This window comes from Tinamus guttatus, unplaced genomic scaffold (genome assembly GCF_059628265.1).
Source record: "Tinamus guttatus ecotype Peru unplaced genomic scaffold, ASM5962826v1 Tinamus_guttatus_pri_ptg000052l, whole genome shotgun sequence".
Classification (NCBI taxonomy): domain Eukaryota; kingdom Metazoa; phylum Chordata; class Aves; order Tinamiformes; family Tinamidae; genus Tinamus; species Tinamus guttatus.
Genome location: NW_028288586.1, coordinates 5,225,746 through 5,369,924, shown reverse-complemented (window position 1 = coordinate 5,369,924; position 144,179 = coordinate 5,225,746). Strand labels below are relative to the sequence as shown.

General features: G+C 38.9%; 4 protein-coding genes across 8 annotated transcripts; 3 read left to right on the top strand and 1 right to left on the bottom strand.

Moving 5' to 3' along the window:
- The first annotated feature begins 31,301 nt into the window (after positions 1 to 31,301).
- On the top strand, positions 31,302 to 33,322 carry C1QTNF7 (C1q and TNF related 7). Its single transcript, XM_010216331.2, has 2 exons — positions 31,302 to 31,539; positions 32,282 to 33,322. Exons 1-2 carry the CDS (start codon positions 31,302 to 31,304, stop codon positions 32,911 to 32,913), a joined length of 870 nt encoding a protein of 289 aa, XP_010214633.1. The 3' UTR covers positions 32,914 to 33,322.
- Positions 33,323 to 42,596: 9,274 nt separating this feature from the next.
- CC2D2A (coiled-coil and C2 domain containing 2A) lies at positions 42,597 to 87,474 on the top strand. The gene is made up of 37 exons (XM_088539985.1): positions 42,597 to 42,635; positions 43,287 to 43,367; positions 43,613 to 43,688; positions 46,931 to 47,019; positions 47,415 to 47,516; positions 49,162 to 49,263; positions 50,034 to 50,210; positions 50,381 to 50,534; positions 51,840 to 51,976; positions 53,504 to 53,635; positions 55,302 to 55,511; positions 56,385 to 56,491; positions 59,308 to 59,448; positions 59,882 to 60,038; positions 60,999 to 61,237; positions 62,137 to 62,314; positions 63,361 to 63,517; positions 64,723 to 64,870; positions 67,333 to 67,471; positions 68,101 to 68,304; positions 69,044 to 69,136; positions 71,006 to 71,097; positions 72,771 to 72,935; positions 74,231 to 74,336; positions 75,272 to 75,381; positions 75,493 to 75,589; positions 76,063 to 76,161; positions 78,525 to 78,701; positions 79,948 to 79,968; positions 80,961 to 81,164; positions 81,348 to 81,437; positions 82,137 to 82,250; positions 83,851 to 83,985; positions 85,012 to 85,134; positions 85,751 to 85,809; positions 86,310 to 86,487; positions 87,260 to 87,474. The coding sequence occupies exons 1-37, from the start codon at positions 42,597 to 42,599 to the stop codon at positions 87,446 to 87,448; spliced, it is 4,821 nt and encodes a 1,606-aa protein (XP_088396111.1). The 3' UTR covers positions 87,449 to 87,474.
- Positions 87,475 to 88,607: 1,133 nt separating this feature from the next.
- Positions 88,608 to 118,442, bottom strand: FBXL5 (F-box and leucine rich repeat protein 5). 3 transcript variants are annotated; one of them, XM_088539963.1, is made up of 11 exons: positions 118,305 to 118,442; positions 106,626 to 106,841; positions 104,636 to 104,731; positions 103,108 to 103,291; positions 100,749 to 100,931; positions 98,893 to 99,018; positions 97,771 to 97,919; positions 97,499 to 97,581; positions 95,821 to 96,540; positions 94,235 to 94,383; positions 88,608 to 89,250 (listed from the first exon to the last, which is right to left on the bottom strand). In XM_088539963.1, the coding sequence occupies exons 1-11, from the start codon at positions 118,386 to 118,388 to the stop codon at positions 89,174 to 89,176; spliced, it is 2,067 nt and encodes a 688-aa protein (XP_088396089.1). In that variant the 5' UTR covers positions 118,389 to 118,442; the 3' UTR covers positions 88,608 to 89,173. The 3 variants fall into 3 exon arrangements, with proteins under 3 accessions (XP_088396089.1, XP_088396088.1, XP_088396087.1); XM_088539962.1 differs by lacking the exon at positions 88,608 to 89,250 and adding an exon at positions 90,242 to 90,300 and having other exon boundaries at positions 118,305 to 118,437; XM_088539961.1 differs by lacking the exon at positions 88,608 to 89,250 and adding an exon at positions 92,030 to 92,150 and having other exon boundaries at positions 118,305 to 118,437.
- Positions 118,443 to 121,751: 3,309 nt separating this feature from the next.
- On the top strand, positions 121,752 to 135,860 carry LOC104569372 (ADP-ribosyl cyclase/cyclic ADP-ribose hydrolase 2). Of its 3 annotated transcripts, XM_010216328.2 has the most exons (10): positions 121,752 to 122,231; positions 125,875 to 126,004; positions 127,313 to 127,448; positions 127,914 to 127,996; positions 128,552 to 128,628; positions 129,711 to 129,803; positions 131,771 to 131,857; positions 132,348 to 132,407; positions 134,580 to 134,645; positions 135,558 to 135,704. In XM_010216328.2, coding segments are annotated over exons 1-10 (900 nt in total). In that variant the 5' UTR covers positions 121,752 to 122,064; the 3' UTR covers positions 135,559 to 135,704. The 3 variants fall into 3 exon arrangements, with proteins under 3 accessions (XP_010214630.1, XP_010214628.2, XP_088396086.1); XM_010216326.2 differs by lacking the exon at positions 134,580 to 134,645 and having other exon boundaries at positions 135,558 to 135,860; XM_088539960.1 differs by lacking the exon at positions 135,558 to 135,704 and having other exon boundaries at positions 134,580 to 134,828.
- The last annotated feature ends 8,319 nt before the right edge of the window (positions 135,861 to 144,179 follow it).

Genomic DNA, 144,179 nt, shown 5'->3' with positions numbered 1-144,179 from the left:
GCTTTTCACCCCTTTTCTTTCTTTCCCATTCCCATAACTGCCTTGAATAGCTGTGCATTTCTGGTGGTTGCCTCCTTCAGGTGCCTTGTGCTAAGGTGGTGGCACTGGTCATTATCTGAAACATCACCGGACTAACAGAACCGTTAGTCTGACCAAAGATGGCAATTTCCTTAGTTCCACCTCGAAAGTATTAGTAGCTCTTCTGTATCTAATTGCACTCTAATTACAGAGCAAGGAAGGGTGAGGGGAAGAGATCTCTGAACAGTTTTATTTTATAGATAAGTAAGATTATAAATTAGATATTCTTTGATTTAATATTATTTGATAAGTAATATTATTTGAATAATTTGTTAGAAATTTGCATACCAAATGAGAAAGAGTTGTGAAAACTTCTTTTTGATGGATTTTCTCTTTTTTTAAAATTCTAATTGCTTAAAGGCAGCAAACTCTCAAATCCTATAGAAATTCCAGGTGGTACTCTGCTACATGACAGCAACGTAACTCAGAGAGATAATCTGCTAAATAAAGCCTTTCAGAGATATGGAGATATTGCCTTTTGATGTGTGCCAGACTTCTCTTATATTTCTCTCAAAAAAAACCCTGCTCACTGAGAGCAGAGCCCTATTATCCGTTACTGGTCTGTTGTAGCACCTCATCATATATGTGTTTTTTTCTCTGAATGCCACCTCTCGGACCTACAAACGTGAGGAATGAGGCAAGGACTACATGGTTTTCCTGTCAAGATCATATTGAAAGTGTGAAATGAAGATGCAGAAAAGTAAAGGTAGTTTTCTCTGAATTTTGTTAATCCATATGGTCTATGTCACTCCATAAATAAATATATTTTCTGTAAAGAAGGAATGAAAACAATTTTTTAAGACCTGCCATGCTGCTGTGGGTCTGTAATCTTCATATACAGTCAAAACCAACATTAATTAAAGACCACCTCCAAGCGAAAAAGTAAATAAGCCCCCAAAATTGCCAGAAAGATCCGAACCTAAATGTCTTACCTGGTAATGAATAAAGGACTGTAAGTAGCAGACGACCCAGAGGTGCCTGGTATGGAGATGGCAGTGCCATTACACTTCACCTACAGAAAACTGGTCAGGAGGCTGCGCTGAGCAAACAGCTATAAGGCAGGGTGATAATGGAAATGTGGCCTTTTTGTCTGTAGGAAAAACCAACTTGCAGGAACAGATACTGTCATTTGCTTTACTGGATAGAACTTAGTTTATAGATAGGACTGAACTCGTCTTTTTAGCAAATGCAGTATATCTGTGAGTGCCAATTTTTGAAGTTCTGCAAGGTAACGAACACTTGATATTTTGAAGGCCTTTAGAAGTGAATAAAAAACTACCAAAGTTTGTATTCCAAAGGGAATTATTTCTGTCACACTTTTAAGGTTTTTCTCAGTGGCTGTTGAGCTGTTTCCTGAGACTTACAATTACAGTAATGTAAATCTACCTCCAGCTTTTTCTAAAATGTATGCGTTAATTAAAATAATTATTTCGCTGAACTTCAGGCTCCCTTTTAGCTTATCGGATCATTCCCTAGCAGGTAGCTTCAGCCTTGAGGGGCTACTGACAGATATGGAAGCAGTAGTTCATAATCTCAGCTAACTTGTCCTTGCTAGATTCTTGATAAATCTGAGGAAGAAAAATCAGTATTTATTAAAGATTGATTTGACAATTACAAGAAATGCAGTTCCTTGAATTTACATAGACTAGCACAGAAAGTAGTTGGTGGAACACTTGTGAAAAGGTAAAAGTGTAGGGATTGTTGGGACGGTTTCTGTTCTTCTTGTGTGTGTCTGTGTGTGGCAATGGGGAAAAAGATGCAGCATCATATGGTTGCAACACCAAAAGGACTGTGAGTGCATCCTCATCACTTCCCCTATGCATGAACAAGGTGCCTGCACCTGTACAGAGTCATTAGCATATCCACCAAATCTTCCCTCTTGGAAGGAAAATCCGGATTGGTTTATCCATGAGGATTACATAAAATCTTCAGGATTCAAGACAGCCACAAGACAAGTGCGTAAGTGTCTGAAAAGCGCAGGATAATTTCCAGTTACAACACTAAAGATTCAGACACAGTCTCATTTTTCATGGGAGTATGCTGGGTCAGTCATTCCATGTCTGCTATGTTTTGCTTGTTAAAAAATAACGTTCTGCATTCACGGCCACTCCTTGTTCATAAAGGTGACTAAGTGACACAAGGGGAAAAAACTTCTTGACTGTGAGGATGACAGAGCACTGGAACAGGTTGCCCAGAGAGATTGTGGACTCTTCATCCTTGAAAATATCTAAAAGATATCTGGCTGTGATCCTGGGCAACCTGCTCTAGGTGACCTTGCTTGAGCAGGTTGAGTCCAACCCTGCTTGGATTGGACTAGATGATCTCCAGAGATCCCTTCCAACCTCAACCATGCTGTGATTTTCATGTTCATTCTTTTAGCTGAAGAGAAGCCTAGTATCAGAGCATATACACATACACTTAGACAAAGATGTTTTCAGAGTCTAGCACTAGTAGTGCACCTACGCTGCGAATGTCATCTGAAATTATTTAGCACTAGCTAGATCATCATGATTCACATAATTTAGTACAGCTCTGGAGACATGGAGCCACAGAGTTAGCTGGCAGTAAAAATGTTGGCCTCTGAATCACTGAAATATTAAAAGTCTCAGGGGTGTATTTCTCTAGCTTTGTACCTTACCTCTTAAATGAAGAAACTTCCTGTTGTGGCCACATCTATGATGCCAATTCTTTATGACAGTTTGAAGAGGATGCCACACTTTTATTTCTTTCTGCCCCAGATGCAGAAACCGAGTTTTGTATGTTTTTCACATGTATGCACTATGACAAAACCATCCTCATTATCAGCTTTCAGGCTGAGAGTAAGTCTATGGTCATTAGTAGCAGGTCCTGAAACAGAACACTAGACCCTGTTCTGGAATAATCAGTTCAGGGAGAAATAGGAAATGTCTTTTCAAGAAGTAAGTGTTGTTTTCAAAGCAATCCCATGATAGAAATTCTTTGAGTTAAATGACCATTTGTGAAGTATGAAAGGACACTGACTCCATTTTGTCTTTAGGCAGTGAAGGAATATGAAGGCTCAAAGAGGCACTTTGCAAAAGGGCTGAGGTGACTGGTGATCTTGATCCTTATGACAGACAAAGTGACAGGGTGTTTAACATCTTCATCATCCTTATCAATTAGTCTGTTTAAAATGTAGCACTTTGTCACTGTTTTTTTCCCACAGAAAGTGTTAAAAAATTCCCCCAACATCTCAGTATTAACAAGGATTTTCAGTATAGGATTAAGCAAGTCATATTTTGCTAACACTTATGGAAGTTATGACCACATTTATGTGGTCAGAAAGTTGCATATATTTGCTCACATTGATTTCAGTTTAATGTTTGCTTGTTGCCCCTTGTTGTAATGAGGTCTTAAGTTCTTCCCTGCTGGCCTGAGGCAATATTTTCCAGATTATGGCTATATTTTTCCTAAATTGATGGTGTGTTCCACATCGTAGCATTGTATCACTATGCTACGTCTTTGAGGACTCAGCTTTCATGCAGATGCCTAAAGCTGCTCTTGAAGTTCACACACTAATGCAGACAGGATGGTTGGCTAATTTCTGTTTCAGATGGCTCCTACCATCGTTTCTTCACTGCTGCCAGTGTTTTCTATCACATCCCCAGGGACACCAGATGCATCTAATGATTCCAGTTCCAGCTTCCAAGCTGAAACAGATCATGGACAGCAGCCATGTGTTGTTCAGATGCTTGGATGGGAGTGAGAGATCTTTTTCCTTTTTCTCTTGCTGGAGTAATTCATGCAATGAGAACTTGTTTTAGATCAAACTGGCATCACTTTTTACTAATTTCTCTTTCTTTCTTCTCTTATATTCTAACCTTTCAGCATATCCTAAAGGAAGAGAGTTGCTTTGAAAGGAAAGTGGTGCCTGGGATAATATACCTTCTTCTAGCTAGACAGAACAGGACAAGTGTTTAAAAGTCACAGTGTGGCTGCTGAAAGACAATAGCCAGAGATATGCTTCTTCCCAATGTCGCATAAGGAGATAAAGTGTGTAATGTACTGCAACATCACAGCAGGTCTCCAAAATTGAAAACAAGGAGGAATAAAGGACTACTGCACCTTGGCTCTTAAATCCCCTAAATGTATTGTCTATGTTGATTAGTTACTTTGATTTGTGCTTCCTAGCACAGCTTGTATTTCCCTTTAATAGGAGTTTGGCTTGTAAATTGTCAGTTGGATTGATAGTATTTGCGCCAAACAGTGTAATTAGGTTAGAGTGAAGGAATATATTATATTGTTTGTTTTTCATTATGTTTATTTCAGATTTTTTTGTCACTAACTCTTTTTCTGAGCTGGGTTGTTAATAAACATAGGATAAATCTAATGAATAAATTCACTGTACTTGGTGATCTGTGGTGGTAGCTGAGACCAATTTATACCACTAAGCAATGGGTTCACATTAGAACTATAGAAAAGTTAATTTTTTCACTAAAATATCAGAGGGAAATCAAGTCCATGGATAATGAGCAGCCGAAGATTATATTTTTAGGTCTCTCTTTCCTTTCAAAGCCCTCTATTTAAAACCATCTGTTTATTTATTTCAGCTAAGCTTAAGATGAGCTCAAAGTTGCAGTGGTTCAATGTGGAGCTCAAAGTCCCTCTTTGGACAAGGGAAGTGTTTTATGATAAAGCTATAGAACAAGTACCTGGATTCAAGTCTTTCATCTGCCAGAAAGCTCCTGTATGGCCTTGAACAAGCTGTATAGTTCTTCTGCAGCTCAGATTCTGAACAAATATTTCTTCTGCATTTTAACTGTCTTATCTCTTCAAATGAAAGCTGTTCCAAGTCCCTACAAAGACCGGAAATGTAGGAAAGATTTTAGAAAGGGAACTGGAACTTTTTAGAGACAAGAACAGGATATGCAATGTGGAATTCCACCTGGCACTGTGACCGTCTCAATCTGCTCATTTGCCAAAGTGATGTTGAATGGAGAAAGCTGAAAGATGACATGATGTGACAGCAGACCTTGAAAAAGTCACACTATTCAAGGAGTTTTCCATTTCTGGGCTCTGTGGCTTTTCTGTTAGAAAGAAACATCAAAAAATACCAGGATGAAACAAAACATGATCTATCCTACCATCTTTCAAAAGCTTTAAAAGCTGCATTAAAAGAAGTGACCATGATTGCTCAGCAGTAGGCCTTTGCAGTCCTGATTAAAGAGCCTATTTCAGAACATCACATAAAAGTAGATTGCAGAAAATAAATTTTGATTTGACCAGCATTTCACACTTTCTCTGAATTCCTCCAGGAACCACATAGGCAGGCAGATGCTTGCACTGTTTCTTTTTCTCAGTACAGCTTACCTACGAGGGACCCTAAATGGCTCTTAGCATTTTTGTCAGCTGTTCAGGTGTGTTCTGGGTGACTAAGTCAGACTCCCCATCTAATTCGGTCATGAGAGACAACTCTACCTCAGAATGTAAACCCAAGTGCGGACACAAGATTTGTGATTTGCAGGGACAAGGAGGAACTTTTGTGTGTCAGCCTGCACAGGCCCCTTAGTCAGTCGCTTGGGGAGCCCTGTCAGTGCTACAACATGGCAACAGCCATGGTCAGGAAGGGAAAAGAGAACAGGTTTTCCCTTGTGAAATTCCAGAATATCTTCCTCTCTGTATTGTTTTCAGCTGCCTCCTGGAATTGGTACTGAAGGATTTTTCTCTTCCCACTAGCATTACTCTAAAATCATTTCTCAGAGGTGGCACTGCAGCTGGCATCACCACCCCTGCCAGGGCTTTAGGCTTTCTTGAATTCATCATTCAACGCTTAAGTGCCTGTTTTAGAGATGTGCCAGTTAAACTGCAGTTGCAGAAATGCAACTGACCAGCTCTGCTGCCTGGCACTTCTGAGGTTTCTCGGAGCAGAAACAGACAGGGAGAGGGGGTAGAAATAAGATGTGCAGGACAGTCACACATGAGAGGAGCGATGAGGCGATCAGGGAGGACCGTTCATATTGGCTGCTCCAGTTACCAAGGCGTGAGGTAAAAGGCCATGTCCATAGCACGGGTGTCCTGCATCACCATGCTGCGAGGAAGGAAAGCGTTAACACCCTGTCTCAGCCACAGCATTCCAGTGCTCAGGCTCACCAAGTAAAAATAAACCTCTTGCAGGATATGCTGCCCATGGGCTTAGGGTCTGCCTTTGATTCAATCCTCCAGGAACGCAGAGGAGCTACACCAGGCCTGGGCTCCACAAGTGCCTTTGCTGGGCCACGGCTAGTCCATGGCGGATGGTGAAGCCAATTCATGGTAATACAGCTACCAGAACGCGCTTCTCTCTGCAGCCACTCACCGCACTGGTTTTAGAGGTTTGATTCATCCCTGGCCTCCGTGGCAGTGTCGCTTTCTGAAGCCTGGGGATAAAATGCTTTCACTCACTTGTGTCCTGCTCACTTTGCTCTCCCTGTGTGCTGGTGACTCAAAGGGCAGAATAGTAGAGAGTCAGTCCCACAGGGGCTCTGTGTTTTGCTGGGAAACACATTCAGATAAAAATATAGCCTGCTCATCCCCGCCACCTGTTTGGCTGGGTGTATGAACCACTTGGTTGTCCGTAGCTAGTGCACTTGTCTGCAGCCGGCCTACTGCAGCATGGCAAGGTGTGAGCTGGACATGGCATGCCTTGGGTGCACCGCAGCTTCAGCTCTTTCCTGCGCTGGCATAGACAGGGCTCAGCCCTTGTACTGCTGTACAGTAATTGTGCATGCTTCTGCCTCTAAAATCTTTGTTTATTCTAGTTCCTCATGCTCAGAGGCCTCCAGCTGGCATTTTGTTTGTAAGATTTATACACAACACTTGGAATCACAGTGTGGACCAGCAGACAGTCCTGCCGGCAGAAAATTAACCCGAAAGAGTGTCAGTTTGGTGTTGTGTGATGCTGGCAGCTACCCTGCAGTGCCCCAGCTGAGAGGGAGACACATAGGCTTGGGTGGCAGCAAAGGAGAACCGCAATGGGCTAGAACTTAGATGGGAGAACTGTGACGGGTCTGAGGCACCTCTTCCTTCCTGGTGTGCTTTTTGGCCCAGGGTTTCGGTGACAGTTGCCCTGTACCAGACTGAAGGTCAATGCAACATGTTAGCACCAACAAGCTGGTCACTACCTCCTAGCAGTGGTACATGTGAGCAGGCTGGCACTTTGTGGCACTTGGAAGAATATGTTGTCAGTTGACTTTGTTAATAATCAATAACTCATTTCAGTTCCTGTCATTTCCCTTCTTTCTTCATATTTTTCCAACAGAGCACAATGAGATACCCTCATGTCACAGAAAAACGCCCTTCCCGGGTGTTCATCTAGGCAGTAAGTGGTGGCTCCCATTTTCAGAGTTAGGTTTCCTCTGCTGCAGCATCTGAACACCCACCAGCTCAAACTGCCAAAACCAATCTCTCAAACTCTTGTTTGTTTGTTTGTTTGTGGTTTCCTGGCTCTGCTCAGTTTTCTCCTCTTTCCTTCTCCTTGAATGCACCCCTGTGCCACCCCACCAAGGACTGTCTTTGTGCTTTTAATTCTCAGTATTACCTTTTTTGGTGTCTTTTTGGAGGGGAGGAATACCAGATCCTCAAGGTTATTTGTACTTACTAATTCCTCTTATTCTGAGAGGTTGTTTGTTACAAATATACATTAAAAAAATCTGGTATTCTCTTTATAATGCTATTGACTAGTGAAGGATATTTGATTACATACAGCCACCTGGGTATTCTCATGGATTTATTTATGAGTAGTTTCTATATAAGGGAGTGGGAGAGAGAATCTAGGAACATTCGACAAGTTTCTATTTAGTTACTCACTCAAAACTGGAAATAACCATGATGTAGTGAGATGAGTTATTCTGGATTTACACCAGTGCCAATGAGAACATAATTTAGCCCACTGATTTTATTTCATTTCCCAGTGGACACGGACACTCTACAAAGTGTGTTAAAACCTGAGTACTTATTAAGAGTAATATTGTCATTTACTAACAATTATTTAGAAATGCATCTTCTTCCTCTTTTACTTCCATCCTTTAGATCTTACACCATTTTTGTCAGTCTCTGAGCACCTTCAGCATAAAGACTAACAGCAATTAAAAAATGATCAGTGAACTTCGTGAAATGCTTGGCACTTCTCACTATAAAATATTTTACTGTTGGCTTGGATTTTCTTAGTCTTCTCTTTTTAACTCCAGAATAGACTATTTTAGTCAGAACCTTTTTTTTTTTTTTAATTTTGGGAAAAACAACAATAACATCCAATAATTGTATCACATACCAAAATACATGTTATCTTCCTTATGAAAAAGCCATCCACCAAAACATAGCCTTTTATAAACAATGTTGCTAATAGTTATTTGACCTTTGTATTGACGTTGTTAATACCACTAAGAGTGGTATTTTCTAAGTGCTAATAAAACCTGTTTTACTTAAAGATCAGTTGCATAACAACTTTTGAAGCTATCAGATAAAAAAAAATATGTTCTAGGTCAATTATTAGATTCTTTCCAATTCATGCTATAGAAAAATGCTTCAAAAAGCATTGCCTGTCTGATCCAAGAGGGCTTGCATAATCCTATAAACCACAGTGCAAATACTTTGACTTGATTCATATCATTTCTCACACAAATTGATAAGTGCTGCAGCTTATGTGCTGTGGACCACAAACATGGGCCATGAATATTTGAAGCTGCCAATCCTTTGAACGACAAAAATGAGAAGGAGGGGAGAATAGTTTTCTAAAGAAATGCCTAAACTTTAAGTCGGAGGAGCAGAAAGCAGGAGAATGACATAACTGCAGGAATCCTCTGCAGAGCTGGAGGCAAGAGGAGCTGCACCTTGAGCTGAAAATTTCTTCAACCATCTCCATTTATTTTCATCTCAGCAACATGCTGATACCGCTTTAGTTTCACAGCATAGCATGCCGCCAAAGCATTGCAAATATTATGCTCAATGCCATATACTAAAAAAATTTATTTAAATTTTACTAAGTAAGGTATTGTGTGTTCTATATGGGGAAAATAAGTGAATTCTCTGAGCAGTAAGGGGAATCTGTAAGTCTGTTAACTCTTTGCCAAATGCTCATACTTCTTTGGTTTGTTTTTACCTTTCCTTTACTTTTGCAAATTTCAATCTCAGTTTGATCATTTTTTGGAATACAAAAATCTCTCTAATTTGTAATTCCTTTATTAGAGTCTTACTTTGAGATTCCTGATGATTCACTTAGATGAGCAATATGCCACAGTTCCAGTATTGAGAAAAAAATACTATCAGAAGACAGAAAATTTATCAGAAACAAAATGATGCTAAGGCCTAAAAGATCATACCTTTACTGTGTATATTATTATAACATTTCATATATCAACTGTATTTTTAAGGATCATAAAACACTTCCTGCAGGTTATCATCATAGGTAATTCTGTCTCCCACCATCACTGGGCAGGAGGAGAGTTCTGTACTTGCTCGGCGAGCTTAGGCAAGCTGTGGCTGAGGAGAGGACCTGCATGGGTCCCAAAGGAGCATGACGTTAGCCTCCAAAATGGGAACGCCAAAGACCTTTATCCATAAGAGTGTGTTCAGCAAGGGGACAGCTAAAATGCAGCATACCAGATGCCACCAGATGCTAAGTGGCTCACTCCTGGAGGAACCATGAGATACATCAAATCATAGAATCATAGAATGCTTAAGGTTGGAAGGGACCTCTAGAGGTCATCTAGTCCAACCCCCCTGCACACGCAGGGTCACCTAGAGCACGTGGCACGGGGCTGCGTCCAAGCGGGTTTTGAAGATCTCCAGAGAAGGAGACTCCACAACCTCTCTGGGCAGCCTGTTCCAGTGCTCTGTCACCCTCACTGTTAAAAAATTTTTCCTTAAGTTCATGTGGAATTTTTGATGCTTCGGTTTGTGGCCATTACCTCTAGTTCTGTCAGTGGCCACCTCCCTCGACCTGCTGGAGACGCTCTTCTTAATGCACCACAGGATCCCACTGGCCTTTTTGGCCACAAGAGCACACTGCTGCCTCATGGTCAACTTGTCGTCCACCATGATGTCCAGGACCCTCTCTGCAGAGCTGCTCTCCACAAGGTCGGTCCCCAGCCTGTCCTGGTGTCTGGGGTTATTCCTCCCCAGGTGCAGAACCTTGCACTTGGCCTTGTTGAATTTCATGAGGTTTTTCACCAGCCAGTTGTCCAGTGTGTCCAGGTCCCTCTGGATGGTAGCGCAGCCCTCTGGAGTAACAACTACTCCTGTGTTGTTCCTGTGGTGGCAGCAGCCTGTTCTGGCTGGACATCCCATCCCATCCCATCCCATCCCATCCCATCCCATCCCATCCCATCCCATCTCCTCTCTCACAACACATCTATGCAGAAAGGGAAAGTCCTGTGCCTTTGCAGCAAGGCCAGGCATCTCTAGAATGCTCTGGTGTAGAAGCGCAGTGGGGCTGGGGTTTGCTAGGGCTACAGTGTGGGCACAGTCCGTTAATTCTATACATATGTAGCATGTCACTATAGGGGAAGGGTTTTGCCAAATGGCCTCTTTTGGCTGGGGGTGATGTGTAGTGGTGATGCTGCTGCAGTAGGAAAAGGAAGCAGCCTGTAAAATAGCTCCTTAAATTCCTTTAATGTGCAAAGGTTTTGGATGTTCACAAGGCTGCAGGGTGCTTATTGTCACCTTGCCATGCTATGACTTGGGAGAGAATGGCATGGGCTCAACGTCGATGCTGAGCTCAACCTTTGTGTAAACTGTTTTGTACACATCCAGCATCCACTGCATTAGCTCTCCCAGGGGCTGGCCAAGATAACTTTATTTGCTTTTAAAAATCTTAAGTGGAAATTGAAAATTCTCCAACAACATCACTAAGATGTTCATCAGGGACAAGAGAAAAAAACTAAATTTATCACTGGAAAAACAAAGCTGATATTCTTGCGAGTGGTTGGAAATCATTTTGGCACTGCAGTTACAGCACTTCAGGGTCTTATTTTTGTTATTAAAATTGTTTTTCTCAGCTTTCTTTAAAGCCAATCAGTAATCATTTGTGCTGTTAGGTTTGTTTTGGTCTGACAGTTTCTATGTCTCTCATTCACAGTCTGCTTTAAGAGTTTGTTAAAGGACAGCTGATAAAACTCCGTTTCAGATAAACCGAAAATTGCATTTATGCTATAAATATCCTCTGTGATTATGGGAAGACATATATATTCAATCTCCGTTCATTGGCAGGGAAATCAGCATAGAAAGCATGCTTGAATATCATTGTTCATTGCTGCAATATTATTTTCTCAGGGACATCATGCCAAGTCCATTTTTTCAACACTGACCTTAGCTGAACCTGTAAATCTTTTCTTTCTAAATGCTGACAAGTTCCAGGTGTACACTGTAAAATCCCTTGGCTCTCCTTAGGGTCTTCCTATCCACTACACCCAATAAAGATAAAGGAAATATGTTATCTCATGACCATAGCAGTCATGTAAATTGCCATTGTGAGATTTTCCCAGTCACTGATAATTTACAGTGGATTATCTGCTCTCTTCATTTATCTCCTAAGAACATTCAGAAAAATCGTAGTTTATGATATGGCAATACCAATCTAATCCCATATTTGAGTGGTGAAATCATCAGAAATCATCAGGCTTGATAACAAGGATGTACAAGGGACTCTACAACAGCCACAGAGCATATACAGAGCACAGTAAATAGCAGTTTTAATTATGAAAAAGCGACTGAACTAGAGACCGCACCAAAAATTCATATTTGAACTGAAAGTATCCTTGAACTTTAGGGGAGTTAGACTGAGGATATAAATCACACCAGTGTAAACCTCCATCAGGATGTTTCTTTAACTTAGAAGGGTTTTGGAGAGTGCTAGGCAGGCATAAGGTTTCACTGCCATGAAAGTTCCATAGTGAATTAAACTGCAAACACAGTAAAAACATTAATCCAATTATTTCAGTAGTATTTCTTTCTTTCAGTAGTACTCAATAATATTTATTTCATTATATTTTAAACTTATCAATACTGTATAATTTTCCTATAGTTATCACCTTGGCACAGCAATAACAGGATGTTCCTATAGCACATAAGGGAAGGCAGACCAGGAGAGCTCTTTCTTCCATAGAGCTTTCAGGATTTGTTAGTGTTTTCTGTATTTCTTCTTTATGAGTATTAACTCCTCTGGCAACATCCCAAGGCAGAAAAACAACTCTTCCTGTGCAAATAAAGAAGTGACCTGGATTATGGGATTTGCTCAAAGCTACGAAGAGAATCATCAGGACCAAGATGAGAACTTGTGATTTACTTTAGTTCCTGGTTCTATATTCTGATTAGCAAAGCGACCTTCTTCTCTCCTGATCTTGTGATATGTTTTGCTGCTCCTGAGAATAGTACTTTTTCTGCTAATGCTTTCTTCTGAAACTGAATTTTGCTTTCAAGTCTGGTTTTCACTTAGTAGGATGAATCCTACTGGTACATTTACATTAAGTGAAATATTTAAATATCCTTTTGATCAAAGCAATGTAAGAATCCACTTCTAACGACAGTGTGAACCCAGGGCTTTGTACTTTTTCAGAAACAAGATGATGCACTAAGAGCATTTTTATGCCATCTAGTGGCCAAAGATAATCAAATGTCAAGCTTAAAAGCAGTGTGTGACTATGCAAAGGCACTGTGGCAAATCTGGGTTCTGCTCTGCGGATCCCTGTCTGAAATACAGCTGCTTATGCCTCCCTTTCTCTTTTTGCTGCTATTGATGGTCTTTTTTTCTTGGATAATTGCTGGCAGTGCTATGATAACTTTGGAAAGCTTTGGTAAAAAGTGACCTGAAAAACAGATTTGAATGGGTAATCTCAGGAGTACCGCAACTCACATAAATACTGTTTTCTTGGAATAGGGAACACACTTCCTGCACTGTTTGGAAAATGTGAAGGAAACTGTGGGGACTGTTGAGCACAAGCAATAAATAATGGTAGCTTATATATATAGCAGATGAGCCATTCATTTCCTGAGGAGATTTCCATGACCGTGTGCCTTCCATGATGGAGATAGCTGAGGTGACTATCCAAAGGACACAGAATCCTCTATCTTCTGCAGGTCGATGCAGATGTAAAGGATTTTCTCCAGCTATCTTAATGCTGCATACAGTCATAACCACTTCTGCTCTGTTAGGACCTCAGTGACAGTGAAAAGGTTGGCTGCTCCGCGTGGTGAAAATCATACTCCCTGTGAGCACAAGCCAAGCAAGAGCAGGGCCAAAGGTGTTTTGGCCTGGGGTTTATTTTCATCCTTTGCTTTTCATTAATTTCCAGAACAAATAAAGATGAGGACTGATTTCTGTATTTTATTACTATGATCTCTAAAATGCAATCAAGAGAAATATTCCTGCAGAAATAGAGTATGCTTAATTCAAAGTTCCTCCAAACTATTGTTTGGAGTGTTAAGGAAAGTTAAATAGCATCATCAGCTGCAGGAATAATTTTCCTGCTTTTTGTTGGACACATTTAGAGCCGCGAAGGTGATTAAAGGAACCTTATGAGGTTCAACAGGGACAAGTGCAGGGTCCCTTCACCTGGAGAGGAACAACCCCAGGCACCAGTACAGATTTGGGGTTGACCTGCTGGAAAGCAGCTCCATGGAGAGGGATTTGGAAGTCCTGGTTGACAACAAGACTCATGGCCAAGAAGGCCAATGGGATCCTGGCCTGCATCAGGAGGAGGGCTGCCAGCAGGTCAAGGGAGGGGATCCTCCTCCTCTATTCAGCTCTGGTGAGGCTGCACCTGGAATATTGTGAGCAGTTCTGGGCTCCCCAGTACAAGAAGGACACTGAGGTTATAGAGAGGGTGCAGTGGAGAGCCACAAAGATGATTAAGAGACTGGAGCATTTGTCGTATGAGAAAAGACTAAGCGAGCTCAGCCTGTTTAGTCTGGAGAAAAGAAGGCTGAGAGGAGATTTGATCAACATGTTCAAGTACATCAAGGGTGATTGTAGGGAGGATGGGGCCTGACTCTTCTCCGTGGTGGCCGGTGACAGGATGAGGCATAACAGGTGCAAGTTGAAACACAGGCAGTTCCACCTCCATATGAGGAAGAACTTCTTTACTGTGAGGGTGACAGAGCCCTGGAACAGGCTGCCCAGAGAGGCTGTGGAGTCTCCTTCTCTGGAGATCTTCCAAACCCACCTGGATGCCACCCTGTGCCACGTGCTCTAGGTGTCCCTGCTGGAGCAGGGGGGTTGGTCTAGAGATCCCTTCCACCCTTAACCATTCTGTGATTCATTCTGTAATTCTGTGACATTACCTGCCTTATTTCTTAGTAAGCTCAACTGCTGAACAGTTGGAAGAAAACACAGACTGAGTATGCTTGAAAATAGATCAGCTTGAGAGCTAAAAGTCACGGCTACATAGATGTATTTGTGAGATATTTAAGTTGCCTTTTTTAGCAATAGAATTGCACCAAGAACTGTCATGAGAATGAATATGATAGTGCATAATGTAGATAGGGTTTAAGACTGCACATCAGTCACAGTCAACCTTAGCGTTACGTGGAAAATGTAATACCATCTGGTAAAATGGTTTTGGCCTACTGAAGCTCAGCAGATCACCCTGTTTGATCAACTATGTCTTTCATCAAACTCTGCAGCCCTAGCTCAAGCCCGTGAAAAGGTCTTGGTAGGTGAATGACCCAAAGCAGTTCAGTACATTGGGCCCTCATCACTGCCTAATCTGAAAAAGCCATGAGAGATGTTCTCCGTGAAGTCCTGCATGAATGCTTGTTTTAAACACACCAAACCAGGACAGGATCTGTTCTGTCAGCTGTGTGGGCTAACCTGGTTACTTTTGACCCCAATAAGGCAGGTGACACACGCCGGGGCATGCAGCAAAAACGAGCAGCCAGGAGTACATGGGCAGGCGACAGCCTCTCCAACCACTGCCCCTCGAGCCAGGAAGGACACGTCTCTGCCCCGTGGTTAAACTAAAGAGCATCAGGGATGGCTCTGCACTGGGAGCCGTGAGGGCAATAACCTCCAGCTGTGTGGCTGTGTAATCTGCATCTGGCACAGCTATCTACAAATTGAACATCTGTCCACAGCCTAAAGATATGTTTTAAAGCTGATTTAATTAGACCACTGCAAGCACCCATCTGGACACTTTTAGCACTTTGGCTCCCATTCATGCAGTAAACAATGTCAGTGGATAAAAATTGTTATCACCTGGCCATGCTGCAAAGTGGCCAGAGGAAATGAGGAAGTGTCAGCTATTCTAGCATCATCAACTTTTGACAGATAAGTCTGGTGAACCCTCCTGAGGTGCCTAAAGCTGCCTTTGACAGCAGTCACTGCCTATTGAGATTTCCTGTGTAAGGTGGCCACAGCCATCAGAATGGCAGTGGAGAGTAAAACGCGGCTTAAATAGCTGATTTAGGTGGTCCAATGACTTCAGAAATTATACTGCACAATGCAATTGTCAGTCATTTGCTTTGTGGGAACCCTTCCCTCTCTTATCCAGCTGACTGTCATATCCCTTTACCAGATGGTACTGGATAACTAAGCAGGCAAATGCTCCTCATCCAGCATCATGCAAAGTCACATGAGTTAAACAGTCTGTGTAGGTGGCTGACCTACAAAGAAGTGAGCGCCAACAGAAGGGCAGTAACAAACAGCTGAGGGATAGTTAAAATTTAAATTGGTACACACGTTTCTGCAGCAAGTGCCTGACTACATCCTTAGTTTATATAGCTCCTTATTCCAGCTTAGGCCCAATAAAAATAGATTGGTTGATTCTAGGTCACCTAAGATGTCCATCAGGGATTTTGCATTCATTTAACTAAACTATTTGAAGATAAATCAGTCCAAGCTTGTGCATAAATGTTAGAAACAAATCATACAGATTAAAAGAAAATAAAATCATCTATGACAACTGAGAGGATCATCATTTTTTCAGCACTTTTTGGAAGCTGCAGGGGTCAAATATATTATTTTTCATCATAGAAAATACATTTTAAATTATTCTTAATCTAGCTCATGCTCACTACCCATTGCTAAAGTCCTTTTTAAGAAAAACACTTGGAATTTTAACTAATTACAGATTGTAGAGATAAAATCAGTGTTTGCAAATCTGTGTTTAAAACAGGCTTATGCGGGGAGAGAAGGGTGCTGTTTATGCATACATACACAGACTGATAGAGCCATCCTGGCCGTCCTGAATGGTTTACACTTCTTGGGAAGTGGGGCCCTGTTATTGAGAAGAGGGATAAAATCTCTGTGGGGTCTTTCCCTGCTGTGTGTTTTAGCTGCTGTGATTGCAGGTGAGACTGAGGAGCCACAGCCATATCCCGCTGCTCTTCCTTTCCCTTCCCCTCCCTGCTCTCAAAAAGCAGAATGTCCCCCCAGGCGAGCGCACAAACTTCTGCCCGTCTCAGAGTGGAAGGAGTTGCACAACCTCTTGCTTTTTTCTCTGGCTATCCTCCTTTTTTTTTTTTCCCTCAGCGATACCAAAAAAAGAAGCTGCACAAAATCCAGAAGCTGCTGACCATTTGTCATGCTGAAACAGCAGCAGCTTTATTTCTGTGTGCCCGTGGCACGTAGCAGGTCTTAGCTGGCCATCTGCCTCCAAGTATCTGTGACTTTCGGCATACAAGGAGTTGAAGGCAGCCCGGCTTTCCCCTGGTTTGAGTTCTGCAGGACAGAAATACAAAATTATTATTATTTTTTAAGAAAAAATCAAAAGAAACCCCATAGCTTAGAGACAAACTCTGAGAGAAAATGATCTCTCCGCTTAATAGGATTCTTGTTTTTGCCAAAACCACTACTTTTGCTAATGCGCTGTGAGTCATTATTGCCCTGTCCCCACAACCAAAAGTCTCTGGAAAGGAGATTGTTTTGGCTGCAGCTACTTCTGCACAAGTGGTACCACCTGCACAGAATCTGTCTTTCCATGGTCTAAAAAAGGGATTAGTCTTTAAAAGTGTGTAAATGAGGGGAGGGTAGAGCCAGGAAGTGGGGGTTGGTCTATACCACCTACATTGTGACTTTCCAACTGAATCATTTTCATCCATCTGTTGGCATATCGCAATCATATTATGGGTTGAAGATAGATCTCAAACAGAGATAAGTGACTATGGTATCTGGGCATTTCACAGCTTGACTGTTCACTAGAGCCAATGATCTTCTTTGGATGGATTTCTGGCAGAAAAGCAAAACCAAAGAAAACACCAACAATCATATCTGAGTTTTCCATTTACAGGCTTTTCTCCACCATCCTTCAACACAGCCAGCTACAGCATCACTCAGCATGGACATTGTCACTCACCCAGCATGATGTTGGTCTGGTGGCACTTCCCTGCCACCATGTTGCTCTTCAGATGGAAACTCTTTTTTCTGTATCCCATGTGGATACGGTGGCAACCTGAAGGGGCATACAGAGGCACACGAGGAAGATCTTGGCAGCTGCTGGGCTTCACTGCTTGCTGCACTTGTCCTTCACCCTCACCTCTAGCCCCAGTGTCTGGCTCTTTTAAGAGGAATCCATATCCAAACAGACTGAAGAAATAAAGGGGAAAAGGGTCTCTCCAGACATATATCTCTTGAGGGCAGGACAGATTTTATCTATCTTTGGGCTCCAGATGCTCAAAGAGCAGAGAGGAGAGTTCAGACATGCCAAGAGCCCAGCAAGAAGCGGGGAGCTCTGTGGTGGGAGACCTGTCCTAGTGTCGCAGGGACAGGTCGCAGGAGAACAACCCCTTGCCCGCAATGGCCATCACCAATGGCCAGAGATGGGGCGGAGGACAGGCAGTCACCAGGGAGGCTGCTGAGTTCAGCTGGCTAATTACAGACAGCAAAGGAAGAGTCTGCATAGTTTCAGTTTTTGTGGTTAAAGTAGATAAATAACTGAACTGGATTTTGAATAATAATAACATGTCTGCATTAAGAAAAGAAACATTTTATTTTGTGTGCCAATAAAAGCAATGCTTTATAGGATATCTGAACTAGCCTATCTGATTGTCTGTAGCAAACATAGAAGAGTTTATACAGCTTTGATGAATTAATTTTTTTCTATAAGAGGAATTAAAATGTCCTTGCAAGCACTATATTTAGTAACACTTCTGATTATGTCTTTTTTTCTGGAATTAATTAAATCCTTGCTCATTGTATGCAGCTGCACCTCTGCATTTCTTTTAGAGATGGGGATTTATATTAATCTGAGAACATATAATGAGAGCACTGAAGCTGGACAGACCTATTGAACCTGTATGACTTCCAGAATGTTGCTTACTAGTGTTAACACACTGCAGGAAAAGAACAGGTGACTTACTTACAATTCAGACTGACTGTGTAATTATTAGAATATCTAACTATAAATTTAAAATATTAAACATTGAAATAATTGTTGCAACTATGAGCTGCACTTTTATGGGAAGCATGACATTAAACAGCAGAATTATCAGGCTTATAATGCAAGCAATAAAAAGAATTAAATTAAATGATCAGAAAAAAATATAAGGGAGACAAAAAGTTTAAGGGAGACAAATGCTCTGTGATGTGCATGACTAAGCCAGCCAGTTTACTGATGTCGAATGCTGATATACGTTCCAAGTTTATGGATAAAATGTCCATCAAGGCTTGGAGAAAGAGAAGATTCAGAAAATATCTCCACTGTAGTAAGGTAAGACCTTAACTACAATCCCTAAAGGCAGGAAGGTAACCTTTGGGGATTAATCACTGTATGCTTCTTACTTTCTCAGGAAAGGGTGCAAGGTGTAAAAGACACTGCCAGAAGAAGTAGATATAGGACTAGTAGAGTTTTTGTTCATATTTTGCAGAACAATTCAGCAGTTCATATCATTAATAGAAAAAAAAAAAGAAGACATAATGAAATTACTGTTATGGATGACTTCATTGCCCCAAGACAAAAAATTGGCATACCAATTAATTTTCTGTGGAAGGAGCAGCAGTGGCTTATAAACTTCAGTAGAAACCTAATTTCATGCATTAGTAAAATAAATAGAATAAATAAAATCCATAAGAGATAAGCTGTGTCAACAAAACTGTCTCCAAATGAAGCGTTTTGATATTTTGCCCCATAAGCTGATAAGTTTGTAAAACTTATTTTGCTATTTCTACAGTGTGGGTGTGTACATATGTATTATATATATACACACACACATATATATACAGATGATATACATTTAAGCTTGCCCAAATAAAGAGGAAAACAGCAGCCTTATAACAAATAGCAGTATCTCACAGAAGAAAACAAGTATTCTAATCAGGAAAGATATGATTGAGCATAGGAGAGTTTTCAAATGCTGTTAAGTTCAAGATGTAATGTGCATTTTAAGGAATAAACAAATCACAAAGATCAAAATAGCATTTTCTGCAATGCCCAATGAAGATGCCTATCAACAAGATAAAAATAACAAAACAGCTCATTGCATGTCAGATGACTGTTTATCAGCTAGAAACAAATCTAAGTAGATCATTAATTCAGACCATCAGAGAACAGATCTGTATTAGAGAAAATTAACTCCATCAGTCAAAGTTAGATAGAACATATGATAATATCTTTGCATAAAATGCGCCCAGCATTCTCCAGGACTTTGAAGAAAAGCTAAGTGAGAATCTGGACACCTTTGACTGTGTAAGTGTACAGATACATGTGTGTGCGTACACATACACATGCACACCTCCACACACACAGAATTACTTGCCCAAAGTAAAATAATGTTCTGGCTGAGGGGTAACTACCAGAACTGATCTGAGAGACTTCAAATAAAACCCATTACGAAATGCTGTCAGGTTTATACCTTGATTCTATTCCATAAAACTTTAGGAAAAAATGAAGGAATGGTCTTTTAAACCAAGTCAACAGAAAGCTTGTTCCTGTTTTATCCATTGTCAACTTTGTTTGCAGGTCAATATACTTTTGAATCTTTATTGGTTTTCATTAAAGTAAAAATTGTAAAATATATATATATATATATCCTGATGGAATCTTTGAGTTATCTTTCTTCCTTTATATTTTACCTGCATTAACAATTATGTAAGGACATTTCTGAGGAACAGTTCACAGGAAGTGATTCTAACAGGTGTTTAGACTAGTCAGAATTTATTCAGGAAAAAAAATAGTACATTTACATGAAGATTCCTGCTTAAACTACAAAAAAAAAAAAAAAAAAAAAAGGATCATGTCAGACAGCTGTCATGGAGTTGCATCTGTAAGATAACACTGAGTGTATCATCACTGTTGTGAATTGTATCAATAGATTCTTGAATGAGGAACCCAAACAAAACTCTATATACTACAATAAGACTCAGTCATACTGATATGACAGAGAGGGATCTGTAATTCCCATTTTTCAAAAGAAATATGTGTATCTTGACAAAATGTTCCACATTCCACTACCCTGGCCAGGATTTTCACTGCAGATGTGATCCCAAGACCGTGCCCTTTGTAGCTGTGACTCCGTGCTGCCTTGCTGGTCTTCCTCCTCTGTGCCTGAAGGAACACCTCTGGACGTGGCATCCACAGGGCAAAGTGCACCAGGCAGCTTAGGGTGCACTCAAACATACAATTACTGGCCATGTGGACTAACCTCAGCAGGATGTATTTGGGTCTCCATCTGTTCTGTCTGATAGATGCTGGCCTCCTCAATGTTGTGAAGACTAGTTAGGGATCTCCTAGACTGACTATAACATCGTCTAATCCAAGAATAGGTGGAATTTGCTGGCAGCCTGATATTAGAGCAAATTCAAGTGAAAATGAAATGAAATTTGTTGCCAAGCATGCCATGAGCTTCAGACCACCTAGGAATGGCCACTGAGGTCCCATGTAGACCCTCCAGAGATCACCCCATGTATTCTGCACACATGTGCAGAATAAAGTCAAGGTAACTTGGCTTTACGACAAGTCGACCAGGAGGCAGCAATGTGCCCTCCTGGTGAAGAAGGCCAATGGGATCCTGGGGTGCATTAAGAAGAGCGTCTCCAGCAGGTTGAGGGAGGTGATCCTGCCCCTCTACTCAGCCCTGGTGAGGCCACATCTGGAGTATTGTGTCCAGTTCTGGGCTCCACAGTACAAGAGGGATGTGGAGCTGCTGGAGAGAGTCCAGCGCAGGGCTACAAGGATGATCAGGGGCCTGGAACATCTGCCCTGTGAGGAGAGGCTGAGGGAGCTGGGCCTGTTCAGCCTAGAGAAGAGAAGGCTGAGAGGGGATCTAATCAGTGTCTGTAAGTACCTCAAGGGAGGGAGTGAGGAGGATGGTGCTGGCCTCTTTTCACTGGTGGCCACCAACAGAACTAGGGGAAACAGCCAGAAACTGAAGCATCAAAAGTTCCACGGGAACTTAAGGAAAAATTTATTGACAGTGAGGGTGACAGAGGACTGGAACAGGCTGCCCAGAGGGGTTGTGGAGTCTCCTTCTCTGGAGATCTTCCAAACCCGCTTGGACGCAGTCCTGTGCCACGTGCTCTAGGTGACCCTGCGTGTGCAGGGGGGTTGGACTAGACGACCTCTAGAGGTCCCTTCCAACCTTAAGCATTCTATGAACTTGACTTGCCAGACAAAGGTCAGACCTTTCCTACTAAAGAGTGTCAAGTTTACTGCACCTTCTCATGATACTTATTGGAGGAAACCAAGAGAGCAAATGCTTCCCATGTAGGCTGAATCTCAAAATATCAGTAAAATCATTGTTGCAAGGATCCAAATGCAAAAACATTTTCAAGGCTAAATATCAGTACAAGGCACCTGTTTTCAATAGAGATATGCCCAATTACACGAGGGCTTGAATTTTGTTCTTATATTGAGCAGAACTGATGCTCTGTTACAAAATCAAAACTGTCCAACTATCAACCTCATCTGTGCATTATCAAGAGAAACTTCAGGAATTACACTTTGTGCATTTTAATGTCCCCTGGAAAAGCTGATTTGAAATTTGAAACAGCAGTTCATAATTACTTGGGAAAAGTAGAATCTGAAAAGTCCTTTTGAAATAACCTACTTTGTCATCAGCAGTACAATATTAACTCATTTTTACTGGTATTATTGATTTACTGGTGACAAAACAGAATCATGTAAGATTAAATAATTGCCACAGAATGCTCATACACACACACCTGGTGTGCTGATCCTTTGGGCTGCTGAAATAGGAGCTGGAATTTGCAATAAGCCCCTAGATTCACAGAGGCTAGGCTTGGATGGAGCCAGTCTTTCTGTGAGCACAATGAAAGGCAAGATGCCCTTTTCTTCTCATTCTTCTGTAGAAATGTCTTTGTTTAAATAAGAATAGACTATAAAATATAAAATCTAAATTGAAAGTGATAGCTCCAAAACGTTTAGAGCTGGCTCTCTAACGTACATGTACCTCAGCCTCACAGAAAAAAAAAAAGAATACTTATCCTCATTGAAAATCAAGTTGTAATTCAAAGATCTGATCTAATCAGTAAAAGCATTAATTAAAATACTTGCTATTACCCAAAAGCAGACATTACATAAAGTTCATTCTATTTTTACATCTCCCTGGCTGCTATCTCAAGAATTTGACATTAACCATAACAATCACAAATGTGACTACACTAGGCCAAATTCTCCTTCTTCTATCCAGTAAAAATATAGAGGCAATGCAGCTGAAGTAATAGCTTTGAGGTAGAGTCACTCTGCAAGGACAGGATTTTGTTTAGAATAGACAGTAATTGTCAGGAAACTATACTGATGTAAGTCCAGATTTTTATCTTATGTATTTGCAAGTCCGTTGTAATAGCACTGGAGCTGAGGAGACTAACAGAGTTGTAAATGACATGAGAGCCTGGCTCCTGAGACACAGCTAGCCATCCCAAGTGCTAGGGACAGCCAACATCCATATGTTACAACGCTTTACTCAGGTTGCAGGGTAGTATTTTCAAAAGCATCAATGACTTCAGAGCCCTGGCCCCGTTTTCAGATGCCCTAGACTTTCAGAATTTCAACACACAGATTTACAGGAACATAAGACACCGTCTCCTGAGTGCCTTGCCTCTGTGAGATTCAGCTACACAGCCAAAAGCTCCTCCGTACATTACACGCCTCAATTTCACATTGAGGCTGCAAGATTTTGGTCTTCTTGAATGTGAAAACAGTGCAGAATGGGTCAGAAGACCCTGTAGCTACCTCTGGACAGTGGGTAGTGCAGACATGGAGCACCAGCAGCGTTTGCATGGCTACATGTTGCTCAAGCATTGAGCTACTCGAGTGTGCACAGCCTGGATCTGTTCCCTGACCCAACTCGTCTCCTGCTCTCTTGAGTATGTGTGTTGCTCAGTGCTGCTCCAGGAGATGTGCTTGAAGCAACCCTCTTTAGGAAACTGCGACGATGGCAGGTTCTCATGCCGCAGTTGTGCCAGAGGTTTTAGGGATCATTCCATTGGACTTAAATATCTGACTTCCCCACGCCGCAAGATGCACTTTCTATGTGTGAATGTCATATGAGCTGTTTTTAATCAAAGCGTGGAAGGAAATTCTATAAATTTTGGCCAAACATGTTAGCATCGCAAAGTTACTTCTTACGTAACAATGTTAAATTCCAGAACACTAGCTATCTAAGGTTGTTTTGAATTGCATGATTGTGCAGTTATCTTTTAAAGGTTCTCAGGCAGAAGTCTGGCAGCTGTACTGCTTTTTCTTCAGGAGTGTTTTATATAGTCTAAGCTCTACTGTCACACAAAGTTCTGCCGTTCCAGGGAGAACATCTTGGCCAACACTGAGCACTTCCTGGTTTTATAATGCTTTTATATGTCACAACATATAAACTATCATTAATAAAATTCAGACTGATTTAAGATGCTTAAGTTAAACTCTAAATATAGGAGTTTTACAATGTCTTACATCTTCAAAGTGTTATATAAAGTAAACAGTCCTCCACAGTCTTGTCAAACACCCACAAATTTGGAAATTAAGGTGTAGCAAACTAATTCTATAGTTGAAGAAAGCAAAGAATGTGACCTTATACTACCTTTGCACTCCCCAGTATGTTAGGGAATGTTTAAAATACTGTCTGGATTGAAAGGACCACAGCGAATAGTGTTTAGCAAGCCTCTTTTTTTCAGCATTAGTTGGGGATTTGCCTATGTAGGCAGAACCTCTAGTTTCCCCTTTGGAAAAGTTAATGGCTTTTTGTGTTGCAACAGCACTCCATTTAAAAATATTGCTAACATAACCATGACTGGAATATGAAGAAAAAAAAAAAAGACTCCTATTAAGCCCTGGACAGATGTCCTCTTCCATACAGAGGGAAAGGGAGATAAGAGGTTACGGCTCTCAGCTGAATGTAGCTGTTCCCTGCCCCAAGTCACTGCTTCCACTGCTTTTGCAGCAGAGGAGTTTTATGTGAGCCTTCTCCAGCTCGCTTTAGGAAAATCAGTCAGGTTAGTCCAGTCTATTCTCCATGTCTCTTATGTCATCAGGAAGTTGACAGAATGATCTAAGATACATCTAGGTTTTCTACAGAAATTCTGATCAACTCTGGTAGATGATGGGGAGGAACCAGAAAGACTAAGTTTGCCCAAAACAAAAAGAATTAAGTGGAAGGTGGACATATAAGTAGTTTTGAATATTGTTCTAGGCATCTATCTACATCTATAGGTGACCCTGAGTGTGCAGTGTGGTTGGACTAGATGATCTCTAGAGGTCCCTTCCAACCTTAATGATTGTATGATTCTACATACTTAGCATTTTTGAATCCTGTTTGGATTCATAGCTACATCTGCAAACTGCTAGTTATCCCTGAAGATAGCTTCACTGTGATTCATAGCTCCTGTCCTTTTTTAAAAAATAAAGGACATCTTTTACAGAAATCCGTATGCCACTTGGGATAGTTGCTTTGTTTAGTCTTCCAGTGTTAAATCAAGGTCACCTTTCACCAAAGAAGAAATAGGAAGCAAACTCATTGCTATCTCATTGCAAACAACTACTGGCCTAGCTTCTCAGGTCTCTGTCAAGACAACTTCTGTCACATTTCTTTTATTTATGTGTTCTAATGCAGTTGGCAGTGAAACTGCTTCACTTGCCGGTTCACATGTCAAATTTCCCCCTAGCTTAGTCAGAATATTTCACTTATATATGCCTTGATCACCTTCTAGGACAGTTTTAGTATAAATAGCTCTCTAAATAAGGGGAACAGCTGGAACCAGAAAGAAAGACTATGTTTGGACTCAGAAACTGAGAAAGAAAATTACTCCCACTGCTTTGACATTTTCAAAATAAACCATATAGAACTTCTGGTCTTGATTTTAAGTTGAGACTTGGTTGAAGAATCTATCTCCCACTGCTTTGATGTTTTCAAAATAAACCACATGAAACTTCTGGCCTTGATTTTAAGCTAAGACTTGATTGAAGAATCTATCTGCAATACCCATAGTTATGAAGTCTGAAAATCACAGTTTCGTTGAGGTTGGAAGGGACTCCTGGAAATCATCTGTTCCACACCCCCACCCTGCTCCACCAATCAGTTACAGTAGTTTGCCCAGGACTATGTCCATGTGGGTTTTAAATATTTCCAAGGATGAAGACTCCACAATTTCCTTCTTTGACAACCTCTGCCAGTGCTCAACCACTCTCACAGTGAAAAAGTGTCTTGTTATGTTCAGAGTGCTCAAACATGATTAAGTGAGTGACACCATTAAATGTCGTCACTGCTAATAAGGCCTTTAAAGGACTTCCACTGGCTGCTCCCTTCAGGTGCCATCAGTTAATCATTCTGGAACTTGCAATCTAAAGTTGAGGCTGTTCAAAAATTCTGAATCAAAAAGACTGTTCAAAAGGTTTTGGGTCACCCTCTCCTTCTGGCTGACACTCCCGAGGGCTGTGCTGCCATTCAGAGGGACTTAGACAGGATGGAGAGCTGGGCAGAGAGGAACCTTATGAGGTTCAACAGGGACAAGTGCAGGGTCCTTCACCTGGAGAGGAATAACCCCAGGCAGCAGTGCAGATTAGGGGTTGACCTGCTGGAAAGCACCTCCATGGAGAGGGATTTGGAAGTCCTGGTTGACAGCAAGACTCATGGCCAAGAAGGCCAATGGGATCCTGGCCTGCATCAGGAGGAGCGTTGCCAGCAGGTCGAGGGAGGGGATCCTTCTCCTCTACTCAGCTCTGGTGAGGCTGCATCTGGAGCATTGTGAGCAGTTCTGGGCTCTACAGCACAAGAAGGACATTGAGCTTCTAGGGAGGGTCCAGCATAGAGCCATGAAGATGATTAAGAGACTGGAGCATTTGTTGTATGAAAAAAGACTAAGCGAGCTCAGCCTGTTTAGTCTGGAGAAAAGAAGGCTGAAAGGAGTTTTGATTAACGTGTTCAAGTACCCAAGGGGTGATTATAGGGAGGATGGGGCCTGACTCTTCTCCGTGGTGGCCGGTGACAGGACGAGAGGTAATGGGTGTAAGTTGAAACACAGGAAGTTCCACCTCCATATGAGGAAGAACTTCTTTCCTGTGAGGGTAGCAGAGCCCTGGCACAGGCTGCCCAGAGAGGTTGTGGAGTCTCCTTCTCTGGAGATCCTCCAAACCCGCCTGGATGCCACCCTGTGCCACGTGCTCTAGGTGTCCCTCCTGGAGCAGGGGGGGTCAGACTAGGTGATCTCTGGAGTTCCTTCCAACCTCAGCCATTCTGTGATTCTGTGACTCACATACAAAGGAAAATGAAGAGAATGTAAAGTTACATAAAGGTTACTGATTGCTGGACTGTGTAGCTAACCCATAGAGTGTGGCAGTGGCCAGCTGTGGTCTTGATTCTTCAGCATAAGGCACAGTACAATGGGCAAGCTCTGGAAGTCCAGGATAGTCCCCATAACACAAAACAACCTGGCAGGTCTGAAAACCGGTGTGCAACTGAGTGAATGTTCAATGTAAAACACACAGAAAAATCTGTAATTAAGGCTGATGTTTTAAATAGCATAAAAATCATAAAATGCAAAGAATGCAAATGCAGTGCTTTGAATGCTAAGCTGCTGACTACTGTTTCTGAAACTTTGTAGAGGGTCAATGGTGGTGTCAAATTTGGTAGCAGGGTTAGATTCGTCCCAGTATGCAGGCAAAACTGCAGTTTTTGAGGAAGTGTGGATCATAACTTGGGAGGAAAAAACTGTGAAGTTTCTGTGAACAGTTTGTGAAGTTTCAAGCTAATTGTTTAGGCTTTGCATCTCATGCTGATATATTACCATCTTCTCCACCTCATTTCTCCTGCCACAGCTTTTCTGGATATGAGAATTGGGAAATACCTGCACATTGCACACTGGTGATCTTCCTGCACAGAGAGGTTAAATCTTGTCTTCTTGGCCTCCTCAAATGCTTGTATATATATATATATATATATATATATATATATATATATATATAGGCAGTGAAATCAAAGCTAACAAGGATACAGCTGTGACTAAAAACACTGGATTTTGACTCTCCTATTTATAAGAGGTTCAGCGAAAGTATTTTACAATGTTTCAAAATGACAATGATTGAATTTTAGAATTACAATCTGTATAGCTGAACGATGGAGGAATATTTGATCATATACTAGGAAGGCTAAAGGTTGGAAAATTCCAACCACAATTCCTTAATCCTTAAGCTTAAAAATTGTTAATGACATAGCCTGAGTGTATTGGTAATTCAGTGAGAGTTCCTAAAGACTTGATACTCAAGTCTGTTCATCACATGGGATGACAACACAATATACAGGTTCACTTTTCAAGGCAGGTCTGTCATGTTCGCAGATTGCAACAACATATTAGAATCATCATAGCTTTTAAAATATTTTTCTGATGTGTCATAGATGAGTGAGGTGCCCTGCTCCCATAAACAGAAATATGTTTTACTGATGTCAGATAGTGATTTGATTGTAAATAGAGAATGATTTAATGAGGCTTAATGGCAAGGTCCACGCAGTTGTTCACTATGTGGAGGACAAGATCAACTGAAAGTGTCAGGGAGACCCTCCTGTTGAGTTTTGAGGTTTGGAATGGACTCCCTTGCTCTCCAAATCCCTTCTGAGAGGAGGCTGGGGGCAGCTGCATTGAATCCTATTCCCAGACTTGGTCAGTGGTTTATGTCTAAGGGTTTATGTGCACAATCGATCAGAGGCAGAACTTAGCAAAGCTTCCCAAAGGTTTTAGCATGCTGTTAATCACTTACCAAGGATCTGTCATGCATAAGGAATCTCTCAGCCTTGGGGAGTAACCTCAAGAGTCGCCCCTGCTCCAGAGGCGGCTCCGCAGTGCAGCCCACTGCTGTGCAGGAGGGTTCCAAGGGCTCTGGGGACCCCTCTCCCCCTAACTATGGGGGGGAGATGACTGATTCACAGTGATAACTTGCATTTAGCTGGCTCATGCACAGTTAGCCCCTACCTACATGCTGTTTACAGGGAGATCAGGTTGAGGGAGAGAGAACACATTGGGGAAGGAAGGAGCACACATGTTGAAAGACTCAGATGATCTTTGGGTTTGAGGCAAGACCCCTGGTGCCCCTGGACCAAAGGCAGGGATTCTGCTGCTTGGGTGGTGTTATGATGACAGTAACAGCACAGATCAAGCCTCCCCTTAGAAAAGCTGCTCCAGAAATCACTGCTCACTAAAACTGATGAGCACAATGAGCTTCAGACTAGCATGCTCATCCAGTAGATGCTTTGAATGACTGCTGTAGTAAAGAAGAGAGGGACATTCCACCCCTCCTTTTGAAGCTGGACTATTATGTAAGAAGAAAAGCAAGAGGCAAGAGAGGTCCTGACTCTGTGGTCTAATGCCATTTGTTTAGGTACCACCACTGAAGAGCAACCTAAATTTGAGACTGTAAACATTATCACCTGAACATTTACCACCCTTTCAACCCAATCCCCTCTCTGTTCCCCTTCCTGCAGTCCCCACCCTTCTGCCTCAGCCCCATCACTTCTTGCCATACTTGTCAGCTCTCCAGACCAAGACCGCAACTCCTATTCTTCATTTTCCAAATCCCTATGATTTTCCCCTTCCAAATTGTTTCCCCAACCACGATCACCCAGCCGTCCAAGGTACACCCTCTCTCTGTAACCCAATTCTCCTTACCTTCCCCACATGACATTTTTCCCATGGCCTTAGCAGAAGAAACACGTCCCAGACTAATTCGTTTCGGGTACAAGAAGTTACTGGCCAGGCAGTGACAGGAGCAGCTGTGTGAAGGCTTTCACTCTGATTTGTAAAAGATTCTGGTTACAGGCAAAACCAGCAGTTGTTGATACTGTTTTTGCTTGGCTCACGAGCAACACAGTGTGGGAATATCGAGCCTACTGTTCAGGCTTTCATCTGGCAAAGGGCAGTTTCTGTTCCAGCCCTTCATTCTTAGGTTGCGTTTGTTTCTTATCCATCAGCTTTGGGCAATCTGTACACACAGTGCGAGGCATGAACTCCCTCCAGGCTGCTCCCTCCTGGCTGAATGATCAAAATTGTTCTCCCATGCAGGAAGGTTTGTTGTCCTTGATTTAGATCGCATGAAAACCCACGAGCTTTATTGGGGTTACACACTCAGTACATCAGAACAGATACTGCTATGAAGTTCATACTTGAACTAACTACTTTCCTGGAGTAACCATTTGCTGCTCTCCGGTACTGGTAAGCATTCATATGTTAATCCACTCTTAAGAGGGCTGTTTTGCCTGCTCGTATTGTAAGCCTTTATCAAATGACAGCAAAATTAATAGTTTGCTTTGTGCCAATTTGATACAAGATGTTTAATATGAAAAGCAGAATATAATTTTGGAACATCACTTATTTCTCTGCTGCTAAAATATTTCCATGCTTTTTTCTGCATTGCTGTCGATATCAACACACAGTCTCTCACCTTCCATTCTGTAAAATAGAAAAGGTTTTTGCTAAAGAGTTTGTATGCATCTATATAATTGCTGATCTTCTTCTGCTAAACTGATCTGCCCTTGGCATGCACTGTATGAAATTTCATGAACTGCAAATAAATTTAATCGTCAATCAGTGAATCTATCAGTGAATGCCAGCCGGTATAACAGAGAAGAGAATGGGAACATGGCTTTCTAGGCTGACTCACTTTGCAACTTCTTTAACGATTCTGAGAATGAATTTGGGTTTCCCTGTAGCAAAGGCAGATGGTATTTTAAAAAGAGATTTTTCTGAATTCCCCATTCTACTTCTTCCTCTTCTCACAGAAACCAGTGAATTTTGACTTCCTTACGTGCTGTAAATTAGTTCTGAAGAAGTTAGTTTCTGAATGGAGAACTCCAACAGAAAATCCTCGAAGAATTTCTGAGAGTCCAGAGAGAAAACCAGAAAAAACAACTTGACTTGCAGAATTTCACCAGACCTATGACTGAATCACTGCTAATACAACACTAATTTAAGACATCTCTGTATATAAGGTACTGTAACTCCTCAGCAGCTTACTGTTTGTAGAGGGTTTTTTTTTTCACTTGTCTCCCCATTGGGCAACAGAGAAATCCAATTTACATTCAATTGTTTATGAAAACAGACAGCTACTAAAATATAAGGCCAAACCAGATTGGAGGTAGCATTAGCACCTCATTCGCACTTCATCCATTACCCGCAGAGCAGCTGTCTGATTCTATGTGATTGATGGAAGCAGTTACTAGTGCTGCGATCAGAAGGGTTTACTACTAAATACTGAACCTGTAGGTCTCTTTCGACAGACCTAGAAAGTTTCTGCTTTCAGAAATAATTCAAGTTGAAGAATTATTTACAATCATGAGGGCTTCAGAAGGAAATAAGGGTGTAAGCTTTGTCCTCAACATAAGATCGTTCCTACTTGCAGATCTTCCAAGGATGGATACAACACCGTTCCGGAAGAGTCTTTTTCTCAGTAAAGCTTACACAAGTCAAAATACAAAATACAAAAGACAAAATAAACTCTTGCAAACAAAGGGCTTTGCACTGAAAAATCCACATTCTTTTTAAAAAGTGTCAAAATTTGGTCCAAATAAGCCAGTATTTGCCAGGTATACTATGTCATTTTACAGGCTATTTGAAAGACATAGAGTAATACATACTAGTGACTTGGAAAAGCTGCAACATGACAGACTTTCCTCTTTGCTTCATACACAGATTCAAAATGTTCATGCTGCTATTTCAGAAATCCCAATTTGATCTCCCTGTGTGTGTATATGTGCAAAACACATGGTAGACTTACACTTACAATTACGTTCAGGACTGCCTAAAAAGTAGTGTTACAATATGCATAAATTATCTTATACATATGCATTTTTTTTTCCAGATAACGAAGATGTTTGTGTTGCTTTACATTACAAGTTTTGCCATTTATACAAGTGAACAACCTCTTCAAGGCCAGTTCAAAGGAGAAAATTACTACACGAGATACATTTGTAGCATACCTGGTTTGCCAGGCCCTGCAGGTCCTCCTGGAGCTAATGGATCCCCAGGGCCACATGGACGTATTGGTCTTCCAGGAAGAGATGGTAGAGATGGCAGGAAGGGAGAAAAAGGTGAAAAAGGGACTGCAGGTATTGAATATTCATGTAAACTTATGCAGTAGTCCGAAAAATTGAAATTTTTCATCATCACTGTTACATATATACATATATAAATATATAAAAGATGAATGTGTGTATGCATCTGTGTGCCTGTGTGTATGCATGTATATATACAAAAATAAAATATTTGTATATATATTTAGATAGGTCTAATCTACACATATTGAAATATATGTAAGTATATATAAACACATAATCTTTCTTTGCATAAATGCTAACAAAAAGATTGGGGAAAAAAAGAAATATGTGTGGCAGTAGTAGTGTCAAAAATAGTTTAATTTGTGCTATTAGCCTGAAATAAAAGATTAAGAAGTACTATGGTACATTGCAAAATGCTCAAATAGTAAGAAATATCTTGTGCATAAGGACCATCATAGGTTACTATGCTGCTAACTTTCCAAAACATCAGCACTTCAGTTAGCAAGGGAGTGATTCTATTTAAAAATTGCAGATATATATAATTAGTAAGTGTAATCAAGGAATATGAGAAAAGCTCATAGAAAGAAAGGACTCATGGGCTGCGGAGTCCAGTCCCCTGCTTCAACTTGCCATTCCTGTCACAAAGTTACCAGCAGCATTTTGAAAGTATTTTTGAAATATTTTGAAATTCTGACCTTGTTTCTTTTGTTTGTTCAGACACACATCATAGCCCACACAATCATTTACTGAGATGATCTACGTAACCATTAACTAACTTAAAATGTTTTTGAAGGTTTAAGAGGAAAGACTGGGCCTTTAGGACCAGCTGGAGAGAAAGGAGACCAAGGTCAGTCTGGTAAAAAAGGACCTGGAGGATTGACTGGTGCCAAAGGTGAAGTAGGTCCAGCTGGACCACCTGGACCTAAGGGAGATAAAGGCGACCGAGGAGAGCCAGGTGCACCAGGGGTCTGTAAGTGCGGAAAGATAGTTCTGAAATCCGCCTTTTCTGTTGGCATCACCACCAGCTACCCAGAGGAAAGATTACCGATTGTGTTCAATAAAGTCCTCTTCAATGAGGGTGAGCATTACAACCCTTCCACAGGGAAGTTTATATGTGCCATCCCAGGGATTTATTATTTTTCTTATGATATCACCTTAGCAAATAAGCATCTTGCAATTGGGCTGGTTCATAATGGGAAGTACCGGATAAAGACATTTGATGCAAACACAGGAAACCATGATGTAGCTTCGGGATCCACAGTGATCTACCTTCAGCCAGAAGATGAAGTATGGCTCGAAATCTTCTACACTGACCAAAATGGTCTCTTTGCAGATCCCACATGGGCAGACAGTTTGTTTTCTGGATTTCTCTTATACGTTGATACAGATTATCTTGATGCTTTGTCAGATGAAGACGAGCTCTGAAGCGGATGATGTCAAATCACACCCCAACTGGACAGCTCGACACAGGATTTTATCCGGCCAAGCATTGAAGACAAAATTAAAGAAAAATAATACGGGAGTTAATTTTTGCTTTGACAAGAACCAAATTCAGAGGTTCAGAAGAATGTTTCTAGAATCCACACTGGGTTCTTTAACAAACAGCAGGGATAACACAAGGAATTATAATTAACAAAAGACTGCATCACTCCAGAACTGACTCTTCTTGAAAGTTATGTTTATAATACTATTTAAACAAATTTAAGATAATGTGCATTTTTTATATAAAATATATTATGTTGCAATGTAGAATGGCTATTTTCTATATGACATTAAAGTAAAATTGAACAATTGGAAAAAAAATCCATCTTTGGCCATTTTAAGATGAGAAAAATATTTAAAAAATGGCAAAACACTGATTTAGAAAATGCAAAGCAATAAAACAGCAATAGTTGCTTTAGAATTCACCTGAACAGCTCACAAGAACAGTTCATCTGGTATTTTCACCAACAAAAGATATTCACAGTTAGCTCACCTCCTAATAAAGTCATGCAGCTTTATACCAGCTGAGGACTGCCCAATGACAGTGATAAAAGAACAGGTATTAATACAAAGGTATTAAATGTATAAAATAATTTTTTAATGTGTGAGACAACTGAAAACTTGAGATAGACAATCAATATCCAATGTGGGTATTCTCAATGAAATTCCAAGTGAATTTGTTATTCCTCCAGTATCATTCAATGTTTTCATGAAAACATGGAAGAAAATACAAACGTTTTGCTTTCAAAAATTACGCAAAAAAAAAAAAAAGCTAGAACGGTAACCAGTTATGAGGATGAATTATATAGAACAAACTGAGTTACAACAGTATTTTAGACTTACTTGTATTCATATATGGCCAAATACAATAAAATGAATACAAGTCACACACAAGATGAAGGACAGAAGGAATTCAGTGGCCTTGAAAATGGTAGATGGAGCATCACGGATAAGCAGCTAAAGATGACTCATCAGAGTAGGCTGTTGCTCCAGGGCTTTGGGTGTATGATCCGTGGAATTACATAACAAAAAGGAATTAGGAGTAGTAGTACTTACGAAATTCTTACTTGTGGCAGCTCAATGAGATTTGAATAACTTTCAAAAAGTTACTGTAAAATTGAAAAAAAAAAGAATGCTTGCAATTCTGGCCATATTGGTTATGCAAGAGATGTAAGCAGGTTTATTTTTCTTGTCAATAGGAAGGATAAGAGGTGAATTGATAATAGTTTGTAAGTGCCTGTCCAGAGATAAAATGACACTTCGTTCCATCAGATAACAAAATTCAACATCAGAAACTGCATAAATTCCTATAGGGAACAAAGTACACATTTTACCAGGGGTGCTAATCAATCATGGCAAAACTGGCCCAGAAATATAATGACTTTTTCAACATTCAATACCTGTAAGTCAAGATTGGAAACCTTTAATGTTTAGAGGTACAGTTACTCTGCAAGAAATTATTATTTTATTTTATTAGTCTCAGTTTACAGAAGCTTGTTATTTCTAATAGTTATTGAGATAGTTTCAAATGCTAGAGGCTCTTGTTAACACAACACCTACTCCCACTTTGTGGATGACTCAGAAAGGGGTGAATTTCTGCTTTTTTTCTGTGTACTTAATTAAGAAAACTACAACCAAATAAACCTGCACAAAATATTGCTGAGATTGCAATATGAGAAAGGAGGAGATATTAGCACTACAGTTATGCATGGAACATCAATCTGTGCACCCTGTATCTGGCCTCTCGTTTCCCAGGCTATATAGATATGTATTAATATGCATGTCTTTGGATACACAATTACTGCTTTACAATAGGCAAAAGCTGCTTTATAACATCCACAAAACAAAGAACGTGTACATTTTTTATTTTATTTGACAGTGGAAGTTGCGTGGTAGAAAAGGAAGTGGTTTATTTTCTAACCAGACATTTAATTTGTGGTATACAAGGGTGTCCTCCTGTGAAAAATAGAGGTTTGGTTTATTGCTATAAATTATAACCATTTGTATTTGAAAATTAACACAAAACGAGTGCAAAATACTGCCCAGTCATCATTTTTACAACAATGATTTATGTCAGTTCTTCAGAGCTATCAAATACTATACAAAGCAAAAAGAAGGGCTACCAAGAGTGTTCAGCGCTGCTTGCACTGAAATTTCATAGGACATTTCTTTGGGCACTGCAGGCACAAATGTAGTAGTTAGCATAAAGCTGTCAATTTTCAGGCAAAACTAACTTTGTAAACAGAGGAAAAAAGAGGGCTTTATAGCGAAAGGTTACTGGTTACAATCCTTACTAAAAGCAAATTCCTTCCCTGTAATAATCTTCTAAAATGAATGAAACATAAAAGATGAATTTTAGACATACCTATGTTGAAAATTACTTCTATTTAATAACTTTAAATTTATGTTCATACAAACATTGAAAAGGCATTCTGGGTTTGCTCAGTTTTCCCATAGAAATTATGCTGTTTTTGAAGAGTGACCTATTATTTTAGCATGAATAGTGAAGAAAAACAAACAAAAAAATATTCCTCTAGGTTTGATAAGAAAAAAATCTCTATTTGCATGATCTATTTGCATCCTCAGTGTTGGATTTTTTTGTTTGTTTGTTTGGTTTTTGGTTTTCAGTTTGCTTTGGTGTGGTTTGATAAGGTTGTAGGATAAAAAACAGCAGAATCTCTTTGGGATTAAATTTGTAATTAATCAAAGATTTCTACACAGTTAGTGTGGCATTCTGCCACAGTATCGTATAAAATCAGACATCTGAACTAAGACACCTACACTTTGTCTGCGATCAGCAGAGAGAAATCAGTATCCCCAGGCATAATCCTATAGGAAAAGCAACACCAGCTCCTGGGATTTCTGAGCACGGCTGCAGGATTTCACACAAACCTAAAACTGCCGGGAAACCATCCAACAACGTTAAGAAGATCCATTTTCTTGAAATTCTTGAGGAAAAATATACATATATACTTGGAAGATATGTGGGCAAACACATGTAAGTAAAAGTCAAGTTTTTGGAACAAAATACGCCCAAAACTTTTACTCTTTCATACATTCTTTATACGTTATAGTGTACCAAGAAGGGTCAATCACATGTTCAAACATTCTGTCACTGAAAATTTTTAACCTACGTACCTAATGAAAAGTTTTAGTTGCACTAAAAACTCCAAATAGTTATTGGAATGTTATCATGAATAAACATTCATTTTCTTTACTGCTGATTTTAAAATCCACATGGTTTATGCTGCTATGTAAATTTTTCAGGCAGTTTTAAGTAAAATTCATCCTGAAGATTTTTGACAATGCAATAGAGGAAAAAATATCACTGGAAATAAATACTGAAACGTAATCTACATTCTCAAAATCTGTTTAACTCTGCCTAATAGCATTTATGTGTTTTTATGATAGGCAGAAATATAAAAATCTGATAAGCTGCTTGTTTTGTCCTCCACTGTGTCTGCTATTTGATGCTGTTTGTATTATACTTTAATTTTATTTTCTACAGGTCACAAGTGGAAGTTCATTTCAAATTTATTCATTTACACAATTATTGAAGCATTCTTCACTAACAGGTTTAATTTATCCACTGGCATTTATTTCATAATCAGGTTAACTGTACTGATACTGTACTAGGCAATTTGGTAAGTAGGAACCTCCATTTTATGTGGAAATTTAGCATACTTTTAATGTATACTTCAGTAGGTGATAAACTAAATTAATATGGGCTGATGATATTTCACTTGCTGAGTTGCACCTGCACTGTTTCATTTTACTGGTATAGCTTCCTCAAGAAGTAAATACATTTTTTCAACAAGCAATTTATTTGTTTCAGTATATGCTGTTTAGACTTCGTTGGATAGAGCACTGAGAAGTAATACTCATTTCTGTGTAATAATTGCTTAAGTCTACATTGTAAGCTGGGGATATGCTAGTGTATCTGAATCTCAGAGAAACATGAGTCTTCCTCTCACTGGCATGAAAAAATCCCATGTGCTTTCAGGAATTTCTCAGTATCTGACAGGTCTTCTGGCTTTGATTGATACATCCTATCAACTCATGAAAGCTATTACCTCAAGTAACTGAAAAATTAAATATACAAATTATACATTTATATTAATGGCAAGAATACCTAGTTTTAATAGTACTTGTATACAAAGAAAAAGATGTTTTGGACTATCAGTATATGATTTATATATTTCAATTCTGAGTGTAATTACTTTTCCTGGCAGGGTGCATAAGGAAAATCTTCCCCCGTGTAGATTGTTCCTGCAGTGGCAAATATTAGCATGAAGTTCATATGACTTTAATCTCTAAAAGATCAGTGCCTAACGAAGCCAAATGTCAGCTCTCCATCATCAGTGGAAAGAAATAGTTGGAGTAAACCTCTGTTTTATTTAATCTTCCAAAATGGCTCACCACCTACATCACTCATGCAAAAGGGAAAGGGCTCTCAAACTCAAGGAGTTACCTCCGGTGCCATCCCATCCCATCCTAACCTGTCCAAGAGGAGAGTCCTTGACCGCAGACCCACTGCTTCCAGGGAGAAACATGACTCAAACTCAGAAAATCTACGGGCTAGTTTTATACGCAAGCAGCATCAGTCTACGGTCAAAGATATAATTATAGATAGTTTGGCCAATGTCAAGCTTATCACTTCTGTATAAATTGTAGTCATCATGTTCTTTTAGGTGTCAATAAACTCAAGTTTCTCAGCTGTCTACTGCTAACAATACAATGAGCGTGTGAGGAGGCACCAACTGCCCTGCTGATCCCATGGCCCTCAGAGAGGGAGAGAAGGAGAGGGGCTGAAAGTCCACCACATGTTAAGACCAGAAAAGGTCTTGAAGAATCTGGAGGTACCTGTCTTCTTGAATTATAATTATAAAGAACATCAAAATGACTACCTTAGGTTAGATTTTAGAGATGGAAAAAGCTAAACAAGCTTTCTGATCTTAGAGAGAACCTGCTAAGTGGAAAAAGTAGCTTAATTTAATACGGAATTTTACATGCCTCGAAATTGAAGCTTTGGACTGATGAGCACAACATGAAAAATCACCCATATAACGATGCGAAAGACCCCTTCTGACAGCTCCTCTCCCTTCACCCCTTGTGAAGCATCGCACAAGTTCCTCCAGGGACAACTTCCACTGTAATAATTTGGCTGTTCTCCAGCATATTATTACAGTATGTTAAGGTGGGCTAGATCATCTTTTCATGTTGTCAAAATCAACACATTGAAGTATATAAAAAATACTTGGCTTTCAAGGGACACTTAATTTGAGGTGTAGTAAACCTAAATATATCCTGGAATTTTTCAGCTGCACCAAGGAAATGACAATTTTGTTTCTTTTAAAATTTAAAGCATCTGTCAGAATCCTAGGCACAATACAAAATAGAGTGCTATATTCATAAAACCTTATATGAAAGAAACACTGTTAACAAAGTGACAAAATCACTGAATTCCAGAAAAACAGATAAACGAGTTAAGATTCTCAAAACGCTCTCGGACTGACCTCTTGGCAAGGGTAGGTGAAATTGCTAGAACTGAGTAAAGTGTATGAAGAATAATGTAGTTTGTGACATTTTAGCACTCACAGCATTAGTGGAACCCACTGGCACTTTCCACATGCCTGGTGGAAAGAATTTAAGATGTTGAGCTGCAAAGCGACCTCTCTAATCAAACTAGGCTGCCATCAATACTGACATCGAAGCGGCAGCCTTGCTCCTCTCCACATGCCCTGTAGTCCCCTATATTCTGGAACTGGTTGCAAGCAGTGATTACTTTTTCTTCTGTGACAAACTTTATGGGCATTTTATTTTGTTTTTGTAGCATGCTGGAGTAAGGTGCAATCACTTAAAGATAATCAAGTTTGGCACAGTTTGCTCTCCCCCCCCACCTCCCCCATTGGTGATCTCCCTTAAATTGGGACTAGCTGAAATTCCTATTTTAAGAACTCATATTCTGGAGATGCTGTAAATGTGTTGTAAAAATTGGAGTTTTTCCTTTTTTTTTCACTTGTTTTTACATGTTTTGCTTATGATCCTAGGCAGGAAAATAAGAGCTGCATATGGTATTCATGACCTTACATTATCCTCACAGACTTAAAATAAACTGAAAATAAACTCTATCCTCTGTTGCTTTTAAAGCTGTTCTCCCTCAAGACATGGGGCCAACAATCTCTGCAACATGCACAGGATGGGATGGCCACATATCCAGGAGGACAAAGACATGGACAGAGCATGACAGCCCTCCCGGGTGAGGAAGGGGAAGCCCAGCGTGGCTCCAGCCCTTGCTCTCATGCTGCCTGTTTCTGAAGACCAGTGTTGTGATTTTGCTTCTCCCCATAGTTCATTGGTACCAGCTCCTTTGTGCTCTGCCTATGCCCAACGCCATCCTTGCTTATGACTAAGCAAGCGACAGTGCTGCACCTAACAAAGTTGAGCCAGCTCATTCGGAGAACTACACCTGCTGGCCAGGGCAACCAAAGACATTGGTTGTGCCACTGTTTTTATAATGCTGGCTGGGATAAACATGTCAGTCCCAGCTCCAGGAAATGGATGTGGCTAAATTCTGTTTTTCTCCTGGAGTACAGCCACTGTGCTGATGTGTGCTCTTGAGCCACTTTCCAACCTGCTAAGCAAGGGTCCCTCACTGCTCCTCCAGGGTATTACGGTCATGTTCCTTACATTGAGCTCTTCATACTTGCCCATCATTTAAACTGTTTTCACAACTGTTTCTAAAACTGGAAGAAACGCAGACTTATTAGCAAACCAAGATGTTTAATGACGTGACTCATTGCCAAAACCCAATGCGAAGGTTCACCCCTCAGATCATGCTCATGTTGATGGTGACACTGTTGAGGCTGAGCAGACACTGCAGACTGCTGTGCATGTTCTGTGCATGAAACCCGTCCTCTCATCACATTCCTCTCTGTTCTTGAAAGCTGCTATCATGCGAGGTGTTTCCAGCTGTGATAGCTCCTCTTTACAAATTAAAAATGCACATGCCCAATCTTCTTTTTCTTCATTTGTGCTACGTTTCCTGTGACTCTTCCCGAAAATTGCATACTAAGAAGTTTGCTGAGACCTATGTGATCTGTAAATTTCATCTGTAATTAACATACTTAAATATATTCTTGATACAATTTGGGTTAATATTCCTTCTGAAAATTTTAATGCATGGGAAAACAGAGGCAACTTTTGAAAAGCTGGTAGGTAGTAACTTTATTTGAAGTCAAATTCACGTTAAGGATTTATCCTTACATGATAAGGCCAAAGGTCAGACCGAAATTCATCTAACCAGATTTTATTTATCTGTGCGGTTGGACCAGATGGTCTCTAGAGGTCCCTTCCAACCTCAACCATTCTGTGTTTCTGTGAATGTTGCCACGCAGACCTCTAGAGGTCTAGTACCCTCTGCAGTCAGCAGAGGGAGGCAAGCTCCTCAGCAAGCAATTTATCAGGAATACATAACTTAATTGCTCTGAATCTTGCACGTCCCATGGACAGGATATACTTCTCCTCTGGTTACAGAGGAAGCAGGGAGAAATTAGCCAGATACTTTAGCAGTATCCTTAAAGTTAGGAAGAGTGACTGTCCTTATTGTATTTCAGTATTTCAGACAGAAATAATCACTTCTGATCCTTCAAAAATATACAGTGGATATTCTTTTCCAAGTCATGGCAGTAACTGAAATGTGCAGATGTTTGCAGAAGCTGTAAACATTTCATATTTCATCTTCCCCATACTTTGTGACTTTCTCATTGCCTTTTACTTTAAAAAAAAAAAAAAAGTATTTTTGGTGGCTTATGGGAGGGAATCTGATTCTTTCTCTTTAAAGGCAAGGTCAGCGACTTCCCTGGCAGCTCTGTTGCTAGGCTGAGTCTGTTTGTGGCTGTTGTCTGTAGTCTTGGAGCTGCTGCATGAAAAAAATAAAACCCCAAAAGCAACAAGGTAGGAGCCAAGTGCTTTCTTTTAGATCTCTTTAAATATCACTGTTTTCCTGTATTGTTTTAAAATCCATAATCCTAAAAATTATTTTTAACCTATTTTTGAAGTAATTTGTTTTTCTAAGATAGAGAAACTTCACTTTTCTTCTGTTTTCAGTTTTATGTGCTTCAGAAACACTCTCTGGGCTAACAGAGAGCTCCAGAGTTCTTGTACTCAGTTGTTTATTGCATCTTTAAATGCTGCTGTAGTACTGGCTTTCAGGAGATGTGAGAAAATAGGAAAAGTAAGCAGCTGTAAGGGTCTTCGTCTTTGTTACAGCATTTTCCATTTACATGTGCCTGCAAGGCAAACTGTTTACACTTTTTATGTAAAAGTTTGGTATGAAAAAGATTTCTGTCCTAATAAAAATGCTGCAGATTCTTACAGGGTGTGATATTTTCTCTGTCATATGGATGGTGTTTGATGAGACTTTCATGTAGCAAGGAAATGCTACAATTTTCAGCTATGTCTCCCTTGGCACTGATGCAAGATACAGAGGGAATTGGTGCTGATGTGGATACAAAGGTGGTTTGGGGTATAGTCACATCTGACTAATAAATACACTTGCTTAGGGCAAGTTTGGCTCCCTGTGCTAGCTGAGGAAGCAATGTGAAAATCCTCTGGGCCTAGCAGCTCGTAAGTATTAATGCCTAGGCAGGAGATAATGCAATTATTTACCACCTTCTTACATCCTCCATTGGCTCCTCCTCCTGTTCTTAGGTGTTTCCAAAAAAATTAAGCAGAGTATCATGACCAGAGCTGCCTGCTTGGGAAGCATTCCCTGACGCAGGAATAAAAGAGCGTTTACAAGCCCAGTACAAAGAATGATGGAGAAACTAAGGATGAGTTGTGCAGGTCACTATTTGCCCTCCAGCTGAAGGAGATTCAGGTAGATACAGAAGCTTCCCCTATAGGTCTCACTCCTGAGTTCTTTCAGGAGAATTTTGAAATTTGGAATGTCATGCCACCTGTGAGCTGCTTTTAGATTAGTAAATCAACATTTAAGATTTTGTACTGTGGCAGCTACATTGGTGCAAGCTGAAATCACTTCCTGTTGATTAAAGGTAAAGCAGTGCGGTACAAGACACTGAACAAACAGTAGAAATGCATTGAGTTGTACCGATTTAAAAAAAAAAATCCCAATGTTTGTAATCAACTACAACTTCCTGCTGTATGCAAAATGGTAGTTTATTTGATGGTTTTCTGATTTGGTAAGCCTGAAAAGCCAAGCGAGCCCCAAGGTAAAAAAGAAGAGGTTGGATGTGTCTCTGATCTGAAGCTCTGTGAAACTGTTCTCTGATCAGCAGAGTTTACAGGTTATTCATTTAAAAAATTGCAAGACATACTCTTCATGTAGTGGCCCATTTTATTCATTGCTGTATAGCTATTAAGTACATAAATACTTATATTTTTGAATTATTTTTTTCCTTTTGGATGTATTTTTTCCTTTTTTAATTAAGATTGTGAGTGGTCAGGATGCAATGGTCACACGGTATGTATCTCATTATTGGTGTGCACTTAAAAGGTCTCATGGCACATACCTCGTTATCGTGTATACCTAACAACACCCATCTCACTATAAAATAGCTGCTCATGTTCTTGTGTTTGTGGCAGCCAGGTGCCAACTACCAGAGATGGACTGTCGTGAAGAATCCCGGATGATAATCATGGAGGTCAGTGTGCCTTAAGTTGGGACAATGCATGTTTCAGTGAGAATGGCAGTGGGGTTTATGTGAAAAAAGTAACACTACAGCATCTTGCATGCTCATGTTATTCCTTAGACTCGTACAGCGAGTGCTCCTCTAATTAATGGAGGCTTGTAAAATTAAATACTATGCAGATACTTTATAATGTATTGAAATACAAACTTCCAGTACATATATTGATATTTTGCTTCATATTGATGCAACATTTAGTTGGAGTAAATGATTGGTGAAATGTATTTAAGCTTGAGTGGGTTATGAAAACAGGATGTTACTGTTTTCCTATTATGAACGAATTTTCAAGTTAGACAAATGCCTTTGGGCTCAGACTGTGCCTAGAGGCACGTGTTATGTCATGGTCACGCAGGTAGCTGGTATGAGGGCAGGAACTGAAAAAAGAGGGTAAAACACTTCAGAGATGGTAGTAGGTTTCAATCCTGCTATTCTCAGTCCTCCATGTTGTGTTTGCCAAAATTCAGTCACAAGTGTCAGGACTGGGGCCGGCAAACAGCAGCAGTGAAACAGAGGGAAAACTGCTTAAATCATGACTTCATGATATAGTGAGGAATGACTTCTGTGGGCCTGGGCAGGCCCCACAGCGCAGCCCCCTCTCTACGACAGGATTTCCTGGACGAGGACGCTGCCCAGGTGGATCGGCTCAAGAGGACCCTGGCCGCCCACAGGCACAGAAGGAAAAAAGCGGTGAGGGGGGACAAAGGGAGAGGCACGAAAACGCAGAGCGTGGAGAACGGTGGAGCCGGGCGGCTCTGCCGCGCACGCGCGCAGCCTCCCGCGCGGCGCACGCGCGCTGCCCTCCCCTCTGCGGCTGGGGAGGGGGCGCGGGGCGGGAGGCGGCCCCGCTGCGCTCCGTGCCGCCGGTGTCCCCCTCGGTGCCTTCCTCCCGGTGTCCCCTCTCACGCGGTCTCCTCCTTCCCGCTCTGCCGCAGCTGCCGGAGGCCGCCGCTGCCCCCGACCCGCCGCCGCGAGGGAGCCGGGCCAACATGGCGGCCGCGGCGCCGCGCGGTGAGTCACTGCCCGGCCGCGGGGGCGGGGCCGGGGCGGCCGTTACGGGCGCGTGTCGCGATAGGGGCAGTTGTCGCGTCAGAACGAACAAACTCGCGGTTACAGTAGAAAAGTGAAAGTGTGTGGTGTTGTCACCATGTTTGCCTATTGTTTCTGTTAAGTTTGTGCACTGTGAAAATTGTGTTTTAAGAGGTGTGGGAAGCGGGAGGTGTTAAGGGCATTTTCAGAACATGACGTCCCCAAAATATTTGGTTTATTGTATACCCAGCATAGTGCCATTCCTTTGTCGTTTCCTTTGTGGTCTGACAACTTTAAAAGTATTCATTAACTATAGGTGACTGTTGTGCACATTTGTGTTTTATACCTGCATGCATAATTCTATCTCAGAAAGCAGAGAAAAAGCAGCAATAGTGTTTCCAAAGTTTATGAACTGTAACAACTTGCCCTAGCTGGTATCTGTGCTATACTGCAGGAACTTGTTTTTATGTACACTTCTAATAGATTTAAAATATAGCTCGATATGCCATGGAAAAGCTATATTCAGCAATACTTATGTTTAGCGGTCTTTGGAGACAATTACTAAAGTTATTTTGATTTATGAATACAAGAAGCGTTGTCAGTAGTTATCTTTTCTGTTATTAGATAGTTGGGTTACTGTGATAATTGTAAAATATATAAGAAAATACACTCAGGTCTATCTCGTATTTAAAATTCTATAGTTCAAGAATATTTATCTGAATGATAAGAACTTTTTTTGTTGCAGCCCTTGACAGGTCTGAAATGCTTGTTCTGTGAAATAATGCTCTCATGGATAGCCATCTTTAACTACCACTTTATAAATACGTTTTGAAGTCATTCATAATTTACTTGGCTATAGAGCCCTTTCACTTCAACAGAAGAAAATTGTATACACCAAGAAATAAAGTAAATGTGTGGGTTTTTTTGTTTGTTTTTAACATGGTGCTTTCTCAAAAAGCAAGAGGATCCCTCAGTAAGGATCCCTCAGTAACTGAAACATTGTGCACAAGCAATACCAAAACCACCACTGAGTTAAACATGCTTTTCATTATGTGTAGAAAGAATAATTGCTGATTTGTAGCAAGTAACTGATTCATTCATTTGAGGGGAGGGGAAAAAAATAAAAAAATAAAATCTCCTGCAAAAGGAACACTGGTTTCAGAGGCAGTTAAAGTGACAGCTGATTGCTTCTGCACTTATTTTGCATCCTTGTCCTGTTAACTGTAACTTGATTTGTTTGGAAACACTTGAAAGGAGTTGTCAAAATTTCAAGACTCAGAGCAAATTCTTATTTGTTGTTTCCTTAATTAATCAGAATGGAATTGAAATGAAGCTTTTGCTTCAGTGAAATAGAGCAGGCTGGTACAAGTGAATTGAAAGGAAAAAAAAGTTTTTTAGAAAGGAAATCAAGGTAACTTAGTTCATCTTCTCCCCTAAAGTAGATTCAACTTTACTTAACTCAGCTGACACTATTTTTCCCCATAACTTTTTCTTAACTTGCTCTTGCAGAGATTCCACAGCTGTGTGAGGATTTTTACTCCAAAGCTAGAATACCTCAGTATGTGATTGAAGTCCTCTTTGCAGCCATTTCAATCTCTAGCTTCTATGTCCAGTCAACATGTAAACCTTTCTGTGTGTAACAGCATTTTATTATCCCCCCTGAAAACACACCAATACCCCTCTCAATTCAGCTGTTCAGCAAGTGTGACCGGAGACATCTGTCAGCTTTACCATACTCTAGATATGAGTTATTTCATCAATAAAATTACCAATCGAGTTTTAAAAAGCATTAGATTGAAACAAATGCCTGAAAACACCTGCTTATTGTGGGTTTTGTTAAGCAAGTAACAGTTAAATACTAAATTCTCTTTAAATGCCCCTTTTTTTCCCCCCCCAGCGACTTTCATACCGCTTTACCTTTTTTTTTTTTTTTTTTTTTTCTCTCTGTAATTTCAATAAAATGCTTCTGTGCGTGACACTTTCTTATAAGGCTTGGTCAAGAGACGTTCAGTGTTGCTGTACTCACTTTTGCTTTAGTAAGGGTAGGTCTTCATTGCTAGAGACTGACCTCCAGGGTCCTGGTGTTCCCGAGGGCAAGTCTAACTAGTAGAAAGTAGGGTGAAAAAGACACTGAGTACTTTGAGCTCACCCATTTCTCCTGCCACTAGGTCCCCTGCCCCATTCAGCTCATATTCCCCTTTTCCTTAGTCTTCATTTGGCTATGAATATACCTACAGCATACCTTCTTGTTGCCATTCACATCCATAGCAAAATTGAACTCAAGGTCAGCTTTGGCTTCCCTGATGGAATCCTTGCACTCAGCATGTGGGATAGGTTCCTAGGTGATGTGTCCCTGCTTCCATCTCTTGGATACTTCTTATGGGTAAATTCAGTTAGGAGCTGTCTGTTCATCCACGCAGGCCTCCTGCTGCTCTTGCTTGACTACCTGCCTGTGTAGGCTGTCTGAACTTGGAGAAGGTGATCCTTGAGTATCAAGCAGCTCTCTTGCACCTCTCTTTCCTCCAGGGCTGTACCACATAAGGTTTCTCCAAGCAGACCCCTGAACAGGCTAAAGTCTGCTCTCCTGAAGTTCACAGGTGTGATCCCACACATTTTGCCTTGTTCCTTCCCCTCAGGATCCTGAATTGCACCATCTTGTGCAATTCCCTGCAAGGTGGGTCACTGTAGCTGAGCCTGCCCCAGCCTTTGCATCCCAGCCAGGTATTGCTTGTCTGTGCATATCAGGTAATGTCTGTATTGACATTTTTTGTCAATACAGAAAACAGATAGCTCTCAACTGACACAAGAAGCAGGTTTATAATTACTTTCTGGTGTTCTGATCATAGCTGAATCATGATGTGCAGCATGCAAAACACCACTTAGCATCAAAGCTAAACAGTTTTGATGTCTTAAAAATAATTATTTTAAAAATATTTCAGGTACTTATTTAAATATTTTTAAATAGAAAAATGTTGTATGCAGTGCTTAAGGTGTTCCAGAGTATATTATGAAAGGCATATGCAGCTCAGCCAAAGCTGTTTGTAATAGCTTGTTAGGTCTGAATCATGAAACCGTATTTTTCACTTGGATAAATTTTCTTATTCAAATCCTTCCTTTTGGAACCTGGAGCTTCTATATATAATAAATGCTCTATTTTGAACAATTCTAAGTTTCTTTCACAAAATACATAATTTAAACATGCTATCATATTTTCTGCATTACAGGTTTGCCACCTGTTCCTTCTGCATCAAGGACAGGCTTTGCAGAATTTTCTGTTAGGGAGCGGATGAGAGAGAAACTAAAAGCTGCAAGGGTAAGAATCCTTCAGAGATTCTAGATCTTAGTTTTGCTGTGTGAAGCTGATAGCTGCGCTTTTTCAGAGACTGTTTTGTGTCATAGTTTTTCTAAAGATTATTTAACTCATATCTGTAATAAAAAAAAACTATTTTATACTTAAAAGGATAAGGACCCTTCTATGTTTTCGTCAAAAAAATGTTCTGAAATAAATGGATTTACTTGTAAAGTTACTGTGCAGTGTAATAAAGAGTATTAACATCTAGGTCTGTAAATCACTTAAGCTGATTATACAGTTGAAACCGTCTGTCACTAATAAAAGCAGGCATAAGCTTTTGTGCTTCCAGGAATTATCGTAGCATTAGTGCTATTATATTCATGTTATAGCTGAGCATTATTTTTGGTTTTGCTTAGTCAAAAGCAGAAAGCACTTTTTTGCAAGAAGACCCCAGTCCACGACCAAGGCGTTTAAAAAGCATTAGAGAGAAAAAAACAGAAGACAGACTGGATAAAGAGGTAAGAATATATTGTGTTTTGCTATTCTGATAATAAGAAAATGAAGATGAAACAACAAATAAATCAAAGGCTTCAGATGGTCTTAAAGTTCAGCTTCATTATTTGTGTTAGAGTGATCACAGTGATGTTATTGTTTGAACTGGTTACCAGGAACTTTTCCAATTCATACTTTTAATGTACTTATTTAGCAAAAATGATTTGCTTTCATTATAGAGTAAATATCATGGGAAACTTATTTCACTTACTAGTCATTAGACTTCTCTTGTTTAACTTGAAGCATTTAAAAGATAAGGTAATAGAAAAAAATATATAGTTTTTATGCATTTGCACAGTGTATTTGGTAAAGACAGTATGTTAATTTCATGTCATTGTATTTCCTTGATTATGTTTTAAATTAATTTTTTAGTATAAATACATTCTTTCTGAGGAATTAATTTCATATGCAAAAATATCAAAGGCAGTGTATGTGCAGAACTCGCACCAAGACGAGTTCACCACAAGGTGAAGAACAACATATTGCAGCAACATTCTTATTTGGAATTCCAGGCAATTTTGTTCTTTTTTTTGGTGAGGTACAATCTGTTTGTGTAGATACAGGGGATCATTTCAATCTGCTTGTATTAGGAAAATATGTAAGTGATATCTTCATTAAAAGTTAATTATTAATTTTATACTCAGCAGATTTGAAATCATTCACATATTATTTCCTGTACTTAATTTACACATGTACGAAGTTTAAGTGTTTTTTTTTAATTATTATTGTTATTTTGAAGTTTAGACTGAATAAATGTAAATATGACAGAAGACATGATTTGATCTAAGGAAAAGTAGATACAGTACTAGAGATGTTTATGTTGGTTGGGCCGGATGCAAATCACTTTGAATTACTTAAGTGAACTCACTGAAGCAATGTATCATAACCAATGATGACTACCTGCATCTGTGGGGACTTATAGAGCTTTAGAAAGCTTTAGAAAATTGGAGAGGGATAAACATGCTAGTCTAATTTTGGAGAAGTTAGAGGAGTAACTTCTATGGAGTTGCAGGATGGCCTAACAATAATTGCTTGAAAAAGAACAAAGCAAACAATCAGGTCTGTATTTGAGCACCTTTTCTTAATATGTCTAACTATGTTTTTCCTGATTGCATCAGGAGTTGTATGGGTAGCTTTGACTCTTCGAATTCTTTGGCTTATTGATTCACTTCCTTAGTTAGCACTGTCAGGCAGCAATGCTTCGTGTCGTCCTCTAAATTGTGTAACCTACAGGGCTGAAAGCTTCTCATTGCTGCCCCCATTTCTCCCCCTCCCGGACAGTAGCGCGTGGTTGCCTGTGGTTGGAAGTGCAGATGCAATGATCTCATCAGCAGTAAAATATAAAATAAAAGTTACAAAATGAACCATTTCTTGATACTCTGCATTCTGTTTCTTGACCTATATTTACTGTAAAAGGAGGTAACTGATGAATAATGCACCTTTTTTTGATAAATATTAATTTGGTATATTATCACAACAATTGTGAATACTTACTCTTTGGTTAGTTTTTACTGTGGGAATGCAACTTCTAATCTCTTTATTCAGCTCTTTGACTTATTTTTGATGTGTAAACAATTGCATATAATAATTTGCATATTTATTCTTATGTAGTCTGATAAAGATGAATTTAGAGAGATGCAAGAGGATGAATCTCGCATATCATCAAAAGTAAAGTTTCATGATTCTACCAAAAAAGCTAAGCAAAAACTACCAGTAAGTATCAGTTTCTTCATTTCAGTGACATTAACTTTGTTTAATTCTGTGTGGTTTCTGAATTACGTTTGATGAAGGAGCCAACAGAATTTAGTCTTAAGCAGTAGAGAGGGTTGTGTTTAATTTAGAAAACTTTGAAAACAGTGAATGCCAAGAATCGAAGTATAAGATGGAAAATCCTACTGATTGCAAGACTAAAAAGATGATCAAGTAAATCCATCTGGATTTTTTTTTAAATCCTCTCTATTTAGTGCCACCCGTTGGCAAATACAGCAGTATTTCTATACTGATATTTTTAGCTACAAAATATTTCTATTCATTCTCATATTAAAAACATTCCTTTTAGCACTAGGAGGCCTGTGTACTTCAGAGGCAAAATGTCATTAGCAATTTCTATTCAAGTGGTGACCTTAACACCTGCAATGCTAGATCAGTGGTTATTATAGGCAGGGTTTAAACATTAGCGTTTGTGTTTCAGAGATTGTTTATATTTTTAAAAAATGAGATGGTTAAAGTTGAACCAGATAACCTTTTTAATAAAGCTTTACAAGAAATATTTCATGAAATAATACTGTAACAGTAGAGGAGTTCCTTCTGACATTTTAAAATGTTTCAGTCAGTTTCAGTGTGTACTTTTGTCACTTCTAAAGCAATTAAAATCCTGTTAAAAGGGTTTGTGCATGTTGTTATTACTATTGTTAATAAAAAGGTATTTTTACTTGTCCTAAAATTCTTATAAATTTCATACTCAAGTATTTGCTTTCTCTTAGGTCCAGAATGATTTTCCCTCTGCTGAAGAAGCATACAAGTTTTTTACTTTTGATTTTGATTCTGAAGCAGAGAGAACAAAGACTGGAATTAAGAAAACGAATGAGCTAAGTCATGAAGAGGAGGAAGCAGAAGAAGATGCAGAAATCCATGAGGAAGGACAAGAAGAGGATGAAACAGTAAGAACTGCAGAATACATATTCATATTTTTATTTAGATTTCTTAATTTATAATCCTCTAATACAACATGATGATTTTCTTTCCTTTAAGATGCTGAAAGCATACTTTCTAAAAATTTCCCTATTAATATATAGATAAAATAACAGGTATTTTTATATCTAAACTACAGGATGAAGATGTACACCTTGTTAAAGATGACGATTTATTCGTTTTAGGGCAGGAGGCCCAAGACATTCTCGTAGAGAAACCTGCTGAGTATGAAAGCTACTCTGAGCAACTGCAAAAGGAAAAAGAATTTCTCTTCATTCCCAGTATGAAAGCAGGTGCGTAGGTTGTGCTCATCCCTTTTGTTTCTGGATTTGGTATGGTGTGGCACACTGGGAGCTACTAAACCATACTGTATGAGGCAGCGTAAGTGCATTTCATCACGGTGCTGAGACACCGATTTTCCAGGCAAGTCTGTGTCTGAAATTGAAAAATAAACTAACTAGGAGTATGTACACCTCAGCACATCACTATCTGGTACACTAGCAAAAGAACTTACGGATATTCCGTTGCTCTCAAGTGACTCACGGCAAATTTGCCAAATGAAAAAAAAATAAGGATGTGGTTAACCGAAATATTCCAAGTTATAATATCCTGTGCACGAGCTCCTCTTAGTAGCTGGATGTATACACACTGTAAGTTTTTGGGTAGGATAAATCATGTAATACCTTAAGTTACCTTGGTAATTTGGTGTTATAAAGGGCTAAAATCTGTTTTTGTGACTTGGAAGTAGTCAACATTTATCCTGTCTCTTATTTTGTTGCCTTGTCTCCATACAAAAACCACAAAATCCTTAAAAAAAAAAAAAAAAAACTTTCTAGAGTCACTAGCTGCTTTCTAATATTTGAAGTGGAAGCAACAGAAATGAATCTCTGGATGGTGGTTGGCACCAGGATGATGTTCAGACCAGCTTGCTGCAGCAATGTCAGAATATTTGACTTTGTGCTTCTAATTTTTCATGTCTTATAACTAATTTCTGGTTGCTTACAGTGTTCTGATTTTAGGGGGTAGCTTGGTTGTAACCCTCGATATAACCACTTTCTATTCTGATGTTAAAAGGAGAGATTGCTCCTTGAAAAATGCCAAGCCCATATGCCAGTGGAGTAGTCCTGCAAGCAGTCTTTAAAAAATCCACCATGACTTTCTATACATGTCCCACTTCTTGTACAAGAGTAGATCAGATCAATTTTGTTTCATTTTACATGGCAATGGTTCAGGAATGTTTCTTATAATCAGTTTCTGCCACTAAAGTGACCCTACAGTTTCTGCAAGCAACCACTAGAACTGAATTCTACTAAATTATTTGAAGAATTTTTGGGGTAGGAAATGATTAAATTTGTTCTTTGGAAAGGAAACTTGTGACAAATTCATGGTATAATTAAACTGGATCTGTGGTCATTTGAAGGGGACTGCTTTGGTTATATGCCTGTATTTGTTTTTTCTGATTAGAAAAATATTGCTGTCAGCATGTGTATTATGTGGTACCAATTGTTTTAAGAACAGTCCGGGCTCTTTCAAAATTGGTAAACCAGAACTCCAATTTTAAGATATTTTACATGGTTTTCTATTTATTTCCTCACTAGTGCCTGCTTCTCAGAAGATGCCTGAAAACATGCAGCCTAGGTTCCTCGAGGATGAGGGTCTTTACACAGGAGAAAGGCCCTTTGTATCTCCATCTAATCTAAATATATTAGAAAACAGAATACTCAGACAGGAGCAGGTAAGTCATCGTTTACGTTCTCAGGTGTCTTATTCAGGCTTCTTATTTATCAGATTTATTCATATTGTACAATTAAGTAGGTAGATGGTCACGCTAATATGGGAGTTTCAACTTTAAAATATTTAGCTGTGTCAGACTTCAGGAATTGTGGCTTTCATCGCAGTGCTCTTCAGTGTGCTCCAACAGCCTGAGCACCAGCCTGGGCCTTAGAAACCTGATGTTTGCTTCCTGTCTTTGCTGTTGGCCTGCTGGGGAACAAATTACTTGACTTGTTTGTGGCAGAGTTTAGTTGCCAACAAAATAGGGATAAGAATGCTTCTTGTTTGATTGTTTTTTGTTTTTGATTTTTTTTTTGGTCTATAAAACACTTTAAGAGCTAGTGGTATGTTTTAAAGCTTATGTAAGAGCTGGGCACTCTTGTTAGTATTTACTGGAAGATGATGAAAAATATTTTTTTGTGTCTGCTGGAGATAATATGAAATAATGGACGACTTGGAAGTTTACTGATCGGACTATAATGGTAATTAAATATTGAAATAGATTATTAGATTATCTTAAATAGCCGGAGGAACTTTTAATTTTTTGAATAACTTATAGAAATACCTATTAAGGTGGTTTGCATATGTATTTTACCCTGCCTTAGTCTGCATTGCTTAATATAAATTTAAGCTAGTATCTAGCAGTTGCTCTTCATTAATATATGAGTACAGAATCCTATGATTCTGTAATTTCCTTCTCTGCTAGCAGAGACATTTTGGCAAGCAAGACTGGGAATACAAACAGGTTTAATTTTTTGGCTGGCTAGTTTCAACCGAATTAGTTTTCTGGTTTGCTTTACCGTGTTACCACAGAAATATATCTGGCATTAGGGACAATTTTAAGCAGTTTGGAGAATAAGGGAGGGCAGCATCTTTCAGCAGCTGGACTGGTTTAAGCTATTATTGAACCCAGGTTATGAGAGCGGAGGGATGCATTAGGTCAGTGCTTAAACTCTGAAGAGCCAGGGATAGCAATCTGTTTGCAAGACACTTCCTTCATCTGCTTTCAGAGATGCTGTTCTTAATTAGTTCATTTTATGAAATAGTTGAGAGATGGCCTGAAAGATTATCTCCTTCGGTCCCTTGTAGTGCTAAAACTTTGCTTTTGATTTTTGTAATCCAATTAAAAGGTGTGGGGGGCAGTCTGATATAAAACAGATTATGACTATTTTAGTGAACATACTATTTAAATACTGAACGTTGTACATGTTAATGTTACGGGTTTGAAAGAAACATCAGTAACATTGAATTCTGGAAAAAAGAAAATATATTTAAAGTTTGGGCATTCTGTTGGTCCTATGAATTTAAAGCCTGTCTATAGTATACTTGGAAATTTCATTGCTGTGCGTTAGAAAAGTTTTGGTTAATTCAGTCACAGGCAATTCATAGTCATGTCTCCTTCCTTAATTATTTTTCCTAACAATTATAATTTTGCAAGTTATTTCCATATGAAGTAAGAAACAATCTAATTTTATTTTATTATCTGTAGGGGAAAGAGTGGTTCGGTGATGATGGCAAAATCTTAGCATTGCCCAACCCAATTAAACAGTCTCCTACCAGGCCTCCAATATTTTCGTTGGAAGAAGGCATTGAACCTGAACTTGAAACACTGTATAGAAAGGTAAGTGTATTTCATAAATATTGTTCATGATATCCTGTGTCCCATTCATCCTTCACCAGAAGCCCTGGTGATCTGAAGGGCTTTGTGCTAAGATCCCCAAGTACTGCTTTGTATTCTACAATTCCGTATTCTACGGTTTTCTGTGCTCCACTTTCTCAAGTATAGCCCATCTATATTTTTGTGTGAAAGTAATGCATGCAGAAGGATGAAGAGTTTAGCCAGCAATATTGGTTAAATTAGTCAAGTGACAGTGCAGGAAGGACTTCAAGTGCGTGGGCCTCCAAAGTTTCTGTGAGGCATCCTTGGAGAGCAGGGTAGCTCATATGTTAATATATGTTAGTGTAGCTGTGAAGCGCTTCAGAACAGGAGCTGCTGTCAGGCTGACAATCAGGGCAGAGTTATTATCTGTAGTTTAAGAGGTAAAATAAACAGTTGTGCATGTGCATGCTGGTTATTTTGTGCTCATGAACCCGCTCTAAGATAAGCCTTTATGTGCACTTATAGAAAGCATCTTATTTTGAATTAAGTTGCACCAATTCAAATCTTTCTTCTTTGTATTTTTTAAACATAGTGTATCTGCCCTGGCAAAAATCAGTTGCAGTATGCAGTCAGCACAGATGAAAATTAGTTTCAGTTAAAACTTTTCAGGTCAGGTACACAAGTGTTAATTACTCTGCTTATTAGCAACTCTTTTGTACCCTTGAAAAAACTGTAGCTTTTTAGACTTTAAGGTAGATTGCTCTCTTGGGATATGGAAAGATTTCTGTAGGGCTGCTGTTGGCACAGATTTGAATGTGCCCTTTAGCTCGTGCTCTTTACAAATATGCAATTCTCAAGACATACCACAGATCTACGCAAGGTGTTCCTGCCTACATGGAAGGAGATTTTTCCCTAGCAGATATAGCAAACTTAGGCCAAGAGAGCATATGTTTCAAAAACACCATGTTTACATGACAAGTGATGTTTAAATGCCCAAAACACTTTTGAAACAAGGACTTACAGCGTTAGCTGCCTTTAGGCTGCACAGAGTCAAGACGGACTTCAAATTTTGTCACTGAAAGTTTTCTCCTTGGGCCTGATAGATGTTTATTTCCATGGGCCTGATAGATGTGAATTTCCATGGTGTTAGAATGCTCAACGTAAGTTATCTACATGGAAGGCTGTTCTCAGAGCTGGATTGTCTGTTTTAAAGCAGAGTCCTAAGAAAAAATAAGCCAATTCCAAACCAGCAGGTAAAAATAGGACTGGTGGGCTTTTTGTCTTCCTACTCAGTCCTGTAGGAAGAAAAATATTCACTACTGGCAGATTACTTTGAATTCCACATTGTTTTTCCAAAATGAGGATTGAATAGTCTGAAGATTCCATCTTCTCTTTTATCCCTGAAAGTCTTACTGCCCCTTTTGCCTCAAGTAAATAGATTCCCCTCAAAGAGGAAAATGAACTATCATAATTTTGCTGTGTAGAATACTCCTGCTGGTGGTATGTCATCTGCTGATTAATGAAACTATGAAGTCACTGCAGAAGTCCTTATGATTTAACACTCAGGAATTAAGAGTAGTAAGTGTGTTGTTAAGTAAGCTAAGTGTGTTGTTGCCTGTCACAGGGTCTCTTTGTAGGACAGTTTTCTTGGGGCTTCTAAACACGCTTCATTCTTTTCTCATTTCAGGCAATAAAAGTGACTACTGCCAATCAATATCTTGTTGGATCTGGAGATTTTCAGGGACCATTTCAATTGGATATTGATATTTCCGGATTAATTTTTACTCATCATCCATGTTTCAGTCGTGAACATGTGTTAGCAGCTAAACTGGCTCAGTTATATGATCAATATCTAGCAAGAAAGCAGAAGAATCTTACAACACTTCTCACAGACAAGGTATTTTCATTGCATTTTCATAGCTTGCTGAAATATGATGTGACAGTTGAAGGTAAACAGCTGAATTTGTGTCTTCAAACTATAGCAATGACATTTCTAATTATATGTCATGAGAGGTATTTTACCAGAAGATAAAAATTTAATTTTACATCTATTGCAGGACTGCCTTTTTAAGATTAGAGAATGCTTTGATCTATTTAAAATGAGCTCCACGTAGGTTCTGCGGTAAAAGCGAATATAATTAGCAGAACATGATAAAACTTAGTATTCCTTATACAGAATATCCAATGTGTTTTTCAGTGAATTATAGATAAAAGCCTTTACAGAATTGTGTACAGGGGTTTTGCAGGCAGAAAGTGAAAGGCTGTATTTAAGGATGGAGAAAAGTAAGTGAGATTTCATTTCAGTTGTAGGTTAGGAATAATAATAAAAAAAGTTTATTTCCATTAATGTATTATGATACTGACAGCGCATTTCCACATTTGTGAGAGATGCTGTCTTTTAAATTCTCTTACCTTCAGGAGCGCTTTCTGGTCCTGCCTTTTAGAGAAGTTCTTTTTGCAGACTCCCTATTTATGCTTTCTGATTGCTGAGTGTTCTAAATAACATCTAGATCAGTCCTGGCTGCTTGTTCAGATCCACCGCAGAAAAATGAATCAGTGCTTCCCTCATATGTTGGGGCATTCAGGTTACAATTTAATCTTAAAAAGAACCAGCAAGACTCACAGACTTGGCAAAAGCATAACCCTGTAAATAAAGAACTGAGACAGTTTAGTGTTTTCTGTTACATAGCAACTGTCCAGTTCCTGTATAGATGCAGTATGTGCTATGCTCCATAAATGTGACCATCTCTTAATTGTTCGTTCATTTAAGCTTCATGCTCTGAGGAATGCTGTGCAATGTAGTATAGACGGTGGTGATGCTGCTGTTCCTAAGCCTGTAGCACAACAGAGCTTACCTGAATACAAAATTGAAATCAGGTAAGTACAGATTCATTAAATTGCTGCTTTTTAAAAATGTGGATTTTTTTTTTATTTTTTGTTTGTATGTTTTTTGTTTCTGTGCTGGTACAGAATGTAAATTCATGATGGGATTTTAAATTTAGTTGTAAATTGTTCTAGTCATAACTAAAAACCATCCATTTAGATAGAATTTTGAGGGCTTAAGAATTCTTGTTAGTTGAGTGAAATACTTGAAGAAAATGTAACTTAGAAATCTTGTTGCAGAAGTTTTTTTTAGTTTGGTTACTTATTGATTATTTAGTAATTATACACTTTACATTTCGCGCAATTAAAATTAAACTGAAGTTTGAGGGAACATCACTAGGAAGCCAAAAGCTCACATAATGATGCAAGTGACATAATTTTTGAAGAGGCAAGGAAGTTAATTTTTCCTTTTGTTAATTACATGAAGCATTGACATCAAAACAGAGGGTTCTTGACTCGCTTCCCAGTTCTTAGATTTGCCAATCATATTTTTGCCTATGGTTTAATATACATGAAATGGAATTGTTTTGTTTACAACAAAGCATTTATTGTTCTTGGACAGTAAATGGATAATAAAAAATATATTCTTATGTTTTGGCTTGGTAGTGAAACTTAGTATTAATTTGGCAAATGTACAGTGTTGAATTGTTAGTAGTATGATAAAATGTTATTTTGGAGTTACATGCTGAACAACCATTTAAATAGTAGATACTTCATAAAAAGAATTTATCTATATTCAAAGATGCGTAACACTGCTGCATTTGAACAAAAAGATTTGAACAGAAGTAGGGGCTTTCCTGAATAATCTTTAGAATAGTATAACAATTCCAATTTCTTTCTATCACAATTCTACTTTAAGGCTTAGAATCCGCATTTTTTTCTCCCATAAAGGAGTAGCTCTCTGCTTTTGAGGCAGAGAAGGGGGATAGTGTGTTGTTTTCATACGTCTGCTGAAAGAAGTAGCAGCAGGAGGTGTGCAGTTCCCATCCAGGACCTAAGTTACAGGAGCTCTCTCCAGAGGAGGCATGGGATTTAGGAATGAGAAGTTTCACTGTGAGGGGGGGTTCTTAAATTTTGGAACCAGCTCTGAGATTTGCTTTATAGTTTAATTAGATAAAATGTTCCTGCTTGATATCTAAATATTTTTCTAGGTCATGCATGCGTTAGGTTAGTGTTACAGCATTATGAATCTGAAGAAACTCAGTTGAAATCCATGAGATCACAGTGTTGCATAAGTAATGGGAGATGATTTTGGCTGGGATTACTCTAGGGCTTTTCATATCTGTAATTCTTTCTAAATCCAACTCTTGTTGACAACTGTTGAGCATGCTTAGATAGGCTCAGGATTTTTTTTATTGCCATGGTGTCCAATCTTAACTTGGAGTAATATATTGGTAAAAACATCTGACCTACCCTCTTTTAACATTGCAGTCCCCTTGTGATTAATGTAGAACACTCGCAAGGAATTAAAATTTTCACAAGATGGGAAAAAGCGTATCATGGAAAATCACCTTTCTTACTACTTCCTCCAGCCTCCAGTATCAAAATACCTGTGCACTCTTTGCAGTCCGTACAACAGACTTGTTGGCTTACCATCAGTTTGAGAGAGGAATGACATTTGAATGCAGAAAACTTGAAAATTAGCAGTTTCTGCACTCTTGTCTTCACTTGCTGAAGAGGAGGCCAGTACATGTGGACTTCAGATCTGGGGCTCTTCTGGCCGATGTGTTTCATTAGAGATAGTTCTCTCAAGTTTTCAGGTCTTGACTCCAAACAAAATACATTACATAAGATATTGTCTACCTGTATCTGTGTCTACTCTAACTTTCTCTGTTTGACAAAGAAGAAAAGATTGAAGATCTGTATGGATAAGTAATACTCAAACTGCTAGCTAACAGGGTGGTGAAGTTACTCATCGTATTTTTCAGGAAGTCTGTATTTAGTCTTTGTTTTTACTAACATCACTTGTGCTTTTAAATAGTATGGAAGTATTGCTTGTCAGATCTTTAACTTGTCCTCTGTCTTTCATGTTCTTTGAGTATTACAATTGTTAATGTTTCAGATTACCTCATTTTTAATCATATTATTTTTATTGGACATGTTTAGCTGCTAAGATATTACTGAGGAAGCAAATGCTTGTGCTGCATAATCATTTACATTATTTACAAGTGTGTGTTGGTGATTAAAGGTACTAATGAATGTCTCTCTTTCATACTAATTAAAAGGTGAAAATGCTTCCAAATATGAAATAACTATTCTGAAGTCAAAGAAAAGCCCATTTAATTTTGTTTATGTTTGGAATCTTGTAGAGATGTGTAATACTTAAATTACCTCATAGCAAAGGGCAGTTATTGTGGGATATTCTAATCATGTTAGGCCAAGAGAATGTCTGCAAGTCCTTTTTGCTGATTTCAAAGCATATTTAGTAATACAATTGTTAATAAGCATAACTTCATAGCAGCAGTGCAGGTTTTGCTGGGCTATCATTTGCATGCATTGATTCCTAAAATGTTTTTAATGATGTACAGCTGTAGTAAACACTGCAGAAAATTTGAGATTTCTAGGGAACTAACTATAATTGAAGACAGATTATCCAAAATGCAAGAGACTAGAGTACAGATATTAAAGGAAATCAACTCCCATCATTTTCACATTTGAGTTTTATGTTTCCTGGATTTATATCTCTGGGATTTATAGCCATCAGGCAAATTGAAAACCACATCGCTGTCTCTCCGTATTTCAGATTTTCACTGTATTATTCTACTGAGTTATACAGCTCTGATTTTGTACATGTGTTTGTATATTTCTAGGCAAACAAGAAGACTTCGTGATGCTGAACAAGAAAAAGATAGAACATTGCTTAAGACCATTATAAAAGTTTGGAAAGAAATGAAATCCCTCCGTGACTTTCAGAAGTTTACTAACACACCCATGAAACTTTATTTGAGAAAGTAAGTTTTGATAGCATGTTTCATGTTTTATTTGCCAGGAGTTTTAATAACATCAGTCAAATCTGGGAACTTACAACTCTGATATGAAGTGTGCAAAGATAAAGATTTGACCAATACCTGGCACCAGTTGAGCCTGCTACTGTCCTTTGTGATTTTGGGGTAGGAAGGATGGTTAAGATAAGAAGTAATTACTGTAAGAGAAAGGAGCTACGAAAGTAAGCTTCTAAGTAAAGAAAAAATCATTAAGTTCATTTGGGATGGCAGCTACCTACCATCAACTCGATTAGTGTATCTGTGTTGTTAATTTTCTATAGAAGACTCTTTGGGTATGATGAAAGGAGAATTGTTTCCTTCTCTATGAGATATGTTATGAGCTTAACTGCAAACTTTTTTATGCTAGTTCATGCAGCATATTCTTATAATATTTTTGAAGGGAAGAGGTTGATCAGAGATTAGATGAGAAAGCATATGAAGCAGAAATTCAGGATGAGATAAATGAATTATTAGAAGAATATAGGGAAGAATACGAAAAGAAAATGGAAGAATATAAAGCTGAGCTGCAAGAGTGGAAATCCTGGAAGAAGGCACAGGTTTGTTTAAATCTTTAAGTTTTACAAAATTTACCTTATTATTAAATGTCTTCAAACTTTGATTTGCCTGTATAGAAATAACTTAAAGCATATTTGCATGACCATACTGGTATTTAATTTAATTATGTTTCTTTGGATGCATTCTGTTTACCTAGAATTTGTTAATAAATTAATCGCTAATTAAAACATTAAAATGTCAAAGATTTTGAGGAGTAGTTGCCTCCCTGGTATTGGTTTTCAGCACCTTAGGAGATTTCTGTTTTCTTTCAATTAAACAATTTGCTACAGTCATGTTAAAGTCATATCATTGTGACAAGGAAGAACATATGGATGAAATTTGTTTCTTTTTTGAGCAGTGAAGCAAAATATTACTGGATATTTTTAATGAGCAGTCAGTCACTGTCATCTCATGTGAATTCATGAATGCCTCAAAACTGAAAAAGGCAATTAATATACCAGTCTTTTACCTCTGAAAGACTTTAATAATGCTTGTCTGTACTGCATTTAAAGTCTCAATTATGCTTCAAGAGTTATTGACACAGGAGCTGAACAAAACACTGCAGCAGGACGATATTTGTTCATTGGATTATTTGAAATGGCAGTGCCAGCAAAGCCATGAGGCTGTTGTTTTCACAGTCGTGTGGCAGTGTGCTGCACTCCTCAGGGTGGCAGTGATTGTCCTTTCCTCAAGTATGTGCAGGATCCATGGAAGACACTTGACATGTCTGAGGGGAAGTTTGCATGCAGATGCTGGAAATGCCTGTTATCAGAGCACAGGTGGGCATATGACACACGAGTAGCCTATCTGATTTGTAGGATGAGATAAATGGAGACGTTAAAATGGGAGCATTCAGTTTGGGGTGTATTGCTAATGAGATCAGTTCTGCCTCTAGCCCATGTTCATTCACAGATCCTGGTTAAAAAATAATTCAGATAGAACGTTATTGTTTTTATGTGCAGAAGTCCAAGAAGAAAAGGAAGAAAAAAAATCTTAGAGAAGAAGAAGAAGAATCTGTAGATGATTGTGATCTTGGTGAGGAACCAGTAAAACCCATCCCACCAAAAATGGTGAATAGCCTGGAAATAGAGCACCAAGTCAGAGAGAAAGCTGACAACTTCAGAAGGAAACCTGGAGAACCTGTTTTAATTCCTGAGTTAGTCCTGTCGGGAAGCATAACACCAAGTGAGCTTTGTCCTCGGTAAGATACATGCTGGCCTGCAAAATAGTTTGCTGTAATACATACTTTCATATTGAATTTCTTACTTTTTTCATACAATTTCAGAAGCCTGTGCTAGTCATTCTGTTTAATCTCATTACTAGAATATTAAGCTTCGGCTTCCAAAAGCGATATATTTTAAATTACATGTAACTTGTTTGTATTGGGCTTGGAGGATGAACAGACTCTCATTAAACCTTCCTATTTTCCAAGCGTGTGCATGGAACGGTGGTATATGTAAAGAAATTGTTTTCAGGATAGACTAGCTCAGTTCTGGTGATATCAGTCTCAGTAGCTAGTCTCCAGAGACCTTTACCCCAGGTCTCTGGTATAATCAACAAAGAAAGGAAAAATAGAGAAATCATGTAGTTATTAACCAGAGATTTCACTGTGCATAAGAAATTTACTTGTTTGTGTTACTTTCCGCTTTCCACATTTACACACACAATTTAACAAATATCTCAAAGGTTTTGTTCAGTTAAAAAGTGCTCTATATCCTACTGATTCAACAAATAGCCTCATCAAGGAATATTAGTTCTACTAGACCTGACTGAAAATTCTAGAATCTTTAACTGAATTTTGTGCTGGTTATTGTGCTTTTGGGAGGGTAGTAGGATGATTTTTTTTTTCCTTAAATAACTCCTTTAAATGGAGGTGTGTCTGATGAAGCTAAAGTTTGACATGCTCATTCTAAAATCACTTTACATTCATGAAATGAACAACTGTTAAATAATAGTTTTCACACCTCTGCTGTGTAATGACAATTTTGAAAAGAATAACATCTCTGCTATTCTCTTTGAGTTACCAGATTCTCATTAAAAATAACTAAAGAATAAAAGTGTTAATAAAATGATATAACAATTTGTTTGACATATTTACAGGGCTGAGGTTTTGCGACGAGAAGATGTGAAGAAACGCTCATCCTTTATAAAAGTCCTTTTCAATTCCAAAGAAGTGTCAAGGACTGTTACCCGACCAATAAGTTCAGACTTCAGAGTTCATTTTGGACAGATTTTCAATTTACAAATATTCAATTGGCCAGAGAGTTTGAAACTACAGGTAGATAGTGATTTATCATAGTAAGTTTTACTATGAAACGTAAATCCTTTTGTATTGCTTGCTTTTTCTTTGTGATACTGTTCGGAATTAATAAATTATGGTTAAATATGGGAAAATATTAAGTATTCAAAGCATGTCATTGAATATGTTCGTGGATCGGCCACTTAATTTTAGAAAACCTATGATTAATATTGCAAATAAATTCGCCAAAACATTGTGCTCTAGAACTTTCATGCCCACACTGCAGTAAAATGATTGTACCATTTGTAGTAATCTCAATTATTGAAATGTTGATAAAGCTATATGCAGTTAAGTTGAAAACAAAAAAGCACTCTAAATATGAATTAGTGACTGGGTGACATGAATTGATTACAGAGCCAGCAGAATGTAGTTCTAAGAGGAACAGCAGGTCCTGTTAGATAATGCAACACTAGTAGTTCAGAGGGAGGTGCACTACCCTCTGCTGTGTGTTACCCAAATGGCAAGAGATGCACAATAGTGCTGCTGCAGTCTGTAGAGTGTTCACTGACACTTCTTACTATCTACTTGAATTAAAAACATCTCAGTGTGGAATAGGAAGAAAAAAGGGCCTTTCTGCTGACCTTTGCTTAAATCGATCTGTGCCCAAACCTGGCCAAGGAGGAGGAAAGCAGCCTGCAGTACTGTGTGCCTCACTCTTTTACTGCACGGGTAGATTACTGAGGCAATATCCTCACCTAGTGACAGTGCCACTGTCACAAGCACGTTAGTGAGGAGTTGCCTATTTTATGATGATACTCATTAAACTTTAGGGACTTTTTATACTGCTCCTATGTGCATTAGACAGATGAGGAGCATATGCTTTTAAAAGTATTCAGGCTGAGATAGCTGTTGGCAACTGAAATGTCTACTAATTGTATATTTTGAAATGTAAATAGATACAATTATTTTAATTTCAAAACAGTCATAATAAAACCTTCTGTCTGAATATCCTAATATATGCTTTCAGGATTTTTATTGTGAGAAATTTCAGGTTTTACTATTTCGTGACTGTGTTTTATTTCTAGATATATGAAACAACGGGCATTAGCAGCACAACTCTGTTGGCTGAAGTGTTCATACCTATCCCTGAGACTACCGTTCTGACAGGCAATGCTCCTATCGAAGAAATAGAATTTAGCAGCAATCAGCGTGTGATGTTGGACCATGAAGGAGTTGGGAGCGGTAGGATCTCTCGAGTGTTTCTCAGTTCAATGCTTCAGTGTTTCTCATTGAAACCATGTGAAAGTAATAGACTGGTCTGGGTTTTTAGAGTAAATTCCATTAAGAGCATTTACAAATTGTATAGCTGAATCATAAAATAGTTATTGTTCTTATTATGATTCTTAAAATTTGCTTTAGATTTTTTGTCTTCCTCTTACTAATTTTAAGCCGTATGAAATAATAATGTGTGTGCTTATTTTTTGGCTTATAGTATTAGCGAGCCTCTACTGGCTATAGAAGTTTTGTTATTATTTAAGTAGTCAAACTTCTGGCACAGAAGTGCCAGCAGATGGTATTAATCAGCATAGCTCCACTGGTTTAATGTTTTAAACCAGCTGAAGAATGGCTGTAGAAGTGTGTATGCAGCTGAATTCTTGGTCTTCCTGCTTGCTTTGATGGCTTCTTGGTAAAATGCTTTATCTCTGGGGCTGCAAAACAGAAGGATGAGATAAGGAAGAAGTCAAAAACATTGGAATAAGGATGATGTGTTTTAGCATACAGCTTAAATAGTAAATTTATATAGTAAGCTCAAACTGCATCAAGAGATGACTGACTTGCACACATTTGCAGTACATGAAATATATAGATCAAGATAGAGCAAAAGAACAGAAAAAAAATGGGGAGAAAATTAGTGTTGAAGAAAAGTATTATGACAGATTTGTGTATAAAAGTCATTGACCATCATGGGTATATATGGGAAAGCATGCCATAGATCTTTGGAACTGACTTGTCGACCATGACTGATTTTTTTTTTTTTTCTGTGAATTTCTCTTTCATTAATAACAACATCAGGCTGGATCTGAAAATTACAGAAAAGTTTATCAGATATGTTCACAAAAAAGTGCATCTGTAAAGAAAAAAAGTCTTTGATTCCTCATTAGAGAGAAATACACTTAGAAGAGAGCATGTTTATGAAGCATAGTCTTTTCTCCCAATCGAATCTGCAAGCATTTATCCGGGTGGAATGGAATCTTTCAGTCCTCTTCCAGAGGAGAGTCTTCACCTGTAACATACAGCAAAATCAAGCTGTTTCACATTCCCTTGCTTACCTAAGGGCTCAAGTTATCTCACTGAGTATTTTGAAGAATTAATATTTTTAAAGAGGTTCAGATGCTATGTGTTTGATTGCATCAGTATACTACTTTGCTTTTTTTTTCTTGTGGTAGGTGTGTCATTTTCCTTTGAAGCTGATGGAAGCAACAAAATGACTTTAATGACCTCTGGGAAAGTATCCAATAGTGTCTCTTGGGCAGTTGGAGAAAAAGGAGTCCCCTTAATTCCTCCAGTTTCTCAGCAAAACATGGGAATTCCAAGGTAATGTGATACAAATCTTCCACAATTCCAGGGAAGTTGAGTATTTAAAAATATTTAAAGAATAGATGACCTTCCTAATCTAGAATCATCGTACTTCTTTATCCCCCTAGGTTTAGAAACTTTTTCCTTTGCACTGTAACCCTGTGCAGATATTGTAGGGTGTGCATTTTTTGGTAAATAGATGTTTGTCAGCAATTTCATCTTTTATTATGAGATTCATAGAAAGTATTAAAAGTTGAAGAAAACACAAGCTAGTTAATTCGTTTTTATGATACTCCAATGAAAGATGTAGGTACAGTCCACTTTTTTTTCTTTTTCTCTCTCCTTTTTCTCTCTCCTTTTTCTCTCTCCTTTTTCTCTCTCCTTTTTCTCTCTCCTTTTTCTCTCTCCTTTTTCTCTCTCCTTTTTCTCTCTCCTTTTTCTCTCTCCTTTTTCTCTCTCCTTTTTCTCTCTCCTTTTTCTCTCTCCTTTTTCTCTCTCCTTTTTCTCTCTCCTTTTTCTCTCTCCTTTTTCTCTCTAAGAATAGAAGTTCCAGTGTTTAAGCTGCACATGGAGAGGCTATTGGAGAGATTTTAAGTACCATTCCTACAATTTAATGATTGCAGAGGATACAGTAGATGTTACTTTGTGGGGTGTCATATTGTTGATATTTGTGAGTTAATCACATGAAAACTCAGACCTATCCTTTAATTCTGAGGTAATACTCTTTGCTTTCACCAGAAACCTGTTGAACAATAGAATTTAATATATTATTCCCTTCAGAACAATATAATTTACCCTCTGGCTTCAGTTTAGGCATTGTGGATAATTTACCCGTTTTATTACTTTTGTATAGTTCTAGCAAAGTCAAGGAAGTGATACATAAATTGGATTTTGCAGTAACCTCAGTTAACTTCATTGTAATGTCTTAAAGGTTTTGTGTGCTTCCTAATCCTGAGCAAGGATCTCTCCCAGCTGATGGGTACTGTCAGATTTCTTAAATTTATTTAGAGACCAGATACTGGCTTTTAAATAATGCTGTCACTATTTTTGACCCCAGCTGCATCCATAGTTACTCTTATGCCTAATTAGAATATGAGTAACTTGCTAATTTCATTGAGACTAGAATAGCATGAGATAAAACTTTTTGTTTGTTTGTTTTTTGTTTTTATTTACATAAATATGTTCACAGAAGTTAACTTTAAACTCATGAAACTAATGTCTCACTGTAGTCAGTGAACAAAAGGGCAGCTCCAAAAGAACTCTTTTTAGAATCACTTTCTAGAGAGGAACTCATAGCTGTGACTTTGCATTGTTTACTCTGTGAAGTTGAAGGTGAGATTTTTTTCATACCCAGCTTAGTCTTTTCTGCCTGTGATTTTTTCTGCCTTATTGTAATTCAGTGTATGTGTGTTTCTGTGTTGTCACCTTGTCTGTTGCCCCCAGAATTGCTGGATGTATTAGCTTGAGGAAGATTCATACATTTTTAAAACTTTCTTGATTTTTTTTCAGATAAGTGAACAATAAAGGCCAAAATTAGCATCCTTAATAAAGTAGCAACATTTAAATGCTAATAGAGTACTCGGGGATCTGACCAATATATTGGAGATGAGATGTAGGACTGGGGGATTAAAGACACCCTTCCACGAGCTTCTAGTATATCTGTCTCGACATCTTTTCACCCAGGCATTTCAAGCTTAGCCTAGAGAGACTATCTTTAAAAAGCAATAGGATGTTTTTTAATGATATACCCTATCCATGGCTACCTTTGCTGAGACTTCCAAAAACAGATGCCAACTGTAGATCCTTTTAAGTATAGTTTGTTGAAACTTTTGTGTTAAGTGGCCTCACAACATGAAAGTTATCATCTTACTTTCTAGTAGCCAGCAACCTGGAATTATGTAGGTATATCATGAATCTTCATATCAAACACTTCTGTTACGGAAAAAATACCAAGAACGTATTTTCTAATTTTAAGAACGTGATCAAATTCTATGCTGTGGCTATGAGTGCAACTGGAAAAAGCCATGGTTTCCACCACAGTTTCCTTTACAGTTCATCATTCTTTCAGCTACACAGCTGCAAATTTGGGGAGATGATGTTATAAACAAAATCATAGAAATTACACAGGTTTAAGGAAGCTAACTTCTTCTCTATTACAGCTTTCATTTGGAGGATTGTTTTTAATCACTTCAATGGCAGTTTTACGGTGCTTTCACAGAAAGAATGGCATTGTTTCAACTGGAAGGGTAAAAATTATATAGAGGTGGGAATGAGTAGGCAGGAAGCTCTCTGCAGTGTTCCCTAGAGAGAAAAAAAAATGCATAGTGGAATTTACTAGTCAAGCTGTGGTGTGTGCTTTTTTTTTTTGATGGGGGAGGTGGGAGTTGTTTTTCCTAAGATTGTTTTCAGTATTTTTTTTCTTATTGCCAAATTGTATCCACTTGAGATAAAATCATCTGATATCAATTCTGTCTTTGTAGTGCTTTAAAAAATATTGATGCAATTGCATCCATTGGCACATCAGGCTTAACTGACATGAAGAAATTAGCTAAGTGGGCAGCAGAAACAAAACTTGATCCAAATGACCCAAATAATGCAGCTCTGATGCAGCTGATTACGGTAAGTGGCTTTTACAGAGCTCTAGGGCTAGAAATAAAGATTTATTAATCCAGTAATATTCCTGTGATGAAAAACTGATATCACAGTTTATTAAAATGGATTCATTTAAAAAAAAATGAGTTTCATGTTTCCTTAGATGGCATGGACTTATGTAGTTGAATGGCATTAAAAAGGTAATTGTTCGTTAGCAGGAGCTGCATGAAGAGATTTAGTGTATTGTGGAAGTTAGGAATTTCCTAAACGTTAATTAGCAGGAGGAGATATTTATCCATCTGAAGTTCTGTAAATGAATCACTTTTGCCGGACAGCTTCCTAGATTACTCTGTTATAATTTTCCCACTCTTAGGATTTTATTTAAATAAAGGAGAAGTAGAATTTCAATATGACCTTAAGTGTGTGTGTGTGTGTGTATAAATATATAAAAAATGCATGCTCAACAAAAACATGCTTTTAAATATATAATGTTTCAGTCTCAGTTTTATCCATCTCAAATGTTTTTGCTTAAAATAAACACCATTGTATACCATTGTATATAATAACACCAGTGTATATTTGAGTCTTACAAAAATATATTACTGAATTTTCTTCTTTTCAGTATTAAAATGCTAATAGTTATTTGTCTAACTTAGGTTGCCACTAGTGGAGAGGCACGTGTTCCTGATTTCTTCAGACTAGAACAGCTGCAGCAAGAATTTAATTTTGTTACTGATGAGGAACTTAATAGATCAAAGAGATTCCGACTCTTGCAGCTCAGAAATGCAGAGGTGGCCGAGTTCCGAACCTATAAGCAAGTCCCTTTGCACGAACGAGAAATCAGTGAGAAAATCTTTCAGGTAAAATGTTCTCTGGAATTACTTGAAGTATGTTCTTCCATAAAGTGTCCTTTTTTCTTTCTTTTGCTTTAATGATAGTAATATTTGACTTGCAGTATAGGCATTTGGTCCCTTTAACAATGTATAGTTGTGCTGACATGGAAAAGAAAATGAGAATCTTATTCCTTCTGTCTTGTGCTATTATCTTAATCTAAGTCAGCTTTAACCTTTCCTTAATTTGAAACATTTGAGTCTTTGAATAAAAGTTGCATCTGTCAGTACAGCTTTCAATGTAGTTGTGAGGTCATCCAGAAGATTGACATGAACACTGAAAGCTACTTCTTCACCCAAATTTTCTGTATGAACTAAGTGCTTCTCCTAAATATTTTTCTTGCGGGGGTAACAATTATTCATATCAGGCCTGCAGTAAGATACACCATTTCCAGTTCAAATGGGATTTCAGTTTATGGCAACAGGTCAGCTTTTGGAAAAAAAAAAAAGAAAATAAGGGCGGGGGGAAGATAAATTCTCCAAAGTTATTTTTAGTAATTTAAGCCATCACATAATGGAATTCTTGTCTTCATTCACAGAAGTTCGGCAGTGCCATTGCTATATACATTAGCATTAAGAACAGCCTTCAAAACCTCTGACATCTGTTTTGGTTTACTCTGATCTATATGTTAATGAAATACATGCTGTTTTTCTTGTATATATAAAAATATATATTTATCAAATCATAAACTTTTGTAAATATCTTTAGGACTATGAGAAGAGACTACGTGAGAGGGATGTGGTTGACAGCAAACATTACCTAGATGCACGCAGAGCAATTGTTGCCAACTATCTACAGAAGGTAAACTGCAAAAAAATGTGGATCTTTTAAGCCATACTCTGCTCAAATGCTTTAATTTCCCTACATAGTAAGAACTGATTCATCTTAAGCATGACCTGAAGATGTCTTCAAAATTGCAAGTTAATCTTGAAACAGATCTAATTAAAGAAATAGAGGTTTGAGTGTGATTGGTGTAATATGCTTGAAAAAGGTGTAATACCCAGAATAAGCAAACATTCAGGTATTCGTTCATTTTTCTTTCTCTTCATTTTCCTTCTTGAAAGCTGTCCTGCTAAGAACTTACATTATTTCCAGGAGAAATAATGTAACCATTAAATGCAATGCAAAGAATATATCCTGTCCTGCAACAAAAGGCAGAGGGCCTATTTTCCATCATGTTACTATAATCTACTAATGAAGGTATCATCTTCTTTCCTTTTTCTTTTCTTTTCTTTTTTTCTTTAATCTGCTCATTCGGCTATGGTGACTTTTTTTTATCCTTATGGAAATAAGTTTGAGGAAATATTGATCATATATCCAGGCAAGGTTTGCAATTTCAGAGTGTTCTGGCAAAGTAGGAAGTGATAAAAGCATGGCTGGGGATTTATCAGTATTGGAAAAACTGAAAGGTGAAACAAATCCTAGCCAGCTGGCAAATCTCTTAATCTTAAGAGGATAAAATTGATTTGATTTGAGATGGAACACATTGTATATTAGAAATATTCGTTCATAAGAGAGTCGAAGACAGTGGAGAGTGATTAAATTATCCAGACAAGTCCAGAAGAAAACAAGGCTAAGATTTAGTATGGTAATATTGAAAGTTGTTCTTAGCAAAGCTTTCAAGTCTATGTCTACTTATGCTTTGCATGGTATTGAAGTGTGTACTTAAAAATGTTGTTTATGCTGTTTGAGGAATACCAGAACAGTATTGCAGAGTAACACACATGGTATCTATATTCATCAGTCTTTCAGCTGAAATAGAAGTAGTCTTTTAAAAATAACATGTGGGTATTTTACACTTTCATAAACTGTCAATATGTTTAAATATTAGATAGCTCACATCAGATCTGAAACTCAGGCCACTCTGCAATATGATCTTTTTAGGCTTATCATTTCACTCAAAGGAATATCTCATGTTAGTCAAGATTATGAAAATAATTAAAGGAGAAGATATGTTATAGAAAATTGTTATTGCTGTTATGAAATGGATCTAACTTGGAGTATTATATAAAGGCATTATTAGATTTATTTGTGGGAGGAAAAAAAAAACATTCAAGGCATCACTCTTTCAGTCTTCCTCAACATAGTTTTTGGAAGAAGGGCAAAGATTTTCACCTGTATGCTTTAGTCTGTCACTCAAGCATAGAAATGAAAGGAATTGAGAATATAAAACATGTATTTATTGGAAAACACAGTATTTGTGAAATATGCCTTACTGACTGTCATGAGGTCCAAGCAGCTTTATTCCTCATAATTAATACCGCATAGATTCCCTCCCAGCCTTTTCCACAGCTTCATTTAAGTGCCCCAGAAGGATGGTTTTCAGTATCATCGATTGTTTTGGTTGTGATGAGGAGCTCTTTTTGATTTTTTTTTCTGCAAGCAGTTAAAGCTTCATTTTCTGATTGTATGATTTTTTTATATTCCTACATTTGGGTGTTGCATATGTCTCTGGAGAAATCACTGTACGTGCAGAATAAGTATATATTAGGCTCTGAAAAAGTGTCTGTCATAAAGAAAATCTTCCTTGCTATGAAAGATGAGAATTAATGCATACTTGGGCTTTGTTGTTGTCGTTGTTGTTTATTTTTGATAAACAGAATGCAAGTATTTACATTTAATTCTTGGATTAAAAGCGTAATTTTTCTCTCTCTCCCCTGTCATCCACAGGTCCGAGAATCAGTAATAAACCGTTTCCTAGTAGCAAAACACCATTACCTTCTCTCTGACCTGGTCAATGAAGAGGAAATTCCCAGTTTGGGGTAAGGAAGCTGTCTATATTGATTCCAAATCAAAGTAATTAATTTAAAACTATGTCTGTGTGTGTGTGTTTTTTCTTTTTGTTTTTTTTTGGTAATTCTATATGTAGTATAGTCTACAGTTTTCCAAGCACAGTGTACACCTCTGACAGTACAGTGTTTAAATAAAAATGTTTATCAAAACTTCTTTTTTTGAAAGATATCTCTTTGACCGAAGTAATGTGATAGTATATAAATATGATTTAGCATGATACAGTGCATTAGGATGTGGTGTGATTAAGCTGAGCAGAGCCCCAGGTGCTGCTAGACTGAATGATTTCCAGATATCACACAGGTGCCACACGCAGTGACATGGTGGTTCTACAGGTGATGCTCTCTTTGAGTCACTGCATAAGCCCTGCAAATAACGTGGAATAAATTCTTATTGAGGATTTTGTTTACTTTGATATATTTTCATTTGCTATTGCTGGACATTGTCATACACTGTTGCTTTCAGAAATGTTACTGCTTTGGAAATAATTTCTTTTTTTTCTTGTCATATTATTATTTCTTGGGTTTATTAGTCATGCATCATTTTTGTTCTAAATTCCATACTTGTTGATTCTGACATTTCTGAGTTACCACAACGTAGATGGTTCTTTCTTAACATTGTTTACTTAAAAACTATGAATAAATGTTACTTTCTTGTAGACATTGTTTGTGATCACTAAAAGTGTTACACCCTAAAGTATGTCCTAAGCTTTGAGAATCAACAGAATAAATCTAAACAGTCCCATCTGCTGGAGAAACAGAGACTCACTCTCTTTCTGTTCTTTTTTTCTTTTTTTTTTTTTTTGGTTTATATTTTCACATTACAGGATAAAAAAAAATCAAAACGGGACTATAATAATCTTTTGAAGTTCTTTAAAATCAAATGCTTTGTTGATATTTTATCATGAATGCTAACTTATATTGGTACTATTTCCCAGTCATCATAGTAGTTTTAAAATGTGGTTAATATCTGATTTGTTTAAAGTAGTTAATATTTCAGTAGCTCACAGTTCTTTATTAATTTGAAAACAATTAATTTAATTTTCTCATAGTATATGGTGAAATACTGTCATCGGCTATGAGTTTCTATGTAGATCCTGGAATATCTTCTGTCATTTTTAAAGTTAACATCAATGATTTGCAAGAAATGCCTGTTTTTTATTTTCATTTCTTTTTCTTTGGTTCTGCTTTGCCTTCGGTTATAAGTTCTGAGGGTCCAGGGTATGTTGTGGCATATTCATTTTGCTTCCTTTCTGTAGCCTATCGTTTGTTGTAGCTGTGAAATTAGATTTTTTGGTATATTTCTTACTGGTCATCATCTGCTAGGTAGTCTGTTTATAGTGTGGTAGTTTAGATCTCTCTGGAATTTGTCTAATTGTCTCATTTTATATTTTACCTAGTTTTGGAAAAAAAAATCCTTTTTGTACATTTCAGTTATAATCCATGAAATGTAAGAGACAACTGGGTTGTGTGCTACTAAACAATTAAAGCAATCAGACATTTAATAGAGTTTTGTATAGCATTAACAAGTGTATGTATTTCCATTTTTTGTTAGTGCAAAATTTGCATCTGTGTAATGGAAGCACTTTAGTTTTGGATACTGTGCAGAAATTGATAAATCCTTTTTTTTTTTTTTTAATTATTAGAATTTTGGGACTCAGCATTTTCAAATTGGCAGAGCCAAAACGACCCCTAAAACCAAGAAGAAAAGAAAGGAAGAAGGTGACAGCACAGAATTTATCAGATGGAGACATAAAACTGTTAGTAAACATCATTAGAGCTTACGATATTCCAGTGAGAAAAGCAGTGAGGTATGTTTAAATACCTATTTTCAGTAAGCATTTATTTGTTTTTCAGATTTATGTTCCAGTTTCAACTGTTTTGGAAAGCATATATGCATTTTTGTCGTTGCTTAATAATAAAGTACTGTTATTTTGTAAACTTACATTGATCATTTATCAATATCTGCTAAATTCAGGAAATATTTTCCAAAAAATTATATTCCTCTGCCTGAGGAAAAAAAATGATTGGGAAAATTTACTGCTTTGACAGCTTTATAGGGCAGGTGATAATAGATGAATTATACTTGAACAATCTGTTAGCATTCTCCTTCATGAGCTGTTTATTTAAAGCCGTGGATTAAGATGATTAGACTCCGATTAATTTTAAAGGTGATCATTACCTTCACGCATATTAAGGAAGTGCCTGCACTGCATGATGCTGTGTCAGGGAAAGATGCTACGTTTGTTCTGCACAAACTGGTTCAGTTTCACAAGCAATGTACAAGCACAGTATTCTTCCTTTCCCTGAAAGCCAATACACATTGCTTTTAACACATTATTTTCAGGCCACCTCATTTTTTTGTGCATACAGAATTGAGCCGCTTCTACTCTTTTATCTATTTACTGTAACAAAGATTCCATTTGATTTTGGTAAGTAAGTTCACACTGAGAAATAAGCAATTCATGGTAGAAACATCTTGATGAAAAGGAAAGGAAGATGAAAGCTTCAGTTCACTGTCAGTATTACAAAACTCTGCCAATCTTCTTGCATTATACCATGTCTTATTTTGTTCTGCTTTCTCAGTTTGAAAATAATATTCTTTTATAATCTCTGCTTTGTTGTTATTGCCAAAAATGTTGTGTGGTAACTCTATAAAAGTTAAGTATAGTTTCTTTTTCTTTTGCCTTTTTTTTCCTACCCCATTCATGGACTGCTGACTGTATAATACTCATATGGGTTTAACTTCGTCATAGAGGCCTTGAACGGATAGCGTGAAGTCTACACAGTTTATGAATGATGTGGGGATTTGTCTTAAACTGAAAAAGTCTTTAGCACACGGGGATTGTGTAAGGGAGGCAAAGACCTGCCAGTCACAAAACACAGTTCTGCTGTGGGGATTGCAAGAGCCACACCCTTGCTAACACTATCTGACCTTCCTTTTTTATTCTTTGACTAAATAAATGTGTTTCCTAGGTTAAAGTCATGCCAAAGAAGATCTCAGAAGCATTTCTAAAATTGTGTATAGTTATTAGATGGTGTAAGGGATTTATACTTAGTAATGTATTTTCTGCCTTTTCTCGTCATGGTCTGTTTTCTCTTCTAGCAAACTTCAGCCACCATCTAGGCATTCAAGGTCCTTTAATGAAATGTTTGCAGCCTCTCCTTCAGCTCAGAGTCCAGGCGAGAACACAGATTGGGTGTTCAACCAGGTATATTATAAAGCTGACAAAATCACATCAGTTTATAAGAAATTGTGAACATTCCTCTTTTCCAAAGACAGCAAGTTACCATCACAAAGGTATCTTACTAGTAAGGTTGGTGTGCCCATTTCTGGAGCTCCAAAAACCTAGAGTAAAGCTGGAAAAAGTTCAGAGAAGGGCAGTAAAGATGTCAAAAATAGGGAATAGCTACTGTGCAATGAATAGTGGTAGGTCTTTTCAGCCAGAACAGCAATTACTGGGAGCTGGGGAGAAGGAGGAAAGTGCTAGAGATGCACAATTTTAGTAATCTGGAGAGGTTGGATAGAGATTGACTGTTCAGTGGCTTGCTCAGAACGAGAGCTAGGGATCTTTAAAGCTCAAAGGAGCAAGGTTCAAAGCAAACAAAAGCAGGTGGTTCTTCATGCAGCAGCCAGTAGGTTCCCGGGGAAGACACTTGCATGTGTTGTGGACAGAAGAGCTTTGCTTGCATTGCAGCGTGAAGGGCTGGTTTCAGATGCAGCTGGGAATCTAGCAGTAGGCGTCTTGGATTATGGGGATGCAAATACGCTTTTTTTCGGCTGGTGGCTGGATCACATGTTCTGTTTTGATTACCTTTTTTGATTAATTAGCCAGTAGCTTTCCCAGTCTTTGGTTGGGGGGCGGGCGGGGCTAGATATGAGTATATACACTTGTATTTAGAATGCACATCACTTTTTGGAAATGCTAACATATAAAAATAAATTTTAAAACTCATAAATGCTTAAATGCTTGCCTTATGAGTGCAAATTTTTTAAGGTACATGAAGGTGTATTTGTCTGAGCAGGACCAGTCTGACCTCCACAAAATAAAGTTTTATTCTTCCAAATACATTGTAGATGGAAAATTTAGTATGTTCTAACAGATTGTTAGAAGAGCATTTTCTTTTATTTGATTGTATTTGACAGGTTTTAGTCCGTCCTTTTGTGGAAGTTTCTTTTCAGCGAACTGTCTGCCGGACAACAACAGCAGAGGGTCCAAACCCTAACTGGAACGAGGAACTTGAGCTTCCATTTAGGTATGGCAAATTAAAACTAAATCTTTTCTGAATGATAATAATTCAATTTGAGTATATGTGCTTAAGTTTTCCTATTTTATTTGAATAATTTTTGTTATTTAACCTTGCCAGAGCCCCTAATGGTGATTACAGCACCCACAGTTTGCAGTCAGTGAAGGATGAAGTGTTCATTAATCTTTTTGATGAAGTGCTTTATGATGTTGGAGAGGTAAGTTCATGCTAGAAGAGCACACTTCAGTGCAGGTCTTTTTTCTCTCTTTTGTCATTCCTTCCAATATCTAGTCAATATGGTAAGATAGTGCTTCCAATCAAAAGACATTAATTAGATTTTAATTTCAAAAGGTCCTTTTACATACTAGCAAAATATTTCATTGTAAGATTAGAGCTTATCACACTTTGGGAAGATTCTAGTGGACTCTGTGTCAGATTTTTGAATTCTCCATCAGAAGTTATAGAGGAGATGAATCCTGAAATGTAAGCAGATTGTGGCGCATGTGACTTTTCTGTATTTGTTCAGCATATGGCAAGCTTGAAAAGCATGCAGAATAATAATTGCCTTATTAGTAATTGATCTTAAAATAAATTAAAAATTAAAGCAATAAAAAAATTATTAATACCATGATTAAACCATTGATTGATTTAAAGAAAATTAAGTTTTATATCAGGCTACTTTTTTAATAGGACGATCATGAAAGAGGAAGTGGAATCCACACTCGAGTTGAAAGACACTGGCTGGGATGTGTTAAGATTCCATTTACTACTATATATTTTCAAGCAAGGGTAAGTGTCATAACACTTTATGCACAATAACAGGCATTACAGAACATAAGTGTCATGGGATTCAAGAAAGCACAGGATTCTTTCCATTGCTGACAAATTTTGAAGAGTGTATGTCTGAGCAGTGCTAGTCCACTTGCCTCTGCTAGGTCACTAATATCAGATGCTACCTTCAGTTCGGGAGGTCAGTGAGTGAGACTGTTGGAAAGCTGAGGTCCTCCACTGAATGAAGTTTGTGTTGACTTAAATAAGAGGCAAGTAGTAAGAAGACCTTACTTTCTTTTAATAAATCCTTGGCCATTCTGTGCAGGCACCATCATTATGATAGGTCAGCAGGCAAAGAAGAACACAAGCTCTTTTACTCTTTGCAGTGAAGTGCTCTGACCATAGAATTAATGCATTGGGCATGAAGTTCACTTGAGTGTAGTGTGTCTGCTCACAGCCCTTTGCAGCTTAAAGGACAAACTTAAACACTTTAATAGATTTCTTACCAATAGATGGTGAAGGACAAAGTTTGCAAAGCATACTCGAGGACAAAGATAGACCTCAGTTCTTCATACTTTTTTTGGTATGTCACTCTATTGTGAAAAGAGACCAGTTGGAAGATCCCTATCAAATTAATTGCCGATTCCTCGCTTGAGGGGGTGTTGCGGATTGTCTTTGCTGTTTGAGTGTCTGGGTGAAGTGTGAGTGCCTGCACAGTTCTTCCCAGCATTCGAGATCATTTGCGTAGGAACAGGACTTCTTACTGAAATGAAAATAAATCTGCTCAGTTCAGCAGTTGCATCAAGGTGCATCATGTAATTACATTTCAGCTGCAAATGAAGCATTTCTTTATCCTGTTAGACTAACACCGCAGCAGAATTTCTGAGTGGTTTGCTTAGAGTCTTCCCATCAAGACTTAACTTTGTTCTTAGATGTTTGATGAGAGAGACTATCAACAAGAAACCATTGGTCACCTGTTGCACTGTAGATGTCCTTCCTGATAGCAGCCATCTCAACCAAAATAGACTGGCATTTGATGCTTCACACACTGCCTATTTTAAACAGCAAAAAAATTTGCCAAAGCGATGTCTGAATTCTATTAAAATCAAGAGTTTAATCCACTTGTTTTTCTGTGTATACTTCTAGTGCTGACACTTGTCCAAGCAAGTGGGGGCAAAGCCCTCTTTTCTGACAGGTGCTTTCAGAAAAACCTTATCTCCTGTTTGTGATAGGAGGAGGAGGCACAAAGGGCTGGTGAGTCCGTTATAGCACTCTGCCACGGGGAAGTCGGCTGCATGGATCCGAATCATATATTATATACGCATTGAAGCGGTATAAGCAGCCTTTGTGTGCAAGGTGACCCTTGCTCAGGCGAGGTGCCTGAGCATTCACACGAGCATTAGGTTACTCCTGAGGGCCCTGGGTGTGGTGCTCCCTTCAGGAGGGTAGGCCCCTAGCCAGCTTCTCTGAGTCATTGTGCCAGGTAAATAGTGCTCTGTGGAGACTGCTGCTTTCCCACGGTGTGAAAATACACACAGAAAAGCACTGGAATGCAGAGCGATTACTCACCTGTAAATACTCTGAGAAGTGTTTGCATATATGTACATTCAGAACTCCTGGTCATCTGCTGTAGCTGGCGTGTGTATGTAGCTGGTATAGCTGGGCTTCTGCTGTAGCAGCTCTGAAAAGCTTTCATAATTTAGAGATGGGGAATAAAGTAGGTCTGACATTGACTCCTCAACTTTATATATATATATATATATACACACATATACACGCACATATATGTAAATATATAAAAATAAAAATGTCTATGTATATATACATATATATATATATGAAAATCTGTTGGTGGATAAGTGCTTTTTATGAGTAGAGCATCAGTTTGATAGTTATACATTATCCTTCCTGCACGATGTTTGTCTTCAAACATTTGTGTTTTGCTTCTTTCAAAGTACTTATCCTAGGTGAACTCACGGTGTGCATATGTATGAAAAAATCCATGTTTCAATAAAAAATGGTGAAAAGCTGGTATTCTTTCTTCTTCCAAGAACTAGTACGTATGATTTTCCTGATGTTAAATTTTAGCTTTCATAAACAAAAGAGTCCGAAATCCTGTTGCAAATAATTTTAACAGGGAAATTTCTCGTGTTTTCCTCACAGTCAATTAGTATGTACCATATGTGATATTATTGTTTTGTACTTCAGAGTAAGATAGAAATCAAAGCAATAGAATGAGATTTGAATATATGTAATAAATGTATATGAGAAGGAAATTTTGGGTTTTTTGCTTTTATTGTTGTTTTTTTATTGTTATTCATGGTTCTGGACAGTTGATATGTACATATGTACATATGTACATTTCTCTGTTTATATAACAGATCGATGGTACATTCAAGGTGGACATTCCTCCAGTCCTTTTTGGGTACAGCAAAGAAAAGAACCTGGGAAACGACCGAGGTTATGACTCTGTGCGAAACCTGAGTGAGGGCTCGTATATAACGCTGTTTATTACCATTGAGCCACAGCTCATTCCTGGAGAGTCGGTCAGAGAAAAGGTAATTAATCAGTAACTGAGCTTCCTGATTTTTGCTTCCAGTGGTGCAGCTTATGAGATGCATATAAATACGTTTAGTGTCCTGAAGGACATGACTGCAAGTACTGAGTGTTCCAATTCAAGAGTTTTTAGCTCAATTCAATATAACTATACTTGTTTTGCTAATATTCTAACCACTCACAAGCAAATGCTGAAATACAAGGTTATCTGTTTTGTGCCTTCTGTACTTTTTTGTACCTGCTCTTCCCAATTCCGTGTCATCAGCAGAAGTGCTGAGCAGGCACTGTGTTCCTTCATCTAGGTCACAGGATGAGTAGATTGAACGATACTGGCTCCAGTATTGACCCCTGGGGTCCCAGCCAGCCTCCCACTAGACTCGGTGCCACTGACCCCTCTAAGCTCTGCCTGTTGGGCCAGTTCTCAATCCACCCCACTGCTCGCTTGACATTGCTCCTTGGACCTGACCTTGAGTCTTTCAGCTTCAGGATGGGAATCACCAAGAATTAGTGCTTGTTGCTGACTTTATATGAAGCGAGTGGAATTAATTTCCTAGTGGATAATGGCATCACATAATCACAAACCAGAAGGTTACTAGTCGGGGATGGAGTCAGTCTCAGCAGAGAAGAAAAATGCACAGCCTGGGCTTCCATCCACACTACTGCTACAGTTCAGTAATTCTGTGTGTCCACGTGCCTGGGGGAGGGCAAGGGGAGAAGAGGCAAAGGAGCTTGCCCTGGTAGCATCTGCGTAGTAAGAGAGGTCGTTCTCGAGAATGACTTGTTGCCAGCACCGTCCTAGTAGTTGAATTACTGAACTGACTCATGGACAGAGCTCATGCACTACATCAGAAAGAAGCCTACCATATTGCAGTTGTGAATCACATCTTTTTCATGTAGATGTGTGCTTAAGAGTATTCTTTTCTTTTTCTTTCATAATTCTGTCATAGAGACATTAAATGCTGTGTCTTTGCTACTTGCTACTTTGCTACTCAGGGCTAAACAAGCCCTGAGTTTTGCCTTGTTTAGATAACTTACCATAGAAAGTGTTCATAGGAAAATGACAAAAAATAACTGAATATGTTTTTGTTGTCCTTTATTACTCTGCCTACAGATTCTATCATTTGAAGTACATGTATACTGTTTTAGCATGCTAAGCATATTTTTAATTTAATTTTACAGCATCTTTTTTTTTTCTTCCCTTACCATTTTTTTCCTCTTTCTTGCTGTCCTGCCTGAATTTCTATATAGATGAATGAAATGCTTAAGAAGGTACAATATTTATATTTTAACTCAAAATATTCTTACTGTTCACTGCTAAAGATTAATTTGATTTTGAGCCAGGCAGCAGTCTTCTTGCATTTTGAATGTAACATTTGACTCTGGTATAATATAATATTTCCAGTGAGTTAAATTAAATTTAAAAAATGCTGAAGGCTGCATATTTCAGCTATTACTTATGGCTAGGAAGACTCAGCCCGTTTGCCTTCTCTGTGGCAAATGTCTTGCTACAGGGCACGACCCAGCAGTTTCACCATTGGTTGATTTGAGAAAAGGGATAGCAAAAGATGAAAAGTTTTGTGTATCAAAATATTATGAAGAATAAATTTTAATTCTCAGCAGCACTAGAAAAGTACAATGGAGTCTAAGTAGAAAATCAAACTGCTTTGATTTTAAGACTTTTAAAAGATGGCATGATGACAAAGAGCAAGTAATTGTTGTTACATAATTAGATGTGTGCTTTTGAGTCCTGCATTTTGCTTCTGGAAAATGTCGTGTAAAATCATTCCATGTATGTTAGACAAGTCTGACATACAAGAATTCACCTACAGGTGTCTTTGGCCTTCTCTGCAAATATTTTTTGGTATTGTCTAGGGTTGTCCCAGTATGGTTTGTATAAAAATTACTAGGATTTTGTGCTTGACCCCAACTGTAGTTTTAATAGTCTGACTGTAATGTGAATATCATGTAGGGTCATTCTTCTAGAGTAACTAGTAGGTTGTAACTGTTCACTTTTAAATTAATGTGTGATGTTATCCCTGCAGTTTTATTGGTACAGGTCATTATGAGTGTTGATAAGTAAACACAAATCACCTGATACTTCATTGTCTGTCTGTGAGTCAAAGTACATACTCGAAGGATATTTCAGAATGCTATTAGGAAATAATTTTATACATAAATGGTAAAATAAGGCAAAGCATAGTGAAGTTAAACTCAAATTATAAGTAAGACTATTTTCATATAATTTCCACTGTCTTTTGAAGTTTGATACCCAAGAAGATGAGAAGTTGCTCCAAGCAGCAGAGAAGTATGAAGCTGAGTGTACATCCAAGTTTCCAAGTCGCCAGTGCCTGACAACTGTGATTGACCTTAGTGGGAAATCAGTTTTTATTACCAGATATATAAAACCTCTGAATCCACCACAGGAGCTTCTTGATGCCCACCCAAATAGTTCTCAAATAACATCAGTAAGTACTTAGAAATGATAGCAAAGTTATTTTAATGATTTCATGGGATACAGATTTCAGAATGTGTGTGTTAGGTGTGCATGCATGCGTAGGCACACAAAGGGCCTACACGTGCTGTATAGGTAAGCTTTTCCTGAATGTGTGAATCTGAGGAGCAACTTGCTCGGTTTTGTTTTCTTGCAGGAATTGGTGGCTCGATATGTTGCTTTGATTCCTTTTTTGCCAGATGGTGTGTCGTTTGCTGGAATTTGTGACTTGTGGAGTACATCAGATGTAAGTAACATAGCAAAAGTTCCCTGTCCTCTTGCTTGTGATGTAGTGTCCAGGCGGCTCTGCTTTTGGGGTGGGCAGTTTAGACTGTGAGCTCTTGAGGTCCCTTCTGACCTAAATTATTCTGAGATTCTTTGATGGTGAGGACTATTTTTATTTCTAAACAATTTATTTCAAAGAATGCATTATTTCATTATCTGAGGACCAGTGCTTGAGAAAAGCCACTCGTCCTGATGTAGGTGTGCCAATATTTTAATCTTTGATAAGTTGCAATTGAGCAATTGCTAAGAATACCTAATATTTTAAACTGTTCCTGTTTTTTTCACTTAAAAAAACAATCAAAATGTTTTGTCAAGCTCAGGTAAGAGGATGGTGACTGATGATGAAGGTTTTAAAGACAGACCTAAAGTAGGTGATTGTAGTTCCAAAGAACTATGGAAAAAAACATTGCATTTAATGTCAGATATGATGTGAGGTTTGACATTCTACATCATATATACAAGTAATTCCTGACATCTATAGATTGGCAGCAGGTAGTAAGTCATAGGTGATGTTTTTCCCTTGTCAATACTTTTCTGCAAAATTTAGAATAAGCCAGAAGACAAAGTCCTGTTTTGTTTCAGAAGTGTTGGGAAAGAGTATTAAATGCAGAGCTGATAACTAAGAACTACACAGTAAGACTTTTCTTTGTATCTCAATTAGCAATTTCTTGATCTTCTGTCGGGAGATGAGGAGGAACATGCTGTGCTCCTGTGTAATTATTTTCTTGGTATGGGAAAAAAGGCCTGGCTTATAATTGGAAATGCTATTCCTGAGGTGAGATGATATTTTCATTTGGTCTGAATATTAATCTATATTCTCTGAAGTCTTTGTGTCCCACCAAGGGATAGAATTGTCCCATGTTGGCATATTCTTCCAGGAAGTAATCTAAACATTGGAGCTCTATTTTGTCAGAGAATGAAAAACAGATTGCAAGCATATCTGAGTGTAAGTATAGTCTGGTTTATATATTTGTTCCTGGACCTTTGCTTCCAGTCTGAATGCAGTAGCAGCTGTGGTCCTCACAGTACAGCAGCAGGTATCTGCAAAGCTGCGTTGTACTTTGACTACTATAAATGATCAGTCAGGGACAAGGGCTGTGGAGAGGGTCTGCAAGGTGTCTCAGCTGTGAAGAGACAATCTGAGACAGAGTAGGGGTGGGACTGGCTAAAGGGAAGGTGGCAGGGGAGGGTTTAAGTTCTTGCCAGGGATTCTGGCTGGACATACACGTGTCTATCCAGCTGATCAGAAAGCTGCAGCAAAAGTAAAGGGCTGTTTAGCTGTGAGGAAGTGGTAGCATTTTTCAGGCTCAAATGGTTGATCTTTGCCTTGTGTGACTTAGTCTCCTGTGCACCTTGTTCGTGCTGGCTAAGACTGACTGAGAACTAAAACACTGAGGTTCTTTGCCCAGGAAGAGATGCATTTTTTCCCATGAAACACTCAGATGGCCAAGTAGCCAATATGCTCCTTTGAAAGACACGGGAGACTGTTTATAATGTTGATTTCTATCGTTAGCATCTCAAATTACAAAACATTTGTGAAGGTTTTGATCAATAGAAGTGAGGGAACAATCTTTGATAGACATGTTTCTTTAGCACGTTCTCAGGTTCTGCAGCAGCAGGAACAGGCACTCGATTCTGTTCCGTCTTGTCCAAAAACCATGTTGATGGTAGGACTCCCTAAGGAAGCATTCAGTGCATGTATGCTGTTAACGGGTGGAGGCTATTACAGGTATTTCAAGGGGAGCAAAAAAAGCCATGCTCAGCATTGCAGACCAATCCTTCAAGCTGCTGTAGGACCCACCAAATTCCAGGAGGATGGGAGAAGGAAGGATGGATAAATATGGATGGATGGCATGCAGCTGGTCAGAGAGGTGTCGTACTAAGGCGCTTTTACATATAGCACTTTTACATATAGGCAGACGTTTTTAATCTATCATAGTTTTGTATAGATGTGAGAAAAACCTAAATTTACCTCTACAAAAGAAATATACAATGTGATTTTCATTATTATGTTTAACTGATTTTTTCATAACATAAAACTACTTCCTCTGCTGAGGGAATGAAGGAGTCTTCTGGAAGTGATTATTTCACATCAGTTCTTAGTTGAACTAGGATGACTTGTAGAATTTATATTTAAAGAATGGCTTGGGGCTGTGTGCTTCAAACATTCCTCTGCCACTTAAAGGAGACAAAAAGCACGTAATGTTCTCTGTTAGTTGATTGAATTGTAATAATCTGTAAATTCTTCTAACCAGTTTGCCAAAAAAAAAATACTATTAATCTCAATAGTAAAAATTGAATACTCCAAACAGTACATGGCATACTATCTTTGGAGATGATTTTTAAACATCTTTCTCATTTTTTTTCCTTCCTAGGGAGCAACTGCATATGTGTTAACTTCGGAGCAAAACCATTATACAATTTGGAATCCCAGTACTGGATGCTTTTATGGGCAGTTTGATACTTTCTGTCCATTAAAAAATGTGTACTGTCTGATCAGCTGTGATAATGTAAGAGCTTCCAGGCTTTCCATATTTCTGTATTCTACTGTCTCTATATATTCCCTACAAGAATTGAAACTGTTCTTTTTTTCATTGCCTGTATCATGAGTTCGTGCATTAGTTTAACTACATCTCTGCTAAGTAAGTCATGGCATTAATTATTTTATCTGATTTTAGTTAGGATTTTCAGCCATATGAGCTAGCTAAGTAGTTAAAATGTGAACTTTTTATCACTATTTAGGCAGATCATAAAGTCATTCTATGTGATTTTCGTTACGAGGTTTTACTTAACCTAAAGTCTGTTGAAAATAGCATGTTTTTAATTTTGCAACTTGTTTGGCCTTAGAGGGTGTTCGGCTTCCTACCTCTTACCAGCAGCTCGGCAGAGCTGGTGTTTGCAGGAGACACGGAGCTGCAAAAGGCCAATCCCTTTGGGAAGAGCCATTGAGCGGTGGGCACAGGCTGCGGGGGTACAAAGCAGGCAAACCACAAGGCAGCAAGAACAACTGCATTGATTTTTCTGTCTGCCATCAAATCTCCTATTTGCTATAAAACAAGTAACATGAATGCCTGTTCACAGTATACCGCTATTCCTAGTGTGGCTGGCTCACGTAAGAACTGTGAGCTGAGCTTGGGGCAGGACGTGGTGCAGAGGGGTTGCTGCACGACCCCTCCACGAAGGCGGCAGAGCTGAGCCTGGCTGGGAGGCACCTGCGCCTTTTGGCTGGTGCCAGAGTAAACTCCCTGCTGGGCTGGAGGCGAAAACTCACCGCTGACAAGGACACGAGCACCAGGGAGAGATGTGCCAAAGTCTGAAATGGGAGGGAAGATGCCCAAGACGGGATAGACTAGCCCTGTCCCCGTGCCAAAGCCGTATGTGCCCTGGGACGATGCAGCATTGGCTTGCTTCACATGAATTCACACTGCTGATTCCTACAGCACATCAAGAATGTATAGTATTTGATTTCTGTGTGTGCAGAATGTGTTCCATTATGTGCTAAAAGTTTCTTTTACATACTGTCAACTTTATTTTAGATCTGGTTTAATATTCAAGAGTATGATTCGCCAGTGAGGATAAATTTTGACACCAGCAAAGCAAAGCTGTGGAAGTCCTTCTTTTCAAGAAGCTTACCCTACCCTGGCCTTGCCAGTGTTCAGGTATCAATGTACCCTTTACCCACTAAATTTGAGGGAATGGGAGATCACAGACACTATGTAGAGGAACAGACTGAGTTCTTTGGATTGCTGTGATTTTACAATATTTTAATATACTTAATATATTTTACAAAATGTTTTTAAAATACCAAGGAGAAATACTTCGAAATGAATGTGCATCTGTTGTCCTCAAAAATGCCCCTGTAAGAAAGCTCTGAGGACAACAGCATAGAGGGACAAATTTTTAACAAAGCCAAAAAAGTGGCTCGATACTGTAACCTTTGTCTATCAAGCAGCCATGAATTTCAGTCCGTACTAACATGACATGAATTTCTCTACTGTTAATCTCATGCATAAAAAATGAGTGAAGATTACTGAAAATAAATAAATAAATGGAGAGTTACACACATTGGCTTCTTATGTTCTTATTTTGTTTCATTTTACTAAGTAATGGATTGTTCTGGCGTAATTGTGAGCTTATTTATATGCACTATGACCACAACAACGTAGCTTTAGGAGTTACTGTACAGCTAGGAGAAACCGTAGTTTTTTAATATTTTAACAACTTTTATGTTTTTAACTTTATGTTATTTAACTTTAATGTTTTATATATTACTAGCCTGAAGAATTAATATATCAGCCTTCGGACAAGGCAGCTGTGGTGGAACTACAGGGCAGGTAATTCTACCTCTAAACCAAATACTGCCAAAATTTTAAATGCCTTCTCACTAAAAGAGGAGCAGTGTGCAGCACTCCTCAAGAAGCTGCTTTGAGGGTGGGGAATTTACCATGGTCTAAACCAGAAACTCTCCTCAGCAGTCTTTTTTCATTCCCTTTAATGCAGATTGACAGAAGTGGGGGGGAGAAAAGAAAGCACAGCTGAGCAATTCCACTGTTGCAGAATTTCTTAGTAAGCTAAAGTAGATTAGGGGCAGAAAGAAAGGAGAGGAATAGACTAAAACTGGTGTAAGCCCCTGGATTCCTCTGCTCGTGCTGAACACGGGGATGTAACACAGCAAAGGGCTGTGCTGGCAGTGCTTTCCTGCACGTTTAGGTATTGATGAGTTTAACTGAGGTCACTTGTATTCCCCATAATCTATATGCAGCAAGTGGGTCAAGGGAGAGCATTTCAGCTGTCCAGTAAATACTAGCATGTAATAATATGCATTTCACTGCAGGATTGAAAAAATATTAAAGGAGAAGATTATGGAATGGAGACCAAGGCATCTTACACGCTGGAACAGATACTGTACGTCTGCCCTGCGCCACTTTCTGCCTCTGCTGGAGCAGAACCGTGGCAAAGACGTGGAAGAAGATCATCAGGCAGAGCTGCAAAAGCAGCTAGGAGATTACAGGGTACAGTTGTGAGAATGTGTGCCCTGTGCTGTGAAACTAATGCATGAGAATGGCAGACCCTGCAGGATCTGTATTTACTTTCAGCATCATTAGATGGTGCAGAACCCTGTTAAAAGCTCATTGCTCACCCCAAGTCTTGAGTGCCTGTACACGGAAGGATCACAAAGGGCAGTACTGATGGTCCATTCTGCTCTGTTTGAAAATGTTAGAGAGGGGCTGCTGAATGTAAAGGAGAAGTGGCAGCCCTGTTCTGGTACTGCTGTATCACAACAGCAACAATCTCTACTACATAAACACAAGTGCAGTTTATAAATGCAGGCAGGTGGTGGCGCTTGGTGCAGTTGCTCTCAAGTCCCCTCTGTAAACACCTAGTGCCACAGCCAAGTGCTCTACTTCAGCAAGGCACTTTGCTCCACCCTTCATTTGAGCAGCTAATTTTTTCCCCTTTAAAAAAGAGAAAAGAAAGTTTAAGTATTTACTAGACCTATACCTCTATCATGTGTGTTTTGCAGAAAGAACAAGTGGTGTCAATACTGGACACCACTATAGTAAATTCCAACCAAGTTCAAGTGTCTGTTCCTGTTGGACATGGTAAGTATTCTGGCCAAACACCTCAGACACTGCAGATGCAGGAACACAAACTGCCACCCCTGACAGGGCAGAAAAGAACTTGAATCAACAAAACAGAATTTAGAGTGATTTATTTATTCTGGTACTTTACCTTTTGTTACTGACTTATGTGTGGGGTTTTTTTTTCATTCTTCTCTCGCAGGTCTCTGGATTTCCTATTCACATGCCCTTTTCTGAAGTCAGACCTTTAATAGAAGCTGTACACAGCACTGGAGTTCACACCATTGATGTTTCTAACGTTGAATTTGCTCTAGCTGTATATGTTCATGCTTATCCCCAAAATGTTCTCTCAGTCTGGATTTATGTTGCTTCACTTGTACGAAACCGGTAGTGTGGACGAGGCCGAGCACCTCTGGAAACTGGCTTAAGGAGGGGTAAACACAACAAGCTACCCCTCTACTTCAAAAGCTAGTGAGAACTGATTTTCAGTATTTTTTAAAATGTCTATTTTAATAAAATATTTGTAATAAAAATCTATGGGGAAGTGCTGGTTTTTACACTGGAAAAAAATGTGAAATATTCAGCTACACATTATCATAACAAAAGGTGATTATAAACATGGTATACTAAGAAAAAAAGTCAGATCAGTACTGCACTAGTGCTGTCAACTATTAATAATACTCTAAGTACTTGCCCTGCTACTTCAGTTCTTCCAAGACATCAATAGTGGGTTGAATTTAGGGGAGATGTTCATCAGACTATATCAAGCACTGAGAAATTAGGATTTTTGAGTTGAGCTCCAGACTGGGTTCATTCCACTTAAGGCTTTGTGTGCCTGCTCTTCCTTTGGAGCCTTGGGGCAGCACAAGTTTCCTGTATAGTCCAGAGAAGCACCTCTGGATGAGAAAAGGAGCAGCCCCCCCTGCTGTCACCTCCAGCATCTCCCCCCTTAGGTGGGGATTCCTGCCACAAAGGGACATGGCCAACACCGTGTCCTGCAGCCGAGCCCGGCCTCAGCCCTGCGTCCAGGGCTGCTCACGGCAACAGCCAGCAGTGAGGAGCAGGACACGCTGCTGGGTGGGAACGGCTTGGGAACCAGGACACACACGAAGGCCCCACTCAGTGCCTATCACTCACCAGCTGGATTCAGTCAAGCAGCCAGGGACTAGCTCTAACATTTGGTAAAAGTAAATTTGCACAAGCAAATTTAGTGTAGCCCACTCAGAAGCAAGATCTGTTGGAACAGCACCAGTCCTAACCTCTCCTGTAGGCTTTGAGCAGAGGTACATATCTGCTTCCAGCAGCTCCACACATCAAAACCAAACTGGGTCATCCATTCCAGTCCCCTACCTTTGGTTTACACCTCTGATTGATAACTGACTTCTTTGGAAACATTTCCAAGCACATCTCAAAACAGTCACAAGTTCTTTCCATGTTTGCAGAGCTTGTGGCTCTGCAAAACAGCATGTGCCTCCCCCAGAACAAGCTCTGGAGCCTACTGATACCATATACATGGATATTACAACTTAAAAGCACATATATTCCATATATTTGACATAAAACTTTTTTATTGATGGGAATGTTTTATTTGAGTAGGTTTCCAAGCCCAAATACAAAACCAAATGCCAAAGGAAGGTGAGATTTTTCCCTAGTTTGCAGTATAAAGAACTTGAGGATGAGAGGAAAGGGGGAGAAACAAGGCTTCTAAAGATGTGTAATTGTTACCCAAATGCAAACAATACATTTAAAATGATTTGCAGAGCTCTATATTGTGGATTAAAAAAAAAAATCCCATTCACTTAACACAAAATAATCCAGTAGACTTAAGTGCCAAACTTGGAGAAAAGTGGCATTAAAAAAAAAAAAAGTTTTCCCATCTTCCCCAAATTATGTAAAATAAACCCCAACACCTTCAAATCAAATGAGATTTTGTGAGATTGTTACAACACTGTACAGTACACTCAAATAATGAAGATTCTTAAGTTGTGGGGAGGGCCAGGCTAGTAGAACCAATCTCACTCCAAGGCTTGTTAACACAAGATGCGAACTGCAAGTAAAGTGCACAACAGGGAGCCTGCTCAGCTAGGGGAAGGAGCCCGAGCGCGGAGGTCAGCGGTCACTCGCCAGAGCGGCAGCAGGCCCGAAAACCACACTGCAAGTTCTGGCATCCACTGGCGGTTTCGGCATGGGGACCTGCACAAAAACAGAAGGAATGTGAAAAGAAGAAAGCAGGGCTTTTTTTCATTCCTAGCCCCTGATTATTCATTGAAAAAACTGCAATAAAAATCAGTATTCTTCATTCAGCACTGTGCAAATCTGAAGCACTGGTGACGTCATTACAGCAGGAAAACTTCATGTTCTTTTCCAAGGCTTTCCTCTCTGATACTTCAGTCCCATAGCAATAATGCATTCAAAATAGCACAGATGTATGATGTTGAGAAACACAAAATCACTAAGTCTCTCAAAACTATCTTTCAGAACTGAGGTAAATTTGCACAATGCATATTTAACTTTCAAGCTTTCAAATTCAGATTAGGACAACAGCATTACAAAAAAAAACTCTCCAAAATTTCTGCTAACGTAGAGAGTTTTTATTTTGGAAAAAAAAATAGTTTTCTCCATGAAATGCTTCCCTGTTGGCTAGACTTTATATTTTGTCACTAGAAATTCAAAGACTGAAAAGAAAAGCATCTTTATTATCACTGCAATTATCAAAAATCCTAAATCTAAAAATTAGTCCAAAAAGAAGAGCTGCAAGCACAGACAGGGTAAACAATATTGTAATTCTACCCACCTCCACTTACCTTGCTTACTGTTAACTCTTTAATTTGAAAAATTAAAACAATAAGATAGGAAACTTAAATTTATTAGTACAGGCTATTTCCTGCAGCCTTATGTCTGATTTAGAGACACACGTTTATATTCTGGTTGACCTAACTCTGGCACCCAACCTAACTCAACAACGCATTTTCAATTCAATTCAATTTCAATTTAGCAAGAGGCTAAAGGACTAACCAAGACAATGCCTCTTTTCCTCTTCAGTAACCAAAATACAAGAACAAAGAGTATTTGTGAAGTTTTTAATATATTTAGAACGGACTAGCAAGGTAAGGTCAGCATGGTTGTCAAGCAAGACAGGTCGCTTTTTCCACAAACTTATAGTCATAATGCAATTAATTCCCAGGAGTCTGGTGTCAGGAAATCAGCTTTTTGCTTTATACCATACCTCAGTGAAGCAATATTCTAAAACATAATGAAGTTAACCATTTTATTGATGCATGAGACTGAATAAAACAAACCTGAAACCATAATGTAGGACAGTATGCAGGATATACTAAGACTTTCAATAAATTCAGGTTTTTGACAGAGCAAAATTCTCTCTTAAGCAGAGCTCAGCAGAGAACTCCGGGGGATGTCCTCCCAGCTTCCTGCCCATCTGGAAAAATCACCATTCGGCCCTACCTCTTCCTCTATCCTCTAGCCACCTTTTCAAGCTTAATCCAGTCCTATGGTGACTGAGGATCTTTGATGGCCCTTTGAGAGCAACCTTACGAAAGGCTTCCTGAAAACCCACACTGACGGTGTCTACTGGATCTTGTTTTCCTCCTAGTGTTCGCCAACCCCTTGCACAACTCCAGCAGGTTAAGCAAGGCACTACTTCCTCTTACAGAAGCCTCTTTCCCAACAAACCAGTTTTACACACACGCTCAGTGACCTTGTTCTTTGGTACAACTGGCAAGACGACGTTACCAGGGATGGACACCAGACCCACAGGTCTGCAGCCTCCCCCAAGGCCCCCAGGCTCCCCGCACACCCCTTTTTGCAGCAGGAGGTGGCACGGGGAGCCCCCGGGCCCTGCTGCCAACACGGCACCTGTCCGGTCTATCGGGTTCAGCTCAGACCAAGGCAGCTCGGTCAGACTGACGTGTTAAAATGTAAGAACAAACTATCTCCGCCACCCCTGTTTATGAGGAAGGTCATTTATCTCCTCTACATTATTCTAGTCCTTTTTTAGCTTTTCTTTTTACCTCTATCTGCTACACACTGCAGAATTCACTTGCCTTTTGATACCCTTAAATTCACGCTCTTTTTATTTCCATAGCTTTAACATACCTGACTTTTCACTACACTCTACTTTTATCTGTTCATATAACTGCTCCTGACTTCATTCAGACTAGACATTATTTTCAAACTTTTTCAACTCTTTAATCCTTCCCAAAATACACTCTTCTGATTTCTTTTGACCCTACATACATTGGCTCCAATTCATTTGTCTTACTGAGCCACTGTTTCTGCTAAGGAATATAGCAGCAACGTGGACTTCCATTTCTATCGTTGAGGGAGCGTGATGGTCGTTTCCACAGGATAACTCAGATCTTACAGTGAATCAGCAGAGTTCCTCTCTTTCCACTGACTCCGTGGTAACACTGCTGCTGGCACCAAGGCATCAATTAAGTGCCTAAATTACAAAGCAATGAGTTTGGCGTCAGTTTACCTGGTGAATCAGCCTTCATCTTTATTCTCAGACCTGCCACAGTATAGATTTATTGCTGCTTACTTCCAAACTAGATTACTGCAATGCTCTTTACTCAGATGCCTCAGGTGACCCAAAACACAGGTCTACTTATTTCCCTGATGACTTCATTTCATTACATGTACTAGCGAAACAAAAAAATTGGTCAGTTTTCTAGAGAGAGGTTAAGCATTTCACCAGTGCATGACCGCCCGGACTAAGAACATGGTGAAAAGCCACAGGGCCGGCACGGCTGGCTGCTGTTCCACATGCCCTTGGCAACACCGGTTTGGGTCCCGGGCCCGCGTCCGGGTCTGCTGCAGGAAGAAGGCGGCGCACGGGAGCGAGGAGGTCCCCCCGCGCCGCCCTCCCGTCAGACTCGGCGCGTATACAAGGGATCTGAAAGAGGCTGCAGGCCAAAGCAAAGCCCTGTGTCAGCAGACGACAAAGCGGCATCTTAATCATTCAGAGGTGACTAAATTCCATGCTGTTGGTTCCAACTTTTTGTTCTGCAAGACTGACGTCTTTTCCGACATGATCCCCGAACATAGCTCCTTCCCCGCAAACAATCCCTGATAAGCTGGTGGGCAAAGAAAATTATGAAATTATTCTCTACAATGCTTATAGATCAGCAATCTTTGAACAGCACTTAATGCAACCTATATATACACTTAAAGAAACAAACTGCTTCAGATATGGATTTTAATGAAACAGCCGTTACTTTCCCTACAGTTACTCTAAAAATACTAGATGATACAGAGTAAGGTGTCAGGGAAATCCAACTGCCCACAGGGTGGAATAAGGCACTAGTTTAACACTATAATGATACCACAATGAAGATTTCTTTTTCTTCCCACTTACATAAAGCTGCAGGTAATTCAATACTTCCCATTTCAGAATTTTACTTTGATGTTTTTTTATTGGCTTCCATCTTCCAAAAAAGAAAAGCAAATAAAAACACCTGAGATGCTATAATTTCTCAACAGTAGTCAAGTCAGAGCATTTTTTTTACATTCTCTCTTGCTCGTTTATCAGCAGAAACTGCTCATCCAAAGGCATCTGCTTTACAGAACAGAGCAGAGCTTATAGCCCTACAGCTTAAAGCAGGCAATGAACAGAAAGAAAGAAACAGGAAGTGAATCAGGACAACTTTACAGAATTATACAAGAAATACTCTGGCTAAATACAAAAAAACAAGTAATTTTTTGGGGAGATTATGCTACAACAAGCCTGAAAGTGGTGCAAAACTCCAACAAGTGATACTAGCTTTGTAAACTAATACAAAGAAGATTACATTTTAGTGACAAGAATAAAGGAGAAATACAGAAATAGGTAAAGAAAAAACAGATCACCAACTCTGGTATTACCAACAGAAGTGAAAAAAGAGGAGAAATAGCAAGGAAACAGATATAAAAGGAGAAGGTTTTTAAATTTATCTTTGAAGATTTCTTTAAATTCAGCATAATGCAGAAAGGAAAGTCAACAAAAGAGTTTAAAAGCAACCTTGAACTGTCACATTGAAATGCAAGGAGATTTTTAAGAGCCATAGTTTGGATAAAACAGAAGGAATTAACAAAAATGGAAAATGTCTCAAAAGAGAGAGACAACAGCCAGCATCAAAAAAAGTGCAAAAAGATATGCAGGAATTGTGGAAGCCAAATATGATTTCATTTTCAAACACTTTCATTTCTACTGTCAAGATCCAGTTTACCATCTTTTATCTACTGCAGGGGATTCAATAACCAAACGTAAGTGCAGCCTTACTTGTAGGACTAAAGCTCTGCCTTCCTACACCTTGAAGTGGCTGCCTCTCAAAATAGATGCAAATTGAGCAAATTGAGCTGAACTAATGGGGAACATGATTTCAAGTTTCATTAATTCAGAACCCCAGCAATTAATCGGTACATCCCTGTGAACTCATGCCTTCCTTTTTTTCCGCTCAGTCTGTTGCACTTACCTGTTTTCACTCCATATGTGGAACGCAAGCTATAGCATCATTTGCATCTCTGATCCTACAAATTCTTACCCGTCAGGCATAATAAACCCAACTCCAGTGCTGCAAACTCTGAAAGACTTCCACTCTATTTTATGCATTTATCTATACATCTGAATGCTTCAACTTTAGACCCATCCCTAAGTCAAGCAAAAACAGGAGGAAAAAAAAATGTACAAGGACACATGACAGCAGAAAAAAAAAAATCCTACAATATTAGTGACGGCATTCTCTTCATGCCAAGCTACAGTACTATGAGTTTTGTTTTGTTTTTTAAACAAAGCAAAAGCCCCTCTCCTCCCCCCCCCAAAAATAATCACTTTGGTAATAATTTCAAGCAAAGAGGCTCCCATTACACTGGTACCAAAAAAAAAAAAAAGAGGGGGGGCGGAATAGATATAAAGAGGTAGAAATTTATAACTTAGGGTAGTACAAGTGCTAAAAACCAGATAGGTGGATGAAAAATGCTTCTCCAGGTAACACTCGTGTGCACAGACCTGTACCGAAAAGACTTAAGTACAGAAGTCTAAGAAAAAGCAAGAAGATCTGTCATTTTGTGATTAGGCCATAGATGTCAGGCAACAAGAGAGGCCTGTTTCACTTTGTTTTAAAGTGGTCTTACACCCAGCGTGACTCCCCCCGAAGGCCCGTGCCCTCACGAAAGGCGTTACCGTTGATGTTGTCGCAGTAGTAGAAGTGCTCGTCGTTGAGCGAGGGGCAGGCAGCCACCAGGTCCTGCAGGCCCGCGGCGGTCACGGCGAGGCACCCCGACAGGTTGAGGTGCTCCAGGTGCGGCAGCCCTCCCGCCAGCGTCAGCGCCCTGCGAACAGAGACGGGCACACGCGCTCAGAGCCCGCACGCACGCCCGTGTCCCACGAGGCCGCCAGCGCGCTCACCCAATTCACGAGGCAGCTTTTAACAAAACCCAACCGCTTCGCCAAAGCTTTTAGCTGGAAGCCTGGCAGCGCTGCGCCCCAGGAGGGAGGCAGCCAGCTCAAAGTGGCACCTGACAGACCCGATTACATCAGCTGGTTTCTCCTGAAGAAATCTCTACTGGTGCTGCCTCTCTTGGCCAAAATACCACCATAATATTCAAATGGAAAGCCCTTCTTTTTCCTCAAAATGCAATACAGTTCAGCTGCCAATGAAAACACCTCATAAACACATCAAATTCGATTGATCACTCCCAGTAAGACTGCTGGGCCCTCAGCGAGATCACAGGACAGCTAAGCAGCCTCCAGCCACAAACAAGCTCCTCTTGTGATACCGGGCGACAACACTTCTGAATGGAGCCAGGACATAAAACTGGAAATGCCCTGAGCGCATCGAAGGGCAGCTTTCTCTTGTGAGCAGACGAAAGCAGAACTCCTAACCTCCAAGGCAGCTATCAGCCGTTTAAAAGAAGCCAACTGAAAAACGTTTCCACTATGAGGTTTCCGGTTCTTCCCTAGGGATGCACATTATTCAGACAAACGCAAGCCTACCACTTTTGTGCAGCACACGCTCTCAACTCTTCAATAACTTCCCTATCCGACAAAAACTTGGAAACCTGCACTACTAAGCCCTTCCTATGAGGGCACTGTACCCCTCAAATGAGGGTGAAGTATTGGAAGAGCACAATCCCCAGCACCAGCACTCTCTCTCATTTGACTACAACATACAATATACGCAGACACAAGGTCTTCTGCAGTTAGCAGTAAATGCGACAGGACATCGCAGTAGGTGAATGAAAGTATTCCAGTTTTGTCCTGTTTTTATTATGAAACATTAACCATTTTTCAGTACAATATAAAATATCAATGGTAAATAATGTCACACAAGAACATTACATACAACTCTTCCAAAGCTCAGTATCAACGCTCATACCAACTATCCTTTCCTCCTTATGTATAAGCTCACATTATTTATATATGCCTCCATAATTATGTAATTACCTGCACAAGTTAAATAAAATGTTGCTCCAGCTTTTTAAAGTTCCAAGAGCATTCGTAAGTTTGACGGGCATCATGAAAAAATAATAATTCAGTGAGCCATCACTGAATTTCCTGCTAACATGCAAGGAAAACCAAATCTAAAAGCCTAAGTGCTGCCTTGAACAGGAGGTGCACAAAAGTACTTCAGAGGATGCTTCTCAGTAAGATTATTTCAAAGAAAAACAGACCAGATAGATACACCCCAAAACAAGTCAACTGTTACAAATACAATTAGAAAAGACAAACTCCACTGCAGCCAAGTAGCTCATAAAGTGCCTTCTCACCTGAGAGCACGATCTGTGACCTGGTAACATCCAGATAGACTGAGAAACTGAAGAACTCGTGCAGTCTCTTCACCTGATTTTTCACTCCCAGAGTATGCAAAGTCTTTTTTCTCTGACTGTTTAGTCCTTGTTTTTTTACACAGTGCAGAGGACTCGGGAAGTGCTCGAATAGTTCTTAGTGCTGTCCCAGCACAGCAAAACGAGTGACTGCAGTAAATCAAGTCAGTAGAAGCACAGTGCTGCTGCCACCCTCTAGTCCTTAATCCATAAATACCCCTAGCATAGCAAGACGCAGAACAATTAATATTGGCTGTCGGTTCCACAAGACAAAATCCTTCAACGTTTCTGTGTCTCCACTCCGCAGCATCTTCGATGTCTGCTAAGTCATCTGCATCTAGCATCCATACGTAAGCAGCGTTGAAGCTTTCTGAGCTGTCAGGTTTAGTCCAGTGATGCTCACTACCTCCTCCCTCAATGAGATTCTCATTGCTCATCTCGTGGAAACAACTATACTTCTTGTTGGACTGAAGAGCAACATCTTTATTTTTCCATAAAGTCTTGGCATTCCTGTTTCTGCAGCTTTTCAGAATGCCTCTGTTATGGTGAGTTGATATGATACCCAAAGCTCTGGAAATCCTCTCTACTGCCACATCCGTGACTTTTTCGCAGCCAGATAGATCAAGGTGGCGAAGATTTTGACAATAACCAACTGAAGACCAACTGAAATCAGGAAAAAAAAAAGTCTCTTTTTAAATTTTTGTTCAGAAACAACTGCTAAGGCTAAACATACAAAAGAACATATCCTAAGGAAAGTACATACTTAAATTAAATCACAAAAGATCCCTGGACTTACATACAAGATTTGATACTGCAAAGTACTGTATATAAACCTAGAAAAATTGTCTACTAATTGTCTACCACCTACTTTAGACTGAAAACATTAGAACATACAATACAGTAGTTGGAAAAAAAAAAAAAAAAAAAAACAGTTCCTGCTGCATATAATGTCATTCCCTAAAGCCTTTAATTCAACTAGAACTTCTTGTTCGGACAAGCTGAAAAATGTTGATACAAATTCAACACACAAAAATCTGGAGTATCACACTGACAAAAAGGTTGCGCACTGGAATAGCCACTAAAGTTCCAATATCACATTAAGACTCAGTAGTAAAAGCTCTACTCATCCCATTAAGAAATTTTCTGAAGACCTCTATAAAACTCAGAAATTGACATTAACACACAGTTCCAAAGCCTTGGAGCTTTCCCTGCCATTTGAATACAGTTTCTTAAATAACAGTACTACAAGCACTACCAGCTATATCTGGAAAAGAGCTACATGACACCTCTGAAAAACTTCCCAAAGCTATAGGCAATTTGAAGGTTTTAAAACCACAGCAAAATACAATTATTGAGGATTGAGGATTGTTGAAAGGTGATATGCATGCAATAGTGAAGCCAGGGTGTTTTGGTTCATGACCAAAGTTAGATACTTTACTTGGTATTTTAGATTTGTTATTCTGTTTTTGTTGCTGGTTAATACGTGAATCTTAGTTAATCCTAGGGTAAAACATAGGGTTGTAGACATGTTTTAATGAACTTCCTCTCAAAAAACGCTAAGTTCTGCTTTGAATACTACAAAAAATAAATAAATAAAAATAAAAAATGGCAGTTAGCTAACCTTTCAAACGCAGAGTCTGATATATCAGTTTGAGTGAGATCCAAATATTCCAAGTTGGGACAAAGCTCCAAGATCTGTCTAACCTAGAAAAGGAAGAATAAGAAAACATAATAAACCAAGGAAGCTGCAGACAGTGTCAGAAACAAAGCACACATTCATATTCAACTGCAACTCATTTTCTCTAACAATAGGGTGCTTTAAATTCAGCAACATCAGTTATTAATTACAGACTGCATAGCCACAATTACTAATACAAGTTTCATATTACATACCATTTTGCTAGACGCTGCAGAACTGTAGGCCAGTACTAATGTCTTCACTGAAGGGCCTACATGTGGGAGGACATTATGAATTAAGCCATGAAGTAAACGCTTTTCCGTCTGTGCTATATTAATGGCGAGTGAATCTTCAGCTGATTCTTCTGCAAAACAATCCAGAGAGAAAGACTTAAAATATGCTTTGAATCACCTGGAACTTCTCATCAGCTTGCATCAAACAAGTTATCCAGAAACTAATGAAAGCTTAACAAGACATGAGTTTCATAACATACCTCAAGCTTCTGTGGAATTCTAGCTCAAGAAGTTACTAAAGCCTCATCTTTGAGGTCTGTATACCTGCCTGAGAGTTAAAGAGTTTAATTCCAAGAGCAAGCAAAAGTTCAAACGCAGGTGACCATGAAGTGATTTGGAGAAATATTTACTTCAGATTATGAACTGCTCAGAGCAAGTTTAGGAGTTATACCCACTTATTTGCTTTAAGCAGAAATTGCAGTAACTAATTAAAAGCTGTAATCTCACAGGCTATTTCACTGCCTGTGATATTAACAAGTACCAGATAACAGTTTAAGACAAATTTTACATTAAGTCTACAGTGCACCTCAATTAATTTTTACATGATGACTTAATCAAACTTCTAGATCTTCTGCAAGGTGAGGTCTACCTTTCACCTCCTTCCTAATTCCAGACACATCCTTTTAACTCTTCCCTTCTACCTGCGCCAGTCAGCGTCTGCTTTCTCCTACGTACGCGAGTTTAGCCCAATGTAACCCACTAAGTGTGGGAGGGGTGTTGCTGGCTTTTTCATTCAGATAGGAGTTGGGATGAGATCAAGATGGAAAAGAAAGGCACTGCTTTTAGAAATGCCAAGTAGCTACTTGATAAAGCTTCCCAAGTTATTTTTGCTTACTATTTGGCTTGGGAAACATTTCATCCCAATGGAATACAAGTACAAGAGCATTTTCCATTATGTAAAGATCCTAAAATCAATTCTGAAAATTGATACTTTTTAAAAAAATAAAAAAAGATTGTTTTGTGCCATAAATCAACCTGTGCATTCTCAGGAAAAAAAAAATCCAAACCAAAATCAGAACTTTCCACTGAAATCAATTTACCCACCAGATTCATCTATGTCAGCATCTTCATCCCATTCCTGGAAAGCACGACTTTCATCTTTTCTATTTTTCACCCATTCCTCATCAGGTTCTGCCTCAAGATCTGCTGCAGGACCACTATACCAATCACCTACCCAGACAAGGGAAAAAAAACACTGATTAAAAACCTTTCTCATCATAACAAAAATTTGCAACGATTGTTAGTACATTGTGACCTAATCTGGTAATACAAGTTTTACATTCATCTCAAAAAAACCCTGGACTGCACCCCGATATAGTTCCTGATTCATTTATTTAATTTCGAGTATATTATAGTGCTGGGCTCAGTGCAAGCATATATACTGCCTCACTTACTATGGACAGGGCTGGACATAAAGATCTTACTCTTATTAAAGAGCTACACCTGATGAGTACTCTCTACAGGAACAAGGTTTATTATTTGAGTAAATAGAAGTGACAAGAACTCCTATTTATTTGATTGTCCGCTAACTTTGAAGGAAAAGATCTTGGTGATGATATGATGCTGTTTATATTCTCTATCCCATCCTCATAATGCATAAAAAGTGTTAAAAGCCCTTTCTGTATTAGAAAACTCAAAAATTGAACTAAGCCTGCAATTTTATGTATTCTTACTCTGTCAGTAAGTCCTATTTGAGAAGCTTCCACCCAGTTTTGAGCACTTCCCCACAAACAATGGTGTTAACATAGACAGTGTGTCATGGGAAAGGCATCTCGTCAATTAAGAGAAGGAAGCATTTGAAGCATTTTTGGGTGCTATATTTTAATGTTAAGGTCATTAAGTTTTATATGAAAACCAAAGTTACAAATGATTTAAACACTGCAACCCCTTTCTTCAACAGACTGAACAGACCGCAGCAGTTCAGGGACAAACCTCTCATATTTAGTTAGATTAATCCAGAAAAAAACGAGAAAGAGAGAGAGAGAGAGAGATCTAAACACCACTTTAATTTCTCCTTAACTTACACAGATTTTTCAAATCAGAGATACAAATGAAAGAGGTTTTTTAGTTTCTGAGATAAATAAAAACTAAGTTATGTATTTTTAGTTTTTTTTCTCCCTTAAAACCTTACAAAGACACATCAAAGATAACCTGTCAGAATGTTTCTTCTTTACTCAAAATCATGGAAATGGCAGTATTTACATAGCTTGCAATACCATACTCCAGTGATTTTTTAACATTCACATAAATTAAGTACATGAAAAGTACTATTGTAACTGCAATAAAAATTTAGGTTTTAAATTAAATAATAGTTATTTAAGTAAGACATTTAAAGGATTGGTAAGAGAGAGAATAAATCTTTCACACTCAACTTCAAAGACAGCAATTAAAAATAGGTTATGAGGAAGTTTTAAAATTCTGTTGTTTTAAACCTCAATTCTACTGTATGAATTACAAGACAAACCTCTTTAAGGAAAAGATACTGATCAGCACTTTAACAAAATTAGATTTTATCTCTACCAATGAATGCTGTCACAGAAGCATTTTTAATCCAAAATCCCTTATATTCATAAATCATAATTAAGATGTAGTACTAGTGAATTTACTTGTTATCATTCATATAAGAAAATAAACCTAAGTAAACCTAATACACACTTTTTAAAAAAAAACCCTAATAAACACTATTAACAGCTATTCATGAAGAGAACTTTTGTCCTTTAACTCTACAAGATGCAGGTATTTTGAGTACTTTTTTTTTTTTTGAAAAAACATTTTACTAAATTTCAGAGCTCCTTCCTAAGACATGTGCACCCTCTTTTGTTCAGTGTATATGACTGCTGATACTAAAACAAATCCTGATGACCAACAAGCTTTCAAAAGAAAACTGAAGTTTAACTTACCTCTGGCCCAGCGAACAGGATAAAGATGTTTCCAGAGGGATCCAGTTTTAGCCAGCTGAGACCATTCCATGCTTACTTGACTACACTGGCATAACTCTTGGGGGTTAAGGTAACTGAAAATGGTCAGCATCACTTCCGGAGGAAGATTAGTAATATTTGTAGTGTGCCCTATCACCTCGGCTTCTAAAATACAAAAAAAGCAATGTGTTAAATGAGGCTCATCCCCACTGCTTTAAACTCATGTTTTGAGCAGTGCAATAGAAGACTAGAGTGTATGAAAAATACTTTAAACAAGTTTTTCACTAAAGTGTTAGCATTTTTAGAAAATTCATCAGAAGGCAGTAAATACTGCTTTGATTTTTAAAAGCTTTCTTTATAATATCACCTTAAAAATAATATTTGAATTCAATTTTATTTCCCATTTTCTTCAACAGGCTATTTGATCTTTCCAAGCCTGATCCTCAAAGCCTCTAACATGAACTGGACAAAAGTAAATTGCTGCTATTCAATCACAGCAGGATGAAAGCAGAGTTCTCTAGTAAACCTGTTTAAAACGTATCCTATGTCACAATTCATGCATATACATCTGCTTCTTGCTTTTGCCATATTCCCTGGACACAGCACCAGTACATAGAACATTAACAGCAGGGACCACTTCATTTAAGCACTCAACTTCTTTACTGGGACCTAGCAAAAGAGTCCACATTAACTGTTTGGAGATGTCTCCTATTTTTATTTCCAACTTCAGTGGCAAGCATAGGCAATTAATTTTCAACTTCTGAGCTGTGACCTGCCTTTGAGATCAGCAGGTAACAGCCAATACTGGTCAGAGGCTAAGATTTAATCATTGCAGTCAGCGGACAGCAGTACCCACCTCCAATAACTCTCCCTTAGTACCATAATAGTAGGAGCTGCAAACTACATAATGTATTCAGTACTTTAGTTAATGCTTCTATTTTAGAGAGGCTTTATTATTTTGAATCATATGCATGGCATCCCAGAAAGCTTTTCAACTGATAATCAGCACATAAGAGCTTACACTGGCAGCAATCAGGTCTCTCTCTCCCTTTGCAGAGAAACTTCAAAGGTGAGTATAGCAAAATAAATTACCCTATGATAATCTGTTACTACTTCAAAAACAAAATGCAATTAGGGACAGTTTTGCTTGATGAATCAATATATTTAGAGACCTGGCAAGTTATCTCAGCCTACATAAAATTTTGCATTAAAATGAAACTAGTACTTCACAAGACTAAGGCAATGCCTTTTTTTTTTTTTTTTTTTTTTTAACATGGAAGAAAACAGTGAAGGACACACCCTTTTCATTCCCTAAAGTTAAAAAACACAACTGTTAAGAAATTCTGCTGTCTCAAAACTCCTATTCCGGTTATAGACAACAGCAAGCAATCCCTTAAGACTACCTGTACCACGTTTCTCCAAGACTTGACCCAAAGGGTGGAAAATGAACAGAGTACTTTAGAAATCAAAAAATCTCATTACAGAATATAGATTTTCAAGCTTTTTGATGATAGTAGCACATCTTATATCATGTACTCACGTAGTCAGTTCACAAGAGCTTGCCCTTTTTGGCAGTCTCTCCCAGTATTACACTTTTGGTACATTTATTCTCTTTCTTGGTGTATTAAATCTTACGTAGTTAAGAATTTTTCAACATGAAAGACGTGGGCGGTTTCAAGCCATAATAACCTAAAGATCACCTCAGAAATTGTCCATCTTACTCTAAATATCATCAAGAAAGGTAGAGTTACAGATGAATGTAAGTTAAATTCCCACTCTCAGAAGACATTTCACCTGAGCTACTCTCGCATTTTATGGATTCAGCTCCTCTCATCACACCAGTGTCTTCTCTTCTGGTTCATGAGAGGCCTAGGAAGTTCACTGGTGGAAGTAAGGGAGGCAAGCTGCTTTTAATTTGAAATATTCTCAGCTGACTAACTATTCGGTATTATTAAGTAGCCAACACAAAAGCCTACAGAGACTGCCTGAAACCCAAGCATTAAAGGCAAGGTCAGAACTGTTTCTGATTTCTCCCCTTAAAAATATATATATATATTTATACATAGATATATATATATAAAGGTGTATATAACTATGGAAGGCAAGGGGAAAAGAAACGAGAAGAGGAACTGTAAACAGCAAAGTAGCACCTACATTACAACCTGCCAAGAAGGCTGTACTATACAACAAAATTCTTCTAAGTTTCAAAACTACTTTGAAGAAATTACCATTTTACAAAAGCTATTAACTGCCTGTACATACATTTAGTTATCTCACTGACATGGTGTTTAGGCATTATTTGCACATTTAAAATTGCTTTCACTTTAATGAGATGCTTCACCTTGATCTGCTTTCTCATCCACAGAATACTTAAAGACCTTCTGAAGCTCTTCAGCCTGATTCCACTTGCTAAGACCTCTGAATTCTGCAGCTTCCTTCTGTGAGCAGTGCTGTGCAATTACTTTCTTCTTAATATCTTTCAATTCTTCATAAGTAAAGTATTCCATCAACATTGGCTGGAAAACCTGAAGCAGGAGATTCCAGTTATGTGAAATACAGTAAGTGTCATGCTGCCATAGATAATAGACACTGCTATCCACAACCATTAAGACAGAATTGCCAAGACAGATTTCCCATTTCAAATTCTCAAGGAGTAAAACACAGCATATAAGTGAATATAAAGACAGGACCATGGAAGCTTTGCATTCAGCTCCTCCACTTACCAATGGATCACTGCATAATCTCAGGCAAACTGTTTCCCTACTTTCTCCAGCAGAAAAAGGGAAGTGATTAAACTTGCTTAAATTAAATAACTTATTCAGATACTCACACAGAAGACAAAAGAACAAGGAAGAGAAACATGAGGTAAGCCTTCTCTCGGACCGACTTGAGATCTACTACCTTCAGAAGATGCTTCCCAGTTTTTGGATACCCATAAATCATCAGACTGGCAGTACAAGTCTTTATGTTCCAAATATAGGTCAGAGGCTGTTTGGGAGTGTCATTTTGAGTCATGGAGCACTGGTTTCTGGACTTCTCTTTTTCCTTAATTTTTGGCAGACTTTTGGCCAGCTGCAGTTTTGCTCATCCAAAACTACTGTTTTATAATCAAAAGTTATAGAATGCATACTTCAAAATATCACTTACTGTAATTTTAAGGTATTTGATAAGTTGATCTTTTTCAGTTGTACCACTCTAATGAGTCACCGTGATAGCACAAATGTTCACAATCAAAGTAAAATATTCCATCTGTATTACTATATTACTTGTTCCCATATTTTTAAAGAGTTTCGGGCAACTTAAAGATGCATCTTTTGTTTCATGAACAGACTAAGTTTTGCAAGCTTAAACAGCCCATACAGCTACTCATTCATGCAATAAATTAAGCGTAAAGTCTGATTTAACAGCAACATTGTTTATTCCTTTTGACTAAAATTCACTGTGACATTCTGCACAATTCACATAACCCTTATTTAAAAGGTTTAGTAAAGGCCAGTCCTGGCAAGAGAGCCTGTGTGTATATATACACACACATGTATAGAAGACCTTGACTGTCCTTGTAATTATGTAGTATGTTAATAACACCAACTTTTTCAGTCCGAGTTTCCGCCAAAACAGTAAGTTTTTAAAGGGCCATTTTCGCCCCCTTCCCCGCCCCCATACTTTCCATGTATTCACTTTTCTATTCACTTTTCCAGTTTGAGAACAGAACACCACAACAGTCAGCCCTAAAAGCAAACTGGCATAGTAGTAGAACAAATGATCATTGAAAATACTGACTCTCCAAACCCTTCATCTCTATTCAGTCTTTCCAAAGCCGCCCTCTCCTCAAAATTAGCGGAATCTTTGAGGAAAAAAATACTACCTACCTCTTCTTCCTCTTTCATATGAGGAAGGAAATCCCTGGTAAAGGCTTCCAACCTCTCCTTCAACTGTTTCGCATAGTTTAGCTGTTCATATTCATTCTGTAAAGAAAGCAAAGGTTTTACCTGTTAAATCCAGTCCATTCACCCAAGGGTCAAATTTCTCAGTATGCCTGGGTTTCACAATAAAGCTCATTACATTTGCCCCACAAATACAGTATATTCTGGGAAGCAGATTTAGTTCATAATAGGAATGTATTAAAATACAAATCTGAAGACCAGCTGACATTCCACACCGGCCTACCATGAGCTAGAACAAAGTATTCTAGATGAGTCTAATGTATGTTATCATCAGATATGAAATAGCTTATCTAATCAAATTTTCACTTGGTAATAAAGACCAAGGCTTGCCAATCTACAGTCTCACCCAAAGTTCAAAGTAGTTAAACAGTATTTGCATATTTTGCATAACAATTAATCTAAGATATACCTGTTGAACTTCATACTTTAACTGAATGCAATTCTAGTTTCATAATTGGAAATGCAATTTATAATTATATATTTTCTATAGGAATTTACTTTGAAATGGTCAGAATTTTGAAATAAAGATGCAACTGACTTCTGAATGACAGATAACAAGCAAGTTAGACCAACCTCACCTATCAATAGGGTCGCTTGCTCTTTGTTCTAGTACTAAGTTGGTTCTGAAGTCTGTGCAGTTGGTTCTGAAGTCTGTGCAGTAATTACAACATATGGAAGTTCCTGGTAGTTCTTACAGTAAATGTTGCAAGTTTACTTCTTTTCAGACTGCTACATCAAAAACCCCTGACAACTTGGTGTTCTCCGGAAATGAAGAGTCACTGAGGACAAGTTTATGTCCTTTATTCTCAAGACAAACATGCAGTAGCTCATCCAAAGAAGTGTTATCAATACTTATTATACACAATGCTATACTGAGACTATAGATAGAGACTATAGATAGTCTCAGTATGGATATAACTTCAAAAAAGTTATAATTCCTTTTTTCTAATATTTTTCTAATTCCCTTAGATGTTTTATTCCTATGTAAGGAGTCAATGTAAATGACAATTACACTAGCATCCCATTAGAATGGGTATGACAGAAAGCATACTGTTAACTTTCTCTCCTGTTTATTCTCCATTTTCTGATTAACTGAAACAGCTTAAGACAATATATTTTCAGGATTTATTTGTCCAGGAAAAGAGTATTATTTTCAGGTTTCCCTGTTCAAAAAACACCTTAGATAGCAGAATGTATCCAGTCAACAACTCTACGTTAAACATTTGCATTACCGAAAATATGGATCAACTGCACTAGCAGTGTAATACGAGGTAACAAATTTTTACTAAAGGCTGCAGTTCCACGAGTGAAGAAAGGGAGACTTGGCTAACCCAGTAAAATGCAAGTAGGGTGCAACTGGAAAAGAATTCAAGCTCAAGTAATGAACAAGCCAACTAAAGAAATAAATGTTTATAGCTACTTGAGGATTGGAACATTAGCAGCACTGTTGAGCTGCAGGTCATAAGGAGTCGCTAATAGAAGAGCACCTTTAAAGTACCTAATCATGCCCATTCACAAAAAAAAAAAAAAAAAAAAAAAAAACACTAAGCTTCCTAACAAATTAATAAGAGTCAAAATTGCTAGTCAGAAACTGTTCTCACCACTAGCTAAACTTGCTTCATATTTGAAACTTCCATATTGCCTCCTCAAAATATCCTAAGTTAAATGCTGATGGACTTCACAAGACATACTCTTGGAAAGAACTTTACTATAAGTTTAGTAACTAAAAAGATTGGCAAAAGATTTTGTGTTTTAGACTAGAAATTTTCACTATCATATCAAGAAACCACAAATATTTTAGTGACTTCTATAATTTACTTGTGGAGAATATTAAAGAAAGGTGAGGCAAACTAATCACAGCATGTTTTCCTTAGGCCACACAAGTCCTTCATGTAGTCTACTTGTGGTACCTTACCTTTACATTCTTTAACCCTTTCTCAAAGAGGCTAAGCATCTCTGAGAGTTTGTTGTCCGAGTGCACATTGTACACTGTCCGGCTACGCTGCTGAAGTAAACCAATGATACATTCATTTTCAATCTGTTCATGCATTTTAAATTCCTTGAATGTGGCATAGAGAGATTGCAGGAGAGCCCGAAAATCATTGTTGTTGGAGAAGTTGGTCTTGGAAAGCTAGAAGAAAGAAAAGCTCATAAAAAATCAACAGTGAAAATCATTTCAAAGTCAAGTCAGATTCATAACCTTATCTTAAGCTGAAAAACTTCAGTTTTATATAGAAAACTTTGGCTAAAAAAAGGGAGGGGAAAAAAGGGAAAAGAACATAAATTTTCATTTCAAGCAACTCACCTCAAAGGCATCAAAATTCAGGTAGCAAATGCCTTTGAACATCAAACAAAATAGATAACCACGATGTATTCAAGTATATGCACAGGAATACATGAACCAATTTTCTATTTTTACAAAAAATTTCCTTAATTTACTTAATTGCTATATCTAAATTTAAGGTAATTTCTTCCAGAAGAATGAGCATTTGTTAATCTAGATTATGTAAATACCAATGTTTATATAACTTCTACTTGAGGAAAACAGTTGGGTGCAGTAACTCCAAAGAAATTTAGCCTTTAGAGAACAGTGCAACTGTAGCATTAGTTTTAGAAAGTCAGTAAAATTAGAGCTGTATTTAAGGAACATAAAACAAACTTGTGAAACCTTGAAATAAACTGATGTAGAAAGATAAGATTTCCGGTTGGAAATCCATGTAATCTCTCCAGCCTAGTAACAAAAGACTTAGACACTTTCCCAGATCTACATGTTTGTCCGTACTGACCACCCACTTTCACTGCTCCTTGAGTTCACCTTCACGAGCACACCAGCAACAAGGAATGCTGAATGGCACCAAGTGAGCACACACTAAAATAGCAAGAATAAAAGAATTTACTCATTCTGGCATTGCACTACCACTTCCTGGTGGCAACCCCTAGCAATACAAACACAACACGCTGGATCTCAGCCAAGAACTTATGCAACTCCAAGGCAGCTGCACCTACAGTATGTTATGTGCACACAAGCAAAACGACTGCCATTTTTTGGGGGGAGGAGAGGGAAGGAAACTTTGCCCTACCATCTATCTGAACTGAATCTTAGTAAAAGCTAAGGGATTTTTTTTTTCTAGCATATTTTTTAAAAATGGTGACAGGACAGAATAAATTTGAATTTGTTTGTGACACAGTGTGTTTGGATTAGAGGCATGCACTGTTATGTACATATCACAAACAGAAAAATATTTTAGCCCCTAATTTCTTTATTAGCTCAGAGAATGCAATATATAGAGTAGGCAAACGAGATGAAACTAAACGTTAGGCTTCCACACTGCAAAACAGAAGATGCCCTGCTTGGAACGTAAGCACAGGAAAACAGCTGGAGAAGTATTTTTCCAGAACACCCTCTTAATCTTTAGGCTTCAGTGATGGTGAAGTTTGTTTTCTAGAGAGGTATTTCTCTTGACCAAGAATCATCTCAAAATTGTTCACTCCACCCATAAAGCAGATGCACAATACCTGAAGTCAGTCCCAAATACACTTTTTGCTCCCAAATAGCTGATCATATTTTGGTTGATCTAAAAAAAGGAATGAAGTTGTCCACAGGTTTAACAAGATTAGAAAGAAGTATTTTAATTTATTGTGGGTAAAGCCACAGAAACTTGGTTCTGAAGCAAAATAACACCTTCTCATGCTCCTGACTTTTCAGGATTCAAAACCTTCTTCAGTATCTCCTTACTGTTGTCATCAAACTGGCAATAAGCAAAGGGTCCATTTGTGTGTCCAGTTTAACAATTTCTACTGCAAAGACATTATTAGAGAATATATTGTAACATGAAATGCTTGTATATCCATACCTTCTTGAGGTTTCCAGCAGACATCAGGAAGTATGGAAGCTATAGTGAAGCTGAATGACTGTACTTGAATCAGTAGCTTGTATATTAAAAAGGTCAGTTGAAGCTGTGGAAAAGTGGCTTATCAGAGGACAGGTAGCCTAGCAACACAGTCAATCGGTCAGACCTGTAATTTCATTACTGGAACTGATGAAGTCTTATAATAGGTGACGAGGGCTATTAACTGACAGCAGCTGCTCTACCCTTAAGCTCCGTTTTTCAGCAGCTCTACACAAGGAAATCAAGCATACAAGTTTGACAGAAGAGCAAACTTCCTTGCTGAAGAGAGATGTGGAATGCTAAGGGAATAGTGAGCTCGGAGGAAGCGGCTTAAATATATCTGATGATCAGTTAAAAATACAAAGCATAGTGCAAGAGCATGACCCCTGAGCAGACTTAGAACATGCAGCACTGTAAACTGATTATCACAGCTACAGGTATTAGAGATACCTGGGGGCTTTCTGGAGATGCTACCTGCACACAGCTGCGTGTTTATAGGTTGCACACGGAGCCAACGGTGCCACCAGTTGTGTCTGACATTCAGACCAGGTTAAGAAACACACCACAGATTCCCAAAGAGAAAAAGCCCCAATGGAGTAGTCCAAACATCAGAAGGTCAATTACATTGCAAGTTCTGTCCCATCCACTTTGGAAACCTCTGTTGGATGCAAACATACCCTAGAAGTAGCCACCAGCTACTAAACTCAGTATTTATTTTTTAAACTTAAAGATCTAGCAAGTTAACTTTGTTTCATGTAATTTCGGGGGGGGGGAGGGGGCGGGGGAAGAGGGTTTGCTAATTCTAGGTGCCAGTAGCACTGTAAAGAAGCAGTCGCTACATTTACCAAAGCTATTCTAGATAGCAAAATGACAAAAAAAACATTAAAACTCATCATATTAAGCTAGTCATGTTTGGAGTTTTATAGTACACTTAAAACTGAGGCTGAAATAAACAAACAGAAATAGTGTTTTCAGCAATGCAAAGTGGAATCTGTAAGCTAGTGTTAAGAGGTAGGTCTTAGAAGTTTACTATCATGGATTCAAGACCAGGGAATTCATCTTTCCTTTGCAGGGAAAGATGGTAAATCTGAATTAAGAAATCACTTGACAGTCATCACTTTCTAAATCTCAAGTTATTCAATTAATCAAAATTACACTTGAGAAATTTATATATATATATGCACTCTTTGTACCTCAGGCAATTATATACCTGTTTTAGACAGAATGGCTTAACTCCCCTGAACTACAGTCATTAAGGCAGGCAAGAGGAAGGCCTATGTCCAGACAGGGCACACTGCCTTCCTTACTGTAAGTTATTATTTCATTTTTTTGCTTCAAGAATAAGTGAGAAACAATACTGGGAAGATTAGCAAGATTTGGGAAGATTTGTTTTTATACAGTGCTTCACATTCATGATACTCAACTGAAGGTAATTCTGCCTCCAACTCCTACTCCGCTTTGTGGTTTTAGGCCTTGCTTTCATTAAAAAACATTTCTGTGCAATGAGGGCATTCCTAGGCACAATAGATGGACGCTGTGAATAATTAAGAAAGCTTAAGAGTGCTCCGATTCCATGGCAATTGAGTCACTGAATACAAAACAGTATCTGGTTTGTTTTTGAAAGCACTTGACATACGTTTTAATAGGGAAAAATATGTCGTCCTATAAAAAATACCTAACATTTGCATGAGATTAATTTTACAGTGAGTAAATACAAATAATTATTTCCTAATATCTATTCCAAAAACATGCTTAATGAGTGGACAGGCTTTGATTCTTCCTTTAAAATACCAAAGCATTATTAACTATTAACTGGCAGGGGGAAGAAGCAACCAGGAAGAAATGAAAGCAAGGGTAAACAAGCTCTTCTTATCAGATTAGCATCTGCAGAAGCAAAGCCTGGGCTGCATGGTAACTCTCTCAGTTACAAGCATCTCTCACAGCAAACCAGTAAAATAAACAAAAATATCAGGGAAGAGAGATGGGAAGGGCAAATTGCTTTTCCACTCTGTCCAAAGATTTTATAAATTTCAAATCAAGTGAAAACTGAACAGAATTTCGCATGTGCTTTATTTCACATGAAGAGTCTCCCAGCAGGATCTAAAACTGCTAAACAGCAATTACCATGAAAATTAATCCTGGAATCAAATAACAACAATAATAAAGGTAGAGCTTACTTCCCCTCCCGCCAACTCATTTTCACATATTGCCATTTTAGCATTTTAAACAGGCCATTCCAGTATAGTCTCATTTCCATGTATAACCGCTATGCTTATATGGGCAGTTGATTGCCAACAGAGGTGAAATATAGTAAGTCATATCTGTTTAGTCACATTTAAAACTCCTTAAAAATACTTATAAAAACAAATCTTGTCATTTTTCATCTGGAAACCCATTCCAGTTTCAAAAAAGTGCATTTTTTTAAAAACAACAAGTGACTAGAAGAAGAAGAAAAAAAAAAAAAAAAGGAGGTGACACTGGCATTACTGGTGAAGCACAAATTTTCACTCTTCATTATATCTTAGCTGCTATCACTTCTCACATGCAACAGCACTAAAACTCAAACAACAGGAATTTAGACTCTGTGGAGATATTAAGGACCATTTATCACAACTTTATGAGCTGGAAAATGAAGGGACAAAGATCATAATGAGGTGTCCCAATGTCAACACCACAAGGAGGGCAGGTTTTCCGTTGTACTTAACCCCCTATTCACTGGCAGGCAAGCAGGCAGAGAAAGGAAAAAACAAAAAGCAGCAGCAGGACCTGTCCCTGCTCCCAGCTCTGCTGCCCTGCCACTTCCCTTCATTACGTTCTAGCAAACACAAACACGCAGATGCAAGAGGAACCCACTCAGTTTACTGATCTCTTAATAATTTAGGATTTTGGGGTGTTTGTTTTTCATCTGGCCAGCAAAGCAAGCGCAGGAGTCGCCCTTCATTGACCACCTGCAGCTGCACTCAGTCACATGCAGGGTCTTGCTCAGGAATCTGCAATGACAAGTTCAGTCTGCAGAGTCTCCAAGGAAAAGCTTCAGTAGGGAGATAGCCTAGCAAGAAGAATTACTCCCAGTGCCACCCCTTCCCAGACTTACTTTCTATACAGAGCTATATGAGGTCAGTAGTCAGAGAATTAGCTAAGTCACTTTATACTCCAGCTGTACAGACATCCAAAGCCATTAGATCACAAAAGTTATACAGGTTCTCCACATCAGTGCTTTTCTTGGCTACGGCTCAACCCAAAATAATAGGGTGAAAGGCAAGACATGATTTAGTCTAGCCCATGATATAACTCTTAAGAAAATTCAAAGCTTTCAAATGTTCTGGTCTCTCTTGCTCCCTATGTCCCCTTTTCCTCTATCTAATCCTATCAGTTTTTTTGCAGGTTAAATAAGATTTTGAAATAACCTTTTGGGGAAAGAAAAAAGCAAAAACAAAATACCACTGTAACAGTACAAATATGGCAGACAGGATTATTTTGTTTTCAAAGAGCACAAGCAGTAAGGCAAGTAAAGTCTTGCTCTTTATTTTTTGAAAGGCTGAGGTCAAACAGATAAATGCCAAGCACAAGAGCAGAGCATAGACAAAAACAAGCTGCAGCATTTTCATTTTCAGCAGTTTATTTCATGCCTCTATCTTGTACTACATAACTAAAACAATTTCTCCTAATGAATATCAGTAGATCAGTCTGTGAAAATAAATAAAATAAATAAATAAAGACCTAAATAACAGAACTGCAGATTATCTGCACCAGGATTTTCAATGACGTAATCACTAGAAGTGTCAGATCTACTCAGGCTTTCTAGCAAAACACGCAGCTCAGGAAGCATCGGTAAAAATGGCCGGGGCTTTTTCCACCAGCAGATGCTACCAGGGAAGAAGGGACCCATGTGGTTCTCAGGTCTGCAGAGATGAAATATTAAAAACAAATCTAATGAAGAAATCCAAGGGCCTCAAATGAAAGCATGATGAACGTTTGCAATGATGCTGCTTTTGGTACCTGAGAAATAGCATTTCTCATAGCTACTTAATATGCTTTCTTTCTCTTAGTTAACTTCTAACTAAAACAACAGCCTTCTGTCTTTACATTAAGAATAATCTAAAGTCCCAAGAATGAAATAAAGGCAGCCCTGAGGCTTCTCTTCGCTCTGCCTCTGCAGTGACGAGCCACAGAGCCTGCAAAAACACCCTCCCTGCTCCCCACCAGCTTCACAGCCCTCTCCTAGCACTGCCAGGAGCGGACATCAGGAAAAATCACTGCTCTTGCTTAACCCATTTTGGTCAGCACTAATAAAAATATAAATGGAAAGCAAGAAGTCTCTCCATAAATAGAGCCTAAACTCTATTTAATTGGTTCTTTCTGAGATTACAGAGCATATTCTCAAGATAATTGCGCAATACCTGTATAAACACTCATACACGTTATTTACGGTCTCTCTGTTTTTAGAAACATTGGTTTCTATTATTTTTGCACAGAAGAATAGAAAAAGCGTCTGTTGCTTGAAGGAGAGAAGAGCAAAGGTGTCCACTGGGTTATTATTGCTCTCCAGAGCAGGCCGAAAAAGAAGACTAAAATACCAGAGCTACATACAAAATGTGAACAAGTGTTTTTGTTTGTTTGTTTGTTTTTAAAGAGGGCATAATTTGGTGCTGGGCAATTACTTGAAAAAAAGTTTTACTACTATGTCTGGCATAAGGAAAACCTAAGGTATTTTCTTATAAAGGTACACAATAGACAAAAAAAAAAAGAGAGATTAAAGCTGTTATTTCTCTGTAGGCATGGCAAGAAGTTACTAAACTACCTAGCATTTAGAAGGTCAAATGAAAAAGGACTTGTAGAGTCTCTAATGAAAGAGTCAGAGGCACAGAGGGCAGATGGATTCACTGGCCTCTGGATCCTACCAGGGATAATGACTGGAATGGTGAATTATGAGACTTAATTCCTTCCATCCAGAAGACTGGCCGAAAACCAAGGCACCTGAGCATGTAGCTCTTCATTTGCAGACTTGTTAGCACGGAACAGCCTAGGTATCCGCTTTCTCACCCTAAACATAGGGAAGTGTGGAAGTGTGTGCTCGATGCTACCAGTCAAATACTATGAAATTCTAAACCAATACACAGAAATACATATTTGAAGTAGTGGAAAATGAATCGCAGTGTATCGAATTATGGAAAAGAGAATTCTGAAGTTAAATAAAAGCTTTACCAAAATGTAATTAAAACCAGAAACAGGCTTATCGTGGTTTAACAGTCATTTTCTGCTCTTAAGGATGTCAAGAAAAAAGATGTTTTTTTGGAGTGGAAAGACAGAATGTTGATTATTGTGCAATTTTTCAGACTTCATTCTCCTCTGTCCATCAAAAAAAAAAAAAAGTAGTTATAATGTGATTACCTAACTCCCTTAACACAGGTTTCCAGTAGCATTTCAGCGTCATTTAGGAACATTTTTATATCCCTAAACCTGCTAATCTGTAATACTTATTGTAATATCACAAATTTAACATATAAAAACATGAAAAGACAAAAAAAAAGACCATAAATACTCAAATAACTGAAAAAAGTGACACTAATTCCATTCCAGCAGGAGAGATGGAAACTGCTGAGAACAGCAAAACTAAACATCTTACTTGCTTAAGTGTTCATAATAAAAGGCATTTAGGACAAAATATTTATGGCAATTAATTTTAACATGGATTCAGAATTATAGGCTAGAATACAAAAATACTAAATATTTACACAAGTTAACTGTATTCAAGTCAGCAGCACATGTTGAAATTGACCCAAACTTCCTGGAAGAACCAACCAGAGTAATTACTGAACCATTAGAAGCAAGCGCTCAAGATCTTTTGGAGAAAAGCAAGATCCTGGAACACTGAAGTCAGGCAAACACATGGAAGATCTTAGATGCTTTTGATCAAGCACCTAAGAATGAGGTTCCACAGTAAAGCTAGACTATTAAAGCAGCTTTTTACTACTGAAATCATTACTTATGTTCCCTACTCCCACACCATCACCCTGTTTTGGAGCTTGTTTGACCTCTCAGTGAGCCAGTTTTACTGAATTTTCTTTTGCTTCAGTGAACAAGATGAACTCACTGCTTGTGAAGGGGCCAGACAAGCACAGATGGTTTCATCAACAATTAACCCTTCCAGAAGCCACTAGCAGCTCCATTCAGTCATAGTATGAAGGCTCACATAAACTTTAAGGGACAAAAGGACATGAGAACAATTTATCCATCAACTACTGAGACTGCCTTACAGCATTATTTTCATATTCCTTTCCCCCAACAGTCAAGATTAGGAAAGGCCCTCTCCAGCTGCAATAACTGCACAAGGCAGTAAAAAGTCACAGGATGTTTGATATCACGCACAGTAACACTAGAGGCAGTTCAAATCCAGCCAAGATTCCAACTTTTAATCAAGGTGTGTATCTAGATCAGAGTCTGCATTGCAGTGGCCTCATCTTGAAGCTAATGAAGAAACCATCAGCCAGCATGAATTTATTCAGAATAAAAGAATCTCAGTTCCTCTGGATAAGATCACCAAACCACTGAAGAGGAAGTGCATGTTACACATCTTGATTTCTGTAAGGTTTTAGGTCATGCTTTGCTTCACATTGTTTCAGCAAGCTAATACAGTCTACAAGAAATCATACAATAGCTCAAACTCTTGCAAACATGGTCTCAAAGAGTAGCTATGTCTCCAGCAAAAAAGAGGGTTTTTTGACAATTTTTTAAAACAGACGACCAATGAGAATCCGTTCTGCTTCAGGGTATATGCGATACCTTCAGCCATCATTTAGAAAGACAGATCGTTGACAATAACTTGTGAATGACATTCTCAAGCGTCACAAACACAAGACCATCATACGACATGAGTGCTCTCTACGCAACACTGACGTGTGGATTTTGGACAAGTGCGGAGAACTACATCAGGGCAGAAGTCCTGATGACACAAATATGAAAGGAAAAAAATGAGCACTGACAGAAACAGTACACAGATAAGTATGGGGTTACAGTGAAGGAAGCATAAAGTGAATATGGTGCTGTTACACATAAATAAAGACCGCAGAATAACAAATCCAAAACATATCATCTCTACTCAGCATCAACAGCGTCAAGTTTTGCACAACATATTTCAAGAGAATGTAGACAAAATTAGGCTGAGGTTTCACTGCAGCTTACGCCAACCTACTTGCCGGGCTGTCACAGTCCCACCCTCCGGCTCCCATTGGCTTCAGTGCTCATCTGACCACTGCTTGCTGGCAACACTAAACCAGCCGAAAAACTGCCCTCACTTCAAGAGGAAAAAAAAAATCTCTGCCAATTAGAGCCTTTGTGAGTCACTTCACTTGCTATGGGAGCGAGAAAGAGCAAACGATAGGGAAAGCAGCAGTTAGATGGCTCAAACTGCCACAAAACTGCTGTTCAGGACTCCTGACAAAAGCGAGGAGAACCAGGAGATGCAGGGGAAGCATGACCCACTTGGTAAAGTTAAATGGAGCTGTCTGCTTCATTCGAGAACAGATGACTAAGATGGAGGACACAGCTACAGTTTGCAAACAAGCACAAGACTTTTCTGAAAACAAACAATGATTCACTGACAGTAGGAAAAAAGAATCAAAATTTATTTGGAGTAAGGACGATGTTAGACATTAGAAAAGAAAAAAAATTCAAAGACCATCTGATCTAGAGCTCTGCTACTATAGAGGTGCATCCCCAGAGGACTAAGAACCTGCTTATCAACAGACTACGCACTAGTCTGTGCCTAGTTTGTGGGGTTACTTAAAAAATTAAACTTTAGTTATTCTTATTATGGAAGTCCAAGGCACTGTGTTAAAAGCACCGAAAAATGCCATTCAAGTACCAAAAAAAAAAAAAAATCTTTCCTAGCAATAGTTTAAGAGTGCAGAACTTTCTTGATGCAGTCAAACACCTTAGATGTCTGATTTACTATTCTGTCTCATATGAGGTCTTGAGAAAAACAATATATACCATATCTCAAAGTAGTGAAGCATCATTAAAGTGCATGCACATTTTACTCATTAATAACTTTATGGCCAATTCCCAGAAATGCACAGGTGACCACTTCCATCTCCACTAAGAACTGGTGGAGTTTAGTAACAGAGACCAACTACATTACAGCATAGAGGGGACGTGAGATATGGCAGGTAACATGTAGTTAAAAATTAAACACTCCTCAAGGATTCACTAATATAAAGAGCACAGCTTTGCAGATTATAATTGCCATGTAAGCAGAAACACAGCATTAATTAACTACAGCATCTTAATCACACATTGAGGAGAGATCAGATATTTTTTTCAATAAAAAGCTGTCATACAGACTCAAATACAAAGGTCATGGGCCAGGCACAAACCCCAAACTCCAAAGCAGGGCTAAAGGATGTAGAATTAAGTACTACAAATCCTCTCTACTTACATAAATAATTCCCCAAGCGTTCATTCATGGTTGTGCTTGTTTAAAATGGGAAGGGAAAAACAAAACAAAACAAAAGTTAAGCATACTCTCTATGTAATTGCAAAAGACAAGAGGGTGTGCTCATGGCAGATTGGCAAAATTTGATTAAAACCATCCAATCTGATAAGTTTAGTCAAAACTTTGTGGGAGGTTCAATAAGAGCCACAGAAATGCATCGCATGAACAAGGAAAAAAAATAAAAACAGCAGTAGCAAATAACTAGCAGATCTGGAGGTTCACACAAAACTTGTTCAACTACTGTCAACAATACATTAGCAGTGCTTCTGGGGGGTGCGGGGGAGTGCCGCGAAGCCACAGCCTTTTTCAGGTGTTTGCCTCTGTTCCTGCAACACCCTGTTCATAAAGGCACCACAAAAGTCCACACAGCTAAAGCTTAAAGAGTAACTTGATTGCAAACACACTTGCAAAAAAAAAAGGGGGGGAGGGGGCACAGTGAAGGGGCAGAACCACAATAGCTCTGGCCAGACACTGCTGAATTACTATTCACCTTTTCCTTTCCCTCATCTTCACCCAACTCAGACTCACAAGAAGTCACTAGAGGCCACCAGGCCTGGGGAAGCAGGGGCTCCCCATGCTGCTGGCAGTGCTTCACTGTCTCAGGAAACTTCACACTCCTCTGAGGTGCCTTAAACCTCCCCGGGAGCCCCAGGCCGGCCCAAGGCGGCAGAGGGGCCGGGCGCTGGCTCCCGTGCTTGCCCAAAGTTCAACTCCGCTCCGCACTGGGGCTGCCCTTCCAGGTGACACCACGGGCCGGATCACTAGCGCCCTGATGCAAGAACGGAAGTTATTTCTGACGAAACACAGCATTACTGAAGAAGGAGGAAAAGAAAAATAATAAAAAAAACAACTTTCTCGGCGTGCCCGCCGGGCACTCACACGCCACTTAACCACCGCGTTTAACGCTAACGCGGACCGTTATGAAGCACAACGCAGCCCGCGGCGCCCAGCAGCGGGGGCAGCCGCCGCCTTCCCCCCAGCCTGTGCCCGCCGGGGCTCCGCGCACTGCCCGGGAGGAGAGGGGGATCGGGGCCAGCCCCCTCTCCATGCGGGGGTAGCGGGCGGTCCCGCTGCGCTCGCAGCCCGGCAGAGCGAGGAGGCCGCCAGGGAGGCCGGGCCGGTGGCCCGCGGCGGGGGCGCCGCTGACAGCTGCGCACTCGCGCAGCCTCCCCCCGCGCCGGGGCGGCGGCGGCGCGGCCCCCAGCGCTACCTTGTCGCAGTAGAGCCCCACAAGCTGCTTCATCCGCCAGTGCGGCGCCGAGAAGACGTCCACCTCCTCGGGGAAGGGAGCCATGTTCTCCCCATAGAGCCGCGCCGCGGCCGACACTGGCAGCACCAACGGCGGCGGCAACAACCGCGCTGCGCATGCGCGCGGCCGCGCGGGCTGGCCCGCCAGCCCGGACCACACGTGACCGCCACCGCCCCGCCTGCGCGGCGCGCATGCGCGCCGCGCCCCGCCGGCCGCCGCGGCCTCGAAGGCCGCTGTGGGGGCGGAGGGGCGCGGCCGCCCCGGGGGTTCCTGCACGTTCCGGTGCCCGTAGCGCGGCCGCCCCGGCCGGAATGGCTGGTGGCGAGCGGGGCCGCGAGCCGCCGCGTTCGGCGCCCAGAGGGCACCGGGGCGCTGCCCCTGGCCGCTCAAACGTGTGGGCAGGCAGGTGGGGAGGCCTGAGCTGCCTTGAGGTGGCACCGTGGCGCCACAAAATGGAGCGGTGCCGGTGCCAGCCGACATGGCGGCGTAAAGTGAATCGCGTTCCCGCTTCCTCTCCCCGCCCCTGCCCCCGTCCCCGCCCCAGGGGGTCAGGGACAAAATAAATAGCAGGAGTTTCTGACTGAAAACTACTGCGGTGTAAAATCTGAGCTGCTGCTATTATGTAGGTTAAAATCTGGTGAGCTTGCAGATGTCAAAAAGGGAAAGAAACAGATCGTAGTATGTCAAGCAAAGGGTCCTAGGACTTTTTCCTCAACATAGGAATGTTTAGGCGTAAAATACATAATTATTCCTGGTATTGGCAGGAGCTAATGAATTGAGAGGATGGCATCACATGATGGAAGTTACCCTGATCACGCAGCACGCAAGAATCCTTATCTCTTCATCTAAGGAAGTGAGGCTGGAGCCATCTGGGTGTTTCCCCTTTCTGCCTCCCCGAGTCTTTTGAACCTCTTAGCCTACTTAATCATATTTGACAGGTTTACAAATCTTAAAGATGATTATGTTTGTGCAAGTTAGGGGAAACTGGCAGCTGTGGGTGGCAGAGGGGTAGGAAGGCGAAGCACAGGTATGGCACTGCCGTCCAGGCCTGCAGAGCCAATTCTGGCTCCAGGACCCACCGCTTCTTGCGCAGTGAGTTCATCACAGGTTGACCTGTTGCTGTTGGTAGGATTTATGGAACAGAAATGAAAGCCCCCAGAAAGCAATGTTTGGTTAAGTCTCTTGCTTGCAGAAGAGCTTGTTAGTGCAGGCAAATTGAAGGTAGAGTTTCCCAGCATGAAGTGCTAAGTCATACAAGACTGGGGTTCTACCAGCAGTCCATGCCTGAGTAATACAGGAGATTAATTCTCTCCCGTCTTACCCCTTATGCTGGAAGTTATCACTCCCATCTTCTAGAAATAGCAAGAGAGAACATGCCTGTTCCTCATCTGCCAAGGCTTCGGAATATAAACGTGCTTCATTTGGTGGTGGTTCTAGTTAATGTGCAGTCTGTGGAGTATCTCCTGAACAGATACGCTTCTGGCTTTCCTGACTGCTACATGAGCAGCAACCTCTTTAGAGGACAGTGGTCTATGTCCAGCATGGACTGCCAAGGTTGGGAAGCGAGAGAGGCATCTGTGGTACTGAGTATCGTAGTGCAAGAGTAAGTGCCAAATAATGAGATTAAAGAGTTGATTTTTTCATAGGCAAGTTTAAGAGGAGATGTGGTCATGTTCTACAAGAATTTACATGGAGAAACTCTTTCCGAGGCCAGATTCTTCTTTACATAACAGGCAAAGGCATCATGAGATCTAATGCCTGGAAGCTAAAGGTAGACAAGTTCAGACCAGACACTGCGACCATATGGCTGCCCAACTGTTCGGACACTTTCCCTGGCAATGTGTTGGATTAACCATCACACAAAATATTTATGAGTAAGAACATATATTAAAAATGGCTGTGTTGAATTAGATCAGAGAACCATATAGCCCGATGCTGTGTTTTTAGAAGAGGCCAGTGAGGAAAGGAAGCTCAATAGAGCTTGAGATGGGAATCCCAACAACTGCTGGATACATTTCCATTTCCTCCCAAAAGGCATGACATGTCATGTCTTCTTGCAGAATACCACTCAGCAGTGTCCGCATCTTTCCAGAGCTAATGCATTCAAATCTGGTGTGCCCTTGTAGAGAAACAATTCCAAAACTCTTCTCCTTTTTTTTATGTTGTCCTAACACAAACTGTATATTTTAGGCAGACATTTTAGTCCTGATGCAAAAATCAGTGAAAAGCTCTGCCCTATTCTGTACAGAACACCACATCAGTGATGCCTGTGGTTTCTCTTAGTCCTGAAACTAATGGAAAAAACTTTACTGCAGTGAAGTTGATAACAAAAAACATACATTGAGTTCCATGGATGATTGTAGGTCTCCACGCCTGGACCCGAAGCAGGAAGCATTTGGCTACTTTGCTGCTCCCCTACCAGCATGGCCACGTTTCAGAGATGTCACAAAAGAAATGTGGAGAAAAAACATCACAAAAGCAGCCAAAATGAAGTACCACATTTGATGTGTCTCAAGTATATTAAACACAACAGTGCACATCTATTTCAGGGTAACTCTGGTTCTCTCAAAAATATAGTTAAGACAAATCAATTTGTTACCCTTGTATCACATTTCTAGAAGAGATCTGTCATCAGCAATTTACTCAGCAATTAGCAAGATTATGCACACAGAAAAAAACACTATATAAATGACATAATTAATAAAGATGTATGTATTCTACTAAGGCATGGGGGCTATTTAATACAAAAAAAAAAAAGAACCAGCACATTTCTGAGGAATGTGAAACCGTAGACAAGTCATGCTGAGGTTGAAAAGAGAGGTTTTAAAAAAGGAAGGGGCGGGCAAAAGTAGTTTAGTTTTATTTCCGGCACTGTAGACAACAGAAAATTTAGAGTGAAGGCTGGAATAATCTATCCCTTTTGAGGATCTAAAAAAGTATTTTACGAAAAGAAGTTGGAGGGAGAATAAACATAAGCGGAAGTTGAAGAGATTTCTTCAATTCACAGGAATCATATCTTACTCCTTTTGATTCTCTTTACGATTTATTTCTGTTCACAAGGCAGTTTTGTTCACTAAAAATAGGTTAAAATGCTTATCATCACACCAAAATTTTGCTGTCATTATCCAGGGAGTATATTACCCATATCTGTGATGCAAGATAACTTGAAAAATCTGACTTTTTATGAATAAGCATTTTACTTCTATATGTCGTTTTCCTCTTGGTACATATTTCAGCATTTCTTTCAGCCATCTGTTAACAAAAGTGTATCCCTTAAAAAATGCTTTAAAATATGTTGCTTGCAAGCACTTGCAATGTTTTAGCCTGTAACTTGCAATGAGTGTTCAGCAAACTTAAGGCATTGTAAGTAGTACTAAAATGGTAAGCTTTTTTTTCCCCATCTTTTTTTTCTGTACAAAGTTATGTTGTAATTTTGTCTAGTTATCACCAGAGGGCAACATCTTGATCTTTAAACTGTGTTTTTCTGAAGCTGAAATCGTTCAGATTTAAGGAAGTGATGTATTCTTGTGCTGCAATTCATTTCAGGAAACAGTTAGATTACATTCTCCTGCAAAGTTTAGGTTTCCGTGTAACTTTGTCATTTGTGTACAGGGTTGCTGCCTGTATTGGAAATATTATGTGTTAAGCCTTCTGTTTTTAAATTTTACAGTTTAACTCTCCTTTTTTTTTTTTTTAGATTTTGGTTTGTCAGTAATTCATAATGAACAGCTTTTTTTTGTCCCTCTTGTTTCTCTCTCTTCTGTTTATGACAAGCCTTTCTGAAGGGCAAGGAAAGAAATGGAAAGGTGAAGGTACAACACCAAACCTGGAAAGCATTGTCATTGGAAGGTGTTATGAGTACACTAGAATTGTGAATCCTTCTGTTGGGTAAGTTCTTGCTTGTTTCTGAATTAGTTTTTATGTTACTTAGAAGCATAATTCTAAGTTAAGACAATTCTAGGATATTTCACTGCTGGCCATGAGAGCTGTCCTGCTGAAACCAACATGCCTATCTAGGAACAGCAACAACAAAAAGATAAATGTAATAATGCTAACAGCAGTATAAATAAGGCAAAACTTTTATTGCTTTGACTTATACATTTCATATTCTTCCCCTGTTATTACAGCGTTCTACAGGGAAAACAGTGCTCAAAAATTGTGGGGAGTGGTATTTTTAGTGTATCAAATTTACTACACATGTACAGTAAGTTCAGTTGGTCTTGGGAAGACCAGTTTAACTTTTGTCGAGTCACTTAAGGGGACCATATTTCATTGCTGTCCTGTGCTCCTGAAAGGTCCTGTTTAGCTCGTGCCCTTCACAAAGCAGGCGTTGCTGAAGTAGTTGCTGCAGGTTTTCAGTCTGTTTTGATTAGTACTGGGCAGCAACTCATGCACTTTGGTACAAAGTGACCTTGTTTTTCACCTTTCTTGCATTGTTTGGTCTTTGGTAAATAAGCGAGTAGCAAGAAGAAATTCTTGAATTTCAGTCCTTTATCCTGGCATCAAAACTTTTCACGATAGCTTTAAGCGGTATTTGCAGAGGGAACCTAGCCTGTTTTTTGCAGCACAGGATGGTAGCCTTAAACAACCTCAGAGCCTTTTACATAATACAGTAGCAAGCATCACCTCCTTGCCCCAACCTCCCAGTTTCAATTTCTGCTGCAAAGCAGGAAGGACACAAAATTAAAGGAAAAAAAAAAAGGGGGAAAGTCATCCTCAGAGAAACACATGTTATTGAAATTTTAGCTAAACACTTCAAACTCGGCAAATTTAAAAGCTTCACAGTGGAAGAAGACTTTAGCTACAGATTATGACAGACCTACAATATAAACTATTAAAACTTAAGAAATTCCAGTTTGTCTGATCTTGCAGTGTGATATAGATAGACAGAATTATCATTGCAGTGAATGGATGTAATTCTATTCATATTTGAAACAGAACATAACTAATCCAAAATATTCTAAAATGTACAGCATAAAGGATGGCTATTGCGGAAATGTTAACTTTATCATTTACTGATTTGGACTTCTTAAGACATAAGCATAATACCATTGAAAGTGTTTCATATCTCATGTTTACAAAAGCCCTGTCATCTAATTTCTGTTACTTAACAGCATAATTTTAAAATTGAAAAATCTGAAGACATTCGTCAAAACCTCAGAATAGTGTGAAGCAAAGCATTGCTTTCCTGAATTAAAGGGCCAAAATGGCCTTATAAAAGAACAGCTGCCCAAAGCATTTCATGTTATGTGTTTTTTTCTTTCCCTTATGTCTATCAGCAAGTGCTGTAATCTAAACAAAATGGAATTTCGTATCACACAGGTGCAAAACAGATACTCTAGTTTTGTGTAAATCTTTCTGTTCATTGTCTATTTCCTAGCTGCCCCCAAGCTAAACATTAGAGACACAGCCACCTGGATAGGTTTTGCTTGTGAATTTATGTACTGAAAGAATATATTTTATTAACAGAAAAGAAGGTAGAAGAGCACATCATTGCCTTTTGGCATAGATACAAATATTTATAAAAATAATAAATATAAATAATAAATATAAAAATAACTATAGAAACATTAGGACATCTAGAACATTAGAAATACCCTTTACATTTAGACCAAACATCAGAAATTGCAATAAAATATTTTAGAAAACATTATGGTCGGTCATATAAAAGTGAGAGATTTGAATGAAAATTGTGTCTGTAATTTTATAATACAAGTGTGCTATATTATGCAAACATAAACATTGCTATAATGCTTTTCCCTCTTATTTCTTTGTTGGTGAGTTAGAATGTAAGTTTTCAAAATGTATTTTTTAAAACTGAGTAGTGTGAAATAAATCTAATATGACTTACTGATATCTATTAACATGAGCAGAAATTGTCCTAAACTACAGTCCTTCCCCACCCTGTGGTTTCAAAAGTATTTTTGCCAGCTAAGATATTTCGAGTAACAGAGCAGAATAATCCTTTTGGTTTGCAAGCTGTTCAAACATGAGATGAAAAGACGTGAATGAAAAAAGGCAGTCAATTAACCAGACAATTACCGCTGGATTCAGCTGTCAAGGAAGATGTTACGAGTTCACTTGATCATAACTCACAAGTACCAACATGAAAAGTGAGTGCTTGCAGCAGACATTTCATTAGCAGAAAGAGACATAAATATGTCCAGTGGTCAAAAGCTGTAGTTTTGTGGTCAAATTAGAAATCAGGTGCAAATCCTCGTAGCAAATCAGGGTATTTGAACATTGGAACCACTGATCAAGGGTCACACTGCATCACTGAGGATTTCGAGACCAAAGGTTTTTTTTTCCTTTTTTTTTTTTTTTTTTTTTAACTATGTTGGTAAGTATCTATCGGAGACTTGATCAGAGATTGCTGTGAGAAATTCTGTGGTCTGTCTCATGCATGAGTGTTACTGAACTCATCCTAAAGGGTCCTTTACAGAATCTCTGTCACTCAGCACGTCAAAGGAGCTCTTTAAGGAGTGTCATGAGGAGTAGCACCCACAGAAAACCTGCTGAATACGAATGACATAGGAGCAGAGCACTCAAATGGAAAAGCTGGTTTACTTACAGGAAAAACTATTGCTCAAGGTGCAGCTCTGCAATTACAGCTGTTCACATTAGCGATGCTTTATACACATAAAACACCTTATTCTGTTCTGCAGAGTGCTCCCAGTGCAGATATTGTCACAGCGTTTGTGGGGAAGTTACTGTGGGAAAGTGGTAAAAGCAGCAACTCACTTAATTACTCCAGGCAGGCTCAGAGCTTTGACAGATGAGCTGCAAATACAGAGGTTTAAGACACTTCTTACCCAAATGGCTTGCCCTGGCTTTCTACAGGACATTATTTCCCCCAAAGCAGAGCCAGCAGAAGGGAGCTATTTGACCCTCCTTAGTGGACAGCCTTCCTTCTTATTTCAAGCCCCCCTTTCATGAGCAGTTTAAGTGTTGACACCTAATAGCTCCTGCCCTGCAAGAGCACATCTCCCACACTATCATGGTGCTAAGGCCTGCTTGTGCTGGAGATGCTTCTTTAAGTACCATTATTCTACTGTAATTTTTAATAACTCCTCTTGCTCTTGAATCTGAGATTTTAATAATAAAATTATTTTGCATTCCAAAACCTTTGACTGTTTAGTCATATTTAATTGAAATGAATTTTTAGATCACAGAAATTTATAACCTGGAAATTTTTTTAATATTTCTAGAATTCTGGGCAGCAAATCTTGCTACAAATACTGTACCTTCTGAGACTTCTGATGGATTGCTACATATTTCTAATTCCACAGTGTAAATCCTAATAGTTTCATTTCTAGTTCTTGCTATTGTATGTGGATAGGTACTGCTGTAAGGAGTAAGAAAAAGTAAAATCCCGTATGCTCTTCATGGGTTGTGAAGTTTCTGACAGCCTGGCTTTAATTTCATGCCTTAACCTTATGGGGATTTTAATTTGGGACTTGAAGGATACTGGAAACAAATCACTTCCTTGCTCTGCTTTTGTAAACCCATTTGTTTGTTTCAATGGTTACAGGGAGAAGAATTGTTCAGAGCTATGGGAAGCCTTTAAAAACGCTTTTATTAAGAAGGATCCTTGCAACATTCTACCTACAGACTATGAATTATTTATTAACCTGTCACTGCACACAATTCCACCTAATAAGGTACTGATTATTTCTGTTATGTTAATGGCCCTGTGATATTCCCTGACTTTTCTAAGACATAGTAGTTCAAAATTGACAAAAAGTCACTCTGTGGCTCACTGATGATTTACTATTTTTGGCCCATATCAGGTTTACAAATAAAGCTTAAGCTTGAGGGCATTTTTCTTTTTTTTTTTCTTCAGAAAAATTAGTAAACTGTGAGGGAAAGCAGCGAGTGATTCACAGTGTTCCTGGCACCTGCTTTGGAGACCTTGCACAGCAGCCAGCCAGGCACATGTGTCCCTCTGTGCTACCTTTGCACTCCTTCCTCCACGCAGGAGTCCTGCTGCCCGTAGCTCTTCTGTCCCCAGGGGCTCTGCAGGCCCTTTGCTCCTTCGTTCTTCTTCTCTGCATGTGCAGGAAAAGCCCCATGGATACACTCTTGCTCTGTGCCTTCCTTATCTCTGTGCCTTCCTTTCCACATGACGAAGGCCCACACATTTTCCTTCCGTGTTGGAGCTCTGCTCAAGTCCCTAAACTTCCACTGTCGTTTCTCCTGAAGTGCTCTGCTTGAAAAAACTGCCTCCTTCTTTTCCTTCCTCTCCTCAAATGCGAAGTCAACATGTTACACTGCAGAAGCATAAGCAGAAATGAGGTATGGTGTTGTTCTATGCTAGGAAACAGGAGTATTCAATTCCAGTCTCTGGCAATTGCAGAGGAGTGAAACTGCAAAAAAAAAAAAAAAAAAAGCGCTACTTTTTCTGTCATAGTATGCAGTGTACATCAGTGTATGCTTTAGCCTTGTCTGAAAGTTTATTCTTAAAAGGTGTGCAATTATCTAAATACTACAAGCTAAACCAACAAATTCTCCCGTCAACAGAGCTTCATTCATGGAAGGCTTTTGTAAACATCGGAGTAAAAGGTAGATAACATGATCCTTTTTTCACAGCATGAGCCACCACAGCAATGTGAGAGAATTTTGGAAGATACATCTGACTTATAAATATGTCTTTTTTTTTCTCCTTTTTTCTAAATCTGAGTGTTCAACAAGATAAATCTGGGCCTAATTATATTTCGTATAGGTCTACATCCATTCCCACCATAGTGAGAATGCTCCTCAAACCTCTATTGATCACAATTTACCCCACTGTAAGAACAAACTTTATTCTTACAAAGAGATACATAGCATTTCTGCTTATTTATATGGTTTGTTTTTAAAGAAATAACAAAGCATGTTTTAAAATGTTTTCAGCACCCTATAATCTCATTGTGTTCACACCCAAGTGATGGTTTGTTTCTTCTCTATTTTGTTTTTCTTTATTTGTTTAGTCTCTCTTCTGGGAAAATAATCAACTGCTAGTCAATAGCTTTTCTGGTAGAACTCGTCGCTACACGGCCCTGGGTGATACTCTGTTTGGCTTCTTTGCAGATTTACTGAACTGGTGTGGGCAGGCAACCAGCCCTGGTAAGACAATGACTAATACATTAAATATCTGTCTGTGAAAACATAACAGATGCTGACTGCTGTGTTCTGGAGGAGCTAATTCTGCCCTTACCCCATAAGAAATCAGAGATAGCCTCACTGCCTAATTTGCTCCTATTCTGTGTGAATATTTAACGTTGCAGTGAGAAGGCACAGAGTAAAACCTAAACAGCACTGCCCAGAGATAAGCCTCCTTCTTGGTCCTCTGAAACTGTGTTTGTGTCCCAGATACAGCTAGCACCATTTCAGCCAAATTATTCAATCTACATCATGTCACTATATAAACTGCAACGGCTGGTAAATGATAGAAAGGATACAACTGTCACATTTCTGTGTTATTTCAGACCATTTTGCATGTTCAGTGAGTAACTCTGGAATATAAATAATTGCTTTCTAAGGTCACATTATACAACTCTTATCATGTACCTATCACATGTTTTCCTGCAGGACTGGACTATGATTCCTGCCCTACCACAGAAGAATGTGAAAACAATGCAGTGGATTCTTTCTGGCGGATGGCCTCAATCACAGTAAATAGTGCACTAATACATATCTTGCACATTAATGTACATTAATTCCTTGGCGCTTAAAAAATAAAATAAAAGCTGTATCAAAAGAAATTTAAGGCTATAAGTACATTAGATTATATCCTTGGGTACAGACATGCTTTTCTAGACAAAACTCCCCTTTTGCAAGGGAAACCTAACTTTCACTTTATCTGGTTAATGCATTTGAATTCTATGTTTGATGACATATATCATGCTTATATTAAGCATGCTAAGCTCCATAATTTTCTAAGACAGATTCTAAGTGATCTGAGTACTTAAAACATCTGACAGCCATGGTAAAAACCCTCTATTCACAGAGCAAGTCCAAGATGATACACTGAATTTAAAAAAGGCCATTTACTTTTTGTCCCATGTACTGCAACAAGCGTCCAAGGTGTGAGCTTGTTACTAGTTTCACAATTCGGACATCCTCATTGCTAAAATTCTCTCCCTGGCCATCGTTGCATGCAGTGCAATACCAAATCATATGTACAGTCTGTAAGATTAGTTCTGAAAAAAAATGGTTATGTTTTGCAGTATGCACAGCACAGTTCTGGAGTGATACATGTCCTATTGAACGGTTCTGCAGAAGGAGGAGCTTATCCAGTCAAAGGGTAAGAAAACTAACTTAATAATGTGTTCAAAGTCTGATGCCTGAAAAAAAAAAGATCTTTTGCGACACCAAGCAGCAGAATCCTGTAAGTGAAAGTCCCTTTTGCATCAAGGTCTATCAAGATCTGTGGGGAGTACCTTCATCTCTAGGAATTAGCTTGAAATGGATGAAAACAGTGCTCTGACTCCTGTAGGTGTTTTAGAAACTGCTGTGCTAAGTAAGATAAATGACCTTTGAAAGCCTTCTTCAAGTCATCTCTAATACTATGGCAAAATATTTGTGACTGTCTTCAAGAAGACAATAGTTACAAATTTCTACTAAAGGTTCTTCTCTAGGAGAGGACATTATTACTGGAGTTATAGCCTCTGTTAGGTCTAGGAGCTACATATTTTCTATAGAAAAAGGTTTGGGTCCTATTGTTTCTTTGTGCTCAAGAGGTATTTTGAAAACTGTTCTGCTGTGAGAGAGAAAAAAAAAACTCATTAAGAGCAAGGATTAGCTCCCTTTTTTCCTTATTCTCTCCTTAAATTAAGAACTAATGTATTTTCTATGATTTACAAGTGTATTGCTATGCAGCAGTTCATCTAAATTTGTATTAAAGATTTATTTGAAAGTTACTCCTTGCCCTTAAGAGTTATTACAGAGTATGTGGCCATTGTACCTCCCTTCGATGAGAATATTCACATCTTTCCTTACTTCAGCCATTGTCTTATTCAAAAGAATCAAAGTAAATAAATAAAATAAAATAGATCCTGCTCCAGTTTGCTCACCAATGACTGAAAATAATCACTGAAAATCACTGGCCATTTTAGCACCAGATGGGAGGGAAAAGAAAAGTTTGTAAGAGCTACCTCTGTTTCAAAACATACACTATCTACTTACCTCCTTTCCCTGAAGGGTCCATCTCTGTGCACAGAGAATCTTCACTCCCTGTGAATCAGATTTTTTTTTCTATTCTGTTAAATCTGATTGTGATCAGAAGATACATAGTAAAAATAAACAAGCCCTTATCTTACAGCAGGATCAAAGCCCTTATTACTGAAAAGATTTTTTATAGTTATAACTATTTGTTTTTTGAATCAGTTTTTTTGCAGATTATGAAATACCCAATCTCCAGAAAGACAAAATTTCAAAAATTGTCATCTGGGTTGTAGATGATATTGAAGGACCTGATGGGTAAGTTTGATCTTGGAAAAAAAAAAAAAAAAAAAAGATTTGTCATTTTCAAACTTGTCTTTAACATTTTATCTTACTTTTGATTATTAATAGATAGTAATCTGAAAATATTTCCAATCTTTCATAACCCACATGGCACAATTCTGCCATTCCCAAAGAATATGTAAATACCAGAATTAGACAAAATAAAAATACATTCTGTATTAGGCTTGGAATCCACTTTGAGATATATGTGTGTGTGGAATTCAGACCTTGAATGAGGATAGAGCATGTCCAGTTTCGCTACGAAGCCACCAAGGGACAATGTGAATTTTGGAATAAATCCTGACATGAGACATATTTGTTTTGCCTTGTCAAATACATTCTTTTCTTTTTTTACGCATCTTAATAGCTCTGGAAATAGCTGGCATGAAATGCCACAAGAGGGCTCTTCTCTCCATGCTTAAAGGCAATCCAACAACAAAGAGGAGACTTAGCAGATCTAATCCTGCTATTAATTTAATTGTTGAGAATAGCTTGAAAAGACATAACATTTACACACAGTAAAGAGAAAAGCAAACAAACAAACAAAAACAAGATTAGTCCAAGGAGAAGAGTTCACTGATGAATAAACAAAGACCAAGTGAAAGTTTTAGCCCGAAACATGGTGGAAAATGGACTCCAAAATTAACGGAAAAAAATATTCAGACATTAGGAATGATTTAGGACTGAATAAAACAAGAATGAAATAGTCTATTTACTACTACTTTTGTGGGAGCTGTACAAATATACGCTAGAAGAGAAGAGGAAGTAAGTTTTACCCCAATCAGCTCTGGATTCCCTGCACTTTAATGTATCATACTGTGGCTTTTCGTTGGTCTTAAAACTTTTTCTAACAAAAGAGGGCCAAAGAAGAAGACCCAGATGTCACCATATCCACCACTGGTGGGTAAATCTTTGTACCATCTGGATTCCTAGGAGTGCAAGGCTTCAGTTCTTGTTACTCACATTTTCTGGTTGCGTCTGTTTATTTTGTGCCATTTCTTTTTCAGATTTCTTCTCATCTCCTTTTTACCCTCTGTTGCTTCTTTTTTATTGAAGTTTGGCATGGCCTACCCAGACAACATATTTTACGTAGTACTATGGAGCTTATAACAAGAAAAGCAATTACAAGCATGTTTCAGATTAGTGTTTGTCAGCCTGGCTTTTAAACAAAAGAACCATACGTTTTTGTGGAAAAACATATATATATAGATAGGTCACCATTGCAAAGTTCATTATTACAAAGGAGCATGGGAAAATGTGTATTTTTTTATACAATGGTTTTGTTGACTCCCATGTGATTTCTTTAAAGCCACTAGTACTTACTGACCAATAGGCGAGTTACACTGACTTTAAAACTTGATATTGCTGCAAGTCTGAGAGGTCTTAATAGGTTCTGTAATATAGCAAGCTTTATTTGCTAATTAGACTACAAATAAATAATGGTAGACACAAAAGCTGCATTTAGCACTGTGCCTATTCTTTTCTGTCTCCTTGTGTAGTTGCAGTGTTCTATATTCAAGAAAGTAGTAGAAATTCAAGTTTTCTTTCCCACAGGAAAAATAATTCCAATTCATCTTATTCCATAAACACAGTGAGCATCAACCTTAGCACTGTCTAAAAAACGGCCCATGAATGTTACAAGTAAAAGTTTTATTTATTATTTTACTGAATGGTTTAGTTCATTTTTGCAATGAAATCTTAAAAATTGTAATCTTGGTTAGAAGAATCCACAAATGCTATATAGCCCAATATTCCAATCTCTGCAAACTTACACAACCATAAGCAAAAGAAGTATTATAGAAAGCAACGTACAGTTTTCTGTAGGTGTTAATGAATGTGCAAGGGACTAAGTAACGCCAAGTTTATTTATTACTCCCTTCAAGTTAATTGAAAGGAAACAAGTAACAGAAGGCTTGCAATAACGTTAAAATCATTTCTTGTAGCGATTCCTGTGGAATTCATACTGTAAAGATATTAGAGGACAGACTAAAAACCCTTGGATATGATGTCACCTGCACTGACGATTATAAGTAAGTGAAAACCCTTCATAAATATATTTGCAGAACTCATTCAATTATAAATTATTTCTTACCTTCCAATATTTGAGTGCTGTTAATGTTGTGTCTTCAGGACGCATTGTATTGATATCATAGAGGGGTGGTCTCACATTTTTCAGTCTTACACTTCTGCCATAAATTGAGCGAAACACACACGAAACACTAATTGTGTAATGCAGTGCTGCCAGACACAGGGGCTGGCATCATGCATTCCACTTCACTGTAAAATTCTTACTTGGATGAAAAATCTAAACAGTAGTTAAAAATACTGTTGAATGTCTGCACAGTTACTTAAGATTGTTGTAATTATTCGCAATAAATTCTAAGATGCATGACATTAAAAGGAGGTTTTAGACTTCTGATAATACTGCTGAATCTGTTTCATTTCTTTTTTGTTTGTCTGTTTTTTTGTTTTCCTCGGTTTTCTAAATTAAAGATGCTAAATAAAATAATCTCTTCACAGGCCTGTAATGTTCTTACTCTGCGTGGATCATCCTGATCATTCTAAGTGTGCTTTTTCATCGTAAGTAAAAAAGGTTCAAACCACCCTCAGTGTCATTAGAACCAAGTCGATAATACACAAGTTAACAATTCAGCAGATTCCACCTGTATCATCCATTGTATGTCATCCACAAGCAATGTACAGTATTTTTGACTTTATTTTTTACTGTTTTGAGTAAATAATCACTATTTACAAGTTGTGCACAATTACCTGTGATTTCCTGCTGTTCAAATTTAGATGTAGAGCAGTTCTCATTGATCACACAATCACACAGTACATTAGTGATCATGCGAAGTTTGTAATTATTGCTGTTCTGATGCAAAATCTATCACAAATTCAAAAATATTTTCATTAATATTCTTCTGTGAATAATGAAGTGATAAATCAAATGACAACAGGTCCGTAGAACATGTCTCTGGATACTGCAGCTTCCTGTTCCAAATCTTGAGGAAGCTTTTTCTTATTCTCCATTTTGTTTGCAAACTCAACTTTGGTATTTTAATGTGTGTATTAATAAATATTTAATTTACATATATCTAATATATCTGCCAGTAGGCCATATGCAGGGAATGTAGATCATATCCAAGATTTATTAACTTTTCTAAATTAGTGATCAGCACTCCAGAACTAGATTTTAATACTCTCCCTTCCTATGACTATTTTTATTTAATACATAAAAAGGCTAAATTTGTTTGTGATACATTTCAGGGAACTTGGAGAAAAGTTGACAGTGTTCCCTTGTGCTTTTTTCCTATTCTGTATATCATATGTCTATATGTCCTGTCACCTAAGATCTTTGAATATCTGAATATGAAAACTTCCTCACAGTTTGGAAAGATGAAAGATACTTGAATGCAGAGAAGTTGTACATTAGATTTGCTTTCATTTGTAACCCATGCACTTGGCCACATCCTATTTCTGCATGTCCTTTCTGCCCTAATTAAAGTGCCTAAAGACCCCTGTGATAATTCTGCTGCATCTGCTGCTGTGAGAAGCCTCGTGTGCTTAGGCTGCACAGCGATGCTGCCGCTGCCTGCAGCTTTGGGTGCACTCTGCCTGCCTCCAAACGGAGATGTTCTAGCAGTAGAGCTTCTCTGAGCACAGAAAAGAAGGTGAATTTCTCTCTGTAGCATAGTTGTAGTTTTTAAGACACCACAGAGAGGATGTGCATGCCCTGTTCCCTCTGGTCACTGGTATCTTTTTCTCATCTTGGCATGTGACAACATTTATTCCTTTATCTCAGCACCAATTTATAATCACTTGATGAAAACATTTGCATTTTAGAGATTACTGATAGTTTCTTTTAGGTCATAGACCATAGACTCAGCCTGCTGCAGGCCTGTTAAGGCATTTGTTTGTTACCACTTACCACTCACATGGTGGGTTAAAATAGAGTTTCCTTGTCCTGCCAGTGAATGGTAAAGTTTCTGTTCAGATATATCAAAGGAAAATCCAGTTGTGCCATGTGAAACCACAGCTATGAACATGGTGACAATATTAGGAAACTGGAGGAAAGAGTATTTTACAAGACTTCGAAAACTACGATATTGTGAATTCTTAATGGAAGGTTTCTCTCCCATGTTTTAAACTATTTCCCTCAGAGTCTTGTGATGTGTGTACATTCCCAGCAGAGGAAATCTGGATGAGAAACCTGTTGGAAAACATCAATGTCTTGCTCCTTTCACTTAAGGGATGAGTGTAGCAGTTCTCCAGTACAACGACCCAGTCCTTACAGTACATAAGCAGCCACTTCATCCCTTCCAACCATGCCAGTTCTTACATGATCATAATCAGTAGAGTATTCCAAAGACCAGTCTCATACTATGTAATTATTGGGTGATTACTAAGAAGTGACTTAGCTGGTATCGTTTTCCTCAGGAGAATTTTCATTGCTTCTTCCCTCCCTGAACCATCTATTCCCTTTCGTGTGCATGGCAGTGTAATTAGCTTAATACTCTTCATATCTATGCTATCCCCAGTCAAGACAGAGAGCTTCTTAATCTGCATGCTAAATATCATTGCTTTTTCCCAAAATTTAAGTCACTAAAATACTTAATGCAAATGAATACTTACACCCTTTTCACGCTTACACCTCTGCAACGAATAGTATCTATCTGCATTGAATTTAGCTTTCCTGAAAAAAAAAAGAGCCTTAAGCAGATGTATATAAATTATTTGATGATTATTTTCTAGATCTGTTTTCTCTGTGGATGGATCCCAGCTCTCTGATGGTCCATTAACTGACCCGGGGACAATTTGGTCAGTCGCGGTATCACTGTTAACAACATATATCAGTTCAGAAAAGGCACCTGGTGCACTATGTGTATTCATTAGTGTCCTTAAGCTACATTTTGCATACTCCCATACTAAATACTGAGACGTGGCATCCAGGCTTCATTGCATCCCCTCGCGCAGTGGCTGTTTGCTGTTGTGAGACTCATGGCTGGCTTGTCAGCCCACAGAGCTGTGCGGGTGACACTTCTGTCGTGCAAGTCCTGTTACATAGGCCTGCAGAAGAAGGGGATGAAGAGGGGTGGCCTAGAGGGTGCTGTAATATTCTTTGGGCTTTGGGGGTGGATGTAATGTCCCTTTACTCTTCCCCAGACTTGAGCTATGCTCCTTCTGAGCCAAAATTTAGACTCGACACCTGACGTTTAAAGAAAGCATGTATGTAGAAGTGTACCCACTAGATGGCATGCAAACACAAGCCAAAAGGAACAGAGGCACAACCTGCTAGTGGTGGTATTTTTCACAGAAATTACTGCAATGTGAGGCACACCTGGTGATCCATCTGGATCCTATTGTTTCAAGCACTGTAAAAATACAGACCCATAGGACCACTGCTGCCCAGAAGAGGCTTTATACAGTCACCTCAATATAAGGCAAGAGGTGCTACATGGACATGGAAAAACAAGGAGTACTGGGTAGTACAGACGAGGAGGGGAAGAGTCTTGCTCAGTGGGATAGCGAAGGTTGTACCCACAGTTTTACACACAGCTATCCTGTTTATAAAATCATGGCACAATTGGTAATCCACTGAAGTTTTGTTAAGAAACTTCTAACCTAGCACTTGGACTGCAAAATTCAGCCTTGGCTACAAACCTCTGATATTTAAAAGAATCTCAACTCAGCTCTGTGCTGTGAACATCCTGTTTGTTTTCTTTTCTTTAGATCTGCACCAGCAGCACAAAGAGGACCTATATCTTCAGACAGAGGAGGCAGCTGGAACAAGCTCATGTTTGTTACTTTTGTAGGCTTTTTGTTCAAATCTGCTCTAGTGTATTAAGTTAATCAACTGAATGCAAATGTTCTATTTGCTTCAGTTTGGTATAAATCAGTTTATAATTGCAGTTTCACACTAGCTCTGGACTGGCAAACTTGCATATTTTTATCTATGTATCAACTATTAATAGTTTAATGAAATATTCTATTGCTTCTATAAAGCCTCGCTCTTCATTTCAATTTTCCTGAATAGGAGGAATCTTTTGTCTGCTAAATTCACCAGAATTCCATTGAGAATAATACAGTCTCTTTGTTCATATATTGCATCAAGAAAAGTCATATTATGCCCATTATACATCTCCCAAACACATTCCTTGTGCTTAACAACCCTAGCATTTTGGCCTGGAAAACTAAGTGTTTGATTATCCAGTTTCAGAGGGGAAAAAAAAAAAAGTGGAATATGAATTCAGATGAGAGAGAACTTAGATGCTCGGTACAAAAAGCAATACAGCAGCTGAAACAGTGGCAAAACAAACAATTATTTTCAAAAGTAATGTGGTATTTTAGACAAACTTACCTGAACTGCTGTACACTGAAATCCTTTCTTGCATATGATATTTTGCCATATACAGCCAATTGCTCTGCCATCCACACAGCTATTCCTCAACTGTCTATATCCTGGGCACCAGGTCTTCAAAGTTCCTCAGATTTTCTGCTATGATGAGATGAGTAGCTTTGTGGCATATCAAATTCCAGCAGGAACCTGCCAAGTCAGCCAGCTGTCTGCTTTCACATAACTCATATGACATATTTCAGAATGTATTCAGAAGAGAGCAACTACCACCTTAAAGGTCTCTTGAGTTCCTGCTCTCAGTTATCTAAGTAATCCAGGCACGTCTTCATCTAAGTGAGCAAGCTACTCAGCCTTCAAGATAGCACATAAATCTTAAAAAATCAAAAGACAAAACTATTTGCTCTTCTAGAAGATATGTTTAAATTACAGTTTGATTGTACATTCAAGTTAGCTTCTTCAGTATTTATTTGTGTATTATCTATCTGATTGTCAGGAAACTGCTGGAGAATATTCCTGTTTATCTCAGTGTTTCTGGTTTAAGACTTCATAGTAGATTTATATCCTTTCAGTCTCTGGTAAAACTATATCATATTGCATGTTGGAGAGAACGAATATCAGATAAATGTTATTGTTTATTTTTCTGATGTCCTTTCCTATAATAATCTTTAAATCAGTTCCAATATAAATCCCTTTAAATATGTACCTACTTGTATTTGCCTGTGTTGCAGTTGGATTGGGGCGTAAGTTCAAAGGTTTTTTGTGTCCACCTTGGAGAGCTGCAGAAGTGCTGATATCAGAAGCTCTACACCTTGAAAAGCTGCTCTGTGATATGCATGAGAACTGTCCCATAGCCCTTCCGTAACGCTAGGCCTTGAGGAGCCCTTCAGCAGAATCCTCCTTTTTATTGCTTGACTCTATCCTTAACAGCAACTGCCAGAATAAGAGGAGAGGTCACTGTTTGCAACACAGCCACATTTCAGGTGATTAGAACCAAAAAATTTTGACCTAGAGGTGATAAATAATTCTGTTTTGTAAACCCTATAAAATATCTATAAAAGGAGAACAGATATAGTTCAAAATAATTGAGGATATTTTTACTGCGCAAACTCATATTCCACTCAACATACTCTGAAAACTCTTGCAGTATTTACTTTTTAATATTCTTGCCTTCCTTCCCATTACTTCAGCAAAGTAGCAAAGACAATAGGGTGTTTGGTGTTGTTTTCCAATATCCTTTGAGTAAAGTTTCGATTTTTCTGTAAAAGCTTGGGAAGATCTGCAGAAGAAGGAAAATACTTTTTAGTTGCCCAACTAGTATAGCTGGGGAAAAAAAAAGCAGACAAACTATTAGATACTTTGGATCTTAAAGGCAGCACATTTCAAGCTAAGAATGAGCCAGTTGTTCTGAGTTTAATGTAATCATTTTAATCAGTGGGAAAGGATAGTGGGCTGGGCATCTATGAAGGAGAAGGGCAGAAAAAAAAGTGTTAGCAAAGGGAGGCAGGGTGAACAAGGTTATTTGTTACTCCCTGAGGGAAGGAGAGGCAGGTAAACAGTTGGGAACAAGGGAGTCCTCTCTTTCTTTCTTTCTCTACGTAAAAAGTGCATGAATTGCAGTACTTATTGTGAATCAAATAGGTATATTCATATTTACACTGGTAAACTGTTAGCAGTGCCTCATGTAACAGCCATGACTAACCAGCTGGACTAGACAAATTTTGATAAAACATAAGGCATAAAAGACATCTGCCCTTGCCAGTAAATTCATGCAAGCCTAGTAATATTCAACAGGGGGGTTCAACAGTTTTCAGTTGTTCATCCTTGTACTAGAAGCACAAAACCAGCTATCTGGAAAACTGAATTCCAAGGGGCAAAAAAGGACAAATATTAAAACATTATGAATATAGTTTCATCTTGGATCTAGTTTGGTGCCGCACTTTAGATCTGTTCATACCCAACTACTTATTGTGAATAAAAGCATCGTGTACACGGACTTTACTAGTGCTTTCCATGTATGCTGTTACTCGGCTAGTATTTCCTATCTTCGCCCATTTCACAGACCACTTAATTATATCATGTTTTTCATTCCTACATAGAAATAAATATAATCTCTCCATCTACTAACCTGCTTTTTTCTGTGTCATGACTTCCAGTAATTCAGAGTAATTCATTTTGTTCAGCGTGCACTTAAGCATGTGCTCACACCCACTCTGTTTACTTCTAAATGGGAGCTCTTCATTGCCCTGGAGTGAGAATCTGCGAGAATAAAGCAAGGACAGCTTGTTCACCTCTCTGCCCTTATTATCCTGCTGGTGTTTATTTTTGTCATATTGGTCTTGGTGTGATCCCGGCTGACGTGACTGTGTCCTGTCAGCTGTCTCCGATGTAAGGAAACTTCCACTGAAACCACAAGGAGTTACCTAGCACTCACCGCTCAGAGCTGTCCCTTTCGGTGGTTTTCTTTTTAATTGGATTTGCTAGAAACAATTCTCGTGTATTCTGCTTCAACAATAGAGTGTAAATTGGAAGAAGGGTGCTTTAAGCAGAGTAGTTTAGTTTAAAATAAAATAGCTCATCTTGGTGAGTCCCACTATCTTACTGTAGGCAAATTTTAGGGTGGCTCAGGCAGTTTACAAGTGCTTTTTGGGTTTTCAGGTTTTTACTAATTCCAGCTTCAGGCCAGCTTGAGCCAATTTACTTGACCTTTTATTTGGGAGCTAGAAAATCTGCCAAATTTTGCAGGCAGCTGACCCACTTCTGCCACTGCAGCAGTGCTGCTCAGATGCAGGCGGGCAGGTAGAGGGCTTTTATAGGAGGAAAATGAAGCAGAAAATTATTTTGAATAATACATATTTCATAGAAGTATAGGGACTTAAATAATTAGTGCTTTATTTGTGATCATTGGACCAGGCATAGCCCTGCACTACATAAACTGTGTGAGCATGGAAGTCCCCCAAGTGCAGGGAGAGGGGTCCTCCGGACTTGGATGTCTGGATTAACTTGAGCTGCACTGTATATATTACAATAGTTAACTAAGAAACAGTATTTGTTTATCCAGTAATTGCATTTGCCTGTACATCTCTTCCTGATTACGTTTGATATCGTCCCATACCATGTGCAAACTGCTGCTTGGATGAGTAATTAATTAAGGATGTCAGGTACTGCAGAAAACAGCTCAAGAGCTTGGTCAAACTAGACCACCAAACTAGGTGAATGCTAGAGACAAGGTATTTTCAGCCATGCAACCTCAAATCCCAACCAGAGGGACAGGCCAGCATATATTGTCCTTTGTTCTTACTTTTCCCTGTGTTTCAATGAGAGATGCCAATAAATCCTGAGTCGCTGCTTCCTGAAGGCAGGGTGAATACCCGGGGCTTTAACTTCGAAATTCCCCTCTCACCACTGCCCAGTTGCATAAGGTTAAATAAATATCTGCTGGGATAATATAAAAGAAGGAAGAGCAATGACAAGCAAAGTATATGGCATTTATCATGCAAAAAAAAAAAAAAATTATTCAACAAACCTGGAAGTCACATCATCAAATCCTGGACAAATATTTAAATGCAGGAAAGTGTATTTTACGTAGGTGTCGACCAGATCTTTATCGTTCAATCTGATCTTTATCTTGTTTTTCAACAAATGGTTTTCAAGCTAAACTGAACTTCTGAACCTTCACATGGATCCCTTCCAAGTGGCTAAACTACCCCCTCTGGTTGTTCTAGGGGTAATTTTGAAATTTACACACTCCCTTGTCTCCAGTTTAGAGCCCCTGCCTGTATCGACCTTTTTCCTTAGCTGCATCCGTGGGATGGGAGCCTGCTGGATGCTTCCCTTCCGAGTATGCGAGCGGCGTAGTGATTAGTCCTGGACAGAAAACAAGCACTCCATTTCATGCAATTTGGAGAGGTTCCATTTGTTTATAGTCTGCACTAAAACAGAACTAAACCTTGAAAAATGTTTTGCACAAAAAGTACAGCAACCTCATCAGACTATTAAATAGTCCTGGGCTAGATGCTTGCTCAGGCAATCAGACCTCCTTGTAAGATTCCTAACTACTAGCTGGTAAGTGTGGCTTCTCTCTCACTTTCTTGCACTCTCTTCTGCTGCAGCTGTTCCATTTTGTATAAATCAAACATTTCTTGATTAAAAAAATGTATTCTTTACAGCTATGAATGCATGATGCGTTAAACTCAGATCTCCCACTCTGCAGATCAGGGCTTTACCACTATCCTCCTGAGTCTTTGTTTCAAAAATCTGTCTTGGATTTTATTTTCTAACATGACCAAATAGAAACACATTTTAGAAAAAGGTGAGAGTACGGAAGAACAGAGCAGCTTGTTCTCTCAAACTGCTCTAGAGCTGCTCTACAGCTTGTGTGTCCAGTTTACCTCCTCCTTCTGCAACTGTTTATATGGGGGATCTCGTAGTGTCTTGCTCAGTAATATAACCAGTGCTCAAATCCCAGCTAGGACTTTGTCCTGTCACAGACCTGCCCCTTTCGCTGAGAAAGAATTCTGAACACACACAAAAAGCAGTAACAGTGACAGCAGGAAACTCTTCAGCCAGCAGAGAAGCTTCTGAGGCACCTTTGAAGGTGCCAGGCGGGATGTGAAGGGGAAAGAGCAGATGATCTGACACTCCAGAGAACCAGAAAGGGAAAAAAACAGCCAGGAATGAGACGAAGAGTTTAGTTCCGTGGGGGAGAGCTTTCTGAAGTCTTTGAGATCTTTGTTTGAAAGAAACAAAAAAACCTCAGTGTCCACTCTTGTATCTCACACAGAAGGAAACAGGCAGTGCTGCCATGACTCTGCGTGACTCCGAGTGAGCTTGCACAGCAAGAAGCAGGGAGACAGGTCCTGATCAGGCAGCTGGAAGGGAGCTGGGATGTGCATGTCCATGCAGAGAATTACCAAGTATTGCCATTCCCAAACAGGCTTCACCCAAATGGGAGGTTTAAATGCACACCCCATCATCATGTTATTAATTTGCAATGTAGTTAAAACACTAGCAAAGTTTGGAACATTTGAGCTGCAGAACAAATCTCATGACTTCTGGGAGAGTTTGGGGTAAATTTACATTTTTGTCAGCATATTTCACTGGATACTCATGCCTACTGCATTAACCTGATTAACCGTAAATCACTTCGTAGCAACAAGCAGGTCAAAATCGAGTTGTACCAATGTCACTTCAACCATCAGAGTACAAGATTGTGCTCGGTCCTAGAGCACAGTGCTAGTGATCTGTGCTGTTTTTACAAGCATGGAAATGACTGATGGAAGAATGTCAAAAACCTTGTGAAAACCTGAACATCCTGATTCTGTGATATACATCTGTGTGTTATAGCAACAAGTCTTCCAAAATAAGATCCGTTGAAGCTGGCCAGGAAAGGTTGTTTCTTCCACAGCCCAAAGGGCATTATAGGGAAGATGGAGCCATACTTTTTCAGAGGTGCACAGTGGAAAAACAAACAAGGCAATCGTCATAAGGTGCAACAAAAAAAAACCTCTTATTAGACATAAACTTTAAAATGTTCACCGTAAGGGTGCTCAAACACTGGTGGCCAAGAAAGGTTCTGGATTGAAAAATCTCTAAAACTGATGGAGGGAAGGGCAGTGAAAGCTGCACCGGGCAAGGCCTAAGCAACTTAGTCTTGTCTCAAAATGTGGACGTTTTGAGCAGGTGGTGGGACCAGATAACCTCCTGAGATCCCTTCCAACCTTCATTATTCAATGAAACCGTATTATTGGGCCCTTTTGGATTTTGCAACACTAATGCCTAACTGGTAAGACAGCTTCATTTTTCTAAAATATTTAGCTGTCCATAGAGTTTTGTCAATCAGTCATGTTGGGTGTGTTTATCTGAAAACCTGATGGCTATCATGCTTTAACAGGGACCTTTAAGATTCTACTTTAGACAGTACAAGTAGTATTCCACAGTATATTAGCCAGCTACAGTCAATCTTATGCTGCTTGGAGCTCTACACTTATATCTAATTGATTTCAGCAACTGTCTTCAAGGAAAGAGATTTTCATGTATCTTCTATTCCCCAAATTCCAATATCTTTGGCAACCTGCCTGATTAGGTTCTTTATTTCCGTTAGATATTCATTAGAAAGCATGAAGGCCTACCTGTATTCTGCCCATTGTTACCCTACAGTCCTATAGAAGCCATTATTCTATAGAATTATAGAATAATATAGGTTGGAGGGGATCCCTCAGAGATGACAGCAACCTTGCAGTGACATGAGCCAGCTGCAGCAGCCCCCTGCAAGGTCAACCTCGTCACTGCTGATGCCCAACACCAGGACATTTGGCTGATGAGTCCTGGGAGATTCCACCAGCAAAGACAAAAGGTAGAAGTGAGGCAGAGGCTCAGAACTGTGGAAGGTGACGAAAGTCACAGAGTAGGTAGAATATTTGGGGATGGCAAGGGAAAAACTTGGTGAGCAAAGGTCTGCACACTGCCCCATGCCTGTCTAGCTTTACCCCTAATTGCAGATGTGATAGATGGTAACAGAGCAGAGCAGCCACAGGAATGAAACAGCTTCATGTGGGAAGTCTGAGGACATACTGACCTTGCCCTTCGGCAAGGCACTAGTGTTGTATTTGAGAAGGAAGGGCCAAAAGCTTGAGGGAAGGGAGAAGGACTGGCCGGAGGCTGTGCAAATGCAGGAATTTGGTGTGTTGGAAGAAAGGCCTCTCATTTAGCCATTGCTCTATCATGTGCTGCTGTGCTTGGCCCTTTATGGCTCTGCAGTTCAAAAATTGTCCAGCTGGTATGTGTGTTTTTTCAATTTTATTTACACAAAAAGTAGAAACTCTCCCATCTATTTATATTACTTAATTAACTAGTCCCTAAACTTCCTGTGTAAGCTTGAGATGAGAGAGAACCAAACTACATACAGTCAAGAGTGTCTGTAGTAATGAAAAGGTCAGTGGGAAAATAGCAAGACAAAGTGGTGACATTTGGTCCTCCTACACTCTTCTCTTGTGTGAGAACGCATAGAAAAAAAAATAGGACATTGTGGTCAAGAGAGCAGAATGCTGTATTGAGAAAAGACAGGCTTCCTGCTTGCTGGTATTATGGGCTGAGATTATTTCCTCCATCTTTATGGGTATACTTACATTTTTAAACATAGCCAGTTTTGCACTTATAGCAGTAATTGGTTCAATAACCTAATTAGACCTAGGTTAGATGCAAATTAAATCCCCACTTAAAGAAAACATCAATTTAACAGAGTAAATGGAAGATCTGAGACGTATACAACAGCACCAGACCCTTACCTCAGAGAAAGCAAAGCTCGTTTCTGTGCTTGCCTCACGATTTAACAAACTGCAGTTTTTGTGCTGTATGTCAACAGAGTGCAATATTCTGTATGCAAACTGCACAGGAACACCAGAAAAGAAAAGGTTAATGAAGCAGCTTCCGTGTAGTGAGGTAGACAGGTAAAATGCTTGTGTTACACTTTCAAAGAACTGAAAAAAAATGCGGTGAGTATAAAAAGTAAGGTTAAAACATTGCATAAAACATTGCAGATCAGATTAGCTGAGAAAGGTATGAAACGAAATCACCTAGTTTATCAGCTAGATTTTAGCGTTGTCAATGCGCTGTTGTTTACCATAACTCAGCACTTTGCATCAGTTGCAAAGATCCTATTGTAGGGTTGTTTGGTACCCTTCTAAGTGGGAAGATAATTTATCTTTAGCCTGGTTTGCAGATGAAACAAGGCCTGTGCAATCACTTTGCCTGTCCCTTGTGTCTGCCAGCCCTTCCCAGGGGCCAGGAACTCCCTGGTATCTGATGCTCAACCTTTAACTTGTAAAGCACTTTTTGTCATTGCAGGTAATTGCAATGAATTTACAGCAGGAGAAAATACAATCAGGCTGTAACCTTGTGTCAAGTAACAACAAGCTGACCAAGACAACTGGATAATGGCAACCATCTTAGAAATGAAATTTGGGATCAGTAAAGGGACCCTGGTGTTTGGTCTACGTCCA

What these genes read in the sequence shown, in the direction of transcription:
- LOC104569372 (XM_088539960.1), top strand. Translation starts at nt 122,065, where the DNA reads ATGAACAGCTTTTTTTTGTCCCTCTTGTTTCTCTCTCTTCTGTTTATG. An exon ending in GGAGCTTATCCAGTCAAAGG is followed by an intron (nt 128,629 to 129,710) that starts GTAAGAAAACTA and finishes TTTTTGAATCAG; the next exon opens with TTTTTTTGCAGATTATGAAA. An exon ending in TCTAAGTGTGCTTTTTCATC is followed by an intron (nt 132,408 to 134,579) that starts GTAAGTAAAAAA and finishes ATTATTTTCTAG; the next exon opens with ATCTGTTTTCTCTGTGGATG.
- FBXL5 (XM_088539961.1), bottom strand. Translation starts at nt 118,388, where the DNA reads ATGGCTCCCTTCCCCGAGGAGGTGGACGTCTTCTCGGCGCCGCACTGG. An exon ending in AAGGGTTAAAGAATGTAAAG is followed by an intron (nt 104,732 to 106,625) that starts GTAAGGTACCAC and finishes CTTTCTTTACAG; the next exon opens with AATGAATATGAACAGCTAAA. An exon ending in TCAGACTCTGCGTTTGAAAG is followed by an intron (nt 96,541 to 97,498) that starts GTTAGCTAACTG and finishes TCCTGATTTCAG; the next exon opens with TTGGTCTTCAGTTGGTTATT.
- C1QTNF7 (XM_010216331.2), top strand. Translation starts at nt 31,302, where the DNA reads ATGTTTGTGTTGCTTTACATTACAAGTTTTGCCATTTATACAAGTGAA. An exon ending in AGGTGAAAAAGGGACTGCAG is followed by an intron (nt 31,540 to 32,281) that starts GTATTGAATATT and finishes ATGTTTTTGAAG; the next exon opens with GTTTAAGAGGAAAGACTGGG.
- CC2D2A (XM_088539985.1), top strand. Translation starts at nt 42,597, where the DNA reads ATGGACTGTCGTGAAGAATCCCGGATGATAATCATGGAG. An exon ending in CCAAGTGAGCTTTGTCCTCG is followed by an intron (nt 61,238 to 62,136) that starts GTAAGATACATG and finishes ACATATTTACAG; the next exon opens with GGCTGAGGTTTTGCGACGAG. An exon ending in TCAGTGAGAAAATCTTTCAG is followed by an intron (nt 68,305 to 69,043) that starts GTAAAATGTTCT and finishes AAATATCTTTAG; the next exon opens with GACTATGAGAAGAGACTACG.